Raw genomic sequence first — 144,179 nt, 5'->3', positions numbered from 1 at the left:
TGTCTTCAAACATGGAGTAAGTTACTTCATGCTGAATTTAGCAAAAACTGGCACACTTCAAGCCCCTCTGCCCAGGATAGAAAAGCACCAGGATAGAAAATACTCAGGCTCATAAGCAAGTTTGAGTTACAGTTTTGGTTTTCTAACAAAAAAAAAGAAGTTATCCTAAGGCTTGAGATCTAAACAATGTAATAATTTTCTTTCACAAGTCAAATATGGGTGTTTTCTTGACACAATTTTCTCCTGTCATCTGTTTGAGGAGCTGTGGAACCACAAAGATTTCATCTTATGAGAGACTGGCTTTGCAAGAGGGACCTCGCATTCTGCTCTGAGAACTACAGGCTCAGCTTCAGCAAGATTTCATGAGCATTCCTGCATCCAATCCCCTTCTCAGAATCACGTGCAAGACTTGAATTTCTATCACAGATGCTGTATGTTTCTGTATTTTCTGTCTTGAGGTGACTCAGGGCCTCCAAAGCACTGGGTCCACACCTCTCAACACAGCACAGCAGAGCTCAGCCCAGTGTTCTGAGCAATGGGACAGGCTTCTGACTGCAGTGGGAGAAATGTTAGAGAGCAAACTTAGTAGAGAGCCCTCATGTTTGCAAAGCAGCTCATGCTCTAGTTAATCTTTCTGTTTCTTTCCTGAAGAGATGTTCAAATATAGAGTTCTTCTTTCAATCTAAGTGAAGGCAGAAGCAAGCCGGTCTTCTCTTTGGCACAAACCTTTGCTCCATCATAGGTCAGTTGTCTTCTAAAAGCAGCATGGCCCCCAAGAGCCAGGAATAACTGCAGTCTTCAGCTTTCCTGTCCATCACTCCACCCACTTGACAGAAAAATCACCTGAAAGATGCCTCAGCCTGGTGTTTATTATAAAAATTCTGGCTTAAGAGAAATTATTCTGTTCTTGAAGAATGCTTTCCAGAATGTGTGAAATTGCAGAGTTGCAAGGGACAGAAGGGCCAAAGTCTTCCAGGAGACAAGAGAACAGTAGGACAGAGAGCATCCAAGGAACACTGTTTCCTTCCTGCCCTAGCAAGAGGAACAGCCAAGCCAGCAGTGGACTAGAGCAGCTGACTGTAACCTGCCTCACATGTGCCACAGCCCCCGGCAGGCATGTGCTGGACCCTCTGCGGCCAGAGTAGGTGACAGTGCCCTCTCCATAGTACAGCTTTCCTGGGCTGGGCACCCCCCCTCTGTCAGCCACCATGGCCTAGGCCCCTGAGAAGGCTCACATTGAGGCCTTTCAGGAGAAAGCTGCAGCCACACCAGACACAACCACAGAGCATCTCTGCCAGAGAGGGATGGGAGCATCTGCAAATGAAAAGTGTCCTCCTCCAAGTAGGTTTCAGGGACAGACAGTGAGCCAGCCCAGCCGCCCACTGCCACCAAGACATAGGCATTCAGGCTCTCCACTCCCAAATCCCAGTTCAGAGAAAGGGGAAAAAAGTGCTAAGTCTCCTTCTGGGCTCACAAAGGGAAATGCCTCATAGAAGAGCACAGCACTGGAATAAAGTCATATATAACCAGGAGAAAGGTAGGAAACCTTTGCTGTTAGAGGCAGCAAGCCATTGGTCAGTTCATTGCTCCACACAGCACAGAAGTCTAATTACACAAATACTCTTTGTGTAAGATTTCCCATAAAATGTGTATTCCAGTAAATAAAATCCAGCTATACCCTTAGCTACACCACAACCCAGAACCTCTTCATTAGTACAGCAGGACCTCTAGAGAACTGTTTGAATCAACAAACATGACCTTTCCTTTTCTACTTACTGAAGGCAAATGAAGACCAACAGATAGGGGCCCAGTAGTGTGATTGTTACCAAAAATTGTCTTGTGAGGATTGGCACTAAGAGCTGGATGAAGAAGACCACAGCTACGTGAATGTGAGCACAGAAATTACTGTACATACTAAAAGGTTCTCATACCTTTGTTGGCTCCTGGGTTAGATGAATGGGGCAACGTGATAACGATGAAGCCATGCATGGAGAAGACAAGACCATGGTAAGTTAGACAGTACAGTCCACACTATGGATTAAAGGCACATCAAAGCAAGGTGTGCAACACAACTCTGTCGGTTTCAGATAGGGAAAGTTCACTTTACTCATACGGCTCACCCCAGAGCTGCAAAATGCTTTTGTTTGAGTCTTCCTGCTGTACTCGGGACAGTCAGAAGGCATCTCCATAAAATGATTTATCATGGTGAATAACAAGGACCGAGACAGCCTTTTTGGGAGCTTGGCATGAACAGCTGTAGACTGTGCATGTCCACATCAGGTCAGCCTGCAGGGGACATTTCAGCACTGTGCTTGGGATCACAACTGAGTATCATTTGTTTTCTCCAGGCATAAGTAATGCAACACCCCAGCTCTTTTAACCATTATTCCAGTACTGGTTTCCTTACTTATCTCATTCCTGAAATACAAAGTTTGCCAGACAGCTCTGAAACTAGAAACTTGTTTCTTCTGCAAAGAAATTACACCAGGAGCTAAAGGAACCAGGAACACTAAAGAACCTTTGTTACAACATTTAAATTAACAAAACCTGAAACTACATGAAGACCTTCTCTAGAATCTGTTGGTATATCCAGTTCTACAAAGTGCTTTCACATGGACAAGGACTTCAGCTATGAAAATCAAAACTCCCCTCTTTCTTCTCTCACAGCCTGCCTTCACTCTAAGCCACTGTCTCACCAAACAATGCAACACAATAATAAGCAGCAACAACTTCTCACATCTCTAGAAAGATGTGCTGCTCCTTGCAGGAGAAACATTGCCACAGTCTATATTTGAACACATTTGAAATGCTTCACATAGTTAAAGTGCACCAGGATGAAAATATCACGTCTGAGTCAGAATTAAAGGCTAATTATTTGAAGTAGATGGTACCACCTTCACAGGTTCTCTATATAACTGTTTCACAGTAAGATATTGTTTGCTGGGAAAAAAATTCACTGGCCACCCTTGTGGTTTTCCAGTACAGCATTTAGGATTTGTTTACATGAGCCTGTAGCTTCCCACCCAAACTTTTCAAATCAGAGGTGGAAAAAGGAGCTTTTTAAAGCCAGAGCTCAGAGATGCTACAGAGGCTGGCATGGCAAGGCTAGTGCCCCTACCTGGAACTCTAGCAGGAAAAGAGTTTGGAGTCCCTGCTCGAGCTCCTCCTTCCTCATCATCCTCCTCAAACTCCAAGTGTTCCTCTTCTCCAGGTGCTAAAATCTTCCTGTAAAACACAAGAAAGAAGAAATGAGACCAACACTCACTCATCACCCATCTGCCAACTCACAAGCCAGCACCTGAGCATGGACAACACTCTTTAATGTCATTTCATACTTAACTTCTACCACTACCTACAGACTTTGACAGAGATTGCAGGAGCTCAGACCAATAGAAAGCACAGAGCCTAAAGCCAGGAGATGACACTGGAAATTACAGAGAGATGTAGGGACACAACAAGTACTGATTTCACCAAAAGTATAGTCTTGATTTTTAGTGGTACCTAGACAAACAGAGTTTGAAAGTTCTTTTATTACTCCATTTACACAAAGCAGTCCGGCAAGCAGATGGCTCTAGAAATGTGTTTCAGACACACCAGGCCCAGACTGTACTCCCTTTCAAGTACATATCTTTACATGAAGTGATGCGCAAGAAGTTCTCTCTTACCTGAGTGGGACAGGCTGAACATCAAAGGGGAACTCCTTATTGTAAGTGAGGATATTCTTTAAGACTGCAGAGAAGAGAAAAAATAAAAATCCATACTCATAAACCAGCACTACTACTTTGCACAGCTATGTCCATTCTGAGAGCATCTTCACACACAAATAATAATAATAACAATAATAATGATAATAATCTTAAAATAATAAGATCATACAAAAAACACCCCTCTTCTCTTATATTTTAAGCACCAGCACAACTATGATCAAAGCTATATTACTCTAACATTCAGACAGGTGAACTGCAACTGCAGTACAAGATTACTACTAACACACCACACAGACAGGTAAGATAAATTTGGCAATAACCAAAATCTTAATGAGAAAAGGCTACAGCCCCTAGGGTGAGGGTAGCAATCTTTGGTGGCTGTTGAGAGCAGGGTGGTGGCATTACTGGCACCAGCTCCAAACAGACTGAGATTACCTGAGCTGACACATGTGGGTGCACATTCAGGCGGCCACCATGGGAGACCAAGTGCGCTGCTAGCACAAAGGTTTGGTGAGATTTTCTACTTCTTCAGTCATGTGTTTTGGGGGTTTTGTTTGGTGGTGGTGATGCCTTTGTTTGTGTTTTCTTTTTATCTGCCCTGATATGTCTGGGCAGATTGGTGAAATTCAGGAGAGATAAAGTACAACATCTGGGAACCAAGCCCCAGAGACTTCGTCTATACTTTCAGAATTTCATGCAGAATGGCTTTGCTGTTTATATTGGAAATTTGCTCACACTTTATTAATTCCAACTTTAGCTGCCATTTCCAAACACAACTACCAGTGAAAGAGAAATTTCCAAAGACATGTGAAAGAAATAAGCATTTCATCATGGTTAAAGGGCCTAAAAATTTACAAGAGGACACCTGCAGGGAGAGGCACTCTCCCACCAGACAATGAATATCCCAGACTGGTAGGGGGAGCAGAGCTAAAAACCCCTGACTCCCCTCAGAGAGCTTCACTTCACCATAAGCACTCTCAGAGCAGAGGAATTCTCCCCTTAAGACTTCTGAATGAAAACAAAACTCTTTTCAAACAACATTCAGATTACACAAATACCAAGAGGTAGTTAAATACCAGTTATCTTAAATGCCATTGCCAGGCCCCTCTGAGCACACTACAACTCAGCCAGTGCAGGAGAGCTTTCCTGTCTGCCTTCACATTCCCATCAGCCAGCCTGGACTCCTGCATTAGCTTACTAGACACCATCTGAATGCTCTAAGAATAAATTACTCCTCTGGGAAACTATAAAGAAACCAAAAAGTCTTTCCAGTCTTTACTCATACTGATTTTTTTCTGATTTTTGTGCTACAACATGAGAGGTTAACCAGTGTCTGATCCCAGCCAGTCACAATACATAAATACAGAGAAAGGTTTAAAGTGCCTTCATTCAGAGCTTTGATGAGAGACAAAACTGACACAATGTCTCTCTCTCCAAAGACTTCTGCTCTGAGTGACCAGTAATGTAGATCTCAACATGAATCTGAAGAATCACAGCCACTTCCTACCAGAAAAGCAGCTGATCAACAGCAGTCAGTCATCTCCCAGTGCTGCTGAGGTTCAGGAGAAGAAGGTGATTTTTATTACTCTCAGAATTCCCCAGCTCTCAGAGAGATACATCATATCAGAAACAGAAAGTGAAACTACCCAAGGAGGAAAAACCTCAGTGAAGTGAGATCTCTTACAGATCATAGGCACATTAAACAGAAGAGACAGGCGTCACAGTAGCTCTCCTCCCACTTTCCAAAGGTTCACAAGTGCTAGACTCCTCTCTTCTACTAATCAGGTCCCCTTACAAGCAAAAAAACCCTCCTCCTAATTAATTTCAGTCATCACTAGAGGGCCCAAAAAGCTCTACTGACATGAGCCCAGGCAAGAGGCAAACAGTTCTAGAGCACCTAAAATCCTGCTGCTTTTGCCCGAGGCTGAGCACCCCTGTCTTGCCAGGAACAAATGTGGTGCTGAATATTCAGCTCAGAAGCAGAGCCTCTTGCCTTTTGCTGTACAAAAGCTGTGGCTCAAGTTTTTAAACAGCTTTCAATTCTTGTCTCACCACCAATGGCAAATAATTTTGCAAAGTTGTAACACAGCAATTTAAGTGCTCCTTTAAAGATCAACAGGATAAGCAACAGGCCCACCGCACTCAGCCTGGTGAAATACTTATTCAAAGCCACAGAGAAAAAGCTAAGCAATAAAACTTGGAGGAAAAGGAAAATCCTCTTTGCATCTGCCAAAAGTATGAGCTTCAGTTGATTCAAATAAAAATACCAGATCACAGGAAAACAAATTAGGTTAATATAAACAGCAATCTCCCTTGTAATGCTGCGTAAAACATCCAAGCTTTAAAAGACCGGTTTGGGCTTTTTTGGATCTCTGTTTCATTTTCAAAACCACAATTGCCTCTGGGAAAAAAAGCCTTGTAATGTTGTAATGTTGCTGCTTGAGAACATGATTCCCAGAAAATTCTCCACAAGTGCAACTAATGGATCACAGCATCACGGCCTCCATCTGTGCTGCATTTCCAACAGAAAACTTTTTAAAATAGTGTTCTGCAGGCTCTTGCACAGAAGTTGTCTTTTCTTTCGTGACTTTGGACAGTCTCACTTTGACTTGCATAGAATCATAGAATCTCCTGAGTTGGAATGGACCCTCAAGGATCATCACAGTCCAGCTCCTGGCTCTGCACAGAACACCCCAGGGATCACACCACGAGCCTGAAAGCATTGTCCCAACAGTTCTTAAACTCTGTCAGGTGGGTGTTGTGACCACTTCCCTAGGGATCCTCTTCCAGTGCCCAACCATCCTCTGGGTACAGCACCTTTTCCTGATCTCCAACCTAAACCTCCCCTGACAACTTCAGGACATTCCCTCAGGTCCTGTCACTGTGATCACAGAGCACAGATCAGTGCCTGCCCCTCATGAGGAAGTTTTAACAGCAGTCTACTCCAGCCTGAACAGATGAAGTGACGTCAACTACTACTCATAAGGCTATCCTTCGAGGCCCTTCACCATCCTCATAGTCTGATTTTACCAGCAGTTGGCTCTTTCTTGAAAGTTTTCAAAAGAAATTATCAACATAAGCCAGAAGATCAGGACATATTAACCTGGTAAAGACTACTGTCCATTTAGATTTTCTGTGACATTGATTTTTTCTGATACCTATACTTTTTTTTTTTTAATAAACAACATAAAATAATTCAGACACCATGCTCTGCAGTACAACCCAGTATCCACTTGTCTTATCACTCAGGCACAAGGGATGCCCCAGCCCACCCATTTGTACTGTGCATTCTAACACTGGTATAAGCTTCCACAAAGAAATGGATTTGAAATCCAGTGTGTTAACAATGACTTCACACAGCACAGGCTCAAAAGAGCTATTTGTATGTATGGAACCACCTGTAGCATTATTCCACAACAAACTATTCAGTGACAAATTCTATAAAAAAACAGAAGTAGCCAACTGCTTCACTTTCCAATCTGCATGAAATGCAAGCTCGAATAGAAAAAGTTAAAACTCAACAGCACAAGATTAAGGGAAAAGAAAAAAGGAAATCTAAGGGTCCTGGTTGTTATAACAACACCAAAATCATTCTGACAGCTTCAGGCACAAAAGTAATTAAAACAAGCCACATTGTGTGAATAGCTGTTTTGTATGAATAGCTGTTTTTGTTCCACCCTAATTGAATGGCTTGACCTAACAAAGGAATCACTTATTTACATTGCCAGCCCAGATTTTTTTAGCTTCTTCTGGTGGGATGCAAAAGAAAACTGACAACATGCAAATTAAAACACTTCACAGTGCATTTTATGAAATGGCTGGTATTGGCCTGATTAAGATTTACTCTATTCAAGACACACTTAAAAACCACAAAACAAAGGCACAATTCAGAAAGAAAGAGGCCAGAACTATCCAAGACAGCAGCATTAGGAACATCAATTTTCAATTGTTGTTGTAGAAGCACCTGTTCTCCTCCAAGGAAAATAACTCAGTGTATTTGAAAACTGATGGCCACACACTCTTCCTCAGTTTTAATATAGTTGCTTGTTGTATAAGGTGTGGGCTGAGTTCACTTCACACTGCTAAGCAGTTTTTTTGACAGCAAAAAACCAATTCTGTGATGGAGGGCAAGATAAGCAACAGGACTGTTGCACCATAATTGAAATTTTGGACAAGATTCCTGTCTCTCTTCCATCACTGAGTCATTCACAGGCCATTTGCACAATGGAGTCTAAAATCCACAGTCATTCAATGATTACAACATTTTAAATACTTTGTAAACAGCGAGCAGCAAAATCTACAGAAAAATCCCAAGCCAGAATTCAGAGGCCAGACATGCAACATGTAGAGTGAGGAAGACCAAATATTCCAACACAGTTAAATCCTTTCCTGAGTTATGGTCTTCACCCATAAGACCCAGCAGTTTCATAACACACCTTCACTTTGCACTTTCAAGGAACAGTTCAAAAGCATTTGGACTCTATGTTTTGGTAGAGATATTAGGAAGCTTAGCTGAATGCTCCACCTCTTAACAAGGTCCCCTGTAGGATCCTGTGCAGAGAAGCTCAGCCTACTTATGAAGGGGAAACACTTGCCTGCCTATCATATTTATCCCCAACATGCTGCTTAATGAAACAATTGTGTTATAAGCAAAATAAAACCAACTTCAGTCAGCATGAAAGAAGCTCTTCCACATTTCCTGTTCCCTGAGAATTGCAGAAACATTAACATTCAGGATAATATTGCTTAGATGTGGAAGCTCTAATCATAAGGATGCTTTGAAAAAAAAGTAGCCACTGTTACAGGAAGGAAAATTAAGCAGATAAATAGATACTTCCTATATGAAAAAGTTATTTCTGGATTGACATACCAAGACCTGACCCAACATCAGCTGGAAAAAAACATCACACAAAACTCTTCAAAAGACTGACTCACATCCTCATTTTGACTCTCACCTTCGCTGGTCTGGTAGCATTACAGTGGGAGGTGATAGGTGATTGGCTACCATAAGCACAAGTTAAATACTTTCAGAAGAAAAAAATAAATTTCATGCTGCAAGAAGGAAGACCACAAAGTGGTGAAATACAGTTCAAATAAGAAATGCGCAGGTAAATTATACAATGTACTACTGATAGCTTAAAATACTATTTTGTGCAAAAATTAGCAGTGCCCAAATTGCTTATTTGAAAATGAAGATTAATCTATTATCTGAAACATTTGTGTTACTGTACTTTTAAATTACTCACATTACATTCCTTAATACACATCAGATTTTCTCTGTGTGGTAACAGACACTTGGAATAAGCACCTAAACCCAGCATCACTGTTGAACCGCAGTGTGGTTAATCAGTATTCCTGCTGCTGTCATGATAAATGGCACTCAAAATACAAAGATACCACTTACTTGGTTCCAACTTCTTCAGATCCTCAAGCTTAAACTCATCCTGTGACTGGGTGGACTAGGACAGGACAAAGAAAGAGTCAGATCTTCATATGCACCTCCCTCATCTCAGAATAAGCATGCAAGGTGCTTCCTTTGCTCAAGCACACCAAGTTACTACAAAGCTACATCCCCCCAGAAAATCTCCCCAACAAAAGGCAGGCTCACAGGTGAGGCAGAGACTATGTCACTTCTCAGTTATTAAGAACAAACTTGTCCAATATTCCAAGCTCTAATGAAATATAAATATTTTTAAAGCAACTCATTGTAAATTCTTCCTTACTGCACACAGGAACATTCACATTTCAAGACACGCGTCCAACATTGTGACACTGGCAGAAATTACAGTTCACAGGATGAGCTTGACAAAACTCAGCTAAGAACTCACTGAAAATAGAAGAGGAATTCCCATCTTTCTTTTCTCCAGCTCTGATGATGGTTTCCTCCTCTGTCTGTGGCACATACATGTACAATTCTCAGTAAACCTATCTGACTTATTAATTCAACAGAGAAGTTCCTAATTTTTTATTCTGAGGTAGCTCACCAACAGTTTGGTAAGATTAGTTTATTGTGAGACAAGTGGCAGAGCTGGCATAAAAAGAAGTGGAAATAAGAGGACTGACACTGGACATTCTCTTCTGATTGGATGGTCAGGTCTTACCTATTATGTCATTGCACCCTTGGCGTCCCTTAAGATTGCCCATTGTTTTCAACATTTAAGGTCCAATTAGATTTTTTTTCTTGATTTTGTCCAAGACTGAATAGGGACCTTCTGCAAGACTGGGTAAGGATACTAAAGCAGCTATATCCTTAGTGTTAGGAGAGTGGCAAAAGGTGAGCACACTCACTGCTTTAAGCTCTGCTAAGAAATCATAACCTCCCCAAAGTGAAATGGGCAAGAAGTTCTTGTACCCTTTCACAACCTTATAAAATCCCTTGACTTACTGCTGGGGAATCAACACCAAGGAAGAGTGTTCTTGTGTAACATCACCTCTCCGGCTTGGCAGGTTATGACATGTCTGCAGCTTCTGCTGCTGCTCCCAGGTGTGACCTGACCCACAAAGCTGTTCCATAGTGGAACATGCAGGTCCTCCTCAAAGTCACAGTGACTCTAAGCAAATGAAACATTCTTCAAACACCCCAGGTTAGATCAAAATAGAATGACAGGTGGAGGTAACCAAATAATTCTGCAAATTCTACACAGCCTCAAGACTAGTCAGCCCCCATCTCATGAGTCCAGCATGCTGTATCCCAGCCTTTCAGACAACTGCAGGCAGCACCCTGTCCAGCAAAATGAAGTACTTGGCAGTGCTGCTGGGAGTAACTTGATGCAAAATTTGCCTGTCATCACTCTTTCTTGGCAAAGAGGTAATCCACTAACCCAGTCGTTGATTTATCCCTTCCCCATCCGTGGTCTTTTGGAAATTTCTCTCACTTGTTTTTGTTTTGGGGATAAGCATGTATTGAGAAAAAAACTATATCCACTCCCATGACATCTACTTTCAATCCAGAAAGGAAGCCCAAAGAGTAGTTTACAAATTATTGTTTTCCCACATTTTCCTAGAGCACTGCCAGTTTTCATGACAGCTAAAAAGTAACTTTTATTTTACACACACACACACATTCTTCTTTCTGGTCTATTATGAAGCAGCTGAGTAAGTCTAAGAGTCATTCTGGTGATCTTTTTAACCTCGCACACAGGTTAGGAAGAGAAACAAAACAGTTCAGAAGGATGAAAATGAGGCAGAGAACCAAAGACACAAAATGTGGAGTTAAATTCCTGTACAAGCACCAACACATGCTCACGTAAGTACTTGCAGCCTTTCTTAAGGCAGTCACCTGGGCCATCACGATGACGGCCTGGAAATTCCAAGTGTCCACTTCATTTTCAGAAGTTTGGGTATTTCTGAAGACAGTAAACAAGTTTTAAAAAGCTCTACAGCTTTTATTTGCTGCTAAAGTATGAAGTCAGGAAAAAGAGCTATACCTGTAAAGCTGCACTCCTCAGTTCCAAGCATGTTGCAATTTTAGCTATGGTTTTCTGAAATGGAAAAAAAAATAATTTAGTACTGAAACTGTATTTGTCCAGATTGATACTTTTACAGAATGTAAACACAAACAGCTGCCTTTTTTTTGAACCTTTTTTTTGAAAAGGTTTCAGGTCTACTGTTCAGTACCAGACCACTGAGCATCAGAAGCTTTTTTTTATAGACAAGCAGGATTTACTGAAAGCACAATAGGTGAAAGACATCTGCCACTTAACTCCCCTTCCACAGCCCAACAACACAGATGGGGGTTCACTCTGTAGAAACTGTAATAATGCTTACCACATCATAAACTGTTTATAAACTCAACTGCTCTCAGGTGACAGGAGACTGAAAAAAAAAAAAATCCAAGCCAAGCAGCCTATTACCTCCTGAGAACCTGAGTGGTTTGTGCTGATTTGCCCTTTTAGGAGCCAGGCCTACAGCTCCCAACCTCAGCAGACCAAGTCCACCCACATCAGACATTAGAGCTGCCCAGTATCTCAGCCCTTAAAAAAACACAGCCCACTCCTGTGGGTTTTGGTGGGAGAGGAAGCCTAAAGGTGGATTTTTTTTCTAACTCTCTATTTTTGTGATTTTAAGAGATTTAAACTGTGAGTGAATAATGGAATATATGCCTGAATTCAAACTTGTCAGCAATCTAAAATATCTGTGAGCAGAACTGTGAAGTAATTTCTCATTTTCATTTAAAACTGCAGAAGAGAGGGAAGGGCTTCAGAATAGCTCATTGCAAGGAATCTTGCTTTGAAGACAGTTTTAAGCTTTTATGTCTCACAAAGTAAGATGCTCCAACAAGACACATTTGTTTCTGTTACTACCAGTGGAAATGAGGAGTTAAGACTTCCATTAGTGACACGAAGAGGATACAATTGTATTTTTCCTGACCATCACAAGTTTGTTATTTTTGTGAAGAAAAACTCAGACAATGTGCAGTAATAAGTGCCAGATATAAACTCAAAATACTCTGTGAAACGTTTATAGGGCAAGAAAACCAGCAACAACGAAGCTATAAAGAGGTTTACTTTCAAATTAAATTTCCCCCCAGAAGGAAGATTAAAGTTGAAATACACACTTGTAACTCATTCTCTCTTTTTAAATCAGGCAGTATAAAAACAGCTTCTCCACAAACTGGATGCAAGGCAAGGAAAAGATTTCCAAGAGCACAATTCTAGCATCAAAGAACTTCAAGAGTATGGGCACCTGGCAATCTATGCAGTGACAGTCAAATCCAAAAGGTGGGTTATATTTTTTGGACTCCAAGAGGTTGGTGACAGCAGATAAAAACTACGCTTGTTTTCGAAGATGCCTCTCCCATCACCTGTTCTGGCTGTCCCGCAAAGTGGTGTCACAAATCCTTCTCAATCTGCTCCTAGGCCCCCAGTAATTTCAACTAAGTGACTGCAGCTTCAGTTCACCTTAGGCCACACTGCAAGTTGAAAGAGTTCAGAAGCTGAATCGTCAGTCAGTCACACATCAATACCTCAAGGGCAGAGCCAACAGCTGGAGTGTGCAAAAGCCTCAGATATCTGACTTTTGTCTGCCACTACAGGCTCATCAAAGTTCTTGAAGCCATTTCTTCCCAGCTGGCATCTCTCCTTGACATTGTTACAATATGGCACTAGGCCAGACTTTATATCTTCATAATTTTTTATTACTGTCCATTGTATGGCAGTCTTTCAAAAACTTTAGTTCTTCTGAGCACCTTCCCAAAAAGCAGCGAGTGATGCCTATTAACACAGGACACATTGTTCAGTCAACAACCTCCCTCCTCCCCAAAATAAATTCTGCTAATACAACAGAGACCCATGACTGCATCTCCAGCAAAGCTTGAAAAAATACAGGTATTTGGAGATAGAAAAGAGCATACAAAGTCCTGAGTCCACTTTGAGACTTTCAGACCTACACCGCATATGTGGGCGTTGTGGATTTGTTTACATGTACTGCCAGGCTGGGGGGGAGGACACCAAGTAGTACTGCAGAAGCAGATTCTCAGTGCCTAGAATGAGAACACACTACAGCCATCTAATCAGCTGCAGTATAACAAAAGGAATTCCTTTTTCTATTTGTGAACATCTGGAAAACTATTTCTGCAAAGGTAGATTCTTAAAGAGAAAGGTGTGAAATAATGTGTAAAAGAAAGGAATCCACAGGTTCCCTAGGGGAGGGGAATCTCTGAGGTTTGACTACAGCTCCAGCATTTGCAAAAGTCCAGCTGTTCCAATGGTTAGGGTGTTGACTGCTGAGCAAAGAACATGCCCATTCTGCATAAGATCAAAATTCCTCCACTTGCACAACAGAAAGAGGGCTATAAGTTTGCAGGGTACCAGCACACAGCACACAGACTCTATGCCCCATCACAGAACCAGAACATGTAAACAGATTTTCACCTGCCTCTGCCCCTCCTGGTCTCTCTTTAAGCCCACACCATAAGGGAGATCTCAAAAGCACTGCTCAACCCCTATCTCCTGTGTCAACTCACCAATAAATTCAACAACTCCACGACTCTCTATTCTGCAGATTTATAACTGTGTGTTCTGAAAACTGCCCAAACTAGGAACCCCTCACAGAACAAAGAGTAATACAAAATGTGTGTCCTCCGGCTCCTAGGAGCTGAAGGGCAAAAATGGCTCTAGAAACAGATTAACTTAAGAGAGTTTGGGAGTCTTAAAATAGTAAAGAATAGGTTTTATATGGAATCTATTGAAATATGGCAAGCTCCCAGCAGGCATTATTCATAACTATTTTTTAAGGGACCACACCCAACCCAAAAGTTAAACATGCAGCTAAACACTGCTATCATTTTCAGCTGCAACTATCCCTGCTGCAAAGGCTCCTTTTTGCAGCAGGGAAAACATTCTGCATCTCATTAGAAAGACTGAAGCCATAATTAACTTAGCTAGTTTAAAATAGTTTAGATTCCATTTTACATAAACTTGTGATTAGAATGGGGAAAAGTCAGTTGATCTCGTAGTCAAAGTTTCTTCAGAGGAGTTGCGTGAGTAAGGACTGTGCTAACTGTAATGCAGGCAAAGATGTTTGCACAAACACAGAGCCAGAGCAGAGCTTGGCTTTAACCAGAGTTTAGGCTGTTAGAAAACCAGCAGTTTAATGAATCATACTGAGACTGTTCAACAGTGCTCATATTTCAGCAAGTTATCATGCTTCAAAAGCAAGATTTTCAAACACTGATGAAAACTCAGCCTAGCACAAAAACAGTTACACAAGAAGCAACAACTGTGGTTGGAAGAGGGCTTTAAAGGTCACATTTATTGCACAGAGAACTGGGTGAGAGTAACTGTAGCTGGAGGCAAACTGAAAGCCACAGCCAAACCTAACTGGAACAATTCCCATCACAAAACACAGTAGTTGCTCATGAATGAAGATGGGATTTTTAAAGAATGGAGGTAAAACAGTGAACAGCAGTATTCAAAATGTTAAGACTGAGGTAAATTCACCAGGAGCTGTAACTCTTCATTCCACACATGCTGCCTCTCAGTGATAAAACTGTTGCACAGCCTCTTTATAGCTGTTGAAAGGAGACTAAACACAATGATTTGCTGTCTACAGGGTCTGCAGAGAAATTCTTCAATAACATTCACAATCACTAATGAAGAGTACAGCACTGTCAATTACTCAAGACAAAGAATGAAAAATACAGAATTATGTCCTGTAATAGTTGTAAGATGACAACCCATCACAATTTGAAAATACAGGAGTGAACAACAAAATAGATAGTGTGCTCTATCAAGGCAAGTAGCATATAGTGTTTCAAAAGTGATTCTTTAGGAGGAAAAATGGGAGATATGACTATTTAAAAGCCTCAATTCTTACCATAAACAATACATGCATTAGAAGATAAATGATAACTGCCTCACATTATGACCAGGAAAGAAACTGGTATCTGTCAAGTGTTCTTAGATTAACAGATTGTATGATTACATTAGCAAGTAACACACCACCAATTTTCATGTGGCCATATCTGCACTGTAACACCACCTGTGATTCATGAAATAAACCCAAATATGGTAAAAGTTCATACAGACAGATAGGGATGAGGATTTGAACCTAGTATGAACCTATTTGAACACAGAATGTAGCGTCCCCTTGCTACAGAGGAATCACTGCTGAAATCCACCTTCACCACAGGGTAGGTCAAGTAAGAAATGACAGCCTCACAATTCTCAGCAGTATGTAGGGTCCTCTGGAAGACAGCTGACTGAAAATCTACAAAAAAACCTGCAATAAGGGTAGATCAAGCAAATGGAAATCATAATCATCTTCATGGCCTTCCAATCTACAAAATTCTGCACATAGCCTTGGCCAGTGACATCAGATGAGCAAACGCAGAAGGTTACAGACTTACAGATTCTTCTACAGATAAACAAAAAAAAACCAAAAAAACCCAGACAAAACAACAACAACAAAAAGTGGCCCTTGTGTAACATACAGAGCCTCAGAAAGTCAAGATATTAGGGAAACAGATTAAGAGGTTTTTGGGAACCAGGAGGAAAGAGCATGCTGGTAGGTGCACTGGCAGGAGAACAGTTGAGCAAAAGTTATTGATTTGTAGCTGATTTTTAGAAGGGCAAGGGGAAATAAGATACATTTCTATTTAATCAAACCACTTACAAACCCAGTATGCACCAAGCCCTCCAGCTACATGCCATGTGAATGATAATAGTGATGACAGTAATTAGTCATACTGACTAGATGATACACTGGATGAGCTCCTGCAGAAATAGGGAACACAAGCACAGCAAGGAGCTTTTATAACAGAGATTTTGCTGTGCAGAGTTTTAAGTCCTTTTTTAAGCAATAGCAAGATTCTACTTTTTTTTTTGTCAGTAGCATTCCTCATGGCAGAGGAGATAAAGTGCTCTTTCAACAAAATGTTGGGGAATTGGTTTATGCAAGTGGCTAATGAAACAGGCACTGCTATTTGATAAACACTCAAAGATTCAGTGCATCAGCAACATAATGACTGGCAAAAACCAGCAAGTGATAAAAATGCCACCCTCTTTTATAAATTATTTCAGCTTTAGAAATGGGTATCACTCTGCTAGGATGTAAAACCACCACCCATTACTTTTTTCTTTTCAGAAGACTGTTGAAGCAAGACATGACAGCACTTGTACATGAAACATCTGAGGTCAGTTATCTCCACTTCCTGAGCCCCCCAGGCCTTCTCTCATGGCTGACCTCATTCATTTCCACAATCTGGTCCAAGGTCCTTTTCATAAGATTCAGGGAACATCTGGAGGTAAAGCCCTGTGTGGTTCTGGTTCCCATACTCACAGGAGATGATGTCTCCAGAAGTGAGATTAATAGCTTCGCCTTCATGAACTAATTACATTTTCAAAAGTCTCCACAGAGGGGAAGCACACAGTAAAGATTACTCTAGCTGAAAATGATGGAGAAAGCTACCAGCAAGGGAGGGAGAACATAAGCATTCAAGGACTAAACAGCTGTCCAACATTAACAAGGCTCTCATGGCTTACAAATCAGGAAAAGTGGACCAAATTCTTCTCCAAAATTATGGCTCCGTTTAATACAATCATGAGCTTTATCATCTTTGCAGAAGGTAAGCAGAACATGCTTTGCTTTTCATATTGGTACACAAAGAGGAAACAGCTACAAAACTCTCTCAGAGTCTTTGTAAAGGTGCATTTCTTTGAGTTTCTTTATACACATCAAGTTCATCTTGAATTTCTGTAGCCAGCACCTGTTTTCAGGACTTACATTCCTAAGCACAGCTCCCATTGCTCTTGCATCCTATTACCATTGGTGAGACTCTGAGCTAGCAAATGTCAACTTTCAGGTAACAGCATTGCTAAAATAAGTGATTTTATGACATGAAAATCTGGAAATACATGTTTCTAGTTTTTTATTCCTAAGAAAAACATGCATTTTAGAAGACAAGGAAATTTAGTAGGGCCTCATATCTCAAAAGATTTTATTTTGCAGTAAATGCTTGAGTGCATGAGTCCACTTAAATCCCATCACAGAACTGCTGTAGTATGTTGCTGAGAGAAGAAACAACCTTTTCAACTGAGGGGAGAGAGGAATGAGTAAAGTAATTTCAATATTTTGAAAGTTTATAAACAAATAACCTTCTAAGAGGTGGCTAGGGAGTATTCTCCCAGGACCCTTCCCTGTCAGGTGTTACATTTTAAGCTTTCATCCCCCTCACACACCCTCAATGTCTGTAGTTCAAGATGTTTTGTATTCAGAACTCATGGCATAAATTGTGTTACATGTTAAGCTTTCATCCCCCTCACACACCCTCAATGTCTGTAGTTCAAGATGTTTTGTATTCAGAACTCATGGCATAAATTGTGCCAATGTTGAATAAGCAAGTTATCAAACATTAATCCAAAAAAAAAAGAAACATCCAGGTTATGAAAGACACTGGCCAGCATGCCTGACATTCAATAGCACAGCAGAGCATCCCTCACATCTAACAACAGCAACCATTTTAGCCACGCTGGGCTCTGTTGCTGTTTGTGTACATTGAGGGAGGAAAAAAGGTCTCATAAGGCTCTGACCTGCAAGATAAAAAACATAACACACATCAACATCTATGAGTCAAGCTTCTTGTCTGAGCAAACAGCAGTACTCACCTTTTGATCTTCTGTGAATTCCGAGTTGTTGTGCTGAGACTGTGCCTCTTTCTGGAGGTGCCTGGCTAATCTGGATGGGGGAAAAGAAAATTGCAAAGTGGGAACACAACACAAACACACACACCTCAGCTCCAGAAAATGTGTCAGCCAAAAGGTTCACAGACTGCTGCTCCAAGAGGTTTGGGTTGGTTTTGCTGTTGTGTTTTTGCTTTGTTTTTTGTCTTTTGAAACAAAGTTTTCTATAGCCATGATAGTTCATACTTAAGAAAAAACTCCAGAAGGTGGACAAAGTATGCAACTACATTAGGCAAGAAAGACTAATGCATTATGAAAGGAGAACAGGTAAGAGGGTCACTATAGCAAACAGCCCCTTTTACAAGCACTGACTTTTTTCCTCTCACAATTCCTTTCTTTTATAATAACAAACCACAGCCCCTGTGAAGACCCACTGTGGTGCAATCCCACACACATTTCCCGGGAGAGGCTGAGGCAAGGGAGATGCCAGGGAGCTCAGGTGAGGGCACCCTGAGCCATGGCACACGCTCTCCCAGCACTGGAAGCCAGGCACAGGGCAGCTTGGCCTAGGCTGCCGGGGTGGATCCGCTCACATTTGTGCCTGTCAGCATTACAGGCGGAGCACAAACCTCATGCCTTGTCATCACCAAGGCAGGAATACCAAGGGGTTTGAAAAGTAACAGTAAGCAAACAGCTTGAGAGAGTGAAAAGAAGCTGGATGGAAGCTATGGGTAGAGTAAAGTTTCTGTCCCAGGAGGAAGGAGAACATTGAACAAGCAAAACCTCTGGGCACTTGTTGCCATTCCCTGTAGATAATGTTTTTTACAAGCAGAGGGAGAGGGAGGACAGGGGTGGAGGGGAAACCCAGAGACATCACAATAGGCTACTTCCTGGAACCTCACCATTTTGCACTGTGAAAGGGACTCTGCTTCTCTCTGCCACTGCTGTGGGTATTGGCACAACTTTAGGAGGCGCTTATAAACACCAAGATACATCCAGCAGAACAGATTGTTGTCAAAGCCACAGGAACAAAAGTCAGAATTCAATTTCTTTACTTTTCCTCAAAATCAGCTCTCAAAAATGCCCATATTGATTGAGGCCATTGTAGCTTTTAACTCTTACCAGGAAAAACACAACCAAACAGGATAAGGTAACTGCACAACTTGGTAGTATTGTCCCACTTCAAAATTGGAGAAAGACTGGGGCTGAGAAAAGACAAAAAGCATAAACATACTTGAACTCAAAAGTACACTCCTTACCTACTGCCCTGCCCTATGATACATGGGACACAGAGAAAGAGCATTATAATGATTTAAGAAAACAGATTACCATAGCAGCAATATGCCACCCACAACAGGCAGCATCACAGCATTAACATTTCTGCAACCATCACTAACACAACCCTCTTTCCATTTGTCACTAAGACAAAAAATATCCACCCTAAGCCAAATAAATGCATCTGGCATTCCCCTTGAAGCTCGTTCAAAGTTAGATGAGACCAAGTTCGATGATGGGGACATTTAACAGGGAAGCCACTGCTGACAGCTCGAAGGATTCCTGCATGAATTCCCGAATGACTGAGGGCCAGTCTTTGTACCAAGTACCCTTCTTGTACTTCTAGGGGCAACATGAAGACCTGAACAGATAGACACAAGAGGTACATAATTGTGCTTTTACATCAGCAGCCATCAAGACTCCTATTTTTCCCAAATCCAAGCTTTCTCAGCATCAGCAAGCTCTGTGTAAGCAGCTTCTCTCCAAGATGCTTGTGTGGATCAGCACAGACTGTGCTGGTGTTCACAGCACCTGGACAAGAGCAGCACCACACCTCTTCATCCCATCTCAGGGTGCCTTTGAGAAGGCAGCACTATAAACCCATCCTGCAATGTCTCTCCACAATTACAGCTCAGCATCTTTTCCTGTGCTGCTTGTTTGCAACTTGTATCCTACAGCTTGATATTGTTATTAATTTATTTATTTACCTGCTAAAGATACAGGATAAAGGTTTTGCTCCTCCCTAGGAAATATCTCCCTGTAATCCCCTAATCTTCTCTGTCCTTTCTACTGACTCCTCAGACCACAGAGCTCATCTACTGACAAGTATTTAGTAGAAACTCACTGATAAGAGCAGCTTCCACCCAAGAGGAGCTTCCTTACAATGACACCACACTGCTCCCAGGTCAGAACAGACCCAGGGTGTGGAGATCACCTCAGCTCTTGTCCAACACAAGCAACAGAGTGAGGAAGACAACAGAAGTGGCATTTCAATTCTCAAACTGGACTGTCTGCAAATGTTTACTCACCTGACTTCTCAATGAAGAGAGCTCAGAAGGAGAGCCCAAAGACTTTTCATTCCAAAGAAATATCATTATATGAAACTCACTGCTCAGACTGCTTAGACAGTTTAAAGAATTAGGATTGTACTGGACTCCTTGTAGACATCCACATAAGGGCAGTTAGTAAAAATATCTTATTTTACTTCTTGATGATTTTTTTTTTTTCTGCCGAGATACAGATCTGGAAGAGAACTTCTTTTCATCTCTCTGCCAAGTTTTGTAGAGTAACAGCCTGCCCTACTCTAAAGGTCATCAGCAAACTGCCTATCACTGAACTTGCAGTGACAAGTAACACTTTATCCTTCCTGGTGAGTGAATGAAATTATGAGATTACAGCCTCTCCTGACCACCCAGTAAGGGGCCAGCAGACCAGTTTCTCTGAATGACAACTGAACTGGCAGCCAGCGTGGTTAGAACCCAACTTGACCAGTCCTGAAAGCTGTTAAAAGATCCCTCAGGGAGTATCTCTTCAGCTGACTTTCTCTTGGCAAACAAGTGTGAACCCTCTTGTCAACTGCCAGAAAATTCACCATGAGAAGCCTCGCCTGAAATACTGCAATCACAAAGAAATAACTTTCATTGTCATGGCAAATGGAGTAGTAGGGAAGAACATCTGACTAAAGGTACCAGGTGTGTTTCCAAGGAGTCCATCATCAATGCCCTGTAGCCAATACTCCTCTGCTGCCAAAGGATTCATGGATGGTGAGGTCACACACTGTGCCAGCCAACTTGACTGGGGCTGCCAGGTTCCCCACTCTCCCACCCTGATACCCTCAGGGACACAACATGTGCTGGACACTTTACATTCTGATGGGTTGTGTGGGGTTTTTTGGTTAAGGCTGATACTTAGGCAGCCCACTTGCCAGGTTGCTCCGCTGCCACAAGCATGGTGCCAGGGCAACAGGGTGATAGGATAGGGCATCCCAGTCCAGTGGTGCATCGGGGGCTCCACCAACCAACCATTCTGGCAACCCACACTCTCAAAATCACGGCCTGGTTTGGGTGAAAGGGACATTAAAGAACACCTTGTTCCATCCACTGCCATGGGCAGGGACACACCTTCCACAATGCCAAGTTGCTCCAAGCTCCACGGCGGCCGCTGCCACCCTCCCAAGAGAGCAGGACAGCCGGCTCCCGCCTCGCACCCCGGCGGGGCACCCCACGAGGGGACTCCTCGGCCCCTGGCCCAGCATCTTGGGGAAGGGCCGGAGCAGCCAGCGGGGCCCCATGGGCGAGGGGGCCGCGGCCTGGGCCCTGCGGGGCCCCCCTGCCGTGCCCCGCCCCGCCCCAGCCGGGGCCGGTCCCTCACCCCGGCGCCTCGCCCAGAACTCCGGAGCCGTGCCGGGCCCGCACTCACATCTGGTACTCGTCGATCGCCTCCACGAGCTGCCCCCAGGAGTCGAAATCGGTACCCTTCCTGAAGCTGGCGTCCCAGCGCTGCAGGAGGCTGCGGGCCGCCTCCGACATAGCCCCAGCGCTAGGGCACCATGCTCACCCCGCGCCGGGGCACCCACCGCGCCAGACAGCCACTCGGCTGGGCACGGCACGGCCCCGCCCGGCACGGCCCAACCCCTGGACACCGAGCGCGGCGGCGCCTCCCGCCCGCCCGCCCGCCTGCACCGCCCAGCCGGGGAGGCGGCGCTGACCGCACCCGCGCGCGCCATCGCTACCGAGGCGAGGGCGCCACTTCCGCCCCGGTACCTGTCATGGCGGCGGTCACGTGCGCATGGGCGGGGCCCGGGCGGGGTCGCTCCGCTCCTCCCTCCGTTCCCGGCCGTGCCCAGGTAAGTCCCGGCGACCCCCGTCTGCAGCACCGCAGGCGGTCTCGCCCCTCGGGAGGGCAAGGGCCGTTGCTGGTTTGCTGGCGTGCCCGTTCCTGCTGGTGTTGGTGACGTTCGGGGGTCCTTCCCGCGGGAGGACTGTGGGCCTCGGCCGTGCCGGCGGCCGCTGTCCTGGGGGGACGCGCTAGGGCCGCGGGGCTGTTGTTGGCGGCGGCCCAGGGACTCCGGTGGGGAGGAGGGCGAGTGGCGGGGTCGATGCGATCGGCAGCGATGGGGTGGTGCCATCGGCTCTCGGCTGGCGCAGCCTGCGGCGGCGGGCGCGTGACCCACCGCCGGGAGCAGCCGGGCCGGGCCGGGCCGGGGTCCCGCGGCCTCGAGATCCCGCGGGCGGATCCCCCGGACCGTTCCGGGCCGGGCTGCGACACCGCGGGGACAGCAGCGCTGCGCAGGTGGGTGGTCACGGCGCGACAGCCGCTGGCCTGACGGACAAGCCCCGAGAGGTGCCGGCTCGGTAAGCACGGTGTGATAGGTGCCGACGCGATGAACGAATCCCCTGCTCGGTGTGAGGGATCTGGGTAGTGCCGGAGAATCAGTGCTGGCAGACCTTGGGTCTGTTTTGGTTTTGTTTGTTTTGTTCTCAGCAAAGCTGCAGAGTGTTTTTATAGGGATGAACTGAAGTGATTCCAAAAGGACCACGGGATGATGGAAGCCCTGTGGGGGGCCTCTGGTCCAGCGTCCTGCTCAGAGCAGAGACAGCTCCGAGGTCACACCAGGGGCTCGGGGCTTTGTCCCATGAGGTCTGGAAAACCTTTGAAATGGAGAGTACACCACTTGCTTCTCAGTTTTTCTGTCTCATAGCGACCTTTTATCCAGTAGGGCCCTCCCATGTTCAGGATGTGCCCAGTATGTTCCATCACTCTGCACTGCTGTTGTAAAACTCACTGCGATGCTTGTGTTATATTTGGCTGCTGAAATTGAAGCAAAAGAAGAGAGAGACTCGGGTTTATCTCTGCCCTCCCAACATTCCAGGTCTGATACACCTGTGTAAATAGATCTACATTTTCAGTCAGGGTTTGTGGTTAAATAGATCCACGTTTTCAGTCGGGGTTTATGGTTGCAGGTTCATGTATACCACAGGCTCCCAAATACAAGCTATTCACAGATGGACCAGACACAGTATAGTGCTCTCAGTGAATTGAGATTTAGCCTGGAAAGGAGGAAGGAGGCTTGGGGATTACCTTATCACTCCCTACAACTCCCTGAAAGGAGGTGGTGGCAAGTTGGGGATCAGCCTCTTCTTCCAGGTATCAAGTGACAGGATGAGAGGAAGTGGCCTCAGGCTGTGCCAAGGGAAATTCTGGTTTTGCATTAGGAAGGATTTCTTCACAGGAGAGGTTATTAAACATTGAAAAGTCCCTGCCCAGGGAGGTGGTGGAGTCACCCACCTCCATCCCTAGAGGTGTTTAAGGAAGGGCTGGACATGTCACTCAGTGCCATGGTCTAGTTGACATGGTAGTATTCTCACAAAGGTTGGGCTCAATAATCTTAGGGTCTTTCCAACCCAATTGATTCTGTGATCCTGAGATATTTCTCATGTAATTTACGGGTATGCTCATCCTTATGCAGGAGGTAACAAATGTGGAGGTTTTTTTCCTAGCAATGTGTGTGCTCACATAGAGCAAAGTAGGTGGTAACTTTTTGCCTAACTTAAAATAGTTGCCTCAGAAAGCATTTGTATTTCAAGAGAGTGTAATTCTCACACAAAGCACATGGATGATGAGCACAAGGCATATGGAAGCTTGGCATTTCAAATGGGGAAAAAAAAATTTCAAATAACTTGTTTACATTTGGAATATCTTTTTGCAAGCAGAGGACCAGGACATGGGCAGCACCTCAGTTGCACCTGTTCCTGCAGCTGTTCTTTCCTTTCCACTCCTTAGATTTGGCATAGACAACACTGCAGGAAGAAAATGACCCACTGGTTCCATCGCAACCCTCTGAAGGCTACAGCTCCCGTTTCATTTAATTATTATGGGGTAACCACCACTCCAGCGGCAACAAAGGTTTGCAAGTAAGTGTACTTGGGACTGGCTTCACTCTGCCTCTTACAGTTTGGGGGGCATCCTTAAAAGTAATGGTTGCTCTTCAGTTTTTGAGCTGAAGATGACTAGAGATGTGTAGGCAAAGAGGCAATAAGACACTGCTAATACTGAACATTTGCTTACAGAGAAGGAATTCTCCAGTCTCTGAATGCACAGTAAGGTCAATTATAACAATGGAGAGGCAAAAGACTAAACACTTCATTGTCTTTCTGATGACTGTGTATTCCTCTGCAGAAGATTGCTTAATTTTCATAAGTGGATAGGGTCTGACTGTTCTGTTGTGGATGGGAATGTAACGAAAAGGGACCTCGGCCTATTTTGCAGATCTGTTCTTATCTCTTCATGTCATCATCCCATTCTAATGTTGAAGAATGTTCCTGCTTGTTGCTTCCCCTTCCTCTCTGTACACCCAACCTCTTGGTAGGTAAAGGCACAGTTATTTTAGCTAGTGTTGGAACAGTAGATCAAGTACTGATTATCCACTGCTGCGTGTCCAGTCATATGTATCCAGAGGAGAAAGGAAGATTTTTCTGTATTAGTGCGCTTTTAATAGGATTTCTTAGGGGGATTTTTTTCTTTTTTTTTTCTCCTTTCATTTAGTGACTTGCGGTTGTCTCGAACACGGCTATTGGAGCTGTTTACAGATTCAAGTTGTAATCCAGAAATTATGAAGAATGCAGCTGACTTGTACTTCTCTCTTCTGCAAGGTAGGGAGATTTATTAGCACTACTACTAATTCATCAAGAGAAGTATCAGTACAATTTTAATGGCACTTCTCAGAATGTTAATTGTGCTGATCTCCTGTAAAGAAGCTTTGCACTTCTTAGGAAGGAGAGTATCTTCATGGGTTCTGTGCTTGATACCAGTGCTGGCTGCTCAGCAGGCCTTTTCTCCAAGTTTCAGTGTCCTTTGTGACCCTGCCAGTACTTCGTGTTGGCAGCCTTGCTCCTGCCTTTAACCTCATTCTGCTTCCTGTTGGAGGAGAAAATGTGTATTTGTCTTTTAGGTAGTGGTGAGTTTCTCCCTAAGTATACATTGAGTCTATTAATTAGTTTATTTCATTTAGTATTCAGAGTAAACTACTGGTTTGTCTAATACTAGACCATAGACTTGTTGCAAGTTTACCTTTTACTGCTGCTTATCTTAGGTATGTGTATATATGTAGGTGCTCATTAGCATGGTGTCTGCATTTTCAGTAGATGGTTCAGCTGTGCTGACACATTCCTTTGAAACCTTCCTTCTGCCAATATTTGGGTAGCTCTCTCTTAGCAGTCAAGTGCTCGGCCAGGTTTCTTAAGACTGAGTTTTCAGGAATCAGCTGATTCATGGAAAGTGGGATCTTTTGGTCTGTGGGAAGTAAACATTGGTTTAATGTGCTCCTGGGAGAGTGTAGGCTAATGTCGCATCCAACAGCCAAGATTTGGATACTTTCTTCAGGAAATTATCATGCTTGGCTGGTAAAATGTTCTGCATGTGAAAGGAACAGGTATTTTCTGATTTTATAAACACGTGACACACTGACAAGTATAGCCCCAGTAGCTGCTATGGCAAGCTCTTGACCTCTTAAAGTCTGTAAGACCTGATCAGACCAAGGCCCCTCTTCAGCCTCACTAAAACATTCCTGGGCCTGCATATGCTAGGATTTGAACATCCCATAGCGTGAGCTTCATCCCACTAACTGCTGTTTTCTGGGCTACAGGACTTAAAGAGCCAATTTCCTGTAGCCTTGGAGATAGGTGATGACTAGGTGAGCCCATACTTAGAAGCCCGTTTCCCTCTCCCTGTTGACCAGGCAGCTTTTCCTGGAATTTCCTGGTTGCCACTATGGTGGCAGAGACAGCCACTTGCTCACCTTGAACAACCTGGGCCAGTCCTACTCCCAACTTGTCACCGTATGGGACATGCAGACATCCGCCAGGTTTTCCTTGAGCAGTCAAGATTCTCAGAATTGAGTTGGTAACATGCTGGGCAAGCAGTTTCCTCAAGTAGCCAGTTGGTTTTTTCCACATTTTGTTCTCAAGTTTCTGAGGAATAAAAACCCCAGGAAGTGACATGGGGTTTTGAGGGGTTCAGCAAGAAACATTCCTATATCTGTATTCATGTTGATCAATCTCCTTCATTACTCATTTCTGTTTCCTACTTTGAGATTGCCTGTTTTATTATTCCGTAGGTTTTATCCTTTCACTGGATGACTCTTCCCAAGAATGTAAATTGAGATATATTCAGAATTTCAAGTGGACTGACACATTACAAGGACAAGTCCCGAGGTGCGTGTGCTTTTCTGGGTGCAGGGTATGCAGCTGCTCTCTGCTGCTCTGTTACACACATGCACAGGCCTGAAGGGAAACAGAAATGCAGCAAAGTCTTGAACACAAAGTAGTTTCTAAAAAGGGTTGCTGTGTTTTTGGTAACTGCTGTACTGTGTTAGGTGTTCTGAAGTGTGCCTACTGGCCTTTATGTTGAACTGTGAGAATGCACAATAATGATAGAAGGATCCATTGGGTCTCAGTTGATCTACAAACTGAACCTGCAGTTAGCTAGAGAAGTATGAAGAAAAGCCTTGAGGGTATTGGTGAATTGAGCATGGTAACAAAGGTCACTGCAGTTTAAAACTTAATTTGGCACTATTGCCTGACCAGGAACTTTTGTGTGTTTGGAGATTCTAGTGTTGCTAAAGATCTGATTTTGTTCTTGTCATCTGAAGCTCCGTGTACATGTCCTCTTGGTTCAAACAAACAAATCTTCTGTTTCCAGGAGGAATACAGATCTGTAACCTTCTGAATTATTCACTTGTCTCTTGCTACTGGAGTTAATCCAGTTGTATAATCATGCCTACAAATTTGTCAAGCTTTAGCTAGAAGTGCTTGACCTCCTCAAAGCTTTAATTCCCCATGGAAGAAAATCTGTTGATTAGGACTTTATTCTAATTTTCTCACGGTCATGCACACTTTTACTTGTGCCAACATTACTCTTCCCACTCCCATGTTTTTCTTTTTAAAAGGTTTGCTAGTTCCTAAGCTAAACTGAGCTTGTGATTGCAAGTTCAGTCTTTTGAAAGACTCTGTTTTTAGCTTTTGAAATTTCCTGCCATTTGCACATGCTGTTTGTCTGCAGTTACATAAATAATTACAGTAACATTAATTTGAGAGAGTTGTAACAGATTCTGACTTATTAACTTAGCAGTACAACTTTAAAGTGGACATTCCAGGGCAAGGCTTTCCACAAAATGTGCAATTGAAAAAAAAAGAAAAGAGATGGAAAAATGTCAGCCACAGCTAAACAAATCTCAAGTTACAGTTTTAAAATAAAAGTTCCCAAAAGGGAAGGGTGGGCATCTGAATGTGGTAGATTCTAATTATGTGTTCTTAAAGGGAAAAAGTAAAAAAATTCCCGTCTCCCTTAGGCAGTTCAGCAAAGAAGGAGGTTTGGAATTGGAAATTGTTGACATCTTAAATGAAAAATGTTTTATGGAGAGAAGTGTTGACTTTTGCTACGTGAACTGTCTGAGAGAGATGTGAGAACAAAACCAAACACATTAAGTTTTTCAGGGGTTTTTGTCTGTCTTTCTTTAGTGCCCAGCAGGATGCAGTATTTGAACTGATTTCCATGGGATTTAATGTAGCTCTATGGTACACAAAATATGCATCAAGACTTGCTGGAAAAGAAGAGTAAGTGATTTTCTTTTCTTAACAATTCTGCTGCAGCAATACTCCACCGAAGATTTAAGCAGGTTCTGAGGGTTGCCTGCTATAGGAAATGTCCAGCTCAGGCAGAGGAGTTCCAGGAGGCAGTTGGTCTTTACACACAAGCACTTCAATCCCTTCTTGCTTCTGTTAACCAAGTGCAGTAGTACTACATGACTGTGATACAGAGAAAGTGTCAGTTGTCAATAAACCATCAGTCTACCTCTAAACGTCCACGTAGAAAAGTGAGATTCTTAACATGAGAGCTCTGCTGACGTTTAACCCTACAGACCTCTAAATCCTTGGCTTCTAACACTGAGGTTGCCTTTTACTTGCGAGTCATCACAGGATCTTACATTTCTTTCAAGCAAGTTCTATGTGATTATTTCATGATTGGACACTGTAAGAAGCTCCTTTACTCTGAGGGTAGCACAGGCGTGGGACAGGTCACTTAGGGAATTAATGGACTCTTGATTCTTGAAGGATTTAAGATTCATCTAGACAAAGCTATAACTGACCTAATCTGCTGTTGCCAAATGTGGTGCCCCAAAGCAAGAGGTGGCACTAAATGACACTTAGAGTCCCTTTCTAACTATAATTTTACCAATTCATTCTATTTTCTCAGTATAACAGAAGATGAAGCAAAAGGTGTGCACCGCAGCCTGAAGATAGCAGCTGGGATTTTTAAACACCTGAAGGTAGAAGGACTTTCTTTGCTGTCTGTTCTTCAAGGTATCTCCCAATACTTGACTTCTTGTCTTAGAGAGGCCTTTGCTATACACACATACCTGAGAGCACCTGAATGATGCAGGAAACAGAAAGGTATTGATATGTTGTGGTATCACTCAATCCCTGCAACTCGTTCCCAGTGGCACTGGAAGAGTGGTTTGTCTGCCTATATCATGTGCTACATGTGCTGTCTTGGGACCTTCACTCAGTGTGTCCCATCCATTTAGGAATGAGGCACTTGTTTTGCACTGTTACTGGGCCTAAACTAATTCTGAGACTTGCTTTGTATTTAGGAAAGTCACATTCCAAAATTGATTACACCTGTGGAAAAGGGAAGAGATTTAGAAGCTCGACTTATAGACTCCTACATCATACAGTGTCAAGCTGAAGCTCAAGAAGGTATCTTCAAACATACATTGGTTGGGTGTGGGAAATGACTCTTTGTGCATCATTGCTCTCTCATGAATTCTGCTTGGCAGCAAGACCATGGGTTTTTTATTCTCCTGAAGTACTGTGGCATAATGGGGCAGGTTGTTTTTAAAGAAAATTATGTTACAATTATAAAAGGAAAATGCCAAAAATCAGTCTGATATTAAAATTGTAATATAGAATGTCTTTTACTTTGGAAGAACTTGTGTGTGGCATTACTCCTTTTTCATATTTCTTCCTTTCATGCAACACTTTCACCACCTTGCTTGCCTAATAGGCATTCCCAGTTCCTTTACTTTAAAATATGTGCAGCTTCTGTTTATTAGCTAATCTTAAGGCTAATATTCCTTCAGTTTTTCTATTAAATTGGAATCATTCTATCCAAGAAACAATCTGTCTTTATTCTGCTGTTTGCTTGACTGCGCATCTATTTTCTGTTCATGCAGGGGTTTTAAAACCCTAAATGCCTCTGCTGATTTGATGTGATAGGACATTTCAATTAAACTTAACCATGGTGTGGAACTATTTTTCAGTCACAATTGCTCGGGCTATTGAGCTGAAACACAGTCCAGGCCTAATAGCTGCTCTTGCTTATGAAACAGCCAACTTCTACCAAAAAGCTGGTGAGTGTTGTTTTATATCCTTAGTGATTTATATCCTTGATTTATGCTCTCTTGCCAGCAGAGCTACTTCACCTACCCATAAATTGCAGTATTAATGCTGTTCTTGGTGGATATGAAGTGTGTATTTAGCTTCTATTTAGCACATTTAAGACTTCAGTTATCAGCATGTATTATGATAAGGCCTTTTGGTTTTGTGGGAATCTTGTTTTGTAGCTGATAGTAGGAAACATTAGTGAAGGAAAGCAGACTAGCATCAGACAAATGGCCTGATGTCAGTGGAGCGTGTTCCAGCTGCCTTTGGGAAGCAGATCATGATGCAGAGCGTGAAGAGTGGAGTGGGTTCATTATGTACCACCTTCCAGATGAGTAAGATGGTCTCTGGGCTTACTGAGGCAAGTGGGAGGAGTGCAGAAGTATGGGAGTCATTACTGGAACTTAAAGCTAGGAACAAGCTTTGAAATGCTGCCTAAACATACTCAGAGAATTAGCCATCCAGACTTAGTGGACAGCAGTTTCAGGGATTCTAGGGACAACTGCATGATAGCTGCATATCTTTGGTATTTTTATGGAGGAATTTTTGTCCCTTGTTTCTGGATACTTTAGAGTTAGGATCTAGTGCTAAGTTTAAGAATTCTGGTCTTTTAATGTGTTTGGGGTTTTTCTTTTTAGAAATGTCTTAAGAATAACTTTACATATGTGTTCACAGATCAAACATTATCCAGTTTGGATCCAACCTATGCAGGTAAATGGAGGAAGTACTTAAACTTGAAGAGCTGTTTCTATATGGCCTACGTAAGTACTTTGGGTGGCAGCGGTGACAGCTTGTTGTCTGTCTGCCAAGGGCTGCATAGGGAATGGGGGCTAAGTATTGCGTTGGCTTTCTTTGCATACTGTGAAGAGGAATTGTGCAGTGTCAGTGACATTTGAACAGTTTTTAGGGAGCCAAATGAAATTGCAGCAGTGTGGATTTGTTGTGATCACAGATCTTTAACTGAAGCCATTCAGGTTGAGCATAATGGTGCTCTCTGTTATCTACATCACAGTCTGATCCTAGGCACAGTTCAGAGCTGAGCATCTTTATGAAGGCCCTGAATGAAACGGCATCAAGTACCAAAAGGTACCATTCCAAGAGTTGTCCCTATTTGCCTGATGGATCTCCTAGCAAGTACTGCAGTTCCCTTGAGATCTTCAGCTGCTCAATTTGCTGTGTCTTGTAGCCTGCCACAGCCTGTAATCTGTCTTTTTTATACTGTACAAAAGGCCCAAGCTAAGCAGTTTACATAATTGTCTTTCTCTTAGGCTGAATCTGTAGCTAAAATCTGCTTGCCTTAGCAGGTTTGAGAGGTGAGGGAGGCTCAGAGTTGTGGTACTTCTTTTTTTAAATTTGAGTGATTTCTACTACTGGGCAGTAGTAGATTTAGATAGATTTGTACTGTGAGAACAGACACTGAAGGAAGGGGGGCAAGGTGGGCATTAGTTGATGGGATTGTTCCTTTACCTGTTGTGTTTACTAGTTAATAGATAATAGGCAATTCACTTCTCACTGGAATACAATACCACCTTCAAGCACAGGTATGAAGGAATGGGACTTTTTGGTGGTGGAAAAGTTATTGGACTATGACAAAATATCTCAGAACACCTCATCTCTTCTAGATTCAGTGATGTTTGTCGCAGATTAATTTTTTGAGTGTTCAGGTAGTTTTAGTTTTCGGTCTTAGCTTTGTAAACTTGCCTGGGGTTCGTTCTCTTTCTGTGCTGGGGCTTGATGCTGCACACTGCTACAGTGAGAGCTTGGACTGGCCTGTGTGCCAGTGCTTCAGGTCAAACAGCTTTGTGCAGCTCAGTTACTCTTGGCTAGAGCTGAGACAGCTCGGTTCGTACTAAGTGTTCATGGTTCTGGTTCACAGAGTTCATGTGGAACTGCATTAATGGCTCAGTGAATGCTGCTTTGACTTGGATTCCTCAGCTGTCAACTACCTGCAGGGAATGGCAGCTTTAAAGAGCTGCAACTGCTGTAGGGAGGAGAAGGGGATTGGTGCAGGAAGTGCCCAGGGATGTTGGTAATGATTTTGTCCTCTTCCATCAGGCATACTGTTACCATGGCCAGACTTTGCTGGTGAGTGATAAATGTGGGGAAGCGATCAGATCTCTGCAGGAATCAGAAAAATGTAAGTGTGATTGAGACTGGAGTACCGAGTCTGATGATGCCATGCCTGTTCTGTTTTGCTGTACTGTGTTAATTTGCTCTCCCATAAAGATTTTACCTGTCACCTGATGGAAATCCATCACACCTTTGAATATAGATGGTGTATTTTTTTTTTTTGTCTTACCAAATACTGTCTTTCATAACATTTCTGCAGAAAATTTTAATCTTCTTAGCCTGGCTTAAAGACTGACTTTGAGCTGCCTGTAATATACAGTATAAAAAACAATGGTCTGGTCATCCTGTTTTCTGGTCTGTATGTAAGAGTAGTACAGCCATTTCTGCTTTGGAGGTTAAATAGTAAATCTAGATCTTGCATGTTTATTTTTTAACAGATTTCAGTAACTGTTCTATTCATTTGAAAGGTATATTCAGGCAAGTTTGCAGTAGTTCAAGGTCTTCTTCCCAGTCTTCTCTCTTCAAAGCTATTTGTACCCCATTGGCCTGCACTGCCTAACTTTACTCCAATGTATAAAAATGCTCAAATCTTCCAAGTGGAAACTTTAATATTAGTTTTTAAAATAAATCAGAAATTTATTAAGAACAAACTAAGCTGGATTTCTGGGAGTAAAACAAATACTGTTCGGCTGTTCAGAGAAGAGTGCTTTTTCTCCCACTCCATATCAGTTATTGTTGTTTGGTGTGGGGCATCAGCTGTGTGTGGACACCTTCATAGCCTCTGTTTTTCCCTACCATGTGGCACAGTTCTTGGGCTTATTGTTGCATTTTGCCCCACATATAAGAATGCTTTTCTGCATCTTCCCACCCAAAAAGCTGTCTTTTTCTTTTCCTGTTACTAGTCACTTGTTGGATGCAGTAAATCTTGGCTGTCTTTGAACTGGTTTGGTTTTGTTTCCAAGAAGAGGCCTGACTGGTGTCTTCTAAGGATTCTGGTGTCTTCTAAGACTGAAGCACTGTAGAGCAGAACCATGATTTAGGATGGTCACATAAATAATTTTTATTTCCTTTTTTTTCTTGCAAAGTTTTTGCCAAGGCTGAAACATTGTGCAAAGAATATGGAGAAACCAAAGGGCCTGGGACTACTGCCAAACCTTCTGGACATCTTTTCTTTAGGAAATTAGGAAGTTTGATTAAGAACACATTAGAAAAATGCCAGAGAGAGAATGGATTTATGTAAGTAATTCATGGTTGGTACAGCACTCTGCATAAAGTGCTACATCATTCGCCTTTATTTCAGGATGGGATGGTAAATTTTACTCTCCAGTTGTTATATTCCTTTGGGGCATGGCATGTAACTTACAGATAAATTTGCAATTTTATAATTTTCTCTGGGCAGATTTGCAGTGGGTCAGTGCTGTCCCACTCGGTGTCCTGTTCCAGTTCAGCAGGGGGGGCTGGACTGACATCTGGAGAGGTTGAGCAATTTTCTTCCCTCATTCCTCAGCCACCTGGTTACTTTTCCTTTTGCACAGGACAAAATCTGCAGAAGTTGCCGTGTTGCTCTAATGCTCTCTTCCTGTCTCCTTGGATCTAGTAGGCAAAAGAGGACAGAGGCAGAAGTAGAGAAGACCAGTAGGTGATTCTGCTTTGCAAGCAGGGAAGTCAAAACACCGTGCTGCTTTCAGTGAAGATCATGCTTAGGGTGCTAGGAGCTTTACCAATCCAAGTATAGTTAATATTGTGAATAGGGCTTTCTGTTCATTAATGTCCTTCCAAAAAGGGAGATTTCAGCACATCCTTGTCCCTCTAGAACAAAACTTGGAAAGAGAAAGCAGTGACTGTTTTGGGAGAGCTCTGTGCAGCACAGGAGGTGTCACAGAGTGTGTCAGTGTGTGAGTTCCTGCTGTCCTGCCAAGGGCGGAGGGACACCTGAATCAGGCTTTGCCCTGTTGGGGGGCTGCTGTGTTACCATCATCCACTATGGCACATTAGGACTGTTTAGGAAAAGAACTGTCCTCTTCATCTTTGGAAAGTACTTTAAATCCTCATTTGTATTTTGAAAGCTTTTTTTGGACAAAAGATGCTCTTCTCATTGAAGCACTGGGAATAATGGTTATTAAGTAGGAGAAAGCCCGCCACATAATTAGGGAACAAATAACAATACTAGGAAGGAGTTGCTTTTCTTCTTGTGAACCTTGCTGGCAGAATGCATGTTAGGCAGTGCCTTAATGAAATGGAAGAGAGCAGCAGTGCTTGCCACTGTGAAAACCCAGATTGTTTTGTTTAGAATGTAAACAAGACTTGCAGCGATGGTGCACTATATTTTAAATACGTTTCTGTATTTTGTTCCAGCTATTTCCAGAAGGTGCCAGCAGAAGCTCCCCAGCTGGAATTGAAAGCAAACTATGGCTTAGTAGAGCCTGTTCCTTTTGAGTTTCCTGCTTTGAATGCACACTGGACTCCTGAAACAGTTGCAGCATTTGATCTCACCAAGAGGCCAAAGGAGGATGCTGTAAGATAATCCCATGTGCTGTTCTTTCCCTCTGGCTTTATTCTGTGTATCATACAGAGTTAGTTTGACTCTTCCATAACAATCCCCAGCTCAGTGTAGGAAGCAGACACAAGGCTAGCACCTAAACTCATCCTTCTGTTGTGCCAGGGGCAAGTCAATTAACCTCTGCCCCACTGCCAGCATCTAGAACATCAGTTTATTTTTTACCAAGTCCTGTAACATTACAGCGTGCTAGAGAAAGATTATTTTTTAGAAAGGGATTCATTTAAAGATGCTGAAACAGAGAACAGTTGTCTTTTCCCTCTTTCTTGGGGCTTACTCAAAGTTTTCAGCCTTGAAAAAAAGGGGGGACTTAGATTATAACATGTAGTGTTAGCTGTGCATAAATACTGCACAGCTGTATTTAGTTGTTTTTTTTTTTTATTCTTGTTTGCAGGATAAACCAAAACCAGATGAAGAAGTAAAACCTCTGAAGGAACCAAATATAAAGCCTCAAAAAGACAGTGGATGCCAGATTTCTTAAATGCCATAAGTGCTTTGAGTTTGCTTTGAAATTCTATTCACAGGACTCTGGGGCTTTTGTTCTGATCTCCTTTTTTGATTCTCCTCTTTTCATTTACAAGGCTAATTTAGTTTATCTTTGTTAATATGTGTCTATCTTGCTTTAGATTGTGGTGGATTTCTTGGAGATTATTTATATCTGACTTACTTTTGGTTTCAATGGGATATCATAGAATGAGTGGGCTTAAATGTTCTTATTGTGCCTCTAGGGAGTTGCTTTTTGTGGGTTTAGTTTTACCCACAAATAGCAAAGGAAGTATAATGGGTGTAATGCTTGAGGGTTTTTCCATTATCTTATATGCTGTATCATGTCCAATTCTGCAAACAGAAGTTTGCATGAACAGTTATATTTATTCAAGTTTTGTCGTTCAGGCTTAGAACCCTCTTGTGTTTGAATTCAACTATTTGTAGTGAGGGAAGAAAATCTGGGTTTGGTTTGTAACAGTCCTATGATATGTCACAGGACTTGCACAGAACTTGGCAAACTTCAAGTTCTGCATAACAGGAGTACAATTTATGTTCTGAAACTATTCGTCTCTGTTCTTTCCTCTATAGATGAGGGTTTTTATATCAGAATTTGTAATAAGGTACCTTAGCTTTGTGCTTTAATCCAAATCCCTTAGTATCAAAGTGTATCTGAAAATGATGCAGCAAGCAATATGGAAGTGCTTTAAAGGAAAGCATCCCTGTCCCATTCGTTCAGAGTTTTTGAATCTTCAAAGCTTTGTTAAGTTTGAAGGCTGTAGATAGTTCAAATCCCCTGCACTGGAATTCCTGAAGCTGTCATGCTCAGGTAGCGTATTTGGAAGTTGCTGTGTTTCCAGATGGGTGGTGTCTATAATAAGCTGTCAGGAAAACAGGAGGGAAAGACAAGTTGAAGAGCTGATAGCACAGCTGGGAAGCCAAGCTCTAGATTTTCTTTATGCCCTATGTGTAAACAGTGCTGCTTCTCAGGTTTTGCAGTATTGCACTAAAATCAGGTCTTTCTGAAGAAAACTTGTGAGAAACCAAGCCCAGTCAAGGCTAAGAAAGAATGGATTTTGTAGAACTTGCTGCTTCTATTTCTGCCTGCTGTGGAAAATGTGACAGCATTCTTTAGTGCTGAGCACTGCAAAACACCCTTGACAACAAAAAACATCTTTCTGATTTGTTGCAAATGCAAAGGCATATGATGCATGTGTTGACTTGAGAGCCTTGCAATCCCTGGGTACCGGTTGCTACACTTCTCTTGGCCTGAGAAAGAAACTGAGCAGCCTTCCAGTGAACACGATGGCAGATGTACTTCCTGCGATGTAAACTGTAAACACATTCCTCATTTTGTACTCTTTGTTCACCTTACACTGTGCTGTGATTCAGTGCTTCTAAAATCCTTAATGGGGCTTGGAGACTCTTAGCTTAGAGAGCAGGTGTGTAACTCCTTGAAGGCCTGTGAAACAAAAGCTGCCAAGGAGGTTAATAGGGAACTCAAGACTCTTCCTGAGATACTGGACCAAATTACAAAATTTGTTGATGCAAAAGGCAAAGAGACTTTTAATGCTGGTGATTATGGGTTGATCAAATGCAGACCTCCTTGCTTCCCATGATGGATTTTTCTTTCTGTCAGATCTGCACATAAAACTAAGTGTAAAGTGAGCTGAATTTCTTTGGAAGAAGTGTCTCTTCTGCAGGAGCCTAGAGGATAATGAGTATCAAGAAGAATACATACCTGAAATGGCTCCATTTCTTCTGGTGCTGCACAGGGACCTGGTGTACGTTTCATGAAGAGTTACTCAAATCTGTTCCTAACTTGATCAGCTGACTCATTAGACTTCTTGCATTGTTAAAATACCAGCTTAGGTTTTGCCAGAGTAGACTGTGGAGATTTTAATTCTAAAAATGTATTCTAGCTGTAGTCATCAACATTTTCTCAGCCTGCCCCCTTTAAGGATCAAGATACAGTTAACTCAGTTTCATAATCACAATTTTTTTAGCTGCTCATTGTTTTTCAGAATTCTTTGTCAATATATACACATCTCAACTGGATTAGTTTTCTTTCTGTTCAGACTAGATCCCATTTTCCCTCATCCCCTCATTTTCCCTTCTATCTGCTACAAACTGTGGCACAGACTTACCCTCGTTTGCTAATGTACTTGTAGGTCCTGGGACTCATTTCCAATGCAGCTTTTACCCATGGGTGGGTTCCTGTAGAGGAACATCTTAAAATCAAATTAACAAATCATGACTAAGTCATTCCCAAACATCTTGGAAGGAAAGATTATTTTATGGACTTGGAATTCTTTGGACACTTTCTCAAACTGAGCTGTTTGTATGAATCAAGTTCACTGTAAATAGTTTGGGGCATAACCAAGTGAATTGTGTCAGATGATGGCATTACTTAAGCCTAGCTTAAGTATAACCTCTTGTGCCATAGCTGTTTCAGTAAATATGATGTAGTAGTTTAAGAATAGAATAATGGAACAAATTAATTCACTTAACATGCATTGCTTTTCAAGACAAACTTTATTTACTTGTAGCTGAAAACCTGTGGTAAATATTGGATGGTTTTGCCAAAAAATAAGCTGGAGACTGTTAAGTTTGCAAAGGAGAGAGAGCTGTGAGGCAATGAGCAGTTTTCTCTTCTGGTTTTCTTGGGTAGTAGCAGGAATTACTATAAATAGGATATAGATTAACTGTCCAGTATGCTTAAGAATATGAGTGAAGGAACTGGGAGTTTCAGTGAATCTGGAAACCCAGCAGCCATGTTCCTTCTCTTATAGCTCCCTGTAGTAATTTTTAAGAGTGAGGTTTTTTGAGTTGTGACTTTTTAATATTCTAATGCTGCAAGAGCCTGATTTTGTGGCCTCTCTCTGGTTTTAGAAGCTGTCATGGCTAAGCCTGCAAATCATGTTGGTGTAAATAATCTTTAAAAATTTGTGCCCCATCTGAAGCAGGACAGAACTGCAGCTGAATAAAATACGGAGTGCTGTGCCCTCTGTTTTGTGTTTTAAGAAAAGCAGTGGTTGTCTTTAATCTACTGTAAACCAAACCATTAAGCTCTTTGTAGGATTTCTATTTAAATACCTTCCTCTATGTATTTAAATACACTTCCTCCATGTTTCGTGTTCCTCAGTTTGCAGTAGTTACTCTCTATCCAGCATGTGACACATGTACAGCAGCTGAGGGACTAAACCTGGCCCTTGGATGCTAATGTCTGCCTCTCACTGGATTTGGTAGAGGAGTTTTGCCTGTCAGCCTAGGGATGGTGTTTGGGCACTTGGATGCTCAGCATGGAGCCGTGGTGTGTCTGTAACAATGACAGTCATTCGTACAACAAGCAGGAAAATGGATCCCTTTGTCTGTGTAGAATAGAGACAACTTTGCACTTCAGAATTTTCTTGTCTTGCAAATTTGGTACAGTACAATATGCTTGTAAATACTCCTTCCTGTCATTTTGTCGCACTGATTTCAGTACTGTGCTGTGGGTTAGGTTTTAATGGGAAACATTACTAAAATGCGTTTTTAATTGTCTGTGTGTAAAACAAACTGATATATCTGCCTTTAGTATTGGGGAACATGAGAAGAGGCAGTAGCTCATCTGTCTTCCATGGGAATTCCAAAAGGTGAAGGCTTTCTGTCTGTTGGCTGTGGGGTAAAACATTTCATCCCACCCCTGTGTCTGGTATCTAAACTGAAGTTTCAGCATTAACATAAATCCTATTCATGCCTATGACTTGCCACTAAAAAGTTTCTGTCTCTAAAGATCACTCTTAAATTACCATATTAGCATAAGCTGCTTTTTTTTCCCCTTTTACTGTTTTTTCCCTGTCACTGGCCCAGCTGAGGGAGGAATAAAGCACAGTGAGTAAGGTACACACTGCAGGGGCTTTTCCAGTCTATCTCCAAGTTGTGAGTGCAGTGTAAAGGCCTTTCCACAGTGACCCTTGGCTTGTCTCAGACTTTTCCCTGCTGGTGATGCTCTCAAATTCAGCAAAGGTCCCATAGCAACCCAGGGTACGCTTGATCAGCTTTTTATGTAGGAAGGCCTCCCTCCTTTGGTGTTGGTGCCTTCATGGATTACAAGCGTCTAGAAGCCATCCTGTACTCTGAGTAATCCCACTTCAATGGAATCAGCTCTCAGATCACTGACCGAGCAGTCTTTGTGAAGACAGTCACCATGCAACCTTAACCTTCATAGTTGGAAAATTTGTATATAGCCACGAATTTCAGAATGCCATTTAAAATAAACCATCTTCAAATATCATGTTTTGTTTCATTATTTAAAATTTTACATACAGTAGCAAGAAAGAGGCTCTGTCTTGATTGCTACTTTCTGCAATTTAATGCAACTTTATTATAGAGAATACTTAATCCTTGCTTAAAGGAAGACTTAAATAAGGAAGATCCATTAATTGGGTGCCTATGGAAGTAGTAGCTACAATGAAGCATGTTAAGTCCCGAGGCAGGAAGTGAGGAGACAGGCTTTCCAAATGCTTGTTGAGAAAAAAAATAAAGTAATTAGGCAGAATTTCTTATGGCTGTGCAAAATCCCAGTACTTGCCAAGGTCTATGTCAGGGGGGTTTTTGGGGATAACTTCTCTGATATTCTGGCTGAAGCCTCACTAGCACAGCAGGCTCAGTCTTCCCTGTCTGAACCAGACATGCATCTGCTGCTGTCTCCAGGAGTCCCATCTGTCTCTCAGAGCCATGTGGTGGTCTTTAATAATTTTGTTTCATGCTTCCAATCTTCCTGTCTGGCTTTTTCAAAGAAGGACTCGTTTGCAATGTCCGTGTTTATGGCCCCTGGAATGTAAGGCTGCCCTTGCTTTGTTGAGTTGCTCTCAAATCTCAAGATCAGGGACCTTGTCCTTTGTGACACCTGGACCCTCTCATCTGCTTGCCGTGCTTCCCCAGTTTCTGCCAGCATCGCTTAGTCAGTACCTTCTCCCCATTGTCAAAACCTGCATAACAGCACCAACAGAGCCTTCTTGAATGGATCAACAATTCCCACCGGACCCTGCTGGAGTGATGGCCACAAAGGGGCAGCAGAGCTTGTGTTTTCATGCTGTTTTTCCACACAGCTGCCCAGCGCAGTGTGCACCCAGGAACAGCACTGCAGCTTTAAAATGGAAAGTGTGTCACAAGTTACACCTTCTACATCATTTCATGTGAAACATCTCTGTAATTACTGACAGGGGGAGCATTCAGGAGCCCATGCATGCTCTGTGACCAGGAGAGCAGCTATCCCTCCATTGAGGACATTGTCAAGGCCATGGAGCAGCAGCACTGACAAACACAGATGGTTTCTTACCATGTGTCCTAGCAGCTGCTCTGTCCCTGGCCTGGCAGCCTCTCTAGGGCATCTGCCCTTTGGGAAGAAGATGCTGTGTACATCTCTGTGTGTGGAGGATCATTAATGGGACATCATGCCATGATCAATATGATCAAGTGCAGCCAATTTATTACAAAAAGCAAGCTATATTTATACTGTTTTCTATTGTTCACACCTCAAGCTAATACATGATTGGTTAAATCCTTTTATGTATGCATTTTAATTTTTCAGTTAATTTTACGTAGTCTTTCTTCTTCAAGTGTTTCGCTGCAGTTTTCTTGTCTGCCTTTGCATCCTGAACTGTCTGCTTCTGAGTGTGTTCTTCTTTCATATCCTTCAAGGGCATAGTGGCTTTACTCAGTTTCTCTGAAGGGTGGATTGTGCATATGTTGTACATGTCCATTGTCCTGCAAAAAACTCTCAACATCTGTGGGGTTTCTCTGGTGTCCTGGGCTGGGTTTCCGTGGCAAGGATTTGTTGTAGGAAGGTTGCAGGGGGAGCTTCTGTGAGCAGCAGCTGCCTTCATGTTGGCCAGAGCCCTTTCCAGCCAGCCCCAAGGCAGAGCCACTGCTGGCCAAAGCTGTGTCCATCAGTTGCCTGCTCATGGCTGTGGGGAAAGGGCCATGAGGTGGATAGTGCGGCCTTAGACAGCTGGAAATGTGAACCAAGGGCTTCTCTCCTCTGCACTCTGCCCTGCCAGCATGCCCCAGTGGGCTGGGGGTGCACAGGAGGCTGTGGGGGGACACAGTGGGGCAACTGACCCCCAGTGACCAGAGGGATTTCCCACAGCATATGATGCCATGCTCAGCTGTCAAACCATGGGGATGGAGGTTGGCAGGGGCTCAGAAACTGGCTGGGCATCAGTTTGTTGTTTTTCTTGTGTTTCAAAGTTTTTTTCTCCCTCTTGTTTGTGGTTGGGTTTTTTTTGTTTGTTTGGTTTGGTTTTTGTTTGGTTTGGTTTAATTTAGTTAAACTGCTTTTATCTCAACCCACCAGTGTTTTTACCTTTCTGATTCTCGCCCCCAGGGCTAGGAAATGAGTAAGTGGCTGTGTGGTGCTCAGCTGCCAAGCAGGGATAAATCATGACAGTCCACTGTAAAACTATAACAGCAGTGCCCTGTGTAAGCAACATCTGAATGATGGGACACAAGCAGCATCTGCAGCAGGAAATAGGAGCTTTAGCTGTGGATGTCTAGAAAAAATCACGAGTGTGACAAGAAATCTCCACACAGGAAAACATGAGTATTAAAAATGGAGACAGCCACAAATACAGGAATTGTGGTACTCACAAAGACCACCAAATTAGTCTTCCTGTAGCCACATTTAATGACAAAACTGAGGTTGATGTGAACCGTTTGTCTGGAGAGCTCAGTCATGAAGTTGTGAATCTGTGGAATAAAACATGGACCTTTACTATTTTTGTCTTGTTTGGTTTGACAGGCTGGCAAACAGGATACAGGTGATGTATCTCCAAGACTTGGTTCTTACCAAACTCAGTGTATAGCTGTTGAATACAGTAACTAGTCTATCAAAATCTGCCACCCATGCTAGGATTATTTAAAGTGAATAATATATTAGCTGAATCAAGCCAGTCTGAGGAGATAATTAAAAGGGGCTACAGGTTTTCTTTGCAAGGTGGTAGATCATATTGCAAGCTGAATGGTACAGAACTGTGTTTGGTGCAACTTCATAAATTAACTTGTTTTTATTAAACAAAGCTCAAAATTAAAGCTTTCTTGTTTCCATAGTTCACAGTTGGAGTCTGTATCTCTGGTTTGGGATAGTTTGAATTGCAACCACTTAATTCCTTAAGAAGTTAAAGTTTTTTCTTTCCTTTTTTAAAAAATTTTAATATGATTGATTAATTTACTTTAAGGATGCATTAAAAGGAATGCAATCACTACTCAAGCAACAAAGCTGGCATATTGCTATTTTTTCTGCTTCTTTTAATAGTTACTGGTGGTGTCTAAAGGGATTATCACCCGTATTTAAAACTCTTGATGATTTGTAAAGTTAGCTATTTTATTTTGTTCAAATGATACAAATTCTATCAATACAATTCAGACTACATTGCATAGTATCAGCCCATCAGCTTTTTCCAAAGGTTACATTTTTCTGTACCCACAAAGGAGCTTTTGCATGCCCAGATGCAGCCTTTTTGGATAAAAACAGCAGAAAACCATGGTTTTCATACAGGTATACAGCAATCAGTGTGTGGTATGTTAGGTATGGTACGAAGTTGTCAGGACCCAGGACATTCCTCTGGCTGCCCTCTGTGATTCGAGACCCTGGCAAGGGGCTCAGAGACCTTGGCACGGAGTCAAAAACACCTGTGCCTTTGATTTTAGCTCATGGAAAAAATTACCATCTTTGTGTGAAGATTTACAAGCCACAAGAGTTTGAGTAGAATGATAGTTAATTTGTCACAGGGTGAAAAAGTAGAATTTTGGGGTTTTAGAATGGGGGTTCAAGAGGCAAGATGGAGGAATCTGGGTATGTCTTATCCTTCTTCTCCTTCTTGCCCTCCATCTTCTGCTGTGATGGTGACACTTCTGATTGGTTTAGAGTAGAGACAGACTGTCTAACATAGGTGATAGGTATTGGAAAATTATTGTAAGTAAAGTACATGTAATTCTTAGTATAAAATGTTAACACCACCCCAAAGGCAGGCAGTGTGTGCCACAACCAGACCTGCATAACAGATCTCAGCAGGTCAGAGAAAGAATTTAAAGGTAAGAAAAAAGAAACAATCTTGAAAAGCAGAACCGACGAATCTCAACTTCTTCTTCAGTTGTGGGGTTGGGAAAAAAGAGACTTTCTAATACCTCGGGGGTCATCACAATCACGGAAACCTAAGATTAAGTTTGTGCAAACTTCACAGTTAGACCACTGTGGCAGAAAGCATTTGCAGAAAAATCAGAATAGGATTATTCTAATCAAGAGTGGACCAAGAAAGAGAAGTCATTCTTGTCAGGTTTGTTAAATTTAAACCATGTGTCACTAGATTTAGTCAGCCTGACTAAGGACTTTCTTGCTCCTGTATTTCAAACTGCAGAAACATTGAAGTATTAATAAATTGACTGGAAAAAGAATCCACATAAAACTTAACATCGGACTACATTAATTCCTGTGAAAAGTACTGTAATACATGGTATATCCTTAGGAATATAAGAGGAAATTAATGAACAGAGAAAGGGGAAAATGTTGAACTCAAAGCCACACATTAAAATTCAAACCATTTGCTTTTGGCAACACAGCTTTAATAACCTCCATGCTGTAACTATTAATGGAAAAGCCTTTCTACTGGCAAGGCAGATACAAAATCTCCCTGCAGTTTCCACAATCTCTTCTGTCTCCTGCTGAAAGAAAGAATCTTGGTAAGAAAACACTTTCTGGAGAGAATTTCAGGTAAATATGACAGAGTTACTGAGTGACATGTTTGAAATGAGCCATCAAGAACTGTCACTGGGTTTCACCTCTTCCCCTCTATCAACTCAGAGAACATCCTGACCAAGTGCACATGGGCAGCGCAGCCTGTGGAGGTAACCAAGGGCATCCACCTACTGCAGGAATTCTGAGACACAAATAATTGTGTATCCCTATGCTCGTTCAGTTGTGGGGAGTTCTGATTTACAATTTACACAGACTCGGCCCTTTCTACCCAACGGATGCAATTTGCCTGTTTTGAATATCATTTAGGGATAACTACAACAGAAAAAATAATCAAGTAAAAGATAGGGGGTTTAGGTGTTTTAAAAAACAAATAGAAATTGCATTTGTGACCATGAAGATAGTGATATTCCATAGGTACAGCCATAACCTTCAGACTGCTCCTCACTGCCACACAGAGTTGGGATGTATGTGCAGGCAGGTTTCAAGGAAAAATAGTGCATTAGATTGAAACTTGCACCGGGCCTGCAGTTTAAATGGTGCTATAGGAGGAGACCTTCCCTAGAATTTCATGTGTCCAGCTTTTCTTTTGGGTAAGGTAAATAATGCATAGTTAAGAGTGCAGGAACCAATTGATTTTGCAAATTGTTAATAAATAAATACTAATAAAATGAGATAAATTTAACAGATTCTTGAATGCCAATGAAAAGTTTTGAACCTAGTGCTGGGTATGCACAGAACTGCTGAGGGATCTGGCCTGAAAAAGGTCCCCCTGCACGTTGTAAAAAACAGTCTCAGCCATTACTGATTTTAATGCAAATGAGTTTATATAAATAAAGCAGATATTTTTCTTTTCTCTTCCCTCACAATTTTATTTTACTCATTTACAGTTAGTCCAGAACTCAGACCTAGAAGAGCATGAAAAATTTACCACTGACTAAAAAAAAAAAATTGTTTAAATGGAACATTTGATTCTTCCTGGCCTGATTACAGGAATACAAATAAGAAATTATTCCATGGAAATCAATGTGTCCGTTGGAAAGTAATCTCAGTATAACCATGAAAATCTATCACCCTGTGAGATACAAGATTGCCATAAACAAATGTTGGTCCATTCCCCTCGTTTCCACTTTCCATGAACAACACTGGAATGTGAAGTTAAACTCTGTGTGTTCTAACCTGGCATTGCAAATAAGGTTTTCCTGGTGCTCCTGGACACTCTGCTGCCACAGGCACCTGCCCAAGTGTGTGTTGGGGGAGAGGGACAAAAAGCCACAATATTTCCCAGCAGAATGGTGCCCAGGAAGAGGCAGGGGTGCCATTCCTCAGCAACAGCCACGGCAAAAAACTGGACATGGTGTGGAGAGAAAGCTAATGAGGACAACCACACGGGCTGTGCAGAAAAGAGCATTTGAGGGTTCTTGGACATACTACAAAGCCATTCTCTCCAGGATAAAAACAACCAACCAGCAGCTTTTATGACCTTATGTCAGGCAGCCTCTTTTACATGAAACAGAAATTAGTTGAGCCTTAATGTGCATCTTTGCAATAGGTAATATCCCAAATTCAGCCTGATCCGAGTTAGGTAAAAGTTTTTTGATGGGTCACTAACTTCATGACACTGTACAGCATTAACTTTGTCTAACCATAAAGGACCTTTGGGAATGTAGATTACACAAAACTCTTCCCAAAACCTTCTTCATCTCTAAACCTTTTTCCTGTCACCAGTTCTCTGAAAGTCCCTAAAGTGTGTGGTTCTGTTGCAGCGCTCCTGGTTCTGTAAGTGGTGTTTGCTGTTGGGATAATGTAAGGTAACTCCAATTATCCTTTACTTATTCCTGCCAGTAAGAAAACAACCTGCTTTGTTATACTGCTAGACTGGTTACTGATAGCTGCAACAATGGTGCTGCACAGGACATTCAGCTGATTCAAGGTAAGTCCCAGGACTTCTTGAGGAAGCACCTCATGGATGATCAGCTGGGTGAAATTTTGTAACTAGGATGTATGAAATGTGTAGTGGAGTTTTTCTACCAATAAAATTCTTCACAAAATATGGGATTTTTTTTTTTTTTTTGATGTGAAGATAACAGATTATGGACTTTGTAATTTTAAATTCAGTTTTCATTACCTATCAAAGAAGGGGTCCCAAAAGTTGTTGAAACTTGCAACTGTCTAAATCTGTATTTGAAGCTCAAGTTAGCCAGTTTAACATGGGCTCTTGCAATTTAGGTGCAACACAACTTTCCTGAAAGCCTGAAGTGTCAGCTTGTGTCAGTTTGTGTTTTAAAGTGAATGTCTGCTTTGGAAAAGTGGTATCTGAAACTGGTAGTGTAGTTTTGCAAGTTTTAGGTGTGATACAACTGAATTTTAGAACAGGACCTCAGCTCTGGCAGCACATTCTGAGATCTTTCCCTTGAGCTTGATTCTTGTCCATAAAATTCTATCCTTATTTCTCTTTAACGAGACTTAAATTTGAACCGTTGATACATAAACCTATTTAACAGCAGGCTTGCATAGTGGACAGAGTAGCTTGAGGGGAAAAGGCTAGCACAGGAGTTCAGACTCTAAACATGAGCCAGAGGTGATTGCAGCTCACCCTCCCTGCTCTTGCAGCTTCTTGCAGCTCTTTGCTGCTAAAGCAAAAATTTGAAGTTAGTTTGGTGGGGGGGGGGGGGGGGGGGGGGGTGTGCACCCCGGGAAGTCCCCGGAAAGCCTCCTAAACTGTGAGGCAAGGCGACTCCACACAGCTTCTGAGGGTGCTAATTAAATGAGGGTTTATTGGGGATCCCATCCCCGGGAACAGCATGGTGGTTACTGAGGGGGAAGGGGGAGGGAGGGGGAGAGGGAAAGAGCCTAGGGGAGGGACAAGAGGGGAGAAAAAGGGGCTAAGAGGAGAGAAAGGCTAAGAGAGTGTCTGGTCTCGCTCGCACGGTTTTAAGAGGCAGATTGAAAGTGGGCGCGGAATCAGACTTGTGCCAATGGGATTACAGACACAGGATGGTTCAGGGCAGGACCACAGGCTTGGGATATACCGTACATTTTGGAGGGGAGAGACAGAGCATACAATTTAAATAAAATGCAATACTACAGCAAAACTGATTCATTTCTAAAATGTAACAGCATATTTGCTGATGGTGTTTCCACACTGTTGCTTTTCAATATTTAGTTTAACAATGTTTTGTGGCTTCCAATACTGCAAATCTCTTGTCACTATTCACCACATAAGCTACAGCCACAAATCAGCCCAATGTGATGGAGTCTCATTGCAGGGTAAGTGGAAGCACTGGGACAATTATAATTTTTTAAGTGTTCCTAACAGAAGACACCTACATTAGTTGCCCTTTATTTCATAAATGTTTTACTGGTTTATCTTCAGGAACATGGAGATAGTGCAGAAAGCTCTGAGGGAAATGACATGGACTTTTTTAAGTGACAAAAGACACCTTGGGGTACAGAGTTTTGAAAATCAATAAAGAATACGATGTTTTTCTCATAACATGCTTTTGCAAATATGAATGCAGTTTCAGTATGTGACCCAAAAAGTGTCTCAACAGCTAAACACTGATTGTTGTTGTTCCAATATATCTCTGATTAAAGTAATTTAATAGGCTAGGAATGAATTCTTATCCACTTGGGGCACAAGACATCCCCTCCCTTTGCCCAGCCAGCAAGATTTAATGTGAAGTAGAGAAAAAAACACGGTCATGGAAAAGAAAGGGAGTTTTGTGAAGAAGAACATGACCTCAGTGGCATCTACTGCTTTATTTAAGCTAAAGGGATCGCTGGAGCTTGTAATCTGATTCCCATTAACTGAAGCTCTTATTTTCTGATGCATGGGTCTTGGAGCTGTCATTAGGTGATGACTTCTGAACATGGAAAACCTCCTGCTTGGGCCATTACAAAGGAATTCAATATCCTGATGTCCCTAAACCAGCCTGCAGAATCCTCTTTCGGTCTGGGCAAATGCAGATTTTTTTTTTTCTCACTCCTCAAAGTAACCAAGTGGAAGCAAAAAGAACTTTGGCTGACTGGAAACATGTAAAATTTACCTATATTCAGCAAAGCAAGTAGTTGAACATTAAAGATAGTGATTTTCTTACTTCTTGCACTCCAGGTTCCATATTTTTGTTGCAGATTAAAGTGTTGGTCAGTATTCATAAAGAAGATAGATTTGCTTTATAGATCAACTAATCTAATAAAAGAAGAATACTTTTATCCTAGTTGATATGCTGCTGTAGTAATCTCCTATGAGATACTTAACATTGTCCCAAGCTACTCTTGGTTACACATTTTTGTTTGCTGGTATGCCTGAAGAAAGGGAGGGGAGCCAGCCACTGGATTGTGTAAAGTACTATACAAGTTTTCTGGATATGCTTTGAAGGCATATTTATATTATGCTTTTGCCTGACATTTTCATGGTAGTTGAGAAAAAGCATGCCCAAAATTTGGGTTTACATGGGCCTGTGTGGTTTCTGGCTAGCTAAACAGAAAAAACAAAATTTTCCAGCCACTGGGCTGTCAGTTGAAAATGCAAATCAGTGTTAACACTGTTGCCTCCCCTACATTTTTCCTTTTCTCTCCTTTTTTTTTTTTTTAAGTCTGAGTGCAATGGTTTACAGTATGGGGATATTTAGAAGGGTAATATATCCTCCCAAAAGCTGTTCTCTCTCTCAACTAGGGAAAAGCAAGACAGAAATACAATCACTGAAAGCAGACGTTTCATTCATCCACATGCAAATTGCCACCATAAGCCATGCTTGAGTCTCAGGAAAGATTGGAAATTACACAACCTCCAAAGCAAAACTGGGAGCTCAGTCTTTTTCTGCATAACATGTGCTGTGATTGAAAGTTGTTAATTTTTCATCTCTCTCACCAAACAGCTGCTGAGTGTCTCATTTCCTTGGTGTTTCTGCTTTTTCCTAAGTTCAGAATTGGAGAGTTGAATTTGTCACTTTTCAGCTCCTACTGTATAAACCAGCGGTCAGGCTTAATAAGTGCTCCAGCTAAGATAGCACACTACACACACCTGGCTGCACTGCTGGATGAAATACCAAAACTGAAATTATTTCCATTATACAAAACCGCTGTCTTATGATAATTCTGTTGCACATTAAGTCCCAGGATTTGAGAAGGAAATTCTGTGATCAAAGCAGTGGAATTTATTCCCATTAGTTATTCTAGTTATTCTCTGTGGGGTTTTGTAAAAATTTTTGGTGTTTTTTGGTGGTTTTTTTTCCTTCTTTTAATTTCACTTCTCTTTAGAATCATATGCCCACTGGAGGGAGAACTTTTACAGCTATGCTGTTCCTTGTTCATGTTCTGGATGACATCTTTCAGTGAGAGCTCTGATTTTTTTTTTGTTTTGTTTCAGCTAAGGCTGCTAGCACTGTCTAGGGAAAGCTACTGTCCTGACTGTACACGATAAACCTTGGGAAGGAACAGCTATTTCCCTCATTAGTTTTGACATTTCACTGCAAGGCAGAAAATGCCCACACTGCCCCTTTGCTCGCAGAGCTGTGTTTGTCTTTCCTCTGATTTCATAAGTAAGCAAAGCATAACAAGGGAGGCCTGTGGTCAGCAATTTCTGTCTGGGTCATATCCACAGGAGGCTCCATTTCCACCCCACCCAAGCTTCTGGCAAATTTGGGCAGTCTTCTGCAGCTTAAGGATTGACAAGTTGTCTCTGGCTACTGCTGAAAGACAGATATTTTCTAGTTGTTGACAAAAAAGAATGAAAAAGAAATTCTGGATCCCAAGCTATGTCTTTGCTAACCATTTAAAATAGTTTTTCTGGAGAATACCCAGTGCTCTTTCATCAAACCTGCAACAAGGGGCTCTACCACAGCATTCCAACAAGTCTGCACTAAATGCTTTGAAAAAAAAACACACACTCTCTGAAATGAAATCTTATTTACTGTGGTGTTATTAAAGTGCTAAACAAACAGACAAACTCAGAAGGGCTGCTAGGATGTGGGCGGGTGAATAAATAAGCTTTGATGCTAATGTCAGTCAATGCTAATTTCTATCCTTTGAAGAAAGTGTGATAAACACAGCTGTCAGAATTGTGATCTGAAATTGCTCTAATTAAATTAGATTTTTACTAGAATGAAAGCAGCTGAGCACCTTGTTTTGTTTCCTCTTTAGCTGGACCAATTCAGAGAATAGTGATTTTCCAGTTCTTTCATGGCCAGGTAGGAAAGGTAAGATTTGTTACATATAAACAAGGATCTGAATATGCACAATTCTATTATATGGAATTCCATATTCATATTCCTTTTGTTGTATTTGCTACTCACAATTAGCATCTTAATTTAGAATCTGAGATCATCAAGGGGGAATTATCTGTACTGGCTATTAAGTGCTTTCTTTGCACTATTATGGGAGGTGACATAGCTCCATCATGTGCATCTCAAGTTTATGTGTTACAGTAAAAGACAGACAAGGGTGTTTCAAGGTTAAGAACTATTTCACTGCTGATGAGAATAATAACTAGCCATCACTGTAAAGAAAGGCATGAAGAGATAAAATATATAAACCTGAAGTCAGATGATCTCTGGATAACCTTTAATATTTTGTCTCAAAAATCACCTTGTTGCTTTATGTAGATGGATAGAAACACCTGTTACTCCAAGCCTTGCAAATTAACTTTGTAAATGAAATTGTGATTTGGCTCAGATCTGGGGGTCTACTCCTTTTCAGCAGAGCTGAAAACGAAGAAAGTGATAAATTATTTCAGTACTTTTTTAAAATGAGACCACTACTTTCCAAAGCAATCTAATTAATTACAGAGAACAGCATAGCCAAAAGTAAATAACTGATATATCTACATATGCTTGATTTGTCAGTGCTATTGATTTTAATTTAATTAATGTAAAAATGTCAGAATTTAGTGCCATAATTTAGTGTCTGTGTCAGAATTTAGTGCCATAAAAGAAAAACATGAATTTATATATTGCTAGATTTATATAGAGAAATATTATATTAATATACCTTCTACCGGTGCCATCTATCAATTTCCAAAATGCATTAATTATAGCAAATCGATCTGATGAGGAGAAATTTGATTAATTACACCATCTCTTCCATGAGTGGGCACTAGATGGCACTGAAAGATAGGAGCTGGGGTGTGGAAATTTCTTGAGGTTAGTGCACTTCAGTGGAAGATCACTGCATGAATGGTATCCTGTAATTTGTTCTGTGGGGGGAAAAAAGGAAGAAAGAAAAGAGTCATAGGAATTACAGAAGCTTTATTGTATGACTCAGTTGTTCCTTGAGTCTATGGAAGAAATTGGTACAATTAGAGGCGAAGTGGCAGAATGCCACTGGCAGGGGTGACAGCAAAGTCCTTTGCAGCTGGGAGAAATGGAACTATGGAACTTTCCCCCTCTCTCTTGATCATATTGCTTCATAGAAAAATCTCCTCCAGAATTCATATGCTCCCTCCCTGTCACCACAGCACTCCTTGAGTGCAGTTCTAGTCCCAAACTTGACAGTGTTAAAAACATCAGCTTTCACAACATTTTATGCTCTGGTTCTGCCCCATCTGACCAAAGGCAAACCCTTGGGCTGGTGGAGACACAGCAATGGCTGTGTTCAGGAGGAGTCCTGGGTCAGAACTGGAGATTACAAGCCTTCAATAAAAAAAATACTCCAAATGAACCCCGGAGGCAGAATTAGCAGGGAAGGAGGAGATTGGAGTCTGACTCAGGCTGCAGACTCATCTCTCAAACCATCAGCAGCCTGACCTGGGTGTTTCACATGCTTCAGAAGGGTTTTTGGAGAGCCAATTACCCTCAGGACAGCATGAAAGTGAAACAGCTCATCATGTGCATGGGATCACTGCAGATTATCCTGCGTGTTACTATGTTTTAAAAATTACAAAGATGTAATTTTATTCCAACTGCAAAAGAAAGCGGTCAAAGGTTAGGAAACTCTGCATCTGTATTTTGGCCCATTCTGTGCACTAAATAAGATAGATGCCTTTTGGGACAGAAAAGTAGGCAACCGTGTAATTAAAAAATTAGGCCTATGTACAAACTGGCACAGCTACGTCTGCAGCAAGCTTTTCCTAGGAATTCAGCACTAGGCTTATCCATACAAATAATGTTGTTTCCTCTATTCAATTTCATGTGCAATATTGACATGTTTTTAGACATGAAGGGTGGTCCACTACATGGACTCTGATCTGTGTCACTGACTAGGATGGAATTGTCTGGGGGCCAATGTGGCCTCTGCGGTTTAATTGCCTAAGACTAAAGGGGAATCCTTTCAACCCCAGACACGACTTTCCCACTGTTTCTATACATTTTTAAAAGTGTGTCTATTAGGCTGTTGCTCTTTGGGGAGGTTTGGACAGGCTCCGTTCATCGCAGCCACTACCCCAGGAGCCGGTCGGGCTGCGAGAGCCGGCGCGGGCTCTCACGCCCCGCTCAAGCTGGCGGCAGGCGGGAGCCGGGCCGGGCGCCACGCTCAAGATGGCGGCGACGGCCGCCCCGCCTTCCCCCGCCCCGCCGACTGTGACTTCCGGAGGGAGCGGGAGAGGGCGTCCGTCCCATGGTAACTGCGCCACGGTGGGGACGTTGCGGCCACCTTTCTTTTCCTGCCGCCGCCGCCCGGCCCGTGACGACGGGCAGCCGCCGGCTCGCGAGGTGAGAGGAGCTCCCCGGGCAGTCTCTCCGCGCCACCGAGGTACCAGGTCGGGCCGGCGGCGCTAGGGCGGGGGAGGGGGAGGAGGCGGCGGCGGCCGCCCCGTGCTCGTGTAGTGGGGCGGGGAAAGCCGCGGTCCGGGACAGCGGTGGCCCTGCCGCAGAGAGAGCCCTGCTGGGGCCGGCGGTGCCCTTGTGTCGGTGGAGCTGTACCTTAAAATATCTTGTAAAAATGAATTAATTCTTCATTTTCACTTCTGAACATTTTGTGCTTATTTTACTGTGACTTTTTTTTTAATTTTTTCTTTATTTAAAAGTGTTCGAACACCTAACTTTTTTCGTTTGTTACGGGCTGCGATGTGATCGGCCTTTCGTGTGCTCCTGCCCTTTGTTCAGATACACGGTGCTTGTAGTTGCCTGTTTTATTTGTTAGGAGCAAAGAGTCTTTGAGAGCAGGTCTACAGGCAGTGGTTTCGAAAGGGAGATAATTTCCCTTTGTCTTGGGAAATAAGGATACGGTAATTCCCGACTTCTGGTCGCACAACCCATGTTGTGATAAGATTGCTCATTGCTTCCAGTGGCGGTGGAAAACGCTGGAAGTGTTGGAGAGACCATTAGGGCAGAGTTCTGTCCAGGTAGGTGTGGGAGACTCTTCAGTTTCTGGATTCAGTGCGAGAAAGCAGTTCCCATGTTTTCTGTGGAGTTGGCACCTGCAGCCAGTGCAGGAGCTCTTGCTGTACCCTGCTTTGGGAATGGCTAAGTTCCTGCCTCAGGGACAGCTTACCTGCTGGTTCTTCACATCCTTGTCCTAGGAGAGATTGAAAGGACACTAGAAGTTTAATGAAAAACTTTTCTGTGAGTAAGGCAATATGACACTCCATCTCTTTTTCTCAGCCTCTGAAGAAGATGGAAAAATAGATTTTTGCAGAGTGGTTGATGGTTCACGTTGTATGGATGTAAATGAGAACCACCTCTTCAGGACAGAGATGAAGAGCTGTAGTTACTCAAAGTGTGTTTGCAGCATATGTGTGATTTAAATGAACAAATGAACAAAATCTCTCTGATCAGACTTGCAAGTAGCTTGTTATAGAATATCTGGCTTGGGTAAACCTGTGAAATAGTAACAAACATTTAGGACAAGGCATCTGGGTTGTCAGTGGATTTATAAAAGTGCTCAGCTTCAAAAGTGTTGACTGGTGGAACTACTGGCAAAAATAGGTGCCAGGAAGAAGATAGGATGAATTGAGACTGGAAGGAATAAGGGATTTCTCAACTGGGGATAAAAGAATAAGAGCCTGAAGCAAGCAGCCTGCAGGGATGGGTGTGGAAGAGATCTCGTGTCAAACAGCCAAGATAGGGCCAGGGAAAAGTGCATTAGAAAAATATAAATATTTCAAACGTTGGCATGGCACTAAGGCTGCCAGAGTTCAAGTGTTTGGACAATGCTCTCAGACACACAGTGTAATTCTTGGGGCTGTCCCATGCAGGTGTTGGACTGGATGATTCTTGTGGTTCTGTTCCAACCCAGGAGATTCTATGATTTGTAGTCTCTTGTGGCAGATATTTAAGCTTGTAATTAAAACTTTACACTATATTAGAATATATATAACGTTTACAGATTGTATTTATTTTACATGTATTTATGTTTTTCTTTGAATATAAAATAAATTACTTGTGCTTCTTCAGTTTTTTAGTAACTCCCAGAAACTCTAACTAGTACTGGGGGGCTGCTGTGCTGATTGCTGAATGTTTGTGTAAATTGAAATACAAATGAAAGAGGCAAACATCCAGGTGGGGGCTTTTTTTCTTAAGTAATTATCTTTAACTGTTGAAGTAAGGAAACAAAACAGCCTTTGACACTCATGTTCTGCTTCAGAGTAGTGGTTGAACTTTTTTGTTGTAGTGTAGGATATTTTGGTGGTCATTAAATAGAAAGAAAAATCAGATTGAGCTGAAATATTTGTTTCCTCCTTTAGAATGGAGTGATTTCCTGTAGTAATATCACAGCCTAGTTGGAGGACACAGTTATTTTGAGATTAGAATCTTAAATGTGTATGTTGGTTAGAAGCAGATGGATGTTGAAGTGGGGACTTGACACTGGAGTGGTGCCAAGTATGGAAGAGTGCCTTAGGATCTGAAGCCTTATGCCATCGCTCAGGAGGGGTTTTTTCCCCTTTTGAGGGACACGTATATATGTAGGGAATAAAACTCAGTGATTGGCTTTTTCCATTTTTTTTGCCTGCTTTTGAACTCCCTGTAGCGAAGTTAAGGTTGTTTGCAGGTTATATGAAGTGATAAATAAGGTCACAGCGATGTCTGTTTGTCTTCAAGGCACCTGGGAGAGGGCAGTGTCAATGGTTGGGCTTTCCTGTCTGTAGAGCCAAACCTTTGTTTCAATGGATTTGCCTTCTCCAGGGCAGGGGGAGACACGACTTGAGGATGAAGCTTTCTTAGCAGAGTCTCAACATTGCTGAGAATAGGTTTTTTTTCCTCTTCACTTCAATTTTTTTTTTCACTCCTTTTTTTTCTCCTGTGTGCACTACCATCACACATTCCTGGCTCTGTTGGAACTTGCCATGTGAAACTGTTTTTGACTGCTCAGAGAATTACTGTAGTAGGAACAAAGGATCGTGATTGAGGAGAAGTGGTCCCAAGGGGCCTTGAGAAGCAAGAGATGGAATTCAGATTAGTAACCTCCAAAAAAATCTTGCCATAGAAGATGTGAAAAGTAAAACTTGGGAAGAGCAAAGGTAAAAACAACATGTGAAAACACTTAGTTCTCAAAATGTTACCCTTTCCCATGAGGAGGCTTTCTGAATGGCTTTTATAGTAATGTTTTTCATATGTTGACCACAGATTTATTTGGGCAGTAAGCATGACTTTTTCTCTCAGCCTTTAACAGAGATGATGGATTGACTGGCTTTGATAGAGGGATAGAATTACTTTCAAACTTTGACATACATAATAAGTAGGTAATTAATAAGCCTACATCTATCTCTTTTTAAAGTGATCAATGGCATTAATTTGGTTTGGTAACCATGACTACTTTCTGGTTCAGCAGCTATATGATATTTCTGAGTTTAGTGTGATTTCCCATAGGTGGTTTTTACAGAGTCAGCTGGGCTTTGCTGTGAAGTGCAGCAAAAATTAAATACTATGGGAAGGTGTGAAAATGTTCTTATATTTAAAAAAAAAAAGGTTGCTCTAAATTTGTGGAAAGAGTAGATTGTAACCTGTAAATCACACATTCAGAAAGACTGTTGTATGAAAGCAGTACAATTTGTAACTGCTGCTTGTTTGACATGGAAGTTTTTTAATGCAAATAATGATCAACAGATCAGTGTTTAGTTGTAAACAAAATATTTTTTAGCTTTTCTGTAAAAAGGAGACCCCTCTTTCAGTATCATACCCTTTTAACGGGTTTTCTTCTTGAGGTGTGATACATTAATGCTATTGTTAAACATGTCATGACATTAATAGAACAGCCACAGGAAATTTCCATCTGAGTTCTGATTTTTTGAGGCCTGCAGTAATGAAAAAAGTGTGAATTTTATCTGTCACATGAGAAGTGGCTGAGGGAACCGGGGTTGTTTAGTCTGGAGAAAAGGAGGACTTTACTGCTTTTTACAACCACCTAAAAGGAGGTTGTTGACAGGTGGGAGTTGGTCCTTTCTCCCAGGTACCAAGTGATAGCACAAGAAGAAACAGTCTCAGGTTGCTTCAGAGGAGGTTTTGATTGGATATTAGGAAAAATGTCTTAATTAAAAAGATGAGTCAAGCATTGAAACAGGCTGCCCAAGGAAGTGATGGAGTCCCCATCCCTAGAAGTGCTCAAAAAACATGCAGATGTGGTGCTTACAGATAGGATTTAGTGGTGGACTTGGCAGTGTTTGTTTAACGGTTGGACTTGATGATCTTGGAGGTCTTTTCCAACATAATGATTCTAAGATGGGAAATCAGGATCTTCTGAGAAACTTTCTGGGCATCAAGGAGCATAGTCCAGCTGAGCTGGTGAAAGCTAGGATAACAGAGGAGTCTGGTTGGGAAGCTCAGAGCTGTTTCTGAAGCAGTTTTATAAAGGTGAAAACTCCTGGGTTTTTTTTAAGCTGACCTTTACTCTATGCTTATAAATAGCAGCTTAAATTTCTCTGTGGGAGATTCTCCAGCATGCAATATTAACATAAATAAATTTGTCTGGGAGAGTTGTGGGAAGGGGAACCAGTGTCAGATGGTGATCTTGCAAGGAGATCTGGAAGTGGAACCATTCAAGTAAGAAGAGTGGGGCAAAGAAAAGCAGCAAAAGTGGTGTTGGGAAATGGAATGGGGCAAAGCCAGGAATCACAGAAGGCTAAAGGTTGTTGATAGTGTTGTAGAGTAGTGTAGACCTTGCAAGCATAAAGTTTTCTGGTTGGTAAAGGTGGCATTGAGGATAGACAGAGAAAGAAACTGTGTGGTATATAGGCAGGAAAGTGCCATTTAAAATTAAGTAGAAATACATCTGAAAGGCACTAGAGAAAGAATTGGTGATTGTAAGGTGCGTGTTCTTGGAGTGTGTGGAAGGAAATGAGAATAGGGGCATGTGGAACCCATTCCTATGGGGGGGAAAACCTTAGTGCTGAGGTGGGGAAGCAGAGATCTTGTGATATGGAGACAGCTTAACACTTGCAGCCCCAAATGAGAGAAGCTGTATGGTAATCTAGGGGCATGTTATGTCACCATGATATTTTTATGAAAAATCCTTTTGATAGGATTTTCTCCTGAGAAGCTGAGGAGCCTCAGGAAACAAATGTAAACAATAACTGTCTGCTGCTGTGGAATGCAACAGTTGCAGCTTCAGTTGGTCCATGTGGATTGTTTTCACTTGATGTCCAATCACAGCCACCTGTGTCAAGGCTGTGAGCAGTCACAAGATTTTGTTATTCATTCCTTACTTTTTCTTTCTAGCCTTCTGGTGGATCTTTTCTCTCTATTCTTTTAGTATAGCATTTTAGAATAATATCATATCATAATATAATAAATCAGCCTTCTGAAACATGGAGTCAAGATTCTCGTCTCTTCCCTCATCCTGGCATCCTTGAACATCACCATAATGTTCCTGTGCTGTGCTGGGTGTTGTCAGTGATGCAGAGCCCAGAGTGTTGCTCACAGTGTGCACAGCTTGTAGAAGCTGTGAAAGAAACATTTTTTCTGCCCTCTGTGTTCTTTTTCCTCCCCCCATCTTTATCCTCTATGGGAGTCAGGAAAAACTCGCTTTCTGGTGGGTTTGTACAGTCAACATGTGACTGCAAATAACATCAACTTTCTGCATTCAAGTCTCTGAAGAAAGGTCTTGCTGTGTATCTTTATGTATAGCATTGGTGTTTTTGTAGAAACAGACAAACACAGCATAATAAAAACATTCTTGTGCTGTCTGTAGTACAAAATAACTCTTGTGCTATGTAACAGAAATTAATAAAAATGGCTAATTAAGCCATAACTAATAGCAGATGGAAACTGTGGTTTAGTCTTGTGTAGTATCTCCTTGTTAATGAACTTCACATGCAGATGAAATGGGAGGGAGATAATCTTTAATAACGGAAAATGTTTGCCTTGTCATCTGAAAACACTTAATGCTCCTGGGTGAAGCTTGTGTGCTCAGTAGTACTTCTTTCTTGTGCAGAGCCAGAGTTTAGAAATTAAACTTGTTATTCCTGGGTTCTAGAGCTTTAATTCTTATCTTTCCTCTTTATGTAACCAGGGTTGGTCAGGGGCTGTAAACAGCCTTGGTTTAGACTTCCTGGTATTTCCCTGTGCAATTGCCATCCTTGCATGTGGTAAGATGTGCCTGCTGGAGTTGAACCAGGGAGTCAATCTCAAAGGCACTAAGGTTTATTGCCACAGCTAATACTGGGCTTGTGCCTTGCTTTTCACATGTATCCTGTTTGCTGTTTAATGAGTGTTTGGAGAGAGTCTTGAGGAGAATTGTTTCAGGTTTCAAAGTTTAAGTATGGCATCATCTTCCTGTGACTTGTACATATCTGGTCAATGAATATGCTTTAAAAATACTTTAGATCTAAAGTGACTGACTTAAGAAATTGTTTCTTTGAATACATCTCTCTTTAAGGCTTCTTTTCCAATATCTTACTTATTTGTAACATAATTTTTATTTGTTTTAACTTAGAGAAGATTCATTTGCCGATGAGCTGCCTTTTGTGAAGTGTTTGTGATTAAGTATTTATAGACAGGATGGAGTATTGGTAGTGAGATTTGAGACAAGGCATTTTGTAAACACAAAAACATTCTACCTGGAATGTGAGTGGAATGGTACAGCTCAGATTTCACTTGTGCTTGGGGTAGTGTTGGAGTTAAAGCTGGGGGTTTTGGAGCTTTTGTTGTTTTTTTTCAAAGCCTCATTTGTGGTCTTCTGAGTTTTGCACTTTCTTATTACTTGTTGTAAGGTCTAGAGGGTGCTTAATACTTACAAGCTTGGACTGAAAATGCTTTTAGACTCGATGCGAACTTAAAAGACTTCCTTAGGAATTTTCTGTCTATTGTGTTTACTGAAAGTAGTTGCTGTGCTCAGCAATACAGCTGATAGGATCCATTTCTAATGGTAAAAGTATTTAATATTGAAACACCTCTCTTGGGCAGCAGTTCTTGAAGTTGCATCAAAACTGGGTGATGTGGAGATATCTTTGGGTGGGAGGAAGGAAGAGGGGATTTTGAGAACTAGGTAATTAGAGATTGCTGTGGTTATGATGTTTTGGGCTTAGAAAATTACAGAGTGCTATGCCACATCCTTTGAATATGCAAATAAGTTAAAATATTTTCTTTAACACATATGCTGTTCTAAATAATTATATAAAGCTGAAGGGAATTTTTGCCTTTTGGGATAAACTTTACCCTAGTCTTAAACATATGTTCTCACTTATTGTGAGATATATATACTATAAAAAACTACAGTAGGTATTGCAAGAATTCAGTAACTTAATCTTAACCCTTTGAAGTTAAGTCCTGTGAAATATATGTCATGCTGATAGCTTTATAAAAACATAATGGAATTAAAACCAAAATCCATTATTAAAACTAGAAGCAAGTAAGTTTAGAACTCTCTTCTGTGGCAGTGAAGTCTAAGATCCTGAATGGTTCTGGATGCTTTCTGGGCCTGAATTAGGCAGCAGGTAATTTCTGTGAGAGTGAAACTTTACAAACTTGGGGAACAAACAAGATTTGTTTTAAGGGTTTTGCGAATGTCATTGTGTAATAATGTTTATACACCAAGACAGCTGAAAAAAGTAGTTGTGGTTGACTGTGAGCTGTGACTGGGGGGTTTTTGCATCACTTCTTAGCTGTTGCACCAGTAAACTGCTTTTCTTTGCTGTCAAGCAAAGCCAGTTTGATCGGCTGCAAAGTACTGAGTACTTTGGCAACTTGTTCTATGTTAAAAAAGTGGTAGTGATGGCATTAGTGTGAAAACAATTACTTGCTTTGTAAGTAGTGCAGTTGAGTTATGACTAAGTGCATTGATTTGCCTGGCCAACATAAACTCCAGACAAATTTCTTTTTTTTTTTTTTATAGCCTTTCCATAAGAGGATCACATGGTGGTTTGTTATTTTCCTGTACATGACTGAATTTTGTAAACCAAACTTCTTTCTGGGGAAATTGAAAGGGGTTTTAATATTTTTTAAATAGATTTTGATCACTCTTGTGTGATGTTGAATGGATTGGGGATGGCTTGTCCCTCTCTTAGCTTTTGTTACTTTGCGAAGGTCTTTAACTTCTTCTCTTCTGTGGCTTTATTAATTACATACACAGTAAAGAAGTTACTGACTTCCAAAAAGATAAGATTTTCTGGTTTTGTTTTTACTATCTAGGCAGGAGAAATTGCATCTGTTTGCTTGTGCCAAACATGATTTTGTTTGTTCTTAAATTGGCTCCTTATCCTCAAACCCCCAAAGGCAACTTGAATATACTGTTTAGAGTTCTTAGCTGGTTTTAGAACTTAGGATGCTAAATCTGCGGAACCTTGAAAGCTGTTAAAACTGTAAAACCCACAAACAGAAGCCATAATAACAGGATTATGAGACTCTGAGACGAAATCTTAATATTGAGTGCTCTCTCTTATGTACTGTTCCTCTCATCATTGCCCTCTCTGGTTCAGGGAAGGCTTTGGTGGTCAGTGCCTTAGTGTAAAAGGTGTATTAGGTTAACATTTAGTCAGCTGATAATAATGGGTCTGAATGATAGCTCAACACAGCTGTACTACTTTACTCTTCAAGACATAACACCAGCCCTTCTGTCAGCCCCGTTAAAAGGATGTTCTGTGGTATCTTGTTTGTCTTTTCTGGAAATTTGTGTTCATGTTTGTGTTGTGAATTTCCCCCATTGTATTACAGCTTTGAGCAGAATGTCTGAAGGGAGTAGAAAACATAAATGCAGCAGGTGAAAAGTTTGAATAAAATAAATATTTTGGTAGTTATGAATTGGATGTGGTAATCTCTTTGGTGAGCTGTTTCTGGGTAGCCTTCCATGGCATGTGGCATGTAATAAACCATGGGCCAAAACAAGCACTCGTGGCTATTCCATGGAGAAGGGCAGGTGCTTTGTTCCACTGCTTAAATTCTTCTTTTCTCAGTTACCTCCTTCCAGTGAATTCAGACATGTACAGACAGCTTCCTGAGAGGCTGTCTATAATTAACAATATCAAGTAGTTTTATGTGTAGATGTGGCTGCTGTGTGCAGCAGCTGTGCTCCGGTGATGTGGTCATCCTTTCTCCTTGTAAGGTCCTGGCCGGATGCTACAGAGAACAAGCTCAAGGCATGCTGTGGGATGTGCACCAGCATGGCTGGTACAGCTCAACCAGGACAGGAGGCAAGAGACCTCAGTTAGGCACCAAGAAGGTGTTTGGTGGTCTGTGAGATCATTTACATCTGCAACATAAGACTTTGTTTTCCCAGTTTACCAAACTAGACTGTTGTTAACTTGAATGTGAAATGCTGCTGGGTATTTATAAATCAGGGTGCAGACAACTAATAGAAGACCCGAATGGTGAAAATATTCTAAAAAATCAATTGTTTGCAACCTTTTTTTTGGAAAAGGTTGGAATGAACTTTCTTCCCAGGAAACCATTTTAAAATTTTAGACTGTATGTTTAGTGTACTTGTTTCAGATATATCTTTATTACAGGATAAGCTGTAGTTATACCTGACACCAAAAAGAGAAGCACAGGAATTTTTCTTCTATAGGGAAGATGATGAAGAACACTTACAAAAGGGGTAATTTGGAAAGCAGGTGAAACTTAAAGGATAATTTGGTTCACCTGCTTCCTGGTCACAGAATGATTTTCAGTTTCCATGTAAACAGATAAAGTTCTTTAACTGGGGAGACAAACTAGGCCCGGCACCTATATCTAAATGGGTCAGGTAGAAAAGAAGCATGGGTGTTCTGGAGTCCACTTGCAAAAACATTGCAAAAAATGTGAGCTATTGGATGAGTTTTTCAAGTAATAAGTACAAAAAGCGTTAAATAAACGTAAGAGTGGATTTTCTCAAGTCAAAATTCACAACCAGTCAAATCTCCTTTTATGGCATGGTATCCAGTCTTTTTTGGGAGGAGCAAATGTGTTCTGAGTTTAGTTAGTTACTCTAATGGCTTTTTCTGTATTATAAGCAAGGATGTTTCTCTAAATACCATAAAGTTGGTGAAAAGCCTTAAATAGTTTCATGAATCACTGTCAGACCAGAGGATGTGGAGACTGAATGCTCTCTGCAGGATTCTGTCACTAATTTTGACTTAAGTGAAATGTAAAGGCTGTGCAGTATTAGCAGCAGATGGTATCAAGCTTGGAGTTGCTGTGAGTGTGTGGGAAATGTGGATAGGGTTCAGAGAGACTTGAGGACAGAGAAGAAGCAGTCTGGGAGGGAGAAAACCATGCCTTTTGGATGAGGACAAGATTCAAGATCCTTGATTTATCATCTTTGTACAAGAAGACTGTGGAGGAGTAGAATAAGTTTTGTGCAGAGTTCTGGGGGTGATGCAATTGAGAAGCCAGACATTATTCTGTTCACACAGCTCCTGCAGATAGCTTGGATGTACTGTGACATGTAAGCAGGATGAGTTTCTGCAGAGCACATAATAGTCCTTCCTGCCAGGCTTAAGCATTTCGCCCCAGGAAAAGCTTAAATCACAAGACAGTGTAGAGGAAAGTAAAAAATGAAGTCTTGAAAATGTAATTATTTTATTCCCAGAAAGATTGAGAAGTGTTTTCCTTACAGAAAGGAAGACTACAGAGGGAAGGAAGAGTTTTATTCAGGTGAGATATAAACATGGAGAGCATTTTTCAGTTCAGTCTCTCTGACAACAGAACCACTGGTAACGTGCTTAAACTGCAACAGAGTGGAAATGGACACTAGAAAAGAACGGTAACCCACTGAAACAGATTGCTTGGAAAGACTGTGGTATTGCCATTTTTAGAGTGCCTCATAAGGCACAGATTAACTGTGATTAACTTGTCTAGACCATGTTTTTTCTCCCTCAGTCCTGAGAGGCAGAATCAGTTGATTTATTGAGCTGCTTTCTAACCATTAGAGTATTAGAAAATCCTCGAAGGGTTTCTAGAAAGCAGGGACATTCAAATTAAAAAGGTATCACAGTGGTTAATAATAATAGCACTGGGCTCATGTTAATCACCTTCTCATTTTGTGGTAATAGGTCTTGCTGTCAAAATTGCACCTCTGTACTCCCTTATTTCCACTCCCTGTTCTTCAAAGAAAGTAATATTGCATTGGGGGAGAGGGGGGAATATTTTTATAAATCTTCTGGCTCACTTCCATTTCACATCTGTAAATATCTTCCAGTTGATGCACCGAGTGTATACTGATGGCTACCAACTTCCAGAATCATCTTTCTTCCCTAGCTGTATGTAAAATTGCTTTGGGGATGAGGGAGAAATTAGACTTTTTAAACCCCATGGTAAGTTTGATATCAGATTCTAAGATTTTCAACTGCTTAGTTCGTTCCATTGAGTCAGAATTAAGATATAAAACAAACCATTCCCTCATTAGCAGATAGCAGCCTTTATCTTGCATGCCTTTTTTTTCTAAATCTGGCAATTAAAATGTATGAATAAGAAGCAGTGTACTCTGATAGCAGGAACTTGGGGCCTGGGAGACAGAACTGTCAACATCTTAATCTCAGACATGTTGAATTATGATTTGCTGAAGGACGTGTTTAATCTCTGGCCTTGTTTTCCACACACAGAATGTAATGCTGCAAGGATTAATTTTTGTCTGTAGCTGCAGAGTTAAAACTTTCAAACTTGTTTCCCCACATTAGAAGTTAGTATGTAAGCCCAAGTTTTTCATTCATGAATTTCTAAGTTGTGTTTGAATTGTTCTGCTACAGTGTCCTCAGGTTAAAGAACAATAATTTAAAATTCTCATAGGTTAAAAATATCTAACCTTGTGGTAATTTCCTTAGTTTTTAATATATGGAAAATAACAAATTTTTTTCTTCCTTTCCATTTTTAGTTCCCTGCTGTTGTTGAAGACAGCTCCTTTCTCAAAGACTTCAGATGTACAGTGTAGTTTTTTACTTAATTCATTATTTATAAGGATACAGAAAGATTGCAGAATTCAAATTTTACTGGAATCCCAGTCCTGTTATTTTCTAAGGAAGGACGCTGCATTGGTATAAGCTGGTTTGTCTTGGAGCATTGATACAGCAATACAACCAAAGGATTTATTTTTTATTTAAGTTACTTTAGAGGCTGAGTGCAATGCTGTATGATGTCATTCTGCTTCAACAGACCAGCAGTGTTGAAGAGTGAGAGGGTATGTGGGGTCTTTAGGGCAATGAAATACCTTTTCCAAGGCTAGTAGCATCAGGTTGAAATCCCTGTGGGCTTGTTCCTGCAGTTGCTTGTTTTAAGTTAGGTCTGCACAGACATTTAAATTTATTATTATGGTGTCACCTACAGGGTTTATAGTTCTTTCAGTGAAATCTTTGTAAAAGATTTTTTTTTAAAAGGTTATGTTGAATTCTCATTTCCTCAGCAAGTTGCCATGGATATGTCAGGTTCTTAATGTTTGTTTATAGAGGAATGAAGTAGAGAAGGTTTATGGTAGCTATTTCCAAATGCATGTTCTGCTTTCAAGTGACGCAGTTCTCATTGGGTCTAACTGGCCAGTGAATGTGAATTCTGCTGTCTGCTTTGAGAACTAAGTTCACTTTGAAAAGAGTGAACACAGAGATGTTCATGTGTATATCCTTACCTTGCATTAGCTTCTCAGTTGTTCAGGTTGTTTCATTCCCTCTGCAGCAAAAAGACCCTGCTGATTTTGTGTGCCCTGTGTTGTGCATTGGAGTCCTGTCAGTCGGCATTGAAATAGGGAGACAATGCACACACTTAGAACTAAGGAACTGCTGCTGCAAAATGTGCTGCATCTCATGCACCTGCAAAAAGCAAAGAGGTCCTAGACCTGCTGTGATTGGGAAAAAGGGGATGGTGATTTTTTTCTGGCTAAGAACTGACATAACAAGGAAATCAAGCCATAAAACTCCTGCATGCATAGATGAAATGCCCATGAGAGAGCATTTGTATGTTGTATTATATAATACAACACTTGAAATATGTTTCTGGTCTGTTCTCTGCCTTTCAAGTCATCTGCTTTGCTCCTTTGTAGCTGCACTCTTACTTTTCTCTCCTTCCAAAATAAAGCCCACAGAGATAAATATGTTTATGTAACCTCTCAAATCTTGATTCAGAAATACAAACTGCTGACTTTGGAGCCCATGCAAATGACCTGCACAGCACTAGACTCTGCTGTCAAGTAACCACTAGAAAAAATATGCAATTAAATCAGAAGTCAAACTTTAACTTGTTCCTTTCCCAGGTCACGTTGGAAGAGATGTAGGCAGGCATGTTTGAAAGCTGAGAAAAACTGAACTCTGTGTCACAGTGCAGGTGTTACTAAGCGCTGCTCATGTCTCAGTGTAAGCTGTGCAGCCCTTAAGGATGAGACAAACAACTGCTGCAGGATGCTTGTTTCATTTTTGGGTCACATAGCCAAAAGAGTAGCAAAAAGTTAAGAGGCAACGTAATGGAAAAGAATGAAAAGGTGAATATCCTGTTGTGGAAAGTGAAGGATGAGAGAGAAACACTTGTTAAAGAAGCAGCTGCTAAAAATGCGTGACCACTCTTAGTGGAGTAAAAGAATTACCAGCAGCTTTCTTGGTAAAATTTGTCCTTGTGTACGTTCTGTGATGAATTTAGTTGTGAAACTCCACAGCCACAATGATTCTGTTCCCTTCCACTTTGTAATCAAAGGTGGTTACTTGAGTGGGGGAGCATGCCTGGGCATGGTCAGTGTGTGCCAGTCAGTTCCCATATAAGCTCCACTGTCAACCTTTTAGTTTACCTCACATGTAAAGTTTATTACAAGTATTTTGAGAAAAGTGTGGTAGTCTTATGCCTTGTGTGTTCCAAAACCTTGAAATGTATCTACAAAGAAGTGTCTTGTTTGTTTTTAAAAGTGCAGATGAAATACCCTCAGTGTGCTAATTTCAGTGCAGTAAGTCTGAATTTCCAGATGAAGGTGACAAGATGTTCTCTGGGTTTAGTATCTGTAGCAATAGCCAGAGGTGCCTTTGTGAAGTGACAGGTACAGAGATAGCTGTGCTTGAAATTGTGTTTTGTTGCTTTTATAGATGTCGTGCAAAATATTTTGAGTGGTTCATGTGAGCTAAATACCAGCCCCATTAAACATCTACATTTTCCATTCAGAATGAGCAATGTGGAGTCTGTACTTTCTGCACCTCTGTAGAGATACAGTTTAATTGGGTCTTTCCACGTAGCCAAACATCCAGTCAGGAGTGTGTGCCAGGGAGGGAACCCTTGCATAGCAATGAGACAAGCTGTAGTCTAGTTTTTTTCACAAGTTCAGCTTCTTTGGGAAGAAAGTGGGCATGGGTCTGAGGACATCCAGGACTAAATGAAGTTGTGAGAATCTTTACTGGAATTGCCAAGAAGTGGATTTCTAGCTTCACGTTGTGATGCCTGATGTGGTACTGGCACCACATGCTGCTCTAATATAGCCCATATCCCTCAAATGTACAAACTTAGCAGGATGCTAAAACATGACAGTGCTTGGGGATGAATGTCTTTTGCAGTCCGTGCTTATTTCATTTTATTAGATATTGTCTTAACAATACAAATCTCTCTCTTCTGCTGATAATCACCAGTGACCAAATGCTCTTGGGTTAGAATGCTTTTATGGCAGTTCAAGCCTAATTTCCAAATAGATTTTTAGGTAAAAAGCCACTATGTTTTTGTTTTGTGTGTTGGGATTTTTTTTCAATCATCCCATGTGTTGATTTTGTACACCTGGAGATTCTGCTGTACACAGAACAGCCACTTGGCCTTAGTGACAGGGAAGAAAACCCCAAGTGCTGTGTACATCTGTTCTATTATCTCAGTTTTCATCAATCCTCGTGACCTGACCCAACAGCCAGCTTCCAAGCTGCCACTACCAACCATCAAGATCCTAATATTCACCGAGTAATGCTCTATTAAATGCTTTGTCGTTGACCCTTACTTTGGTAACCTCTTACACTGTGAGAAAATACCCAGATGCAGAATTTTGGGATTAAAAATAAGATACTTAAATTTTTTTTCTCTTATTCCAAAAGGGGTGACTGCTCCCACAAGTTGTCAGTGTGAAGGAAGCTGAGCAGCCACCTTGTTCTTAAGCTCTCCTTGCTTCCATATTGCTCTTCTGTAACATGTCATGTGATCCGGGTTATGTTTTGAACTGAATTAGATGAGGCTTTAGTGAGAATGCTCAATATATGACAAGTGTAAAGTTCTGTTTTGTAGTATTCACATGCCCTCTGAACAGAGAGAAGCTATGAGACAAGCAGAGAAGGAAAAACATAATTCTTATCTCGCTTGCTGTACCAAAGTAGAATGCAATGTGGAGATTGTTTACCTAAAGTGAGGATGTTTTGTTCCTTTGGCCTATGAAGGCCAAGAGTTTGTGCGTATTGGGAGTGTCTGCTGAAGTCACGGAACAGACAGTGCAGACAGATAGTGCAGTTCTGTGCAGTTGTGAGCAAGAGTTGAGTGCAAGGCAGATTCAGTTTAGATGCAATGTATATAGTATAGAATAATAAAGTAATTATTTAGCCTTCTGATGATGGAGTCACATGCCTCTTTTTCTCTCCCCTTCGTTGGGAGTCGCCTTTGATTTACAATACTGTTTTGCTGGAAAATATTTATTATTTATCTATTTTTTCCTCAAGGTGTTTTCACATAAAAGATCCCCTGTTGTGTGCAAGAATTGAAGCTTATTCTATGAGCCATAAAAATCAATCTTAATATTCTGAATTAACGAGACTTAATTTTTCAGTATTGCTGTTTCTCTGTAATCTGCTTTTGGTGTGATTATTTCCCTTTGAGAGAGGAATGATTGTATATTAATGCTTAAAAGAGTCATATTTGAGAAGTTTGTCCCAAACCATACATTAGGTTTTAAAACTTAAAAGTTCCCTTTGTATGCAGCTGTGATGTGGGAGTCTCATGGGAGTTTGTGATTTGCACTTCTATGCTGCTTTCTGCAAACAGTACTTGATAGCAGGAATTTAGCTCCAACTGTGTTCTTGCAGGAATTCGTTTTTCTTGCTCTCAGGGGATATTGCTTTTTTGATCCACATGGTCTTTATTAATCTTCTGTGCTGAATGCCTGAGAGAAATTGTGATAGGCAGGTATGGTCAGTTTAATAAATGAAGGCATTGTTGTATCTATTTGAAACGCCACATGAGGACCCCTTCACTGGCTGGGACTGTGACTGTACTGTAAGGCTACCAGGGTCCGAGAAAATTAATACTGAGAAATGTTATTTTTGAAGGTTCTTGAAGGGTGTGGTTGAATTAATACTTCTCTTATCCACTTAAAAAGAATACCTATATAAACAGCATACTGTGATTATTTCTCAAAGTACTAAAGAACAGGTATGTGGATTTACAAAATAAAAGAATAAGAAATTATTCTCAGCTGTTTTTGCATTCTCTTTAAAATAGCTGAACTATTTGATCTTGTTTCCTGTTGCTTTTAGTGATAATTTAGCTGAAACTGAGAAAGGATTCTTTGCTTGTGGTGCTCTTGATGTGATGTCCATCATCTACAAAGTCGTGACTAGGTCAGAGACCTAAGGCCTTGGAAGACTATTATGTTGCATTGGGTTTTGGTTTTTTTTAAACATAAGTGTATTAATTTTAAGTATTCATTTATTTCTCTTCCTTTTGGGATTAACGGGAAAGCAATTATCAGCTACTTAGTACCAGCATTCTGCATTCTAATTTCTGGGGAAAAAACCTCCTAAATGGAGAAATCAAGTGAATTGCTGTAAACATGTGATTTTTTTGAAACTCTGAATTAGGCATATAAAAAGTCACTCTTTTCAATATCTTGCTGTGCTAGAAAGAAGGATTTTTACGCAGGGAGAATTCTGCATACTTTTGAAAGCATGGCAAGAATGCCAGTGTTCATAAGTAAAATGCACTTTCAAATACAGTGGCAATGTACTTAAAGTGGGTGTTATCAAGTTTACTTACTTGTTCATCAGTTATTTATAACCTTTACTTTCTTGCTATATATCACACATTTTGCAGAATAAAAAAATTGATGATTTGAGATTAATTCATTTAAAATTTATTTTTCTATTAGCATTTGTGCACTTGGTGTCACATCTTGAGCAGGCTTTTTGCTCTGTTTTCCTTTTCTGGCTAAATAGGATGGATGTGCATGTTAGGCATGTGTACTGGGAAGTCTTTGCTAGGGATTCCTTAGGTCTGTAAAACTTTGAAAGTGCACGGGCAGACTGCTCACCCTCCTGGCCTAGAAGCAGTTGTTGCACAGAGGCACTGGCATTCCTGCAGAAAGAAACTCTAACTTTTGAGTTATAATGGTGGTGAAGGAAGTCTGTAAAGTGCAAGTTAACATTACTCGAGTATTGTATGTGTTATAATGACTCACAGTTAGCAAAAGACCATAGCTTGCCTCAATCCTGCATAGCTGCTGTTACACTTTTATTTGTTTTCCCTGATATTTTAGACTTTTTAGCAGCTGTCATTAATTGTGCGGTTGAACAGTGTGAGAGCTAGTTGGAAACAGGTGGTGCATGCTCCAAATATCTTGAGATACAAATGATGGTCAGCAGTGTTGTTACTGAAATGTAGATATTTGTGCCAGCTTGTGTTGGTTTTGCTTCAGCAGACTGTTTGTATTCTTTGCTGTGGAGAAGTACATACAAAGCATTCAAAAATGAATTTAGGTATAAAATGTTGCTGAAACACCAATTTATTTTGTGTTGCCAAGACTGTACAAAACCAGCATAGAATTTGCTGGCTTTATTGTAGAAGGTGTGGATTAAAGCAGCAGCAGAAAGTCACGACTCTCAGCTGAAAGACAGCTTTGTATGGAGCATTTCATTTAGCACACTGCAATTCCCACCCTGAATATTCCCATGTCCAGTGAACGTGGCGCGTGTATAACTGGGAGATACACTTGCATAGCACAGTGATATCTTTCACAAGCAGGCACTTAGGAAAGGCTCAAACTTCAGGCAGGATCTGGTATTTTGTACCTTATTTAATTTGCAATAGTCTATCCTGTAGCACATCAGTTTTGGGTCTTAAACCTGTTTGCAAATTGAGCCTTGTAAAGTTGCAGCTAAAAGTGCATAGTTTTGACTGTGCTGTAATTGAAGACATTAGAAGAAGAAAATTGAGGCGATTAATTGGGCCTCCTTGATTGAATCTGTAGCTGAAAGAGTCTTATTAAACCTTTTAAAAATATTATCCTGTATCTGTACAATGTTGTTTTGCTAATCTGTTCAGTGAAGTAAATGAGGGTTGATTCAGAGCTTTCTTTTAAGCAAAGTCCCTAGGCCATTAAGCTGTTAAAATAAATGTAGACATTTGGTTTTCATTAGTGCTGTAACTGAAACAAAAACATTTTAATGATTGATCCGAGAGTGTTTTGAAGTTTGTGGAACTTTGCTAGGAAGGTATTTAAACTGTAGTATCAGTTGCAAGTTGGCCATAAGCCAGGGTTTCAAAGCAAGATTTTGGGTGTCCATAGTGTTACAAAACAGGAAAACTTTGAGAGGGGAGAAGTACTGGAAGGTAGTTACAATAAAATTTGCACTAGTGAAATGAAATTTTCTGCTAAAAGGAGACAGTGACAAGGTTCATGCTGTACTACAGTTTGCTGCTTTGTTAAAAAGATGTTTCAGTTATTGAAAGGAAACATGATTTTGAGCTTTTAATACTTACATTATAAAGAATTAACTTTGCCCAAGAAATAATGTGCACTTTCAGGTGGGCTTTTGCTATCTTAAACTTGCACAAAATGAGATCCTGCTTCTAAGGGAAAGAACTTAATATATTGCTTACAAGACCTAATTTAAAAAAGTACTTTTTGGGAAAATATTTTGGTTGGTCTTGAAAAATGATGGCAGTGAAACTGGACAAACATTAGCATGTAGTATTGGTCTTGGACAAATAAAATAATCTATAGCTTCGCATTTGTGGGAAAAGCTGGAGATTGTTAAAGTGCTGTAAGATGAAGATTGCTTATTCTGTATCACCTTGTAGTCACGATAATGTCTCGGGCAAACCTGTGGAAATTATTAGAATTTTCTGGGTGATCAGGGGTCAGTCAGGGAGGCAGGGACTGGATATCAAGAGCTTCGTTGTGGCCAGACTGCATTCTTGTGGGTACTGCTCGGCTTGGGTACCAAAAGTACTGTTTACCAGAACAGTGTTAGGTTTTGGTGTTGCTGTTTTATTTTTCGTCCTCATGGTTGATTTGGGCCTAAGTAGCAATTAGAAAGAGTTCAGATTACTTCATTTAGAATATTAGAAATGGGAGCTATTTGAGCTAGGGAAAACCAGCACTTCTAGCAAAAAACTCTAGAACGTCTCAGATGGAATTACAGAACGGTTCATCTGAACATGTTTGAATTTTGATGAGTTCTTTTGCATAGTTATAACCTTAGTGATTTATCTGTAGTTGACAAAAACCAATTGTTCCTTCAAAAATCACTCTGTCTTAAGCAAGAAGCAGAGATCTGAGAGTTTCATCCCAGTTTTCCAGTTGGTATGTTTATACTCCACTTTATATATTCACCTTCCAGGTAGAGTGTATGTAGAGATTCTACATATCATGAAGGTTTTACTTGAATGCCTGAATGAAAGATTTTTACAAATGTCAAATAATGAAAAGTTGCTATCCTTCTGGGATGGGTCAGAAAGGCAGTTTGCCTTTCCTCTTCTCCCATATTCTGTCTCCAGGATATTTCTTCGGTGGTTTCACTGTTGGGATGTACTAGCTGAATTGTCCCATCTCCTAAAGCTTGTGGAGAACATTGTGTATTTAAACCTTCATGTTCTGCCAATGGAAATAAAGGAACATATGCAGATCAATGTTTACTTTGTTTCCTTTAGCTATAGGTTAGAAATATATTCACATTAAAGTTGGTTTTGCTAGGCCATGTAATATTCATCTGACCACAAGATCATAATAGAGATAAAAAAAAATTTTGCTGAAGATACCTTGCCTCAGCTGAAGATTTTGGTAGTACCAGTTTTGTGTTGTTCTACACCTGAAAAGGAAAAATTTGTCATAATTCAGTTTCAGAAGGATAACATCTTTTTGTAATCATAAATGCTAGAAGCTCATCTATAATTATACTGTTCTTTGAAACCACTTGAGTCAGTTTTCCTTTTTTCCCCCCATTTTTTCCCCCATTCTAATAGTCATTAGAGGTTCTAAAAAAATACTGCTTTCAAGTCTAATTTTAGAACTTAATTTCTTGAGAATATTTAGTTGAGATTTACTACTGTTTGGTAGCACCATAGTCTTGGTGTACTAAAAGGAAATACTAACTTGGTGCTAGTACTAACATGAAGAGAATTATCTGATCTAGCCTAAGGCATTAAAAACCTTATTAGAAAGGGAAGAGCTGTTCAGTACCATTTCACTGTACCATTTATTCAGTACTTTTTTAATATTGTGGTAGTTTGAGGAGAGGTGAGATGGAGATGGCAGAAGACTGAATAACTGTGAGAAGGCAGGAAGAAGCGAAATCCTTATTTGTACAAGGCCTGTCAGAGTGCTGGGTGTGTATTGGAACAATGATGTTTTTTGCAAGTGTGGAGGAACAAAATAAGCAGGAGGAGAACGCACCATTATTAAGCTGGAGAAAAGGCAGGTTGAGGAAGAACATGGAACCTTATTGTCTCAGAGGGTGTGAAGTTATTTGAGCCCGAGGCATGAAAAGCTTAACATGTAATAGTCCTTCTGTTGGCATTAATAGTATGAGCAGCTAAAAGTTCCTGACAACCATAAAAATTTGCAGTGCACTAAACTTTGCTGTATTCCAAGGTTAGCATCATGTAGCAGGGAATTTTAAAGGCAGATTGATTTCAAAGACATTAAGGTGCCAAATATAGATTTTTGTTGAATGTTCCCTTGTCAGGAGCAGACAACTTGCTTTGTTTCTGTTGTATTTCTCTCCACTTTTAGGCTGCAACTGGGAGCAATATTCTTTCTAATGAGACTCCCGAGCATGAAGCTGCAGTAAGAGCAGCAGCATCTGCCTGTAATAAGGCTTTGCTCTCTTTCCTTCTTTGTTATGTCCATATGTCAAATGCCCAGTGGCTTCATGCAGCTGAATCTTGCTCAAAGCATGTCAATTATGGGGGAGAAAATGAAGGTCCTGTGTGCAAACCCAGGAGCTGCAGGCAGCTGAAGGGGAAACAATGTAAGGTGGGAATATAAATTGCAAGGTCAGGAATGTGTGAGACTCTTAAGTCTTTAAGACTATGAGGACAGAGTTTCCCCAGTGCTGATTAACTTCTCTGTGTGGTTATTCTCCATATAACTTTTAGTAAGTACAACACACTCCTTTGCAAGGGAAATAACTTCTCTAAGTTCAGTGTCTTTTGATATGGATGGGCTTTTTTTCCCCTCTACACCTGGTAGAGTCAGAATGACAGTAGTGTTGTTTTACTAGGGGGAATTAGGATGGAGGGTGGGTGGAAATTCTGTAATTGGGAATTGGTTTCTTGATGCTGATGGAGAAGAAAAGCAGGGACTTGGGGAAAGATGCTGCAGTACTGACAAGAATGTTTACTTGGAGAGAAGGACCTGAATCAATCAAGAACAATGATGAAGAGGTCTTGGGTGGCAGTTGCATTAAAAGTAAATTTTTACAAATACAGTAATTGACTTTTAAATCAGAACATGTCAAATGAGCCATTATTTTCTCTAAAGAACTGGAAACAGCAAAGTTGAATGTATGGGATTTGAAAGGCAATTAAGTAACTGAGGATTCTTTTTACTGAATCTTTTTGTTATTTTCATTGTTCTGCTTGTAATTGTTATATCTGATTTGATTCTGTTAAAAAGCAGGTAAAACAAATTATTTAAAATATAGTGCAGATATAAGTGCAGCCTGCTGCAGAAGTGCAGACGTAATGGATGTGCTTGGGTGGGATGGAAGCTGGGCACAGGCTGTGGAGGGTGGGGTCCTGCAGGAGGGGAGGGTGTGCCACTAAAATGACATCAATGCTTCGCTTAAACATCAATCCGTACAGTGAAAGCAAAACAATTTCTCTGTGATTCATGGAATTGTTGACTTGGTGGGGTTTTTTCCTTTGGTTTACCTCATTGCTTGGGTAAGTAATGAAGGTGGCTGTAGGAATACTTACTTGAAATCTGGAATTAACCTTTTTTCATTTGATGAAAGAAGTACTTTGTCTGGATGAAGATACTGGCATGGTTTCTCTGTAGAAGTGGAAAATTTATAAAGTTTTTAGGTGATAGAACTGGGACTGAAAGTTGCAAATAAAACTTGAATGTGTGTGCTTTTCTGTTCCCATGTTCACATTACCCATTCAACATCTCTAAAGGGCCAGTGGCTGGAATATTTACCTTCTACTTGTCCAAGTAGAACTGCACCTACATAATAACACCTAAATAGAGAGATACTGTGTGTTCATGTAAGCCTTGACAGTTTTAGTCATTTAATTGTGAAGTAGTTCTATGACAGGGAAAGCAGCATCCAGCATTAACTACTTGTACAAATTTATTTGCTTTGTAGAAATGCAAAAATTGCAGTTCTTTGTTTATAAGAGACATAGTTTGTTTGTAGATCAGACAATTTGGTTGCGTGGTGCAGAACTGATGATGCAGAGATAGGACCTCTGTCATGTCTGAAACCTACTTCAAAAATGTCATAGACTCCAAAAATGAAACATTATTCAAACAGTATTTAAAAAAAATAAATCATAGTTATGGACTTACAGCACAAATAATTCCTAGGGAAAGCTATAGAGTAGTCCATGTTGTGGTAATCACACTTTTATCTGAAGAATCAGATATTTTGTTGGTTTTGAGGCTTAGAAAGTTCTTATTTTGTGGATTGATTCAGCACAATCATTCCTATATTTTGGTCACAGAAATGTAAATACCTACAGTTTTTTACGCTGCAGTGTGTAGTATTATAGCTGCTTTCTATGAGAGACATGATTTCATTAGGTACAGAAAGCAGGAATGCCTTTTCTATTCCATAAACACATATACTTCAGTATTGCTAATGGTTTCCCCTAACCTGATAAATATTGGAGAGAACTGTGTTATTTCTGTATTGATTTACATGTGATTTCTCCTCCTAAAGGTGCATGCTTGTCTAAAAACATGCAAATGAAAGTAACCTGTCCTTAAAATCCTCAAGGAAAGAGATTTCTGAGTCACTTTTCTCCAGCAAGGAGATTCTTAGTTTTCTTTTTCTTGTTGAGTGTTTACTTTCAGTGGCCCACTACTGCCACTGATGACATTCAGGATTCCAGAGGCAAAATTTTAACATGATTGACTGAGACATTAAGCAGAGATTAGAGTTTCTTAAGCATTCTTGATTCATGGAAAGTAGAGCAAATCAGCAGACTGTGAAATAGCAATCGGTCTGCCTTGAAGTTTTAAGCTGGGAGTGGGAGTACTGAAATGACAGATTGCTGCCTCCTCCCTGACTTTTACTTTTTGAGACTTTGCACTGCACTTTTTCGAAGAAAGGTCATGAGTAGGAGTACAATCCCCTGCTATTCCTGAGTGCTCAGAGTCTTCTCTGATAGGAGAGTGAGTGGGGTGATAAACTGCTTTCCCTCTTTCCATTGCCTCATCCTTCCACCTCCTCGTTTTTCCAGTACAAGCCAGTGTTGCAGACACTACTTTTCTTCATTCTCCTGCAGTGACCTGATGGGCCAATTGCATGTTTTAATGGTTTGGTACAAAAAGCCTAATTCTTGTTTGTGCTGTGCTGTAAAATAAAAGTGTGCACTTTGTGTTTCTGCTTAGTTTAGCGATTACAGGAGGAAGTGGTGTTTGTGTTTGTCTTTTCATTTCTCAGAGCTGGATGAGTATCTGTGCAGAGCTCATTTCAGGAGACGAAGGGACAATGACAAACCACTTCACTAATTGCATCTACTTTCTATCCCATCCAGCTCTGCTGCAGTCCATAAGAACAGGTTGTGCCTAGGGAATGGAGCAGTTTCTCAGACGTATTTTAGCTCTGTGAGTTTAGTGGCAACAGCTGCTTCCGTGTCCATGCGCAGGAAGAGATGTTCAGCTGAACAGGCAGCTTGCCTTTTTATTGTGTGTATAATGCTCACATACGGTCTCAGTTTGCAAAGCTGCAGAATATGACAGATTTTTTATAAAGCTCATTGTGCAAAATATGACTGTAAGAGTGTGTATGTTTATATTTTAAAAACAAACAGCTTCAAAAAACCACCCTTTATCTCATAGTGGTAATATGAAGCTATGACCTGTTTGATCGTCTATCCAAATGAATTTCTGTTATAAGAGGAAGATACATTATTTTTTCTTTCTATATGCCACCCATTTCACTAAATGCTGTTTTCTGTCAAGGTCTCCAGAGAGGGAGCCAGGGCTTTTGGCCTGTATTCCCAGTTCTGACAGTGTACCTAGACTCTATTTGCAACTGGCTGATGTCATCACAGGCAAAGGTTCAGTTCATTGAGCCTTTGCACCTCAGTCTAGAAAATATTTTTTTATGCAATATATGTTTGGGCATTGGGATATATAGGAACTGTGGATTTAGTTATGAAAAAAAAAAAAAAAAGAAACCAAACCAGTAAACTGAGAAGTAGAAATTCTATTTTAGGATAAAGACAAGTGAATTTTCACTTTTCTTCTAAAAAAATCTGGATATTGTGTAGCATATAGAAATATTTTTTTGCTTAAACTGTGGATAGTTGCCCTACTACTCGTGTTAGCTATTGTTTCACAACATCCGCTAACTTGGAGCCCGGCTGCCAAGTCTTTCCTCAAATACTGTGATTAAACACTTGTTTTACTTGTGCTTGCAGTCAGAGGGGAAAGAATGGTGTAATTCTGCACCAGACAGATTAATATACTGGCAGTTTAGCTTTTGTGAAGAGGATCTGTGACTTTGAAAGCTTCATACTTGTGAGTTCCAGCAGGACAAGCTGAGGTCTGATGCTGCCTTAGGTCAGCAAGAGGGAAGACAAACTGGATCTTCAGTCCCCTGCAGGGTGCACAGAAGCGTGAATAAGCATGGCATAACTAAAGTTTAAAAGAACTCTAATTATGTTAAAGTATTTGGAGCCAACAGCTAAGTTCTGGTGTTTCCAAAGCAGCTTTTGATACAGGTGTAAGTAATGTTAGCTGAAAAAAATGAAAAGCCGACCTGCTTAGATATTCTCTCAGTCTGTTCTTATCCTTCCTGTAGAGTACAGACTTATTTTTTTTTATTCATGTTTTATTCAAATGTTGTTAGAAGTACTGGCTCTGTTTCTGCAGTAGTGTGTGTTTCAGTGATCAGTATAGACATGTCCCACTTTGAAGTGGTTTGTATCTAACTATTTTTTTGAAATTCCAAGCAGAGATGCACTTAAAAATTTACACTGAGATTCCCTCAGTGTAAATGAGGCTGAGTAAATGAGTGAGGCTGATTGGTTCAGACTGTTTACTTTCAACCCAGGTACAACTGCTGTTTCACTCTAAGAAAAATTTGATTTCTTAGAAAAATTATGTAGAAAGTGTGAAGTGAGTGGCATGGTATTCTGATAATGAGAAACTGTTCTGATCTTTCTCAGATTATCCTTTACAGAGGTGTAATTTTCCTAAATGAGCACAAATACTTTGTACTAGTTTGTTTTCCACATCAATTAAAGAATAAACATGAGATCATATTCCTGATGTTAATCAGGATTAAGAGTGTTAGAAATCTGCCATCAGTTGCACACAAATATTTACTTTTTGATTGTTTCAATTACACTGATTTGATTACATTTTGGGTTTTGACTTTATATTCATGTAGTAGGCGAGATCAGCAAGATACTTCAGCTAAGGAATTACATTTTCTTGGAAGGCTAATTCATGTGGCTTTCCACACCCAGGACAAACTGCATTATAGAGGCCTTGACTGGAACATCCTTGGGAGTCTTCTGCCCAATGATAATCTATGAGGGATGCTGAAATAATATCAGGTCATTTTTGAAGGCAAGTCTGTCCCCTTCCCATCACTCCTGATGTTTCCACCAAGTAAAGCTTTTTACTATCAGTTCTGAAATCAAGTCATTTGTTCAATTTGCATGAGCAGTCAAAAAGTTGTCTGATAACTTTTTTTTATGGATGCTGCCTGAAGCTGAGTATCAACTAGCATGCTAGAGATCTCCCTCTCCTAGTCCTAGTATCTAACCTTTATAGTTATTTTCTGAACCATTTCACATGCATATATATAGAGCTTTGTTGTGGAGATTCTCTGTGCAGTCAAAGAGAATTCTCCCAGGCTTCAGGCCTGGGAAACTTAGAGGAATAATGAAAACAATTACTATCTTTCTTTCTGTTCATGTTGTTTATTGATATGTACCTTCAGAGTTTGCTATTCATAGTTCACTAATAGTGTGAAAGGTTTTTACTTTGACAGCAATCAGATTTCACTTTAGCAATCCTGGTTGTAAAGGATGCTACCTCTTAATAAAGGATCTCTCTCTTTTTCACCTTCTGAATCACAGAGTCATTTTGTCTGTCCCTGACTCAATGGCGTCACTTTGTGGGTTCTCAATCCTTGTTTTCAGGTTAAGGCATTTAAAATTTTCTTTGTTCTTAATAGCTTTATAAATATTTAAGTAGACATTTGTTGATAATTGTTTTGTTGGTAATGTCTAAACTCAAATATGGAGTGTAGATGTCTGCTTTCACTATGTTTTTTCAGACTTGAAAATTTTTGCTTGAAGATAGAATAGATGAAATAATAAATCCATACCAGTTACTTTGTGGAGAGAATGAGATTGTGATGATAATTCCTATTAATCTTGTTGTCTAAAACTTGCATCCTGGTCTAAAAGTTCCAAGATAGCATAGTTCTGACAAGAAGTCATCATCCAGAAAATGCAGAAATTAGATTTTAATAGTATCAGACAAACCAAAACAGGGTGTCACTGGTGAAGCAGCGCGAAAGGAGGAAAAAAGTAATTGTTAACCTTTTTGACAGAGGGGTCTGCACGGCAAGTTTTAGGGAATTGTACAGATATTGGGCTGGTAGTCATTGGATTCCCTGTGTAATGGCAGGATGAGACTTTGCCTATTGGCAAAACCTGGTTGGCTCAAAAAAATCTACAAAAAAACCATCAGAAAGCTGATGGGTATCTATAGTTACCAGTAGTTCCAAGACAGACACCTGTTTTTCATAGTGTAAAATTTTCTGTCTTTTTTCAAGATTGACAGATGAGGAAATTGATGTGACTGTTATTTTCAGATAATGCAAAATTATCCACACATCTCGGACTTCTCCGAGACAGTGATTTTCTTCCATAACTTCCATGATTTGCATCTGTTTACTTGTCTGCATCCCTACTGCCATGGATGTCACCAGCCAGTGCACATCTGTTCCATCTGTTGCGTGTTTCAGCTGACACTGTGCTGCTTGAACTTACAAAGCATCATCCATTCTTCTGTCATCCAGATAGAAAAATATTTGTACCTAGCAGTTTCCAAAGTTAAAGGTAGCTGAAGGCCCAAGACAGACAAGCTGCTGTTATCCACGTGTTCAAATGGCAAATTTCGTTCATGTTACTGCTGATGTATCACGGCAGTTTCCCACTGGGCTGATGCCCAGCAGGGTGCCGGAGCCAGGATAACTCAGTGGAGGCTCAAGCAGCCTAAGCAAGCTATAGTGATTTTCAGCTCTTAGTGATTTTCAGCTCAGTGATTTCAGCTCTTTAGCTTGCTAGGTGCTGCAGCAGCAGCCGCAGGGAAAGAGAGGAGAAGGCCCTGTGAGGTTCCGCAGGATTCTTTATTCGGGTGTTCCGCGAAGGTTCCCAGTGACAGCTCTTCTGCCGAACCAGGCAGAGTCAGGGGTTTTTATACCCTACAGGGGTTTTGAAAACTGTCCTATAGTAAGGGTCAGGGGAAAGTGACCTATAGGCTTACAGAGAGATAAGCAGGGTCTGAAAAGCGGAAGAGAGGGGCTGCTAAGTCATGCTGACTTGGCATTTCCTAGCTCAGGCTTCTGACCTCTAAGGAGGCCTTACAGGCCTTGAGCCTGCTACACTGATGGAGAGGACAAGCTACAAGAAAAGGAGTGGGGCCAAGAGCTGCTGTTGAAATTGGATGGAAATCAGTGAGTCCAAGGCAGGACATGCAGCTCTCCAAGCTCATGGTGTAGCAGTACAGGAAAAGCAAGAGATGTTCTTTGTTCCATCTTCTTTGGAGTTAAATGTGTAGATAACTGGTAACTTGGCTTATCAAAATTTTGTGTGCCCATGCTTCGCTGGTCTGAGAGTTTATTAATAGGTTTGTTTCTCTTGTCTTCTTTTCTTCCCTGCTCCCTGACATGAGTTGTCTGAGGAGAAGGGAGAATCTGCCCTGACAAAGGAATTTGTAAACATCATCTTAAGCTTCTGTCAAGAGTAGGCAAAAGTTCCTGCCAACACAAACAAGATGCAGAACTAGGATGCAGAATGTTGCATGTGACAGCAATCTTTGCAGCACATGGATGAAAACAGTGAATCAGCAGTGCCCAGATAGCAGACAACAGCAATCTCATGGGATTTGTTAAAACTGCATGTCATGCAGCAGGATTTATGGCTTAAAATATCTCAGTGCATTAGGGCTGGTTCTAATGTGCAAAAAAATATGCAAAGGTTTGCATGGTCAAGTGGTCAATAAGTTCTCCTTGTTAACCATTCTCAAGACAATGAAGTTTTATGTACAGCAACTGAGACACAACCTCATTCCATATTCTGATTTAACTTTCTGTTCGGAAAACCAAGAGAAATGTATTTGGATGGATGTCTGTGCTCCCTCTGCCTTGTGATGTGTTGAATTTTTGCTGCTTATAACTTTTCAAGTAAAACAGATGTGACTGGCTAAAGATGCTTAATTTCTCTGCCTACTTGGAATGCATTTGGATTGCCTGGAATTTAGGAGGGGAAGTCAAATATTGCAAAACTTTGTTTTAAGCTGTGACAGTCAATGCCTGATTATCTAAAGTCTCCAATGAGTGTACTGATTGAACCAGCAAAATCCTTCCACAAATGCTGGTTTCTCTCAAATTGATAAAAAAGTTAACTCAGACTCTTACCTGTGTGTGACAGGCTGCTTTGGGGATTTTGGCCTCTTTTTTGACTTTAGGTAGGGAAGGAAGTTTTGGGGATTTTATTATTCCCTTAGGTTGCAACCTGATGATGACATGCATTCGGTCTCTGCTCTTCTCTAATGTTACTCTTGCTCCCAGACAGGTTCACCCCCTTCAAGTCCTTTCATTTTCTTCTCAGAAAGTTTGTCCAAAAGGACAAAAGAAAGGTTTTTCAGATGTGTAACACTTCCAGATGTACTTCCAGCAATGCCAGGTGTTCGATCAAGCCCATCACATTAAGGACAAGTTGAAATCCTGCTTTGCCACAAGTACTGTCATTTTTATTTGTTGGATCTGTACCTGTTTCTGCTTATTCTTGTGGCTGTGAGGTGTCCTGTAGTGGCCATACCAGTTTGGATTGTTCTGCTGGGCTCCCATCACCAATTCACAGTGAATGAATGAGCTTCTGACTGGTAAGCTATATTTTTGATATCCACCTTGATGGCTGTTTTGTGGGGAATTTCATTGAACCACGTGCTCAGAATTCATATTCTGTACTTGTACTTGTGCACAAATAGTGTCTTGGGCAAAATCCTCGAAGTACCTAAACATGGTATAGTGAAAACATGTCTGTAGCTAAAATCTTACAATTCCTTCCTTGATAAGAATCTGTTTGAATCATATTCTCCTTTAGTTCCCTTGATATTTAGGATTTTCTGTGTGTCAAAACAGTTCAATTCAACTTCAAACTTGCATTGTTCAGATTGTTTCTACCTACCTGAGACCTGTTACAGAATCCCAGATTTGTTGAGGTTGGGAGGGACCTCTGGAGATCAACAGTCCAACCTCCTGCCAAGGCAGGGTCACCTGGAGCAGGTGACACAGGAATATGTCTAGGTGGGGTTTGAATGTCTCCAGAGAGGGAGACTCCATGACCTCCCTGGGCAGCTGTTCCAGTGCTATTATTTAAAGAATATTTGAAGAAGGAACACTTTCTATGACACTTTAAGACAATGTTCTATTTGATTATGTACTGAAAGATCAAGAGAATTTGCATATTTTGTCAGTAATAATATTGATACATAAGTTTTGACACTTATTTTTTCAATGGTACCTGCACTAAATGCTTGAAAAAGCCATTTCTGAATCATATAGTGGAAAACTGCTGAAGACTTAGCTGTTTTTTTGGTTTGGGTTTTTTTTTTTTTTTTGGTAACTTTGCTGTTGGAAACACAAAACACGTGGGTGGCCAAATTGCATTTCAGTACGACCTGCTAGCAGGCAAGAGGATTTCTGCTTCAGTGCTGCAGTTCATTGAAGAGCTGCAAGCAGAAATATTGAAAAAGTTTGCTGTGGGCACGTGACAGGAGATTTCAGATAACCTCAAGGCTGCCTTCCAAATGATCTTATTAATTCTGTGAGTAATCCAGGGAAAACCAGTAGGGTTTCTTTGACTTTTGCCCTCCAAGGTTGCAGTTTTCACAACTCAGAGCAGCTATTCGTAACAAAAGCTCTTGAGGTGTAATTTAAAAGCACCAGGAAATGTGTTCCTGTTTTTCTTTCTGGTACACTTAGAACTGACAACTCCTCTTCCTTTAGCCCCTAATTCAGTGTGCTGCTGCTCCTGGAAACCTGTTTGGAATGTTCTAATGAAGTTTTTCACTTGCCTGAGGTACATAAAATGTAACACATGAGCCGGAGTTTGATCAGAGACTTCAGTCTGTGTGCAGTCAGCTGGTTCTCAATAGTCACACTCATGGCTGGGTATGGAAGGATGGGGTTGCTTTGTGCAGGCTCTGGGAAGTTCATTATTTTAATTCTGCTGTATTGGGAAGGTGCTGTTGTAGTTGTCAGCTCACTTGTGTTCAAGGTTACTAATCCAGAACCAGAAAGTGACTTGCTTTTAGTGAGGATCATCGATGGAGATTTAGGTTATAGAATATACGGACCTAGAATGTCATGGTCTGCATTGATGATTAGAAGAAAGGGAAATAAGTATTTGCATCTCTTCTTGTGAACATGTTCTCTTTTTTTATGTAGCTTGAGTTTGGATTTTTTTCAGAGTCCTTTATTTTAATTTTCATTAAAATCTTCTATTGAAGAGTAACAAAGAGCTGATTAAAATTGCTTTTTCTCCTTATGCAGCAGCTTTCAGCGTGTTATCATCCCACCTAAAATTGGGCTGCTTCTTTCTAGGTGCCTTTTTTTCTCCTCTTCCCCTTTGCCTTTGCTCTCCAGAGTTGGTATCATACATTCTGCATTGCAGAGGGCAAGATTCCTGAGAATAGCACACTGTTTGGAAAGGATTATATCTGTGGCCTGTTGTCTGGATGTTATTTATTATGTACACAGAACTGCTAACTCTCTAAATATTTCCCATTTTAAGACTGTTCTTCCTTTGCAAATTTACCTTTAAGGAGCAGGTTAAAACTGGTTTTCCAGCTGAAAATAGGACTCTTACCGTGCTAGTTAGTGTTAGCAATGTATTTATTTGCTGCATATCTATGTAACTTTAATGCTATTATAGTTTCCAGTTCAGCTAGCTGTCTTACCTCTCTGCTTTTAATGCGGTTTTGGGAAAAGCATACCTTTTAAGTCAGATAAAAAGGAAAGGCAGAATAAAGAGTATAAAAAAGTTTGGTCCAATCCTCGGTAGTGTTAAACCTTTGGTTTCTGCAGTTGGGAGAGTATGAAAAGCTTAGCCTTTTTTTCAGCTTAAAATTTTCTCATAATTACTGGTTTTGAAGCCAGCAGCTGTGTTACTTAATGCATGAAACTCTAACTGTTCAGCTATGAGTTTTAAATGGGAGAGGTAAATAATTATTTTTTTTATGACTTCTAAAGCAACTGTTATACCTAAAAGAGTATAAAGTAAAAAAGTAAAGAAAAATGAGTGACTGCAATTTGTTAATATCCACTGTTATTTCTAAAGTTCTATTTAAGAGTTTAAAGTTCCAGCACTGGGTTTTAATATTTGCTAAAGATAGGAACTTGTATGATAAGTAACTATTGCTTGTTCAGTGGTCTTTTGAGAATTTAAAGTAGTTGCCTGGCTTGATCTGAAATTGGTGAAATGTAACTGTATTGTAACTTGCCAGTTAAGTTAAAACCATTTAGAAAGGATTTTCTGAAGTATTTTGTTGAAGTCAGTCTGTAAAAACAAAGTCATTTTAATGAAGACTTTGAATATTACAGTTTCTCCCTAGTCTCATGAACAAAACTTCAGATTTTGTTTTGCAGCTCTTTCCCTTTGGGGTTATAGCTTGAAAATAATCTTACCCTAAATTGGAGAGCTCAAGGAATGCTCATAAAGCAGCATTATGTTGACTGGCACTTGAGTGTTTTGTGAGATGCAGGTACAGTACAGGTCACTGCAATGAATAAAAGATGAAACTGGTTAATGGGGTCTGTGGAACCTGTGTCCTACAGCAGCTCCTTGTTTATTTCTTCAAACTGTCCTGCACATCTAAACTGCTTGCAGTGATAAGTGGTCTTTATGCAGACTGGTATTCTACACAGGGAGATTTCCTGCAGGACAGAGGCAGATTTCCTCTTCCCTATCTAGACTGCTGCTTCTAGAAATTATTCATCTAAGTTTCTGATTCTTCTGATTTTGAAGGCTTTGTAATTAGGGAAATTCAGGACCAGAAGAGATAAAAACAGAAGCAGGAGATGAGAAAGAAGCAAAGGTCCATGTGAAGTGAGGAGGAATGGTGCAGTACCAGGAGTATAAGGAGAGATTGCTTTTGATAGACTAGTGGAACTGTGTGAAGTGGGTTTGGCACTAACAGCCATTCCTTTGAAATATTTTTAATCCTGTTTTTAAAAAATTATGACTTGGTTATTTTGCCACTTTAGACTGAAAAGCAGATTGGAACAGCCTCTGATTTCTTCCCTCCTTTTTTGATTTGCCCATGTGTTCTGAGTCCAGTATTGAGAAACTGTAGCTCCTCACTGTGCAAAACCACTTTTCTTTTAAGTTTCTTTATATTCTTCTGTCCGTTACTAATGCACTTGTATGGATTCTTAAGGAATTCTGTAATATGTGGAAATAATGATCTCGTTAAGATTCTTATCCCCCAAGTTTTCAACATCCATAAGGGGGAAAAATCCAACTTTATTAGATGGAATAGACGAATTAAGAAATGTTTACTTTGATAACAAGAGGCTCAGTGCTCACAAAGATTTTCTGGAAGGATATTCTTTAGTTAGAGTGCGTAATTTGACAACTTCAAAATAAAGGATAATATAATATGTTGATACATTTATTCACAGCTTCAGCTAAAATGGCATGATCAATGGCTTTAGCAAGTTTTAAATAATCTTCTGTCCATCCTTAGCAACAGATTTCTGTTAAGTAGGAGGATAAACTCAGTATGTGCTTACAAAAGTAGGAAAACTGCGTTTGTCTCAGATGACTGTGTGTAGTATCTTACATGTTTACATCTCCATTAGATTTACTGTAGCATGACTTTCTAGACTATGGGGTTGATTTAATAAATAAACAGTATATGGAGCAATTCTCTTGTAGGTCATTTTCCTGAATGTGTGATGCCAGCAAAGACCAACCTGATTTCCCTCTTTGATATCAAGGACTCAGTTGCTCCTATGAAGACTCCAAAAGATTCAGTAGGCATAGAAATGCGTTTTTCTTTTTCATGTTGTTTATGCTTGCGTTTTGTTGGTACTGCCTTCACATTTTTGATTAAGCTTTTACTGAATCCTTATCTATAATGACAGTTTAAATTTTCAGAAGATAAACTGAAGTGACATATACAGAAAAGTAATTTTTAAGTCGTACTAAACATTTCCAGCTTTAGATGCAGTTTAATCACATCTACAGTTTATGGAAAATGTACATCTGCAGTTCTCTAAGGAATGTTTCCTAATACCTTTAATGTTTATGATTGTACATAGGGAAGGTCTACATAATCCCTCTATGTTGGAAAGACCCTTCAATTTAAATTTATTAAAGATTACTTTCCCCTGTCAGGAGCAAAGTGTCACCTAAATCCAGTTCCCTCTTATGAAAGCGTGAGAATTTCTCCACTACTTGGGGTCTGTGCAAATCATCTGCACTACAAAAGAGCCCTGACTTCTTCCATTTTAGGAATCTGGGAAGGGTAAATATTTAGAAGTGCTGGCATAACAATAGCAGAAGTAGAAGGAAATTAAAATTTGGGATCCAGTGCTGAGACACATTTGGCTTAAGCCTTGGGTGAAAAAAACACAAGCTTTTTGGTAAATTGGTGAAATGTTACAATTTTTAACTTTGGAATACAGAATCAGCAGGAATCGTCTGTGTAGAATAAAACACCCAGTTTTGGAACTGTGTTCTTTTTGTTCTTCTTTACGTTTTTTGTTGGTTTTGGTTTAGATTTTTGGGGTTTTTTTGGTCAGACCAGAGTGTGTTGTTGTTTGGTCCCTTTCTGACAGGTTGCAGGAACTAATATTTCACTGAGCAAATACTAGCACTGTTAAGGGACCGGGGCTCTTTATGGAAGACAACTGCTGGGATGAGAACTTCTTAAATATAAAGCTCAGGGGCTGTAGGTTGAATGAATATACAAAGTAAACTAAAATTAATACCATGGCATAGAAATTGATTTAATTATAGGAACTATGGTGTTTAGGTTGCAAAGTAATTTGCTCTATAAAAGATTTTTTATAGAATCTCTTAGAGAGTTTTCAGCATCTGTTGTTTTCAACAGCTGTTTGATATTGAGCAGAAATATTAATCTGTTATCTGCATAGCAAGAAAAATGTATTCTTGATAAGTTCATTTGAGCTGGAGTAACTCTTTGGATATTAAAACCAGTTTGCCTAGTGTTTTTCAGTTATCTTTGGGAGATTTTTGGCACCATGTTCAAATACCTAAACGTGTCCAAAGACTGAAGTCTGTTTCTGCCAGAATTTGCCATGTGACTGACTTATGAGCCTATATAAGGACCATTATAGTAACTTAAGCTGATATTTGGCTTGTGTTTATGCAAGACAACTCCAAATAATACTTAAATTTAATTTTGAGCAATGCTGTATTTTTCAGAAAGAGACTATATAGAGTTGTCTGGATAAAGAGAACTGTACTTTTGGAAAGAAGTGTTTTGAAATTTGATTTCTATTTTTCATTAATTTAAAAGCTAAAACAAAAAATTGTGCATTTCATTGTAGAAGGAAATAGAGTTTAACCTCCACAGATAGGAGACTGCTTGGGTAGCTTTATCTGATGCCTCAGGGCTCTTAGCTCTCACTCAGCTTGCTTCAGGTTGTATGGGTCTTCATAAAAGGCAGGTTTCCAGTTAGTTCTATTGCAAAGTTGTCAAGCTTTACCATCACTGTTGTGTTTTAATAATATTTTTTTCATGTCCCTTCCTATAATTCTGATTTTTACAGTTTCCAGATAATTCAGCACAGCCCCTGACAGAGTTTGTTGAATTTTAGATCACCTAATACCTGAAGATTAGCAGAAGTTGCTCTGCAAAAGGTGCTGGACTCCTGAAATACAATATGAATTAATATTTGGAGATAGTTTAGACCACTCCAAGACTTCAGTGCCTCGGTTTCCTTGCAAATTTTCTCAGCATTTCGGTTACCCTACTTAAATTAATACTGTTACCGCTAAGTTTCTTTAGCAGGATGAGAAACATTTCAGTATTTAAATGCCTGTCCTTTCTTGGCTTATTCTTACTGAGAGTATTCTGCAAATTCTGAATTAAAGCAATGCAAAGAAATTCTTATTCCTGTGAGGTCATTTGCCCAACCTAGACACTGGAGAATGTGGTAATTTTTTTCAATTTAGACACCCAGTGCCAAGAGGAAGTGGAATAATACAACCGTACTCTCTACCACAAAGATGCAGAGACTAGCACAGCACGGAGCATGTTTGCTTTCTTTGTTCAGAATCAGATACGTCCTATACAAAAGGTAATACTGAATCTTAGAGTTGATTAATCAAGCTCTTTTTCCAGCCTTTTGCGTCTTTATCTGTTATGGGCATGTCTAGTTGCTGCATGAGATATATTAGTTATTAAAACAAAACCCCTTACAATAGTAAGCAGAAAAAAGGAATTACAAAGAGAACCAAATTAATAGTAAACTGGATTTTGACCAATAAACTTGCACTCTATGGTAGGTTAGTCTCTTAATTTAAAATCAGTATCAGTCTTCTTCAGATTCAAGGTCTGTGGCAACTGTGGAATTTTGGTAATAGTTCCGTGGAACTCATATGGAACTCAGGGTCAGTAGGATTCTATGATCTTTGCACAGTAGTGTTCCACTGATAAAATAAATCATAACAGAGCATGTTTTACATCTATTTAAGGCTTGTGAGACTATAAGAACTCTGTTAGGTTTCTGTTCAATAGTAATGAACAGGGCTCAGTTGTGACAGGTGACCCTCATTTGGTGTAAGACTTATCAGGACTATTTCATGGATGTTCCATTTCTTTCCCAGTAATTCAGTTATAGGCCCATTTTACCTATCAATTCTTTATGAACCAGCAGAATTCAAGGTGTTTATTTTACACTGTGTAAAAACAGACATTTTAAAATGGCTTTGGCTAGGTTGGAATGGCATTACTTCTGGGAGTTCTTGAAGTAACCTCTGACAAAGTAGATCAGAAGTTGGGAGAAACAGCAGAGATGAAGGCTTTCATTGCCTGTGGGAGGGGTGGAGAGCTTAGTGTAAGCAAATGTGACATCCAGTCACTCTGTGGCCCTGGCAGCCAGGCAAACTGGTATCCTGGGGAGTAGAGCTCTGCCCAGTGCTGCTCCTGCCAGCGCCCCAGTGTCCCAGCACCACACCAGTGTCTGCATATGCCCTGCAAAGCTGGGATATAATTGCTGGGCAGCTGTGTGATAACCTTGAGAAAGGGAAGACTTGGATTTAATACTGAAATGCAGCTGAAGGATTTCAAGCTGAGGTTTCTCACCAAGTAGTGGACTCTTCACTCCTCAGCTCTTTACTGGATTGGGATGAAGAGCATCCTTTATATTCCTAGGTGTGCAAAATTTACAGGACCAGAGCAACAGAGAGCACCAGTAAGAGAAACAGGACTTTATAATCTGGTGGTGAGGTCACTTCCTTGGAAGGTGGAAACACAGACTGGACTTTGAGGACTCTGTATGTACTTTACCTGAAACAGAGCACAGAGTTTACGAACTGTCTTGGAAGATTAAGCAGACCTAAGTGTAAAGTGGTGCACAATTTCTGTTTAAGGTGCTTCATCAATAATTGAGAAATGGTGCTAATAAACATAGAATGAAAGTAAGGTTTTTGTACATGTGGTTTCTTTTTTTTTCAGATGCTTGACATTGCAAAATTGATTCATTTCATAATAAAATTTTACGTGGTGAAAGCTTTTTTTAATCCTATTTTAAGCCTCTGTATAATCTTACTTTAAATATGCTAATCAAGCTATGGTTTGTGTACTTGCCAGAAAAATTATTCTTGATTTGCGTTATAGTTCAAAGAGAAATGAGCATATTTAAAATCAATAGAAATTCTACATCCACATCTGTGGATATAAAATGTTGATGTAATAGTGGTGCATGCCAAAACTCTTCTATTTCTCAGTTTATAACTTCAAAGTGGAGAAACGAAAATGTATTGTACTACACTGCATGACTGGATTAGGGTATTAAAGCAGGTTCTTTATTATGTTTACCTCTAATTTAGTTGGTTTCAAAAACTCAGTTGTTATTAGCTAAATTTACAGTGGCAGTTTTAGGTTTCTAGGAAGCTCCAGTGACCTCTGTAAAGAGGTAATTTAGTGAACCTGTCACTAATAATTTCATTCTGCAGCTAATAGTAATGGGTGTAACCCAGAAATTATGAACTGGGCCCCCCTTCCCTGAGGGAAATATTTCTTTCCACCTTTAAATATAAGGAGGAGTGAGCATAGGAAATTTAACGGAACCTGTTATTTTATTTTTATAATCATGAGGCTTTTGTGAAGTACTGTGCAGAATCAGTAATGTACAGCAGAGTTTTCCTTGAATTATCTCCTTCTAAAGCTTTTCACTGCTGCCATTTTAATGGAATACAGGTTTATCTGCCGTCACTCATATGTTTACCTGGAAACTAGCTCCCGATGGCTGTGGAATCTTTGTGGTGTGTTCTGTGCACAAGAAACCTGACTGCTCTCAGGCTGATAATCTGAAGAGCATTGATGTTCTTGCTCAGTGTTTACAGTGGCTGTGCAAGGAGCTCAGTACTGCAGCACTTGTGAGGAAAGTCATAGCAGATAATGATGTTTTTGAACTGTTGACTTTTTCTGAAAGAAGAAGTGCAGTCATTCAACAAGGAACATGGGAAAATGCCCATCAGTGCCTTTGCCAATTGTACCCCACTATGTTTTAGTATTGAATTAGAATACTTATTGGAGTTTACCAATTTTACTGAATGGGACTGCCTTGGTCTGCCTGGTCCCAGCTGCTGAACCAAATAGCTGCACCTGTGTGTCTCTCCCCAGAGACACTATTCAGTACCTGTGGTCACAGCTGGGCACGTGGGGGAAAGTCCGGGCACGTCCTGAGCTCCAGTGCTTGTGGCTGGAGCTTGCTGTTGATGTGAGGGTCATTCCTCAGGCCTTCCTGAGCTGGAGAAACCCTTGAGGTGAGGTGAAGAAGGAGTGCGTCCTGATGGAGAGTTTTTAATCCAGAGTTTTTATTTTGGGTCACATGGCCTCTGAATCCTGCAACAGCTCCAACAGACCTCCCGACCGTGTGGTCTGCTTGCCCTTTAACCTGGGGAGAGGGGCAGGGGAGAGAACACAGGGAGCACCAAGCAGGTATGGGGGGAGCGGATCTCAGGTGAGAGGGACACATGGGTGGGCCAGTGGCGCCCCAGGGGGTGGAGAGCATCTTTTGAACCTGCCAATCACTCAACGCTCTCCTTGGAATTTCTGCCCAGCAGGGATCAAGGGTGGGGAAAAGAGAGGTGATTGACAGCCCACCTGGGGAAGGAAACTTTAGGGAGAAACTAAGGGAACTGAGGCACACCATGACAGCACACCGCAACAAGTGCTAATCACTGACTTGTTTTCCATCTTGTCCTAATGAAAGTCCTTTATGTAGGGAACTGGAATTTCAGTTTGTGTTTTGAACACAGCCCTTTGTTTGTGCTTAGTTATTTTGTGAGAATTCAAAACTAGTTCAGCAATAACGTTTTGTACAGAAAAATCAGAGGCAGAGGTTGTGCATAATGCTTATCCCTATGATTTGCATATCTGCCTTTTTAGTTATGTTCTATATACTGCATGCTTTTTCTTAAGCATTTTTAAAACGTTTCTTTTTAGTCCTGTAAAGCCTGTTGCTTTTGCACTTTGTACTCTAATAAACACATTATACACATATGTTCTCATAAGTGAGCCTAAATCATCAGTGCCACTGAAAGAAAAGCATTGCCCCCATCTGGTTATCCTTACTTGCTGTAGCCACCATGCTCAAGCCAGCAAACAAGCTTGTGCAAGCATGTGGGGAGTTGAATTTAGAAAATTTTTTGGGATTAAAACTAATCTCTGAAGAGGAAGTGTGTGGGTGAACATGATAAGCACATGTTTGCATAATAGGCGCTTACCTCTTAAAATTGCCACCTAGCTCTGAAATTCTTTTTCCTCTGACCCTGGGCCAAGCATTCCAGGTTTCTTTCTCTCCCTTCCTCCCAGCCCACTTCCCCTTGATATGTGTGAGCAGTTTGCTCTCACCCCTGGTTTATACTGTGCCAGTAACCAAGGAGCTCAGAGTCATTCACCGTGCACAAAGTGTTGGTCCTGCCCAGCAACTGACACTCAGCTGTACTGGAAAGGTGGAAGGAATGCTGGCTGGTATTACAGTCTCTTCTAATGCGTAGCAGCAACTCTGTGTACCTTTGAGTACTGTGACCAGATCATGTGATAGTTTTTTTTGTCCACTGTGAGGAAAAACATGGATGTGTCATACAAGTATGAAGAACAAGTCATGCGAAATTCAGTGGGATGGTTCCCTCAAGGTTAGATTATTTTTGGCATTGTTTCTAAAGTAAGCTCTTTGAGAAAGATTTTTTTTTTTTTTTTTTTGCTAGTAGAGTTGTACTTGTTTTGGAAAGGGTATATGCAAAGATTAATATCTTTTGACAAATGAAGCAACCTTACTGAGGCTGGTCTTTTTTTTTAGTAGCTGGGCTGTGAGTTCTTGCTGGGAAGGTCAGTACATTTTGCGTGCATTGCTCTTTAAAATGATATCTGCCAGTGACTCTTAAATCTGTAGACTAAACAAGGCTGTTCTGTGAAGTAAGATTTAAAATTATAAAAAGAATATTCAGTTTTAATATCTGAACACTTGCTATAAAGGTTCAGTGGATTGGTAGTTAACAGGTTTCTCAATTTCATTAAAATTGCCAATGCCCGTGCCCTGGAACAAGTACGTGGTGCAATTGAGGGAGCTGGAAAGGAGTGAATTGCAAAGGGACCAAATTTCCCTTGGAGCCATGGAACGGCTGTGCAGCTGCTGCTGCCTGAGGCTGCCGGGAATCTTCCACAGCTGCTGTTTCCTTGTCTCCATGTCTGATATGGAGGTGCTTTGCTGGTGTTAACTTTGTACAGCTGTGGTACTGCTGGCATATACTCAGGCACTCCTCTTTGCCAGGTTATAAAAAAAAAAGCCAACTGCATAGTTGTAGTCTCTAATGACCAACACTGACTAGTGTTCTCTCAATTCTCATAGCCTGGCTTCCTTTGCAGACTGCTATGAGTCTTGCTGCTTCAGAATCCTGATCCTCAAATCCTGGGTATGGAAAGATACTGTACTCCTAAATACATTTCAGCAGCTGAGCCTCTTTAGATTCCTTAATTCTTGTGTGAAGAGCTGATACTAGACAGTAGAGAACCAAATCCTGTTCCAAAGAATCTCCTTGAAACTGAGCATGTGTAGCCTGTTCAGTAATTTGATAAAATGGTAAAATCAATATTGTCTGACTGAATTTCTACATACATCACAGAATGTATAAAGTAATCTAGACAAAGTATTCTCTTGAAGAGAAGATGGTACCTCCATCTTTAAGTAGGTATCCAGCTGTATTTATTGAATGTAAATCTCAAGAGGTACCCTTAAGCTTGAAAAGCACTCAAGTACGTCACCTTAGATATTGTGGTCAATACTAGGTCATCTTCTGCATAAAAATCTGGTCTGTTAAATGGACCTCATGCAGAGAAGTAATTTATGTGGGTTTGTATTACAACTGTAATGCAATGTTTCTGTACCTTGTGCTTTTCTAAAGGATTTTTTTGAGTCAAGCATTGATCAAGAAGGTTTGCAATTGCAGTTTTGTACTGACAACACAAGTTTTGTACTGTACAGTCAGAACTGCACGGCTCCAGGGAACCTGTGCACAGTAGGAAACGCCAGATCAGTTTTTTGAGAAGACACGCCTCACAACCCTTGGTCATAATACAAAAGGAATAGAGATAGCATAGAAGAATCCATAGGGGAATGTTACGTAGGTGTTTGGTAGTTTAGACTTGTCTCAAGGTTTTTCCCATAGAGTAGCAGATCAAATGGAAGCATATCGAACTTGGTGAATAGTTTTGGAAATTATGTGACTGGCATAATTGGCAATAACTGTATTTTAGTCTAAGTAGTGTGAAATCAGGGGCTTCTGCAAAACTCTGACATCTCCTTCTAAAGCCACAGAGGCTGAGACTCTGAACAGTCAAGTTCTTGATTTATCTGAATGTATGAGGAATTCCCAGGCTCACGTCTGTTTGCTAGGAGACAGCCAGAAAAGATTGACTTCACATTGCAGGGGCTGTGTTTGGGTAAGCCTGTGGCAGGCAAGCAGCCTGGTGAGCAAATACTGAGGTTGTGCTCAAACACCATTTTCTCCTGCCTTGTCTGTCAGGCCTTCCTTAGTGTGTAAGTAAAGCTCACTTCAAATAAAAGGTCCTCTCTGGGCTCTGGCAATGCTTATTTACTCCAAACACTTAGATCTCTTTTTTTTTTTTTTCTGGGGAAAAAAAAATATTAGCTCTGGTGCTTATTCCACTTTCCTAATGAAGAAAGGTGAAGGTGTGATATTGGTTGAGCACAAAGGGAGGGGGAGCTCTTTTATGTATTGTTTGAAGGTTTTGGCAGCTAATTTTGAAAATCTTAAAAAATAACAAAAAGGCTGCTAGGGATTTCCTCTCCTGTTAGTTTTACTAAGCCAAGGGAGCTAGGCTACGCTGAAGGTTGAACATGCAATAGGTACAAGAAATGTTTTAGAAATATTTCAGAATTGCCATTGTTACCTGGTTTACTCTTAAATTAATAGCAAGAACCTTCTACTTAGCTCTGTAAGTGAATGAAGTGAACAGCAAAATGAATGTGATATCTGCAACATAAAAGTTTATTTTGCACACAGCTGTTAATATTGCATAAGCATTATATGGCAATACTTATGCAGTTGTGTTAAATATGGATGTTACCTTTTTAGTTTCCCTAAATTAATTTCAAAACAGTTGTCCCTATCTTAAAAATAATTGATATCTTTTGAAAGAATCCCATACATTGCAAGACTTTTCTGTTTCCTGAACTAAGAATATGAATCTGAAAAAAGTGACATTTCCTTTGCTTCCCTAACTGAAATGGAAATAGTGGTACTTGTGGTTTCTGGACTGTTGCCATATGAATTTCTCTAAATGATGGGACAAATACAGTTCTTTGTTATTTCTTTGATTACAGACAAGTTAATGTGTGGTTATTAAAACAATATTAGTAAAATACATTTTTCCTGCCATGGAAAAAGAATTACACTGCAATAGTCGCTTTCACTGCCATCATGCTGGTGGTTGTAATTTAAGTGCTGGTGTTGTACAAGGGGTAGAATTACTGCTTTTATGTCACTTGTTTATTTTATGTTCGGATAAAGCATTCTGTTAGTTTTTCCCCCTAGTCAGTCTGGACTGTTTTACCAGTGACATTATACATGTGTGCACTTACATAAGATACATTTAAGTTTAGTTACTTCATAGTGGAAAAAGTACACCTGTGAGAAAGGAATGTGAATGAGAAAATATAACTGTGTGTAAACATGTTTATGCAGCTGCATTTTAATGCAACTTACTATTGGAGCTGTTGAGAGAATGAAACTCTGTTTAGAGAATGAAACTTTTACAGCTGAAGACAAGCTATTAAAAGCTCCTGTAAAACATTGTAAGCTGTAGATAAATCAAAAATATAGATATTCAATTCTGCTTTCAGATTTATTTGGTTTTTTTTACAAGTTTTCTTCATATTAGTATCTGAAAACTATTTGAGATGCTAATAAAACTATTTAATAAACTTTCCATATTAAAGCTTTTTTTCAGAGAATTAAATCTAATGTTTTCTTCTGTTTTTCACAGTTAATACACAACTTTACACAGTTAATACACAAATAATTTCATCCAATGTGGGGAATTTTAAAACTTAATCGCTTTTCAAGGCTTTTTGTGTGATGTGGGACTTGAGTTACTGTGGAACCTCAAATATGCATTTCAGTACATGTGGTTTGGAAACATGGAGAGTAAAAGGTTTATGTCTGTTAGATGTCCACCAAAAAAAAAGTCATTAAATCTATATTAGTATTTCTGTTCTGTAAGTAGATAAAACAAGGTAGTCTTATATGTCATAAAACTCAGCCTTCACATGTAAAATCTCAGAATCTCAATGAAAAAAAGTTAGGGAAATGCTGACAGTGACTTGTTACAGTTGGGAGAAGAGGCAAGGCTGTAAAATGTCATTATCATTCTTTGAGAACTTCTTAAATCAATAAAGGCCAAAAATCAATAAAGGAAATAGTTTAGAATCAGGCTGTATTTGTTTGCAGAATCATACTGAACTAACTTTTTCATTACACTAGGGACTGAGAAGACATTGTTCTAGGCACTTCATGGACAATGAAAGACCCTCTTCACCCCCAGAAATTTATTTCTGTGCTTTGACTTCCAGTGTTATTTAAGCTGATGTGGCCTTAAGTGCCCAGTTTCCAGCATATTAAAAAGAATATGTTGGTATCTGGTTTATTGAATGTAGTGTGTGGAGTTTAAATTTTCAAATCCAAGCCAGATGTCCTTTGCATATCTTAACCCCAAAACAAGCAAACAAACCAAAGCCCAAAAAACAACCACAAGGAATAGAGCATGAACAGTGAGCATGTCTGGACTTCTCCCCTGTCACTAGTGCTGCAGAAAGACTGCTTTGCAAGGTCTAAAGATTTTTCAGCCTGTAAACTCACTCAATTCTCAGCCTTTCTCCAGGTTATCCATTATGAAAGATTTTGTGATAAAGTCTAGATGAGTGGAAGCTGGAGAAGGACTGTCAATTTACTTCATGTCCTCTATTGATCAGACAATGTTTCATCTTTGTGGAGGCAGCAGTCTGTAAGTAGAGGAGTCTGTAAGTGTACTTAAGGCTTCTGCCATAGGTATATGATGATACTGTATCGGGGTTCGATGTTACTTGTCTCTGCCCCAATAAGGGAGAGGTGGTTCTGGGCAGGCCGCACTTCGAAGGACGAGTCTGGACTCTTGAGTTTTCGGTCTTCAATCGTGTTTATTATTTCCTATCTACAAAGTTTTCTGTCTGCCCAGCCGAGGTCTGATCAGCAAGGCAGCCCAAAGCACTCTGCCCTGCCCACGGGGCGGCTGTGTCTTTTATAGTGAAAACTACGTATAATATATTTACCTTTATTTCCAATACTTTTCACCCTTGTTAACAAGTGCAACTTCACCATGAACAAATCCACACGTGCCAGCATCATCCTGAACATGGATGCCAAGGAGAAGAAAGAAGAAGGACAGGGCATGCCCAAATACCTCCATCTTGGGACTCCTGACCCCCATGTACAGGATTCCAAACCCCCCTGTACAATGCTCTCAAATCTATGTTTCACCCTGTGAACATATCATCCCTGCACCATTCAAACCTGAGGATTTCTCATTTCCTCATACACAGATGACACATCCCTAGAAGGGTCAAAGTCAAGCCACCAGACACTTTTGGCAACATTCCAAGACCTCCGAGCCCTCCAAGGGTTCTCTCGGTAGCTCTGGGCATCCAGAGGGATGTGCTGAGTTCCCACAATATTGAATCAGTTTTGCTTGTAGTATGACCTGTAATTATAAGAAGGTCTGTCTTCTACACTTCCAGGGGAAGAATAAAGTGTATAGAAGAATACCAGTGTATGAGGATGCAGATTTTAATACCTTGATTTTCAGTCACTGCATTTTCTTCATCCTGTATCACAAATAAATAAACCTACAGATTGACATGCCAGATTTTCATTGCTGGCTACTTTTGTTTTTATAATTTGCAATATTTTCTTTCTTCTCTGTATGGGTAACAGAGGTTGTAAATTAATTCCAATGTTCAGAGGCTTCCAAATGCCAATTTTGAGAGTTTCCAACTTCATTTCCTTATGGACAGAGGTATTCTCTTTTCAGGTTCAGTTTATGCTTAGGAGCAGACAGCTCACTTTGGCGTGGCTGCAGTCTCAGTCCACTCTGTGTCTGTGCCTTATGTTTCTGGACCCAAGAACACTTGGGAACACCGTGTAGGCTCTTAGATCTCTCTACAGATTGTCAGGTGTGAAGATCAGTGCCAGTCTGGACCTTGTAATCTCTGATGGATCCAGCTGACTCAGCCCAATTAGCTTCTCAGTGCAGTGCTGGCATGTCCCAGGTGCTGCTAGAAGCTGGAAGTGTCTGGTCTGTGCCCTGTGTGCCTCTGAGTAATTAAAAGTAGGCACTGCTACATTCGTATTACCTCAAGTGTTGCACAATAATCTATTTTAGTATGAAAAGTAGTAAATTAATGGTTGGTTCCTAACAACCAATATTTTTCCTGTTATGTTGTTTATTTTAAAAGGCATTTGGTAAATTGCCTACTGCAAGCACTTTGCTATGGCATCTAAAAGGCAACAGAGACTTTTGCATCCAAGAAAAAAAGACCCACCAGTCAGGAAATTCTGGAGGTGGATAGGAATTGTAATAAAAATTCAATGTAGCTGTAATAAAATATGTGCAGAGTACATGTGCCACGTGCAGAACTCATTTTGTCATTTTAACCTCTAATTGGCTCTTTTATTCCATATACCCTTATTCTCCCCAGTTCATTAGCAATTCATCAGAATTTCTACAGTACCTCTTGTGCCTTCTGTTTGGCTTTCAAAGATTTTGGAAGACTCTGCACTTTTTTCCTGAGCACTTGCTGAGTCCATCACCCATTTGTCCCCAGAACACCCAAGACTTCCACTGGCTCTCTTACTAACAGGCAATGTTCAAAGTCTTTCAGCTTCTTCTGGAGCTCTCTTTGGAAGAGTGACACTGACAAGAAGAGCCTATGATTAAAGTCATATTAAGCTCAGAGAAGCAGATGAGGGCATCCAGGCAGGAAAGGGTACAAGGTACAGCTGCACCTCCTGTGGTGGAAGGGTGGCAGCTTAGTCACAGCCCTTGATCAGGGACAGACAGAGATCGGAGAAGTGGCTGGCACTCAGTGGCATTGCCTGATGTCTTCAGTTTAGGAGAGGCTATGAAAGGGTCATGGCCAAGTACTGCAGCTCTTTGTATCTTGTTTGAAGAGAGAAAACTTGATGCATTACAACACTCTATCCTGCTTTGGAAATACAAGCTTCAGTTTTTTAGGCTCATTTTCTTACACAGACTACAGCTCCTTTGAGTCTCTACCACAGTTATCTTCATAATCTTTTTCCGAAGTACTGTATACATAAATCTGGGAAATGTATTAGTCTTTTTACTACTATTTGATTTTATTAAGTATACTGTGAAAAATGTTATTTTAAAATCTCAATAAAAAAAACATGATTTATGATAGAAAAATAGACAAAGCATCTCTTACAATATCTAAGTTAAAGAGTTTTTCTTTGCCTGAACAATCAAAGTACTTGTAAAATGCATTGGCAGATCCATATACCTATGGACAGAGCTTCCTGATGCATTGAGGATCATTTTCAGTTAAACCAAGGCTGAATTAGTAGTGCAGATGTCCTCCAGATTCCCTCCATAGATGCATTTCCAGGCAGTGAATAGCATACTTTATAGGATAAACTCATTTATCCTCTCAAGGCTTCCACAGATCAAATCTGACATTCCTGGTCTGCCTTTAGTCACTCTTAAGTTCTTCCGTCCTTTTTCACTGGACCTGCTTTCCATATGCTGTAGGGCTCAGTTGTATTTTTTAATCACTTGCAAATAAACAAGTCAGCATTTTTCTGCTATTGCTGGAGATGAAAGGTGGGATAAGTAGCAACATTAGAAGTGATGCAGAAGGGGATGTTAAAGGGTGGATGATGGAAATGTCCAAACCAGGAATATGTTGGGGGGACCCAGGGCAAACAAGGCTCTGCAGGGCCTAAGTGTACCATGGGGAAAAGGTTTCTCAGCACTTAGTGTTGAGTTTGATTTTCAGATACTGTAAGGACAATAATCTACTACAAGGCTGTAATTCAAATATATTATACACTATTTAAATCCACAAATACTTTTTATTAAGAATATCTCTGAACATGCATTATACATTTGTTTTACTGTCACCCTTGTGAACAAAGTATCTGCATTACATTTATGTGCTGAGAAACTAACACTATTTTCTGCAGTACATATAATCTTAAGAGTCTTAGTAGACTGTAATCCTTTAGATTTTTATAGTCCTTTTCCTCCTAGATAAAAAAGCAGTTGGCAAATATGTGCCTCTTGTCATTTCTTTGCATTAGTTAGCAAATGCAAGGGACAAAGTATCTGCAGTGAACTGATACACAGTAGTATTTACACATTTCAGAAATATTTTTATTAATAGATGTTTTTCAAAAATACGTTGAGCTGTATGACTTTGGAAAAGTAACTTTGAGATTATTCTTTTGGTGCTTCCAGGCTATATTATGTGTTTTAGATATTCAGAAAGTGAATGCTGTATTGCCATCCTACTTTCATTTTGTATTATGGTTACCTGCTGTGTAGTAATGCTGTTTTGGTTAATAAATAGATTTGAGCAAAATACATTTCTTACGTAAAATCTGTCCTAGATCATTAACACTGAATGGTTCTACCTTGGATAGAAAACAAGTTTTCTCTTAGAGACTCCATTAATGTTAGAAAAATTACGTTCTAGATGGGATGCTGATGGTGTGGGGGAGCTGTAGATGGCAGCTGATGCCAGTGAAATTTCCCAGTTTAAGCTCAGTGTCAAGGAAGACAGGTTTAACAAAAAAAAAAAAGTTTCCCCTTAGAAGTGGGGAAGCAGCAGAGTTTCTCACCACCTGTTAAAGACCAGATCCAATTAGCAGAAAGAGCTGCCTTGTGTAAAAACTTGTATCACAATTAGAATGCATAATTCTAAGGTCACACTAAGGAAAATTGATCTTCAGTGTTTCCTTTGGTTAAATCTTTTGCTTTACAAAGAGTAAAGGTGTTTATAGATGAGAAATAAGTTTTGCTCCAACCAGTTCAACTTGACCCTGAAATCAGAGCTCCTGTATTTCAATAGAGAATAAGGAGAGCACTTCTAAAAGCTAGTCAGACGCCTGTGAATTGTGATCTACTTTGGATTTAGAGAGACTGATTCACAAGATCTGCCCCAGGAAGATGCCAGTTCTGAGATTTGTTATCTGAGATACACAGAGCTGAGGAAAAACCAGGAGTCAGCTCCCAAACGTAATATCCTAGTAAACCACAGATTGAGACCTGTTTGTAGCACTTCTTCTGCTAGGATTTTAAGCTCCTCATAGAACACCTCTGCTAAGTGAGCAAGTACCATATTCCCCACGTTAATACCTAGAACTGGAGTTTTAACTCTCTCCAGACTTTGGTAATCTCTATTTTTTCATTTTGAGTTGTGAACCATGAAATTTTCAGTTTTTCACAGTAATAGTCTTTAAAAATTATGTTTGTCTTTATAAAGTCTTACAAAGAATTGTTATCTGAGACGCATGTGGAGATGAGCTGCAGGTCCTCAAATACTCCTCTATGGCTGAAGCTTTTTTAGGTACAAATACCGTAAAATCTGGTGGGGTAAAGGCCCTTAAATCCCAGTAGGTATTCTGTTGCTGGAGACCTGTTGGAGATTTGTAGCCACACACCAATATTTGGCCTGACAGCTAAAGGATGAAGTAAGAGCTTGGTGCTTGGGGGGTGGGGAAAGCCCTTGCCAGGAGCTAATGAGGGCTGAAGTGATTTTGAAAAGCACTCCAAATGAGCCCCGGAGCTGTTTTCAGTCTCCCGCCTTCCTCGGCTCTTTCCCTTTGCAGAAGCTGGTGCTAAGGCAGTGCCACTCGGCATCTCCAAGTGGAGAGTCTGACGCACAGCCCCGGTGGGCGCGGGCAAGTGAGGTGGCAGCGCTCCACTCGACCCCGCCGCCCAAACACGTTCTGAGGGGGCTGGGAGCGAGGGCGGGGAGCGGCCCGGGGCTCCCGCGGCAGCAGCAGGAGCAGGGAGGAGCAGCCGGGCGCTGCCAGAGTTCGGACCTGTCGCGGGGAGGGGCGGCCCTGGCTCCCGGCGCTCCCCGCTCGGGGCCAGTGTTGGGGAGAGCGGGGCAGCGGCTCCGGCTGCGGAGAGAGCGGGCTCGGAGCCGAGGGATACCTGGATTGAGAGCGGGCTGCCGCCTCCTTCCTGCCCATCTGTCCCGATTTGCGGCTGGTGAGTGGCGAGAGCTGCGTCCCGTTGGGTCGCTTCAGACCTGGCCGTGCCTTCAGAAAGCGCGGGAATGGAGATTAAACTCCCTATTTATTGCGTTATTTACCCTGCAATGCTACTCTGTAATGTAAGTGGGCTCCTGTGATTGTGAGAGACTTTTCAGCTGGGTAGAAATGCAGGGGAGCTTAGCACAGGACCCCGCCAGCGCTGAAGAGCCTGGTGAGAAAGCAAACCCTCCCCCGCCTCGAGATCCGGCTCTCTTGGGGCAGATGCGCTGTGATGAAAGTGCTCTACGAGGTTTATCATTTGACCTTCAGAGCACGGCTCAGCGAATGGGAGACTTAAAACCCACTCACGCTTGGAAAATGAAGCGGGGAGGGGGGGAAACCAAACAGCTCCCGTGTTTAGCTTTCAAAGAAAATTATTGCTGGACTGATAGTGCAGAAGTGCTTTGCTAAGTTTTCTGTAGCCAAATGTAAAAATGTTCTGTGTTTTATCAAATAGGTGTGACTACCAGTGTGTACCTGCCTGATGTGCCTTGACGGTCTCACTGATTCTTTGTCTTCTTTATTGTACTGTAGAGGAAGATTACATTAGTGTGCCTATTAAAATACGAAGAAAAATGCTAATATTAGTAATAATTCTTGTTACTATGTTACTATGTTCAAACACAGCCTTTAAATTTGGACAGAAAACAAAAAGATTCTAAGCAGGTGGTGGAGAGGTTTCCTAACCTCTTACATAACATTTATGTAGCCAGGGTGATGGTAGGTATAGCTGGGGCTGTACTTCAAAGTGTTGCTTTTGTGTCCCTTTACAGCTGTAATAATTTCAGTATTAGTCCCACAGCATAATGAAGAAAAACCTGTGGAACTGTCAATGCAAATAACTCTTTTTACAGCCAGAAAGAGCCATGTTTTGAAGCTTTTTTGGGCTTTAATACATTTTCTTCCATTTTCCCTACATAAATATGTTTTTTTTCCCTCTTTTAAAATTAAAACTTTAGAATCCTACAAAACTTCTGGAAGAGAATTCAGATCTCCTTGTTGTTGCTTCTATCTGTAGTCTGATTATATCTATTGTAAATTTTGACTTTGACAAGACTTTGTAGTTAAAGCACTGCCATTGATTTCTGTAGTTGAAGCCCTGCAAATTATTTCTGGAAATGATCTGCTGTTGCTTCATTCTCTGTGCCAGAAGTAACTTTAGCTTAAAAGCAAAGGAAAATCTGTTTCTGAGGGTCTGAAGAACCCTGGTTTTCCCATCCTTTGCAGTATTTCCCAGCTCCCTCGCCGCATAGCTGTCGCTGGTGGGCCGGTTCTTTTGCCAGTTTGGCAACACTGGTTGCCAGGGCCCATCTGTATGTGAGCTGTGCTGCTGGCATGGTGACATGTGGAAACTCCCTGACACAGGAATTGCAGTTCCCGAGCTGCACAGGAAATGAACTTATGGAGTCTCAGGTTCAGGACAGGACAGCTTCAAAGCCTTGCAGGCTGTGGAGAGGGATGGCAGGGACAGCTATTTCTCAGAACCTTTGCAGGAGGGGAAATTCCCCCTCTACAAGCCTCTTCTGCTTCGTAATTGTCTGCTAACTACTACCTCATGGAACAAGGACTTAGATTGCTGAAAATCTGCTTGTTAATAGGGTGACATTAGTTGACAATATGGGTATTTATAGACTGTGCAGAAAACACACTGACCATAATGGCATTTCTCAAAAATAGGAACTGTGTTGTACCAATTCACAAAGTGAAATGGCTGCATTAATAAATATATTAGGTAAATTTGCTCATTGATGAAATAAGAATTTGAGACTTCCTGAAGCTGAAATGCTTATATTTAATGTACTTGAAATACCTGGGAGGAGAAAAGGAGAGCACAGGGATGGCTTGTTCTGGGAAGTGCCTGTATTTTGTGCAGAGAAAGCTTTTCAGGGAAGACGTAGGGGTTAACAACTGAAATGAAAGAGCAAGAATTGAGGTATAGAGAGAAACCAAGGACCACATATGATGGCATTGGAGTAAGACCTGGAGAATTTGAAAAATATCTAGCTGGGAGCCAAAATGGAGATCAACAACCATGAAACACTAAAAAGCAGTTTGACTTGCTAAAGACCATTGCAGTGATAGATAAGTAGACATCTCCTATGAACCCCAGTATCAAACACCAGGCACCACCTGTTACTTCTCTGGGCACAGAGAAAAAGCAAAGATACAAAGAATTCTGGTAATGTGAAGGAGGAGCAAATCCTCCTTTAGAGTGGCTCTGCACTGGCTGTCACAGCAGAGGAAGGCTGGAGAGTATTTAACTGAGTTTACAGACTGTAAGACTGTTGGCCACGTTGGAGAACTTCAGCGTCTTAAAGGACTGCAAGGCCATTATGGTATTTCATCTGGAAGGAACCTTACCAATTAGCACTGGGATTGTTAAATGGTGCTTATTTTAGAAATGCACTGCTTCTAGAATCCAGCTGGTTTAGATGAATTTTAATATGAAAGATATTTTTGTTACTTTGGACATTGTGTTTCTCTCAGAACTATGATGCTTTGTAGCTGGCAGGTCTGCGAAGTCTGTAAAGCCTGGGCTGATTCATCTGGTTGAGTGGTGCAATGCAGTCAGCTGAAAAGCTGTAGATAACTTTGAAATGAAATTTGAATTTTTTTCCTACCTTAAATGAAAAATCTAAAGTCTTACAACAGTTTAGTTTTAATTTTGTGCAAGTTACAGATTTTGGGTACTTTTTTTTCCTGTGTGGTTAAAACAGTCTTCAACACTTGGCTGTTCTCTGTTGTCTTCTAAAAATCTATAAATTATCTGTACTAATGTATTAGGTTATACTAAATTTCCACTATGTCATTCTCTCCTGGATTTGCACTTCTATCATTCCCAACTGAAGGCATTCTGAGTCCAGATGGGATTTGTTGAACCAATGTTTTTTTTAAGTCTAGTTGGATTTTTTTTGGTTTTTTTTTTTTATTTTTCAGAAACTTAAATCAAGGAAAAATTCTTTCAGTTGCAGCCAAAGGAACAGGTGAACTTAATCCAAGTTTTAAAAGAACATGCTAGCTGGGGAACACCAAATCCCGCATAGTTTGTGTGGTACAGCATTACTTTATTTCCTGAAGGGCTTGCAATGCTTGTCTACTGGGTGAGATGTGTTCACTGTTAGCTCTACAAATAACAGATGGATTATGTTATGTAGGGACTTACTGTTATGAAGTAGACCATGGTACATTCCAGATGTTATGCTCTTCCAGGAGTTGTTTTGAGCTGCATGGCTCAAGTCCTTTCTGAGCAGTTACTGATATCAAGAGTGCAGTAATTAAAGACAATTCTGGTTTTCTTCTCTTAGCAGTCCAGCTGGCATAATTTCTACAGAGATGATCACATTTAAAATACCCTGTGTCCAGCTAGAGACGTGGGATGTATTAAACGTGTAGATTAACACTTTTTCTAATTGTATTTAATCTTCTATTAAATATGGCTGCCTGCATTAGAACCTGTATTTTCTACCACTTTATTATTCAGGCTACCTGTCCACTGCTTCAGAGCTTTTAGGTGTAAATTTTTATAAGTCTGAAACCCCCACTCTACTGGAGAATGCCAGGTCCTAAAGCAGTCTGATGCGTGCAGCAAAAATAAACTTCAACATTGAAAGAATTCAGAATTCTCAAAGACTAAATTTTCGAAGATTCCTATTTTTAGATTTTTTTTTTCATGGTCAGCATGTTCTTAGATTTCCCATCCCATGTCATATTAAAAAGCTTACTATGCTTTTACTTGTGACTTAATTTGCTTATTTATTCATCCTCTAAGGAAAAGACTCTCAGTTAACTATTTCATTGGGCCATTGTTACATCTCTCTAAGTTCCCAGTCACTGCAATTATGGCAGAGGAGACAAAATGCAATGGAGAGTTAAGAATATATTTTGGTGTGACAGCTGCAGGTGAAGTTTTGCTGTCAGTGGATTTACAGCCACTTCTGTAAAAAGGGACATAAATGAAGTACCATAGTACAGAAGTTTTAATCCCTCAAGCATGAGTGAAACAAAACTCAGATGACATTAGCCTGGTCAAATTCAATGACTCAAAATAGAAAAGTTACCAAACCAAATTAAAATGTACAGCCCAGCTCACATTCTAGAGAATTGGTTTGAGTCCCAGTTCTTCATAGCTGTGACTGAATAAAATATTTAATCAGTTGGCTACCTTAGCATGCAAAGTACTCTTGCTTCAATGTGCCATTGAAAGAGCTTAAATGCAAGCAGGTGCTTGCATTGCCTCTCTAAAAGAGTCCATAAAAATGAACAGAACTCAAGAGTTCCTCAAGGCTTAAGAAAAAATAATTAATTAGCTCTGTCTGTTAAAATTTTAATGTTTGAAATGGTTCATGAATTGCTTGTTCAACAGGAGAACAAAGGCAGAATTATATATTGTGGTACTGAGGATCTTTTCTTCAAATTTAGTAGTTCTAAAACATTTCTGAACAAAAGGTACTCAGGTAGCTAATTACATCTATGGAAAACAAAGTGTTTATCTTTGATTGTATGAAATGGAGGCTGCTGAGCTGTCTGGACAAAAGTTAAAATTGCCCTGTCAGTGTTCTGAAGGGCACAGCTGCTGTGGGCATGAGGTTGCGCATCTGTGTTTGGCACAGAGATGTGTGGTTTCCTTCATGAAGTGGTTGAAAACAGCTACTAAAAATTAATGTTGCAAGTGTCCTGGCTTTAAAGCAAAAGGATGTGTGTCTGTCTTCCTGAAATATCACATATTTGCAGTCTCTCTGTCTCTTCTGTTCAGTTATTACTGTAGACAGTAACTTTGAGAAGTGTACAGCAGTTTCAAGTGATGATATGGATGGGTCCAACTAACTTAGAAACAAATGGAACAGTATCACTGTGCAGCCTATCTCTTATGTGAGTGAATGTAAAAATAAGCAGCCAGAAATTCCAAAAATGCTGCCAGACACCTGGAGAGGAGCTTTCTCTGCCTCAGGGTCCAGTTCTCACTGAGGTTTGATGTCATCTGCAGTGTGAGAGAAAACCAGACTCTGATACATGGTGGAATTTCACATAACTAATATATCTCTTCAGACCAAACTGAAGTTTAGCCAGCCTCTTGAATTTGCTCTCTCTGCTCAGCAGAAAATCCTCCTTGGGCTTGACTTTCCTGGGCCAGGAGAGGGGGTACCCAGCAGGAATGCGTGGAATTGAAGGCTGGAAAAATTTGCTTGTCAAGCAGCACATTCTCCTGTTCTGAGTGGGTATCTAAATGAAAGTGATTTCCTAGGGCATCTGGCTCTGCACATGATCTAGAACAAATAGCACAGGATTAATTTTCGTTTCAGAAGTGGAGGATTTAGCTGTGTCTCAGGGAGATGCTACACGGAGGGCTGCCAGAAGGAGCATTCCAGCTGGCAAATCACTTTGCTCAGAATTAGCATTCAGGCAATTAAATAGCTCAACTGTCTGGGCAGGCTTAGCTCTCTGAGTACTCAGCAAAGGTATCAGGGAAGAAAATTAGTTAGAAACTTCCTTGCTTGTCTGCTTTAATCTATGTCTGTTGTGTCTCTCTGCAAAATTCAATGTCTGTAATGCAAGCCTTGCAATTTGAACTTGCAATGCCGTTAATTAAATATGGTATTAAAAATTCAAAGCGGTTGTAATTAACTGATTCTGTTTTTTCAGCAAGTGTTGATTTATTATTCTAAGTAGCATATAATTAGTGTTTTTCATGCTCTTTACTCTCCTCCCTCCCCCACAGTCATGTAAATTGGATAGCAAACTCTTATCTGAGTGTGGTGTTTGACCTTTCATGTTATTTATCAAAATAGTAATCTCCAATTTACCTTTTTATCTTATATTTTATCTAATATCGTTATAGTTAGGATGGGAAAAATTGGCTGCTGTAAGCACCCCACACAAGTTTTGATCTTGAGCTGTAGTCACTTGTACAATGTTAATAGTTCTCATTTACCTACCTATTGCCTGAAAAACCTTAGGAGAAAATCTTTTAATATCCTTTATTTATGACACATTAAATTATGCACTGCCTTTAGAGTATACGTCGCTGAGAAGCAAGAGCTTCTCAATCAGCAGTAATTCAATCCTGGGATTATTTTTTGTCAATTTGGGAAAAACATGTGGTTGTATTCTATCTTTTTACTGTTCATAACAGTTCATTTTGAGCTTCTGCTAAAGACCTAGTTTACTGTGAAAAACGCCAATCACTTGTTTTTAAAATTTTAAAAGTTTAATAGTAATAAAATGGTTATAAAAATAGTAATATAATTAGAGTAATAATATTTGAACAATTGTGATTAGGACAATATGAGACACAGACATCTGGGGACCTTTTTCTGCGCAACACAAGCCTGAAGGATACCCGTTAACAGGGGATTAACCCTTAAAAACAATCACCTGTTGCATATTCATACATCTCATACATGATGCATAAATTCCATTCAAACACAGGATTCTGTCTGGTTACTGTCAACTTCTTCCTCTTAATCCTCATGCCGTCTTCCTGTCTGAGCGAGGTGGGAAGAAGTTAGTTTTCTGCTGATAAGTGAAATAAGGGAGCAATAAATTCCCTTTCTCTGAAAGATTTAGGTGTCCTGTGGCTGCTATCTGGTGCGAGTCCTTTCTTAAAAAAATATCTTACACAGCATAATATTTTCACATTATGTTATAACCTAAAACTATATTTAACACACTACTTAAGAAAATTAATACAGCATAATAACATTCTAGCATAACACATACAATATTAATTTTAATACTTGCGAAAAGCCAATAATAAAATACACATTTTTCACATCTACTATGCAGAAAATTTGATATGTGTGCTGAAATGGCTTGATTTACTCAAATAAGGCATTTCAAAATTTCTTTATAAAAATGAATATGCCTAGTTTTTAATAGAAATTGGAAAGGAAGTTACTGAAACCAGCACATTATTGGTTATTAAATATTGGTTATTAAATAATCTCTATTATGTGGGCGTGTCTCCTGCAGGTTTTCAAAGCACACAGGTAAATTGCAGTGCTATGGATGGTGACATCATTTATACCAAAATCTGTTTTTATAAATAGTGGCTATAGCTTAGTTTTGTGCACAATGATCTTTTTCTGTGCATGTCAGCCATTACTTATTAGCTGTGATGCAGACACTGACAAATCTCTATTCATTTGACTTGGTGTAATCACTGAAAATTGACATAACTTCACTCTTAACATTTTGTTGAACAAATTTAAGTACTTTAAAACGTTCCTGGCAGTGTGCATGGCTCTTTTCCCTTTTCCCTGTGTTGCAAAAGGTGAAGCTCAGAGCAGTTTTACTCATATTAATTTAAAGTTATTGTTGAGCATCTAAAACCACTGCAGCTCTCTAAACTGTGCTTTATTTGTTTCTTCAGGAACATCACATGTCCACTGAGAACTTGGAGCATGGCTATGAGCAATGCCAGTGAGTCTGTGGTTCTGAGCAATGGCAGCATCTTGTCAAATGCTGCTGGCCCAGGGGTTGTTGCAGCAAATGATGGAGACATCATGGTCCAACAGCTCCCATCCAAGGAAACACCAAGAACAAAACCAAGTCCAAATGGCTGCCTGCAGCTAAATGGTACAATCAAACCATCCTTTCTGCCTTTAGACAACCAAAGAACTCAGCAGATGTTGTCGCAGTGCTGCCACCCTTGTCCATACCATCATTCTTTAAGTAGCCATAATAGCAAGCAAGAATGTCATTCAGTGGTTGGCAGCTCAGCATCATCTCCTATGACCTCATGCTGCATGCAGCCACACACTGAGTACTCAGCCTCTATTTGCCAAAAACACACCCCTGTCTATCAGACTGCCTGCTGTCTTCAGCCCTCCCTCTCCTTCTGCCTTCACCATCAGTGGCCTGACCATTTCCAGCATCAGCCTGTGCAGCAACACATAGCCAGGATAAGGTAAGCAGGTTGCATTATTTCGTAGTTCTCAGGATGGTTAATCTTTCCCTGAACTATTTTGTTTTCTTACAGAAGTAGAAGATCTGAAAGGAAGATGAACCAAATTTATTTCCCAGTGATTTTACAGATAAATTTTCAGTGCATGACCGAGTCATTATTTCCAGCAGAAACCAAGTCAGGAGATTTGTTCTGTTGGGCTCCTTGGATATTCCTGAAATGAAATAGTTCTTTCTTGGGAGAAAAAAAACACTGATGTTTTTTTTTTTCCTGTTTTGGATTGTTTGGAAGCTCATTAGCTCTTTTAGAAGACACAGGGTACACCACTATTGTGTAAAACAAACCACTATAGAGGTAGCTAAGAATACACTGAAAGATCTGGTATGTCTGCACAGTCCAATCAAAACACATATTTCCTTAAAAAGATGCGTTGAAAAATATTTTCAACAATTTTGTTCTCAAATGTACAGGGTGTTTTTTCTTTGTCAGGTCAGCTGGTTCAGTGGGTTTCCCTCGTGTCTTTTCAGTGTAGGTTATCTGCTAAACTTCAAAATTGTGCTTGGGATTGTTCCAGGTTTTAGTCCTTTCTGTTCTCTGTTTCATAAGAACCTGCCTCTTTGTATTTGTTAGCTTTGGAGTTCCAGAGCTTCAGGGAGCAACAAACACAAGAAAAATCTTCTACAGCCTCCTGGTCTGGGCATAATCAGCCAATCTAAGAGGCAATTTCTGAAAAAGCAAATTCCCATGGAAGGAAGACACTTTGATGCTTTTAAGCAAGTTTATTATTATTTTTTTGAGTTGCAGTTGGGCTAAAAGGGGTGGATTTTCATGGGAGCATTAAAAACTACTCTTCTCCCTGTTCTGCAGCATCTTCATCCTTATTCAAGAACTTGGAGCTGTAAGTGTTTGTCAGTCAGTTACAATTAGCTCAAATATTTCATCAAGACAATGATTTTGTCTTGATGAAATATTTGAGCTAATTTTAAACTCCTAAAAATATCAGACTGGGAAAAACATGTAGTGTGGAAAAACTCAAAGTGAATAAAGCTTTTTTCTCCTAAGATAAAAGCAGATGAAAATAGGGATGATAATACAGAACACAAATCAGCTTTCTCCTTACGGTTATGCCACTTACAAATGGAAAAAATCTTAATTGTCAGAGCTGCTTATAATCAGAGATGTATTTTCCACCTCATACTAGTTTAAATGTCAAGCAAAGACGTTGTATAATTTTGTATGCAAAGGTATGCAGGAATTTGAACTATTGTAGGATGTCATACTTTTCAAACTGTTGGAATGGTTGCACTGATTTCACTGTTTTTCTCCCTGTGCAGCAGGGTTGTTAAACTTCATCTGTATTCCATAGTCATGAGGAAGGGAACAAATTCCATCCATAGTCTGGGCTGCTGGATTTAGTCTAGAAATAAAAACAGTGAAAATTTCTTCTGGATATGGTAAAATAATGTTTTCTGTCACGCTTCACAGATACAAAAACTGTTTGAACTGCTCTGATTGGGCTCTTGAGCCATGACACTGGTTTTTCATCTTCCTTGCCATACCATACACTTCTACAAAAATGTACAGAAATTATTAATAATGACTTATGAGAAGTGGTTTGTCTTACTGCTAGCAGTCAAAACAAAGATACAATCCAACCTTTAAAGCACCTGTACTTATTTAACCAGCTCTATCTGTTAGCATACCCTGCATATTCCTATCAAATGATTACTGGACTGCTTCCATGCCTTTTTACTCTGTAAACTGCCCATGACTGCATTAATGGACAGTGTATACTGATCTGACTGTCACTTAGTGTGGAACCAAAGACTTCTTTTCTCTCTTCAGTACTCAGCAAGATGTGTCTAAATACAATAGTCTGTCATTGCATTGTGAAGTTATTACACAGAGAGGCCACTGTCAGTGTAGACATGTTGGGAGATGGTAAAAACTGGGAGCAACTGGATGCAGCCTTGCAGGTGGATGGATGTGCACTGAGGAGGAAGCAAACTGCCTCATGTGTAGCTCCTTGACAGTGCTAAAAAGGAGGGGTGATAAATGTGTATTTATTTTTTTTGTGCTCTGTCACTTCCTGTAAACAGAAGAGTAACACTTAGGTGTGTGATATTTCAATGTGATCATTGTTCCACATTCTTAATTTTATTGCAGTTTGAACTTATAATCTTCACAGCAGCTTCTTCTACACATATTTTTATTACAAAGTTCATTGGAAATCATCCAGCTTTATGAAAAGTGCATGTTTTAACAGGGTTATTTAAAATGCAGGTTCTCATACAATACATTAGTTAAGTTCAGTGTGTAGTCAAAGTACATTTAATTTAGCTTCTTTTTTTAAAAAATGCATTCAAATATTGTTATCGTTTTAAGAAGGAGGAAAAGTTGTGATTAGATAGAGGAGGGCAAATAGTCCTTGCAGACTGTATCACCGATGCTTACAGCTCTGGGCAGGTAACCAATTGTTTCAGCACAACAGGCTTTGTCAGGTTTTGAAGCCCAAGGCTTAACATTTGTCGGTGACCTAATATTAAAGGAATGTGGCTTTGGTATATCATTGCAGATTGGAATGAGTAAAGACAGATTGAAATAATGCCACACTTGTCCTGTCCTCTTAAAGCTGGCTGGATCTGGAATTTTGTAGAGGGTACAGCTTTGAAGTTTAACTAAATTACATGCAAACATCATCTGTCCACTGCATCTTGAGAGGCTGGACAACTGTTAATTTTTTTAGGTTGGTGAAAACATTCTGTAGCATAAAATAAAATATTTTTAGTGGTTGGTGTTTTGCAGCATGATTGTGGTAAAAAAAAATTCTATTGTAAAAATAGGTAAAAGAGGTCAACATTTGGTTGTAATGATTTTTAGATGTTTTTCTGAGGTTGGAAGATCTTGAGTAAAGTTTCTTGTATTGTTTGGTGCACATATTTAAGAAGCAACTCATGTAAACATGTTCATACTTTTTTTTTTTTTAGTGGCTGTAATACCTTGACCACACAAACACACCCTGGAAAATTCTAGCCATCTCTCCATATCACAATGCAGTTGTCTGGGGGTTTGATTTGCTTTCCAACTATTTCTAAATTTACCTGTGTACAAGCACGGCACATGTAATTCTCTTCAGTACTGTTGGATGGGGTTTTTTTGTTCCCCTACCCTGCCTCTTTGGAGAGCTCATGCTGAAGTATCTGTTTTTGTTGGAATACACTTAAATATCTCAAGAAACCTGGGGTCTTAGAAATCGTGGAAGATATGTAGTTACTGCCCCTCTTTTGCTGCCACCTGTTTCTGTATTCATCAGCAGCCTTCATCAGGGTGGGTAGAAATACCAAGAACCAACCAAGTAAGGCTATGAAAGAAGCATGAAGATTGATCCGTAATGACTGGAAGCACTGAGTTAGGAGTCTCTAGGGAAAAGTGAAAATGTGCAGCCCAGTAGCATGCTTAGTGGGATGAAAGGAGGATAAAATAAATAGTGAACAGTTGCATAATTCTCTAAGAGAACTAAATACCACCATTTTAAAAAAAGCCAGAAAACTTTTACAGTCTTTCCTGGTATTTTTCAAAACCTCTTCTTCATATAGGAATGTATGCATGTCAGTAGGAGTGGCAGAGATCATTTAAGAAATTGTCTCAAGATTGAGGAAGGCATGGAACAACAGTGGTGGTATCTCTGGTGCCAATTTGGATTGCTTCCTTCAGACATGTACGGGAAGTTTTTAGTGGGAAAATACCAGTAAAAAGCTACCTGTGTGCTTGTTAATCTTGATGTCAACTCTGCTGGAATCTCTCTGGTGATAAAATTAAGAAAGCTTGGGTCTGTGAACTGAGAGAAAAAAGGTAGGGCAGAAGAGGTCAGGGAGCTGTGAAGAAACTGCTGGTGCTGATGCTAAGGAAAATGCTCCAGACTGCAAGTGTGCAGTGCTTACACTTTCACAGTATCAAACCAATAAATTCAAACAAGCACTCTTGGCTCAGGGTGAACCTGCTTTGTGTCACCCACTGTTATTTACTTTTTTAGACTATACTGTTGATGCTTTTGACTAAAGCAGACAAGTAAGGAAAACTGTTCTGAAAAGCATCTCAGTTATGTGTGGTAAAAAACAAAACAGCCTGGAAGGATGATCTCCCCATGGTCATGTGATCATCTCAAGCTGGAACAGGAAAATAAAATCTGTTTAAAGCCTGTCCTGGGTTGACTATATGACGCTTTTATCCCCAATCGTCTTGTTCTGTTTATACTGAATAATAAGTTTTACACCTTTAAGACTCTCTTCCAGACAGTGAGGAGGGGAGGGAAGAAGCGCGCAGTTTGTTTTCAGACTGCTCTCACTCCTCCACATTCCTGCTCCTGGACTGTGTTGTCTGCGGATGGACAGACAGCGGGACAGAGCTCCTTTTTTCCCTTTTTCTTGCTTTTAGTTAGTTTTAGCTAGCTGAGGCAAAGAAGTTCTCCGGATTGTGATTTTTTCCTTTTTTCTTGGACCTGTTCAAGCCTGCTCTGCACTGAACACTCAGAAGAGCACCGGCAGCTCCACCTGTGGCCCCCCTGGCTGGGCCTGGGCAGCAGCATTTCCAGCACCAGAGAGACTGATCAGAGACTGAGTGAGCCGAGCTGCAACCCGGGGAGGGGACTGTTCTGAGTTTGCTTTTCTTGGATCAGTGAGAAGTTTTATTGTTTAATATTGTTTGGTTTCTATTGTTTAATAAACAGGTTTCTTTCCACTTTTCTCCAAGGAGACATTTTCTCCCGAACCGGTTGGAGGGGGGAGGGGCAATTGAATCTGCTGTTGTAGAGAAGCCCCTTTGGGGGTTATCTCCCAAACTTGCCCTAAACCAGGACAAAGCCCCATAGAATCCTTACTTTGGATTAAATTTAAGAATTGTTCCTCATCCCCCACCAGCCTACTTCGGAGGTTTTAGCTCCCAAAGCTTAGTTAGTTTAAATTGCTGGATTCAAAGCTTTTGCTTGTTAGACCAATTTGCATTCAAAGAAGGCAAAAGACAGCATCAGGAAACTGGTAAAGCATCCACACTTACTATACATCTTGCTTTCAGTTCGATTTAAACCTTCTTTCAAAGTGTTTTGGCATTGCAGATTTATGTGATGGTTCTGGGACTCTGGTTTCTGCTGTGTCTCAGTGTTCTGTGCCACACACTGTTGAAACAGCACGGCAGACATATGTGAATACTTACACTTTATTTAATACTTTAAAACAAAGCTCTGTAGAAATGAAAAAGCTGTGAAATGAGGATAGAACACTACAGCTGCCTCTTACCCATTTTAAATTTTTCCTTCTAGTAATTTGGCATAAAGATTAGAACTGGAAAAAAAATAAAATCTTCTGTTTTTCCAAAAAACAAGGGAATGTTTGTCAAATACCAATCTTAATAACGAGACTTTGTTATGAAACAGTTCCCTGCTTGATTCCAGGAAAAGGATAATTGTTATCTAGTACATTCTGCATGGCTTGCAGAGCTGATTTTGCATATACATATGTATAAAATATTTTCAAATAGAGTCATTTCAGCAACATGAACTGTTCACAAAAATTTTTCCACTGAGCTTATTTAACACTTTATCCTCTTTTGAAAGTTGTTCGCTTCTCCTTTACTTGATGCATTAAAAGATATTTTAGTTTTCACTTCTTATGTGAATTGTATACTAATGTCTTTTGTACAAAACACATGTGCATATAATGATTTAAAAATTGATAAAGGAGCCTTTCTGCCTTCCCCTAAGAAGATTAAAAATAGAAATCTTTAAGAAGAAACCTTTAGGTCAGGTTTCTGGAAGTGGGATTTCTGAAATGTTTTATCAACCTTTAGCAACTAAAAAGCAAAGTTGTGACCCTCATTTCATTCAGTGTTCAGGGTGTTGCAAATCTTGTGGTTCATGCTATAGATCAGGAGTTCCTGAAACAATACAAATTCTGGCTCTGTTCTCATTTAAGCCATTTATTCTATGCCAAAACAGGAGTTCTTATTATGAAGCATTAACAACCCAATGGCATACTTGGGATTTTGATATAGTTGAGACAAATGTAAAGGAATGTGAAGCCATCTCATGCATCTATCTGAGTCCAAATGTGGGATTCTCTGTTGAGCACATGTGGAAAAGCAGGTTTTCCCTGTGACCAAATGAACTGGGTTTTTTCTTTCTTTGAAATAATTTTTCATGTCAGTCTAATTTGAGCTGTGCTTCTTCATTTTCACACATTTTTATTTTCAGGGAATTCAGGTCCTGTGTGTGTGCTTGAAGATGAGTCCCATACCCTGTATCCCTCACCTTTCCCTGAACAATGGAGGAGCTCACTCATAACTAGCAATGTGCTGGGCCTTTGAACTGCTGTCCTTAAAAGATGTAAAGCTGAGGGAAATAATAAAAAAAAAACGTGGCTCCTTTCTTTTGTACTAAATTGACTAGAAAACCAGTATCAGCTGTGCTTGTTCTGGAAAAGGACTGATTGGTGTGGGGTTTCAGATTACTTACAAAACTGAGCATTTATGTACACTTAGAAAAAACCCACAACATCCAAAATTATGTCAGTTTGTTGGAATATTTTGGTGATGTATTTCATGTACATTTAATTTAGTAGGAGGTTGTAGTGAAGTTCAGATGTGCATAAGACAACACCAGACAACAAAGAACAACAGTCTAAACTATGCATGGCCAATGATCTGATTTTCATCACTCTTTAAAGAGATGGATTTTGAAAGATTTGCACATTCCTACATAAAAATTTTGAGTCTTCCTTTTGATGGGGGAAAGTGTAGAATGATCAACATCATCTTTAGAAAGCTCTTTATGAGTTACCATCATTGTTTCTGTCTCTAACTCCTTCTAAAATCACTTGTTCTTCCTTTCTGATAATTTCAGTGTTGTCTTTGTCTCCTAGTGAATAATAATTTGTGTCCATGCTTTTAATTGGTCAGGGATGCTTGAACAGCAAAACAAAACAAAACCCCTAAACACAGTGCCAGAGGGAAATACAAAAGGTACTCGAGCAATTTGGCACTGATTTTGCTGCACAAAAATTGCAGTGTGATTCTACTGAATAAAGAAATCTTTTAAAACCTGGACTATCAATGCAAAATAAAAATGAGATGGTATCACTGACAGATCAGTGGAGGTAAGGGAAGTTACAGGTAGAAATTCTGCTGATGTTTCAGAGAGCTTAGTCTCACTATTGGCAAATTAGGATGTGCTTTGGTTCTTTTCTAGTAAAATCATAAATAGATTTATGTACTGGACTGAAAAAGCTGATATGCATCACTTCTGCCACTTCTCACACATTTTGTAGCATGTTAATAGGATACTTTGCCTCAAAATGCTTATGTTACTCTTTCAGTTTGTAGGATATTTAGTTTGTTCTGTCAAATGGATGAACTTTCGCAAACATTTTGCTGAACAGCTTTGATCATGTTAAATCGGTTTTATAGTCTGTTCAATACTAGAGCGCTTTTTGGGGCTTTTAGCTGCAGTACTGGAAACATTAAATGTTCAGTAAATATTTCCTTTTTTTTCTTGCTTGCTTTTGCAAGCAACAAATTTCATGTCAGGAGATCCAGAAGATAATGTTGCCTTATATATATATATCTATATATATATACAAGTTTTCATTAGCACTACCAAAAGCTAAAGAGCCTTCTTTGTGCAATTACGTATTAAATCCTTTAAAATATATTAATTGTGTTGAATAGATATTTGTTTTATATCACGTAAAAGTTACAGCATTCTAAATTACTAAATTCACAGATATTGGAACAGGAGTTCAACACTGAAGAGAAATATTTAACTAAATTTAGAACAAAGATCTGAAGTAACAGTATTTTCATTTGCTGCAAGAGATTAAATATGGGGAAAGGAAAAAATTATTGTTTGTCCCCATGGTTAGATGAATAATCTGGAGAAATTGTAACTGCTTTTAATCTATCTTTAGAAAAGCTCTCTAGTCGAAGAAGGTTTTCTGAGAGCAAAACTGAACTCCCTGGTGATTTACAATCACAAAGTCTTACATCTGCACAGGAAGGAAAACTGAAGCATGTATCAGTTGAAGTGTCATTTATGACACTCCAAGTCTCCCTCCTCCAGAGCCAAATTTCCATGAGTTTAATGTCAGTCTTTAATACCTATAGGAACATGCACTTCAGCCTGTGTGGAGAGATACCATCATAAAAATAGGCACTCTTGGACATTTTCATTCTCGGTGGTATCATGAGATGGGGGTTTTCTTCTGTGTATGTTGTGATGCGGCCAGGACCTTGCAGTGCTCCATTCAACTGGGAAGTGTAATAAAACCAGCTTTGAAATAAAATATATCTAAGGAATGACTTTTTGCCAGTAAAAATGTTGAAAACTACTCTAGTCATCATTTAAATCCCAGAACATGTCTATTAATTTCACTGTAATTACCAAGAAAAGAGAAAAGACTAATGGTTTTAGATGACTTGTGAAAGATCTTGAAATAATATTAGTCTGCTCCAAATTAGCTGTTGGCTTGTTTTCAAATAATGATTCATGGTGGTATTTTACTAAGCTTTTTTGAAATTCTCTTTAATAGATCAGGCCTTTTGTTTAATTTGCCAGGCAGTGCTCTGCATAGTCCTGACTTCAGTGCTTCAAAAGTCTAAGGAATATATATATATATATATTTATATATATAGCTTCAATTAAACCTTTTGGAGAAGTGTATACTTTAAATTGTGTATAAACTTTGCCATTTAAAAAAGGGAGAATTCAGTTGAAGTAAGCTTGATGGGAGTCTTCTTATTGACAGTTTTGGAGCACTGTTTAAAAGTGGCTACACTCATTGGAGGGAAGTTTAGGGAAAGAAGAATACAAGAAAAGTGTTTGGAGGTTCTGTATGCCTTGGCTCCTTCATATGCTCTCAGATTTTCCTACAGCGAAAATGATTTCATTTGTTTGAAGACAAGTGAACCAAGTAGATGCTATAAAGGAAGAGAGCCAGCTTTCCTAGTCGTTGATAATATTTAAACAGTTGTTGAAGATGAAAGAGGAAAGACATTAGAATTCAGTATTGCAAAAATGGGTTTCTAAGGAGCCTTAAATTGAAGACTTGGTCAGCAAATCCTGGGCTCATGTGTGGATACTATCCCTATGGAGCAGTGAGGAAGAGGAGAGGGGGAAAAACTCAACAATCCCCCCAGCCTTGGAGATGATTGTAATAGGATCATTTCAGTTTCAAATTACCTGTATGTTATGAACTTATAGAAATTTTAATTTTAGCATAATAAGTTATGCAGGGTTAGAATAAAATAGACTGTTTCAGTTGGGAGGGACCTGCAAGGATCACCTGACGCATTCAGGGCTGACCCAGTTAAAGCATCTTGTTAAGGGCATTGTCCAAATGCCTCTTGAGTACTGACAGGACTGGGACATCAGTACCTTCCTAAGAAGGTCTGCTCAGGTGTTTGACTACCTTCTAGATAAATAAATCTCCAGTCTAAATGTCCCCTGGCTCAGCTTTGAACCCTTCCTGCCTGTTCCAGCACTGGATTCCAGGGAGAAGAGATCACCTCTCCACTTCCCTGCCTCAAGAAGCTGTGGAGAGCCTGAGGTCACTGCTCAGTTTACTTTTCTCCAAATCAGACAAGTCCAAATCATCAACTCATCTTCTTAGGACATTCCTCACAGTACTGTTAATAAACTTGCAAATGAAAATACACACATTTAGTTTGTAAATACATTGCAGTGACCTTTTCCATCTCTGGTTCCTTGATGGAAACATATTTCCCTGTTGTACTCTGGCATGAGGCAGAGTTTTGTCTGTGGGAGGTGTCAAAACTCCCTGCTACTCTTGCAGAGTAGGTTAATAAAGTTTAATATTGATTTCATAGTAGAAAGGGAGTGAGTGAAATGCTGGCTTAGTTAAGGATATATAGGGTTTGCCCCACTCCATGGGGTTTTATCCAGTAGGTATGCTGTAGGTCAGTAAAGCTTACACATCTATGCTGAATTTAAATCAGAAAGAGCAAGAATCACTCAGACAATGATTTTATTGTTAACACCTTCCTTACAGTTGCTTTCCTCACAGAAAGGCAATCTTATTTACTCCTATTTGCTGTGAAAATAGAGCAGATGCTCAGTTGGAACTGAAGAGGTAGACAAGAAGAAACAAGAAAAGCAAATGGGAACTTTTATAAAGCTTTATGTCTCAACTGTAAAAATGTGAATTGACATCTGTAATACAGTTGCCAAATAGCAGATTGATTTTTGATCTGCTAAGTTGCATTTTGCTTAATTTTAAGCAAAAGAACAGTCGTGTGCAATATTAAGAAAATGTGCAGCAATTTTGCACATTTTAATAGGATGAAATAGCAGTTAGTTTCAGATAATTTCACCCTGATAATTTAGACATTAAAAATATTAAATCCTTTTAGATTAGTCCTTGATATTTTATGTGCAGGAAAAAACATGAAAATTAGTTGCATTCTTCTTTGTTTTAATAAAACCTTAAAAAAGCAACTTACCAGAAAACAGAATTCTCTGTCTCCTCTAGAACATCATTTTGCTGTGGGTTGTGCTGTTCCTTAGAGATGTACACAAGTAAACTAAGTGCAGACAAGTACAATGAACGCTGCATGTTTAAGAAATTCAGAATTCATTACTAAAGAAATTAAGAATTCATTACTAAAATAATGGAAAACTGCTTACCATAAGAAAAAATTAAATTGGGAAGATTATAAAAATGTTTTTTGGCAACTTAATCTGGATTTGTTGTCTGAGTGATTGTTAAAATGATAAAGCACATAGGTGTTACATCTGATATAACAGCAAAAGCTAATTTGATATTTAGGAGCAATTCAGATTGCTCTCTTGGGACAATGACATTCTGAAAACACGAGGATTTTCTTCCTGTGCAGGGATTTAGTTTGTATTGTATGTTCTAATGGAGAATATACAATATGATGCATATCTCATTCTATCCTGCAGGGATTTAGCTTATCCTGGAGTATAATAATGACCAAAAGCTATGTTTTATCACTTCTGGTAACCAGATCTACTAACATAGGGAATAGCTTCCCTCTGGCAAAGTAAAGCATTGAGGTTAAACACCTCATAATCCTTGGACAGAGGAATCTTTTTTTTCCAGTAAATATAGCTATTTATTGCAATGTACCATCTTTGCCTCCAGTGAATCTTTAAGTGAAAAGCAAGAATGCAAAATGAATCTGTTGTCCTGTGCAGGGCCAGGAGTTGGACTTCAGTAATCCTGGTGGGATCCTTCCATCTCAGGATATTCTATGATTCTATACTGAGTAAATCCTTTTATGATAAATATCAGTAAGCTGTGCATTTACTTTCAAAATTTTGTGCAGCTCAGCACCAAAATGACAGTGCTGGATATCATTGCTGGGTGAGCAGCCTCCACTTCCCTTAGCTTCTGTCTCCCAGGAACAAAACAGAGGAGAAGCACCCACCCTGACAGTCTTGGATTTATCCAGTGCTGTTTGTTGTTTCCTTACACCTAAAAATAGGGCACAACAGTCACAGGCAGTGTCTTTGTGCTGCCCCATGTCAGGCTGGTAGGCATTAATTTCATCTTAAAGTCTAACTGGCGTGTTGTTCCTCCAAGGAAAAAAAAGAGGAAAAGCCTTGCTGTATCCAAGTTCCAGTCTCTACATCTGCTCATGGTGAAATAAAAATTAATTGCAGCTAAGTGGCATAAATCAGAAATTGAGTGTTTAGCCAGGGCAATATCCAGTATTGTAATAGGAATTGTAGGAAGGTAATGTTTGGACAAGTTAGTACAAAGATATGATTTGGAATGTGTTGATGCTTTTTAACTGACTCAAAAAAAGACCCCAGTCAACATTACTGTTAGTGTAAGCAGGAATGTTCCTATTTAAAATCATATTAATATTTCTTTCAACCTCTTAGGTTATTGAGAGCTGCCTTTTTAACACTTCTTTGAAATGATGGGTGCTTCGCAACAGCTAGAAAACTCTTCAAAGTATGCTTCAAAACACAGCCTGTTTTCCTAATTTTCCATTTCATGGCGCTATTCTTGTAGGATTTCTTGTACCCATTAAAGAAGCAGCAAGCATTGATTCCTTGGGGTGTGAGTCCAAGGGGTTGCTGACATTGATACCTTTCTCACAACTGATGTTTGTGAAGAAAGCCTGAAAAATAATGCCTTGGACTATCTAGATACTTTTGTTGTCCTCTGGCACATTCAGGTTTGTATTTCCCTGAAATGCATTAGATTAATGAAACATGCTGCGTATGAAGTAAATCAGCCATAGTGTTATTATTAAGTCTCATGCTGTGGAACATGTTTTGAAATACTGACTTGTGGTATGTGATGTCCAGGTGACATGAAGGTTATGAACTAGATTTAATAATACATAGGATTTTCAAAAGCTTGTTTTCCAGTGTGATACTCGAAATTAGGACCAAACTTCCCTTTCTGATGTACCCTATTAACTTCCATGAGAAAACTCATTCAATACTGTGATCAAAAGGAGGTGTTGGCTTCCCTGGGAACCCAAAGTCAGAATGTAGCTATGTGGCACAGCATGTTCCCTTTCAGGAAGCTCAAGCACAGGTTATTATCTTTCTCAGATTGAAAAATATGTGAAGCAATCATTTTTTTAATACCTGTGAACTGCCCCTATTCAATTAGGTTTGTTCAAAGAAACAAATTATTTCTACTACCTCACTGTTCAAAATACCAGTGGGAACAATGAGGTTAAGTGCTTATTTAGGCTGGAAAGGTGAATAATTGGAGCTGTAGTAGTCCAGTCCAAAGCTGATCAATCTTCCTGATACTCAGTTATTTCCTAGAGTAAACTTGCTGGTATTACAGCAGCCCTTTTTAAAGACACCATTCCTCCTTTTCGGCATGTTGCACAGAAGGATGCTGGGCATCCAAAATACATTTCATGCTGAGTAACATCTGGGGTGTTTAACTAATCTATTTATCTTTTCTTGATGTATTTCTTAATTGTGTGATGTTCAGACAAAACTTGCCACTAGGAAAGGACAGGATGCAAAGCAAAGCATGTTAAGCAGCAGCTGACACTTGCAGTAAATGGTGCTAGAACTGAGCCTGTCCTTTTATTCCTCTTTCCCTTTTCCACTCTTGGTGCAGTGTTTATTAGATTTTATCAGTGACTGCAGTTTGTGCAGTAACTTGGTTGTGCTGGTCTTGTCACCAACAACTGTGATTGTCACTTTCTGCTATCGGACTTGTAAGAATTAACTGCAAAGGTAATTTAATACAAAGATCAACTTGGCTTTTGCACCAGCAAGAGTGGAACTCACCACTTCTTTCTCACAAAAACTGATGAGGACTCTTTTGTCCACAATTTTTTTGGAAGCTGATGGTGTTATTTAAACTGGCTCAATGAAAGTATGATACTTCAAAAATTAGATACAGCAACATTAATTAAGTGGGAAAGATCTGGTTTTGCCATGCATTTCTGTATTTTAGAGCATAACTAAAGAATTTTGGGGCATAGTTTTCAGGGATAACTTTTCCTATTGACCAATATAATAAAGTCATCATAACAGCTGCAAGGGATTGGTTACAATACTGGAATTTACCCAGATGTACCCAGGTTTTTTCAATGCATGCTTTTCAAAACAAAAGAGTTTGATAGCAGGTGTGACCTTTAACCCTCCCTAACTTTGAAGAACTTAATCATTATCATTTGTTCAACACTGAATATATTTTGCAGGTGTAGTAAACAGAGGGAAATGTAGTTTGGTTTTGATGGGACCGGGGGAGGATGAGGAATGACTGTGTTGGCATTTGCCCACTTTGTGTAAACCAAATTAGGCAAATTTAAAGTAGCCCCCATGTAGAAGAAAACAATTTTATCTGCTAATATAGACCAGAATTGTCATAGAAGTCTTTATACAAGTCAGCATAAATACAAAGCCTGTAGTAATCATTGTTGTTGGGTGGCTCTGATGTGCCAAAGGTTTACCTGATACTATTACTCACAGCAGAGGCTATTATGGCACAGACGAAAACAAGTGACAGTATATATGGAAATTCAGATATTTACAAATGAAAGCTAGAAATTAATGTTTGAATCACTTTACTAACAGTAAGTATGTCTGCTTACATTTTTCTCTCATTAAACCCAGGAGTCTGTGCTGCAGTTTAAAAAATTGTTATTCCCGACACTGGCTTTGTCCCCTTTTCCATACAGTCGTTGAAGGCACATTCAGCGTGTGCTCTGCCTTGGTGCAAGTTCATGAAAGGGACTATCTGTTTAAGCATTTCTCTTCATCCAGAGTCCTGTTACTGTTCACTTCAGATTCAAGTTTAGTGAGTTCTGACTTCAGTACCTGGTTTCTGATCCTCCAGTCTAGCCTGAGTTGAGTAAAAGTTGGTTTTGTGGTTGAGGCTGTAGATCAGACAATGAGCAGTCCCCCAAGCCTGCCACAACTTCTTTTCAGCCTAGGGGAATTTACTGTTCAAAGTAGTTTCAGAACTCAGTTCTGATGGTTTTGTCACATTCTGGCTGCTGGCGAGTCTGTTGTAGTGCTACCAGCAGCTTTTAGCATCGGTTGGAAAACTGGGTATGTTCTATACCTCTGGATGGCAGATTTGTGCACCTAGTCTGAAGATTGGTGACACTTCATAAATTTAATCTTTTGTGGCTGCATTCAACTGAGAATCTTTGTCTATACCTTTAATCCTTGATTTACTCTGCAACTAGAGAATGGTGATTGTTCTTTCCTCCGGTTTTCTCCTGGCTGAAAGGAGCAAATCTTACTATTGTGTAGTAGTAAACAACTCTTACTATTTTGAAGAACAGCAAATTTCATTTCTATGTAGTGGATTAAGTTTTTCTGAAAATCTCTGAGGAGTCTGAACTGTTTATCTTTGTGTGAAAGCATACAAATATATGCTTTTGACAGCCTCATTGTGATGTTACTTAGTGATTTATTTTATGCAAGTACTTGTTTCTTAATTCAGTGCTTTCCATATTTTTTAAAAGAACTAATATTAAATGTGTCCTTCGTGGTAAAACAAATCCATGACTTAACTGAAGCCGTTGTATGGTTACAGTTTCAGAGTGATTTTATGTCACATTCTTGAAATGACTTGCAGATTGTTTATGAAGGTTTTTTTTAAGTGAAACTTATGTGGATCTTACTGGTGCAGTAGCTAAGGAATTGAAATGTGCACTGTACAGTGTTAGATAAGAATAATTTTCACTTGGGTTTGTAACAAAAACTTGGATAAAAATATTTTATAGAGGTATCCTATGTCATTCTACTTCCTGTATTATGGCAAGACAGAATTTATGGCCAAAATAATTTTTTGTAATGAAATTACAAAGGACATCTATGAAGTTTTGTGAATTACAGTCAGAACATGGTGTTGTGGTTGTCCGTTTCCATCATATACAAACTTTGTCATGATTTTCCATAGTATTGAATTTTTATCATGTTAGTTTATTTGGTCTCTTGTTGAAAACTGGAAAAGCCTCAGGAATGGTAATCTCAAAAATCAGCTGCATAAAATTCCACTTTTGAAAACGCAGCTGTCTGTAGCTGTAATTATTCTCTGAACTACTTGCTTGCAAAGACTCAATTGAATATGATTGTGGGCCTTTCAAAATAGCGCCTTTCAAAATAGCGCCTTTCAAAATAATTAATATCCTAAAATACCTGATTCTTATAATTGATTTTCTTACTCCTGTATGAGAATAATTAAACAAATTGGTGTGTGCATGCATATTTCATGCATTCTTAATTACTCTCTTTTTTCTCTTCTTTCAGGACAGCCAGACCATTCAAGTTACCAAAAAGGTAAGGTTCAGTGCTGTCACAGCTGAGTTTGTGGAATCATAAAGATGGTAGATGAGGTGATGGCAAAACTGTTATTCCCCATACAAAGCAAGAATAAGGAATATTCAGAGAAAAAAATAAACATTCAAATTAAATCAGACTTTAAAAGTATTTCTTTAGGCAGTGGGTAGTAAACTTCTGCAACTGCCATGGGAAACCAGGGCAGCAGATACTATCAGCAAGGTCAAACAACATTTAGAAGAATTGATCTGTAATGGGTCCCTAAATAAACTCTGAAATAAGGAGCCAGGGCCAAGTTCTTTAACATCCCTAAAAACACATCTGTGAATCCTAAGAAAGCAGGAAGGGGATTGAACATGTAGGATATCCAAACTCAGGCTCTATTTACAGACAGAAAAGCAGTGCCTCATTAATACTAGGCCAGAATTTTAAAATCTTTGCAGATTTCAATACTTCTTGTTTTCATCTATTTTAGGCATTTTTATTATAATCTGTGCCTGGATACTCCATGCTTCAGTACTTTTCTGGTTAAGGGTTGCTCTGAGAAGTGGCTTGGTTGTATCATGAATAGTGATAAACAAACCTGTCAGACATTTTGAAAATTTTGTCCATAGTAGTTTTTAATTCTTCCTAAACCCCCATGCAATCTAGAACACTGGTTTTGGATGGTATAGGCTCTGTAGCATCGCAGGGTCAGAGAAGATAACAGAGCATTGTATCTAAAACTATCAGTGCATCAGAATGGCAAGAAGAAACCATCTCAAGTGAAAAGACCTTAAAAGCACAGTCCATCTTTAGGATTTGCTTTCAGTAAAGAGTAGGCCTGTTTGTTAAGTGTCATATAATATGTAACTATTTGAGTTACAGAAATCTGTGTGTTGATATGTTTGGGTCACACAAATATCTATTGTTTATAGTGACCTTTTCACAATACAAAACCTATATATCATACATTTCTGTCTCTGTACAAACCTGAGGAGTGGTTGAATCTGAGGACATCTGTGTATAGGAGCTCAATTGAAAAGTTTTTCACTAGCCTCATATTATGCTTAAAATGGGAAAAGAACCTAAACATTCTCTTTTCTGCCTTTTCCTTTTGAAGAAAATATTTGAGGTCTTGGATCACCTTTAGATAAATTGCTTTATAACAGTGGTGCTTTTAGGAGTGCTAAATATAGATTGATTACTGTATCTTTTAAGCATTTTGAATTACTTAGAGCATGAATTTAAAAAAAAACAGCTAAAACCAAAATGTTTTTTAGGTGTGAAAAACATCAGGAAGAAATAAATTAATGAAAGCGACATTTTAATGGTACATACCTAGCTAAAATTAGTTCCATTCTAACAGACTGAAAACACTGCAAAATAGTATAAAAAGTGGTATTTTACTCAGTGTTAAACTCCCATGAGCTCATCATTCAGTGCTGGAATATTTTGGATTAAATAAAACCAAGAAGGTGTAAATGTGGCTGTATGTCTTGGTCATTGCACAAACAAAAAAGTAGTTTAAATTAGGCATCCAAAAGTGGGAGGTTTTATCCTGATTTAGAAAAGCACTAAAGAATGTGTTTAGCACTAAAGATATCCTTTCTGAATTCCACTGAGGAATTGATTTAAGCATTTTCCCCTTGGACTCAGGCATTTTCAGGCATGTGGTCATTTATGCCCAATCTGTCAGGATGGTGGCTTCCTCCTCACAGAGAAAAAAAAAACCTAAACTCATGTTATAGGTTTTTAATGAAAAAAAATTTTTTAAAATTTTAAAAACATGCCATTTCTTTAGCCATGTACAGTGGGTTGGGGTCAAGGCTGGTTTTAGGCAACTTGGTTGGAGCTGGAGCCCTCAGCAGCATAAATAATGCTCAGACGGGTAAAATTAAAAATACCTCTTGTCAGCTAAGAAGTCCTCTTGTCAGCCCAGGTCAGCTTTGCTTATCTTTATTTCAGTATGAGGTAAAAGAAACAAGAGAAATTTGCAGGTGTAAACAAGCACTTCACTGTTTTTTGTATGTGGCTTATTGTCACATTAAACACTTAGGATAGAGGTTTTTTTACAGCTGAAAAAATTTAGCTAATTTAAGAGTGCTCAGCTGAGAATGGAACTGTAGAGACAAGACGTCAAAATGGTAAATCTGGCGCTAGTGATGAATAGGAAAATAAATCTTTTGGGTATAACTTTCATGACTTCAGAGCAAATATCTGTAATAGCTAGTCAGTCTAGCTTGGAGTTTAGAAAAACATTTAGTCCTATAAATAGGAAAATTCTACTAGGACATTTATTTCACTTCTACTTTGTACAATTGCTCATTTGGCAAGCTGCCCCTTTATAATTGACTTTAATGAAAACTTTGACTTCAGATTTCTTTTCAAGCTTTTACTAATTAACCTCTTGTGTGAGCATGTCAGAATTATTCCATGTTTACTTAACAGGAAATGGAGAAACACCCAGTGCTTTTTATTTACTTGCTCCTCAAAGCTGTACTTAGACCCCTAGAAGTGCCTATTTCCACATTCTACAGAAAAACAGGAATAAGCTTGCTGATGCTATTGATTTTGCAGTCAGAACACTGGAAACCTTCTGCTGGAGTGAGGAGATGGACAAACCCTGCCTTCTTAGCAGCAGGACAGAAAATTTTGGTCAACCTGATAATTGTGTTGTGATTAGTTAGGAAGTTGCTCAAACCTTTATTGTAAGAAAAATCATTTAGAAATTAAGATTCCTTGATTTCACTTAATTTTCTGAATATTTCAGTTGAATTAACAAAAATTAAAATATTTTAAAAAAATAATGAAAATTAGGTTTGCATATAACAGTTCTTCCACTCATAAAATTAGAAATGACCTAGGTGTTAAAATCCAAGGATGGATGTTATGCTCTAAAACTAGACAGTTAATGTTGGTTAGTTTATATGTCATGTTGCCAATCCCTTGCATCTTGGACCTATGACAGATTTCATGGATCATGAGTATGTAGGGTTTGATTATTTTTTAATGACTATTTTAAAAATAGAGGAAGTGTTTTCCTTGGGTTCTACTTTAAAACAGATCTTTTTCTTTCTTGGATTATTTTCTTTAAAATGCTTAAGTTTAGAAAAGATCCCAAGTAGTGACCTTTTCTCTCACTAAGTTTTTGACAAATCATCTTTTTCTAGTGGCTCGCAATCATGGATAAGCTTACATTTTTTGTCAAAATCCTGGGGAAAAATAGTCTGATCTGAAAAGCTCTTGAATGAAGTATGGATTAGTTCTCTGTGCCGCTTTTGTTGCTGTAGCACCTCCCCCTGCTCCTCTCCCATAGCTACGCCGCGCTCATCGCCGACTGGCCCGTGGTGGTTCTGGGCATGTGCACTGTGCTCATAGTGGTGTGTGCACTCGTGGGAATATTAGTTCCAGATCTTCCCGATTTCTCTGATCCACTGCTGGTAAGTCAATATCTATCAGTTGTACTGTCAAATAAGTATTTTTTGTTTGGCATGTTTTCCAGTGGAACCGGTAAACAGCAAATGCAAATACAGCAATTGATACAGTACTAAATCTTGACATTGGAGCAGCAAATGATAATACAAAGCTGCAGTTGCCATCAAAGAATATTACCCACCAGTTTCCATTCTCTCTGCATTTTGCTAAGGTCATGTGTCCTTCAACAGAACTGCTTCATATCGAATAATGTAAATTCATCCTAGTTTTAAATGTACAGCAAGACCATACGTTCTAAATCAGGTTTCAAAGAATGAAAGCCAGGATCTGTAAAAGGAGAGGGGATTCTAAGTCCCTTCTGAGGATGAAGTGATAGCCATATTGAAAGGATAAAAGTAATTTTTATCAGATTCTATTAAATATTGCACTCATTTTTTACTTTTCATGAATTTTCTGAAGCATAAGTAACTTTCAGGATTTTTAATTGAAAATATGGCATTTAATCATTATCCTCAAATAAAAATAAATTGTTCCTGTAAGTTATTGGTATTTATAGTATAGTTTGTGTATCTGCACATATCCGTACGTAATGAATATTTCTTGAAAACAGCCAAGTTGTTAAAATTGTTTCAAAGTCACTTTCAAAATTATTTAAATATTTGCCTTATTCTTAATTAAGAGTGATAATTGAGATACAGAAGAGTACTTTATAGAATGCCCTTCCTCTGAAAACCAAGTGTTGAACATTGGATGGACTAAATCATCTCTTCTCAGGGAGAGCAGTAGGATGTGCAAGAATTCTTAATCCCTCATCACTCTCTACAATTGGTCATTATTTTGTCTGACTTGTCATGAAGCATTTTACCTCTAAAAGTAGAGGCCTGGAGTAATTATGCTTTGTAGTGAAAGCTATCCATCATTTTGTTTGTGTTTCTGCTCTCCTGTTTGAGCTGAAGAATGAAAAGCCTTAATGGAATTTTGTGCTTCTCTCCCCTTAGGGTTTTGAACCCAGAGGGACAGCCATAGGACAGAGATTGGTCACATGGAACAACATGGTGAAAAACACAGGGTACAAAGCAACACTTGCAAACTACCCTTTCAAATATGCAGATGAGCAAGCTAAAAAGTAAGGGTTTATAGTAAAAATGCATTTTGTTTTATTAGTGGTTTTGTTATGTATATTGTGCTTTCACCAGTACACTCTGAAGTTAATATATATATGCTGCCACTGATATCAATAAATACAGAATCTAATATTCTGCAGTTCTTAAGGCCTTTCATACCAGACTAGATATTGCCCATTGCAAACTTTTTAAAAAAATGTATAATTGTACTTTTCTCTATGGATATTTTCGGTACTGGATGCAATGTCCTTTCATTTGAAGTGTCTTAATTTAAAGAAAAAATTAAATTACTGTTTCAGTTTTTGTATATCAAAATCACATTGGTAAAAATATGTTTTTTCATATGTAAGAGCTGTTAAGCTGTGTGACTTGTTTGGATGGTGCTTCTTTTAATAATTTCTTTGCTAAAGTGAAACCCTTTGTTCTGGTTTAGTCATCAAGATGACAGATGGCTAGATGATCACTATGAAAGAGAGAAGAGGCAAGCAGACTGGAACTTCCACAAGGATACCTTTTTCTGTGATATTCCAAGTAAGTGGAGAAATGATACAAGGAAAGCTAAAATCTTCTGACAGTTCAGAGTTTTCTGAACTGTTCTGTATATTGTATGCCATATTAGGAAAATATTTTTAACTTTATACATAAACACAAGAAATACCTTCTTTCTCCATGCAGAAATCTTGGTAAAATTGGACTGAAATGTTTCAAAGTCACTTTCAGAATTATTTAAAAATTTGCCTTACTGGTTCTATTCTATTGGCTCTTTCTCAGAATAAACTGTATTTACTTGAAGTGCTTCCTTTAAGTGTTTCCATTTCCTGTAAGGAATTTTATTCGTTCTTGGTAGTACTGAACCTTGTAAAATCAGTGTTTTGTGTGTGGCTAAAGATGTAGTTCTTAATTCACACTTGGGGGGAAGTTGTGTTTTGTCCGTGCCATTAATTCTAAAAAACCTAAATCAAAATAGTTTTCCTCTATATGTCGTAAAGGCATCCACCAGTTGTATTTTGTGCTGAATGTAGGGGTTTATTTACAGAAAAAAAAATAGACACAAAAAAACCCAACAAAGAAAACATCCCTGTGAAAGAAACAGAAATAAAATGTCCCCACCTTAAAGCACTGTAGGCTATGAAGCTGACTAAGTCAAACTAGAGGACAAAAAAGACAAAGTCTTTTGACTTTTTACAAGGCACACTGCAGAACTTTGGTAAGTTCTGTTCTGGCAGAGAGATGTAGATCTTGCCTCTGTTCATAGGAGGACCTGAGCTCTTTCGTGGCTACTTCCACATGTGAAGACTGAGCACAAAAATGCAATTGTGAAATTATTTGTTTAGATTACTTGGTCTAAGAGAGCAATGACCAGGGAAAACCAGGGTGAAGAACAGATTTTTATTCTTTTTTTTCAACTGCAGTATAGTCTTATATCTAAGTGAGAGGACGGGAGCAAGGTCATAATCTCTGCTCCTGTGAACATAACCAAATTAGCATATCATGAGTGAGGGAGAGGAAATGTACTTGGTACTCTGCTGAGCATTCTTGAAGCAGAATTAACTCCTCATATCCACGTTGCAGTACTGCACAGTCTCAGTCTCCTCCTTTCTTCTACTGTTTCTGCATACTCTCAGTTGTGACAGTCATGAAGGAATTGCATTTCTGTGGGAAAATTTGCCAGTCCATTATGTAAAAAAAAAACAGTTGATGTCCTCTTGACCCACTTTTGTCATTCCTGGTATCTTTCTTTGTCTGCTCCAGGACTTCTAGATTTCAGTTCCCTTGAACCTAAAGCATGGTTGGAGATCATAAAGCACTGCCCCTGAGTCTTTTCCTTGCAGCCTTGTGGAAGGCAAAAATTCCTCAGCGTCACAGCAGTGGGGAAAATTCAACCTATTGGGTTTTTGAAATATTTTAATTAATGTGATCATGTTTCTTAACCCAGAGTACCATACTGTGTTAGGCAGTTCTGCATATTTGTGTTTGTATATTTGTTTCCCTTATGAGCTCTGCAGACAGATCTCACTGCCACTTAGTAATTATTTCCTTTCCCAAATCTGTCTTCTGATAAATGTGATTTAATTTGTAATTTAAGCTCCATGTGCCTAAACTGGAATTCTTGAAAATGGCCTCAAGGATATCACAACAATTTCCACTGCAGTCATTTGCTTCTAAAGCAAAAACATTCTTGTAGAAACAGCTTTATAATTATTATTTATATTCCCAAATGACTTACTAAATCAGCCTTTGATTACTATTATCAGTGTACTGCCATTATACTGTGCCAAGAATTTCATAGTTTGCTGATTAGATCTTTTGATTTTTGTTTGTCATATTTTAGAAGATAGTTTGCTTGAATAGAAGTCTGTAGAGCTTCTGAATGATGTACAGAGGGCATCTCACACCCCCTTCAGCTGTTTCTGTTCACGCCGCTGCTTCACTCTTAACTCTCGGGTGTTGCCTCCCCCTAAATACAGTCTCTGGGTCACAGGGAAAAACCACGGGTCTGTCCATGGCTATACAAGAAAGAGTCCAGCCCAAGGCCACTCCATCATCTCTTCCACTCAGGATTCTTCTCTCCTCTTCCAGCTTTTCTCACGCTTGCCCATTTCATCTCTCATCTCTCTCTCTCACCTCATCCTGATTCAGGAGGATTCAGTATTTGTAAGGTTTCTATTAGTCTAAAAAGGGGTTAAATTCTGCCTGCTCAAGGACTCCCACGGCTGGGCGCTTCTCTCAACGCATCCCCAGCTTCTGGCCAGCTGAACTGCCAGCACAATCTCTGTCCCTCTCTCCGGGGGGGGCTGCCCAGACATCCCAAGTCTCTTCCACCCCTGCATGTTCTCCTCCACCTCTGCACCTTCTGGGGCTCCCGGCCTCCTCCCTGTCATGGCCTCCCCCTCCCCCACCCAGACGCAGCTGGGCAGGGGAGAGGTCGGACCTTACTCACCAACGCCGGATTCCCAAAGAGGAAGTTCTCTGGGAATCTCCTGCTTTTAACCCCGGTGTGTTCTCAGAGGCGTATCCAGACCCTTAGTGGCCACATCAAATGCCAATTTTGAATTTGGCCACTGATTGGCCCGACTTAGACTTTTCTAGAAACACATTTCCGGCCAAACCACGACAGATGTGTAGTATTGAAGATGCCATATTTACTATAACCACCTTAAGGAAATGGAAACTTTCATGTGGAGTGAGTGTTACAGATAAACAGCTCATCTTGAAAAGGAAGTGAATTCCCATGACTCGACCAAGATTTCCTGTGTGTCATTTGAATGGTGGGATTTTGCCTCAGCTTTTAATACAAGGCCCACCCAAACAATCACTGAAAACCCCCTTCTGTAATTTCAGGTGATCGCTATTCACGAGTGGTGTTTGCATCAACAGAAGGAGAGAGTTTATGGAATTTGAATGCAATTAAGTCAATGTGCAATGTAGACAACTTGAGGGTAAGTCAACTTGGCATTTGTTTCACTTGCAAATACAGAGCATGCATTTGAAACTTTGTTTTGCTGCCCACTGCCATCTAGTAGCATATGAGAGGACTTTATGTAGTTCAATTCCTGTCAAATGATAAGTCAGCATGTGTGTTATAGATGAATAATGAGATGATTTGCTCTCGCAATTAAGGGATAACTATTGTGTGAATATTAAGAAAAGCTTTAGTAATATACAGTTATGTTACTGTAGTTTAGATGTCCTCTGTTCTCCGCATAGTCCCCTTTTCCCCCCTGTATTGGTGACCATCAGACAGCTGGGGTTGTCTAGGACAGTTAGAGAGAAGGCATGCACGTGTCCCTTACCTGGGGCAGTTGGGAATGGAAAAGCTTGTTGCTTAGGGGGTGAGGCATGGCAACATCTCATCTCCAATCAAGTTACAAGAAAGCAGACTCCACCAATAAATGGCAAAGAAGAGCTGACTGACAGACTTTAGGAGGGGCCAGGGCTGGCTGATGCAACCCCCAGGGGTATAAAAGACTGAGCATCCATCTTGAAGACGAACTGGCCATGTGGTATCCATGAGAGCAGTTCCCAGTGCTGCAGCTTTTTCCTTATGTAGTCCTTTGTTGTATTTTTGTTAAGGTTTAATAAACTTTTTTAAATTTTCAGAGTGAGCAGTTGTTTCTCACATGTACATGCAGTTAAAAAACAGCTTTCAATTTGTAGATCAGGTTATATATGGGAGAATTTCTCTGAGTTTTCTACTAATAGCATCCGGTAGAATAGGGTTGCTTCAGGAAAGGACTATCTTAACTTTTACTGTATGTTTCCTTATAGAGTATTATTCTATGGAGTTTTGTTCTTGGGTCCCAGCAAATAATTGATTTGTCTGGCGTTTTCACCTCCAGGTGAACTAACTATAATCTCATAATATATGCAGTTTTCTCTGACACCCAGTGGATCACTCAAATTAATTTTGTTTTGTTAGTTTAGAATAGGCTGTCAAATGGACAGCAAAGGAACTTAGGTAAAATAGTTAGAAATACTAATTTTCATTTAAACTTTATCTGTAAAATATAAGCTTGTCACTTGCTGGATTGAGCTCCTTTGAACTTCTGAGTAACCATGAACTTTTGGTTCACATGCTGATGACTTTGCATGGAAATGAAGCAATATGTTTTTCATCTGTTAATACTGAGCAAATTATTTCCATTTGCTCTTCTCCAAAATGAAACTAATCATAGACAATTAATATTTCTTATTTATTTAATGAGAAATATTTTCATTATTAGATTGATCATTGCCTATTAGACAACTGTAGTTAGCAAATTCCCAAACTGTTTTCTCTACAACAGCTGGCTTAAAATGTTGAACTGTAGTGGAACATTGTATAATGAATCTCCCTTGGCAGTCTGCTGACAGGCATTTTGTCCTGCTTGGCTCCCTTGTTGGAAGTGAGCTTTGTCCTCACGTGCTTGTTAATGTTCCTTATTTCCCCATCAGAGATGATTGCACTGACAGGATGGCTCATGTGGTTTTATAACCCTTTTCTCTTGCAATTAGAAGAAGTCAGGTGAGCAGAGTACAGGATCTAAAGCAGCCCAGCTCAGTTTTGAATGAGCTGAGCTAGGGAGACATCACATCACCAGTTCAATCAGGAGATCCAGGGGAGAATAACCCTTAACAAGGCCAAAAATTGAGGCTGAGGGAGGAGGAGATGCTAATCTGTGCATTTACTGTAGAGGTTCAGTCGCACAGGGAGCTGATGCAGGTAAATCCCAGGTTGAGCAGATAGTCGCAAAGCAATGCAGTCTGAATTAAAAAAACATCATTCTGTTTAACAGAAGATAGTTAATTACCTCTGAAGAGCATCTCTTTAATGATTGCATTACTCCTGAGAATTTTTTTCTTTTGTTCCTCCCCATCCTCTTACCCTGATAAAAATGTATTATATCAAATACGGCTATACCTTCTGAGGGAAGGATGAAACTACTTTACTACAACAAGCAAGGCCCATAAAACCAGCTCTTCCTTTGAAATAAGATCACTTCAGAAAATGAAATGTTTGATGCATCATTTACATCCACAACTGTGTAGATATTTGTAAAGAATAATGTTGTTAATAATGGCCTTGCAGAACTTTCTTTGTAAATTACTTAGTAATAAAGTAATTTAACACCTCAGCTGAGCAGAACAACAGTGCATCAGGGTAGCAGCATTGATTTTTAGCTAGTTAGTATGGAAAACTAATATAGTTCGGTTTTGGTATTTTTGCTGGTCTGTGCATATTATTTTATTTTAAAATACTTTTAATTTTAAAACATATTTTAAAAATTAGGTACTCAGGGCTCAGAAAGGGATTAAGTTTTTTTAATAGTTTCTTTTTAAATGCTTGTTACTTACAAATAACATTTTTAATTATTTGAACACTTTCTGGCAATTTTTAAGTACTTCTAACACTTCCTAGAACTTACAAAGTGCTGTGCTATGTCCCACTTTTAAATGCTAAGTTCTGTTAGCAGCCAGTCCCTAGGGAGGCAGCGGATGCTGACTTGCGGTGCAGCCATAACAAAAAAATCTGACTTTTGTGACCTTCTGGTCTTACAGACTCTTTTCTGGCTGTAGTTATTTTTGAGTATTTTGAGCTCATGCTTGTTTAGGGCCACAGTTCTCTTGAATTAAGTGGAAAAGCTTTCTGTATTCAAAGACAGGAAAACCAGGCGCTGCTTGCTGGAAATGCAAACCTTTGAATTTATGTATTTTTCTGATGATAAGCAGGATATCAGCACCAACTAGTATTTGCTTTAGTATGGAACTAACAGCATATCCTCTATGTATGAATTGTATTCCCATCTGCTTGTAACTACTTTAACTATAGATTTTACTGACACTTAGGGTCTCTACCCTGCCGCTGTTCAGCATATGCAAGTCCTATAATCATCATGGAAACTTTATATACAAAATAGTTTTAGGAGGTGTTCTAATTTTTTTACTACTTAGATAAGAAGACCTTTTTTTTTTTCACCTGTTAATTGTAGAATGTTTTCCCTATAAACTGTAAAATGACTGTATAGTATGTCTTCAGACTGCTTCCCCAAAGCAGTAGATTTGTGATTCTCTGTCACTGCAGAGAACCATTTGGGCAGATCTGCCCACAGATGTGTGCAGGTTGCGCACAGTTTCATTTCCTTACTTGTTCCAAAATAAATTGACGTGGTGCCAGTGGCAGACCAGGTCTGGAAACACCAGAATGACCTTTCCAGTTCCTTTGGATCACCAACAAAGCCCAATGCTACAATTTGTTAACATTTTATGTAATATTTTAATGAGCTGTCAGGAGCTAAGTTTTGTGTTTTACTTTCTCATTTCCAGCTACCAGCTCCTGTTACTTTATCTTTGGCAGCAGTTACTTTACCAGTGAATGTTTATGCCCTGCAGCAGGTGTATAAGAACAGTGTATAAACCTCATTGTCCCATCTTGAACCTGAATACATAGGGAAGACAGTCAGTCCTTTCCTCCCAATTTGGCTATTATATCCTCATAGGACTAACCTGGAGATGTGCCATGAAAAACACAGATATGCTATTGCAGTACTTCCTTTTATTTAGTAGGTTGTTCAGTTTTTCCTGAGTTTGCATGTGTGAGTTTTTTTAATCTGGAAACAATCAAATGTGAATTATCCTGGTTTTTTGGAATGCCAGTTTGTTATTGTTCAGAAACTGGTTGACAAAATTTAGTCCATATTAAAGCTTTTATAACTGCTGAGAGAATTCCCAAGTGTATTTTTGATCTGCATTATGAAGGATTGGTAATAATAAGCCTGTGCAATTTTGATGAAGAAAAAGAAGAAAGAAGAGGCTAAGTGGTTTCTTTCAGATCATGTAAATTTAAAGCATACATGGACAACTGTTTCAGGATGCACTCCTATAAAATCTGAAGCACATGGCTTTATTTATGTGACTGTATTAATATGTGTAATATTCTTTGTAACTTGATCAAAACATAACTTTTACATATATCTTAACTATTTGAAGGACTAATTCTACTTTGTTACATATAACAGAAGTTCTCTTTTTGGATACTTTTATCCTCGTGCTCTCCGAAGATTGAGTTTTCTCGTCTTGAGAGAATTTCCCTGATTTAACCTTGTTAAGAGTTGCATTTCTGGTTTATAGTTACTGCCAGTTCGTGTAGAGGTGTCTTGAGGTGATTTAGCTAAGTCATGCTTTTACTGTCTTCAACTAAATCTGGACTATTCTGGAAGTGAAAGAAAAATATCCCCATAAGGGATTAAGACTCACTTGGTTGAGGAGCATCTTTAACCAAAATGTGTTGTGCACTGTGGGTGCAGTGTTCAGAGGCATGACCTGTTATTTTGAGGTAGCTCATGACAGTGGAATTACCTTGTGCTTTGGAAATCCTGCATCACTTAGGGCCATGCAGTGCCTGGGTGGCAGGCAGAGCTGTCTGGGTACAGTGCCTGCCAGCTGTACAAGAGCTAAAAGAAATTAATAAAATCAGGGTTGTAGAAGAGAGATCAGGTGATGGAAGTTATGGTAAAGCTGTCACATCCTTTCTTTCAGGATGGTAAGTCCTTGCCTCTACTAGAAACTTCAGGATATGATTCCAAGCAGAATGAAACTTCACTGATGTATGGCTAATTGTTTATTCTATGGAGTATATAATGAGATAATAGAAGAGAGTTAACAGTCCTCAGACTGGAAAGAAACAAAATGCCTCAGTGGATCTTCAAATAATACTCTTAACACTTTTGCCAATTCTGTGCCACTGTGACAAGTCTGTATACTGGCTGGTTTAGTCTGCTGCATGTAAGAAGATATTGATCAAAAGCAGTGTGTGTGGAAATAAGAATTTAATAAGTTAATGCCAAATGTTAACATAAATGGAATTTCCACAATTTAAAGTCATTTCTTGGGTTGTTTTTTTTATGGGTTACTGAATGTAACTGTTACTTTAAATTGGAGTTGTCTCTCTGTCTTTATACAGATCAGATCCCATTCCCAGTTTGGTGATCTCTGCCAGAGAGCCACTGCTGCTTCATGCTGTCCCAGCTGGACACTGGGCAACTATATTGCTATTCTGAACAACAGGTCATCGTGTCAGAAAATTGTCGAACGGGATGTCTCTCACACCCTAAAGCTGCTTCGCACTTGTGCCAAATACTACTACAATGGGACCCTGGGACCGGACTGCTGGGACATGAATGCCAAAAGGAAGGACCAGCTCAAGTGTACAAATGTGCCTCGCAAATGTACCAAGTACAATGCTGTTTACCAGATCCTTCACTACCTAGTGGACAAGGATTTCTTAAGCCCAAAGACAGCTGACTATGTATTACCAGCTTTAAAATACAGCATGCTCTTCTCTCCCACTGAGAAAGGGGAAAGCATGATGAATATTTACCTAGATAACTTTGAGAACTGGAATGCTTCTGATGGTGTAACAACCGTCATGGGGATTGAGTTCGGAATAAAACATAGGTTGTTTCAAGATTATCTGTTGATGGATACTGTGTATCCTGCCATAGCCATTGTAATTGTCCTGTTAGTTATGTGTGTATACACCAAGTCCATGTTTATCACGCTGATGACTATGTTTGCAATAATTAGTTCCTTGATTATTTCTTATTTTCTCTATCGGGTAGTATTTAATTTTGAGTTCTTTCCCTTTATGAATCTCACAGCATTGATTATCCTTGTTGGGATTGGAGCAGATGATGCTTTTGTCTTATGTGATGTTTGGAACTACACAAAGTTTGATAAACCTCATGCTGGAACCTCTGAGACAGTGAGCATCACATTGCAACATGCTGCTCTTTCCATGTTTGTCACAAGTTTTACAACCGCTGCTGCCTTCTATGCTAATTATGTCAGCAATATCACAGCAATCAGGTGTTTTGGTGTTTATGCTGGCACTGCCATTCTGGTGAATTATGTTTTGATGGTTACATGGCTGCCTGCTGTAGTTGTATTACATGAACGATATCTTCTCAATATTTTCAGTTGCTTTAAGAAACCTCAGCAGAGGGTATACAACAACAAAAACTGCTGGACAGCGTTGTGCCAAATGTTCCACAAGACTATTTTTGCAGTCTCAGAAGCATCCAGGATATTTTTTGAGAAAGTTTTGCCATGCATTGTTATCAAATTCCGGTATATTTGGCTTTTCTGGTTCCTTGCCTTAACAATTGGTGGAGCGTATATCGTGTGTGTAAATCCAAAGATGAAACTGCCGTCATTGGAGCTCTCCGAGTTTCAGGTATTTAGGTCTTCTCACCCATTTGAACGATACGATGCAGAATACAAAAAACTTTTTATGTTTGAACGTGTCCACCACGGAGAAGAGCTCCACATGCCAATTACTGTAATCTGGGGTGTCACACCTGAGGATAATGGTGACCCTTTAAACCCTAAAAGCAAAGGAGAGTTGCAGCTAGATACCAGTTTTAATATCGCTAGCCCAGCTTCACAGGTTTGGATTTTACATTTCTGTCAAAAGTTAAGAAATCAAACCTTTTTTTATCAGGCAGAAGAACAAGACTTCACAAGCTGCTTCATTGAAACATTTAAGCAGTGGATGGAAAATCAAGACTGTGATGAGCCATCTCTTTACCCCTGCTGCAGCCACTGGAGCTTTCCATACAAACAAGAAGTTTTTGAATTATGTATCAAGAGAGCTATAATGGAGCTAGAAAGAAGCACAGGGTACCATTTAGATAGCAAAACCCCAGGGCCTCGCTTTGACCTTAATGACACTATCAGGGCAGTTGTGTTGGAGTTCCAAAGTACCTACCTCTTCACACTGGCTTATGAGAAAATGCATCAGTTCTACAAAGAGGTGGACTCATGGATTTCAAGTGAGCTTAGTTCTGCTCCTGAAGGTCTTAGCAATGGTTGGTTTGTGAGTAACCTTGAATTTTATGATCTTCAGGACAGTCTTTCAGATGGTACTCTGATTGCCATGGGCCTTTCAGTTGCCGTTGCATTTAGTGTAATGCTTCTTACAACTTGGAACATAATCATAAGCCTTTATGCAATAGTTTCAATAGCTGGAACTATTTTTGTCACTGTAGGTTCTCTGGTTCTTCTTGGGTGGGAGCTGAATGTGTTGGAATCTGTCACAATCTCGGTGGCTGTTGGCTTGTCAGTGGACTTTGCTGTTCATTATGGAGTGGCTTATCGCTTGGCCCCTGACCCTGACCGAGAGGGAAAGGTAATTTTTTCTTTAAGCCGTATGGGTTCTGCTATTGCAATGGCTGCCTTGACTACATTTGTAGCTGGGGCAATGATGATGCCCTCGACAGTGTTGGCATACACTCAGCTTGGCACTTTCATGATGCTTATAATGTGCATTAGTTGGGCTTTTGCAACGTTCTTCTTCCAATGCATGTGCCGATGCCTTGGGCCCCAGGGCACTTGTGGCGAGATCCCACTACCAAAAAAACTGCGGTGTAATGCCTTCTCTCAGGCCTTTTCAGGAGCCCAAGGGGGCAGAAGTCAAAACAAATCACATCCTATTAGCAAGTACCAGCTGGACTCCAGAAGTCAAAAACCAGAAATGGAGCATGAGCATTATGAGCTTGAACCTCTGGCGTCACAAACTGGATTCTGTAAACCTGTGGAGAAAGTGACATATGAAGAAACTCATACCTGCTCAGAGCACTTCAGCAGCAGGCCTCAAAACTCATGTGTGCCTATGCATCCAGCCTATAATAGTGAAGTGAGTAAAGGCATCAAAAACGTTGCTAATTCATCTGTGCTCCAGACTTCTATTGACCAACATACCATATGCCCAATTTTCTCTCAGAACAGGCAGTGTAGCTGTCCTGAGGCATATAAGCAGGTGGCAGTGAAGTGCAGTCCGCATTCATGTCAGCAGCCAAGTGACACCTTCTGTTACCAGTGTTCTCCCTCCCCAGGGACCATGCAGATCCAAAGCTCTGTAGCTCCTATAAATGCTTTACAGCAAGCTGCTGAGGGTTATGTACATCCAGTCCAGCATATCCTCCACTGCAGCTGCCTTCAAGGAAGGCTCAAAAGAACGATGACACAAAACTCTCTGCCTAAAAATTTTTTCCTCCAGTCTGTGCAACAGTTCCAGGCACATCAAAGAATAAACAGGACAGATACACATGCTCATCACAACCCAGAGGAAAATGTAAGAACTGTTCCAAAGGTGATGAGCTCCTCACAGTTCCTCTGCCGAAACGCAGCACCTCTAATAGTGCATTGCTCTGAATGTGAGAACGGCGTCTCAAATAATCAAAAGGGATTCTGTCAGCAGACAGACAAGTGTGATGAAAAGGGTGGTACAGAAACAAACGGGGTAGAAAGCAAGAAAGCCTCTCTGTCAAAGCAGAAAAAGAAAGTTGAGAGCAAGATAGATCAGCATTCTTTGCAGAATGACCAAGTTTTGAAGGCAGACCAAAATGATAAAAAACACCTGCTGACCAGGTCAGGGAGAGAGGCTTGTTCCGAGGGTTGCCATGAAAGTTCACACTGTTGTGGCAAGGCAATTGCAGTGAAATGCAGTTCTGTTGACTGTCAAATGGCAGACATCGAAGCCAATGTGCCTCCTATGTTAATGCGCCCAGAGCTTTCCAATGGAAGTTTGTTAATAAAAACACTATAATAAACCTTTAATTTGGCAATCCTGTGTCTTTCTTTTAAAAGTAAGTTTAAAGCACTAAAAAGCAAAGTCCTAAATAAATATGAATTATAATTTGCCTTTTGGAATAAAAAATGTATTTTATAGAACAATAGCATTTATACATTTCATAAAGCCATTACATGTAGTAAAACCTGATGTTGTCCAGAATGTTTTTTGCTATAACTCATAAGGTGGATTATGCTTCATTTAGATTTTTTTCCAGGGCATTAGTGTTTGATTTCTCCTTATAAACCATCTCAAGAAATAAAGTATTACAAAGAAACTCTCCCTGTTCTGAAGCCACAAGCCTGGGCTTGTGAGTTCAATAATGTCTGGGGCAGACTCAGATTGCCACATTTCCTGAGTACATAATTTACCTTTATTTGTCTGCTGCTTTGGCAAGCTTCTGCACACTTTGAAACAGCAGCAGAACTGTAACTGCGTTCTTTCAGGATTGTTTGACAGACCAGCTCTGCAGGGTAGCCTGTTTGGGAAATATTTTTAACTATTCATCCTAACAAAATCTAAAGAAAAGCTCATGGAGTTCTACAACATTTGCACTGCCTGTGTTGCACTTCTGTATATATAGTGCAGTAAAACATTTTCAACTGCCTTTTTGGCAGTTACTGTATAGACTTCACCATTACATACCAGAGAATACAGGTGGAAACAATAGTCAGTGAACATTATTGACTTCTCAGTGATGACAACAAAAATACAGTTTATGCAGCTGACAGATGTATGTAAAATCAAGAGTTGTAAAATTGAAGTGCCTTGCAATACTGAACTTTTCCCCACAGAGTTAATCTACTGTGGAGAAAGGAATAGTTAATGCACAGGCTCTAGACTTACTGCCAACAATGAGTATCAGATTAAGTCAACTCAAAAGGCTCAGAAACATAAATTAAAATACTGTGTTCTGAGTGTTATATCTGGAGAAGTTCCCAGTTAAACTTACAAATACTGAACTAAACCATGTAACCAAGACGTTGGATTTCAGATGTTGTACCTGTGGAAGTACTGGGTTTAGTCACACGATAGCTGTGGGTAATCATGGGAATGCTTGCTGGTGTTATCGCTCCAGGAGTGTGGATTTGAGAGCTGGAACTGTGTAGCATGTCATTATTTCTGAGTATCTTAATGACAAATCTCTCTCCATTTCATCGCTTGGTTATGCTGATGATGTTGGTTTATGAGACACAGAAGATAGATTTCATGGGCTGATGTGCTAACAGGTATTGGTGTGTAAGGAATCAGTGGAGGAAAAAACTTTTTAATTCTGTCCTAGTGTTCATGTTGGAGGCATGCAGAAGGTTCACAGCATGCAACAAACCACTTTCGTTTGGCTGGGAGTAGTGATGTTAGTGCTTGTATGTCCCAGTGACCGGAAGAGGTCGAAATCTACAGAAAAACCTAAATTAGTTTTACATGGTTTAAGAAGAGTATCATTCTTTCTTAGTTATAAAATAAAACTCAGTTTTATTTACCTTGGAACTTAGAGCCTGATTCTTTAGCTTGTAATGAGAGTTTTCTGTGCACTACAGACACCATTAATTATAAGCTAACACTTGCAGTGCTAGCAATCTAAAGAAATCTAAGGTAATAAGAAATAAACTGGACTGTTGCTGTGGTCCAGCTTTTTTTCCTGCCCACCACACCTGCTTGAGTGCAGTTTGTCCGACCCTGTCAAAGCAGCATATAGCCTGTCACATGAGCTGTCATCCACAGCTTTGAGACATGGGCCCTCAGGGAGGTCCCCAGCCAGTGCGTCTACAGAACAGAGAACTTTGTCAGCTGATGAGCTCAAAATGAGATATTTCCCTAAGCCAGTTTTCCATCCTGCATTCTGGGTAAGGATATCACCTTTGATTGCTTGTATTAATAACTGGTTTTGAAATGGTGATATAAGTGATAGAGATTATTGTTATATTTCCATAATGATTTATATGTTCTTAAAGGCTGATACCGTGAGAAAAAATGGGGCACATAATGAGTTGTGGTGTAATGCACTCTTAGAAAAGATTAAAATGAACTAATATGCTTGGCTGGTGAGCACTAAGATCACTGCTGTATCTGCCTTTTGTTGTTGCAGTAGTATTAATCAAGTTATAATAAGCAGCTAAGCTCAGGTGCTTATTATGGAGCAGCCTTTGGGCTGACTGACAGAAGCTCACAGCCAATGGGAGCTTTCCTAGGATGCAGGCATTTTATTGGTTCAGAGTCTGGGGACACAGAATTCTGAGACCAATGTCCTGTCCCGACCTGGGAGTTTGGAAAGGGATAAAAGGGTGCAAGACACAATAAATGACACTGTTGTCTGATGATCAAAAGGGAGTTTGTTGTGTGTTACGTCTCAGACATGTGAACATCATGGATGCTACTGTAATATTTTGTGACTTTGCCATTTCCTCCCTGCAAACTGCTTTATCTTT

At 39.9% G+C, this 144,179-nt stretch overlaps 3 protein-coding genes across 17 annotated transcripts in view; 2 read left to right on the top strand and 1 right to left on the bottom strand.

Moving 5' to 3' along the window:
* The window catches only part of AIDA (axin interactor, dorsalization associated), a 29,028-nt gene extending 7,265 nt beyond the window's left edge, over nucleotides 1-21,763 (bottom strand). Inside the window, exons 1-7 of one of the 3 annotated variants that reach the window (XM_039705800.1) lie at nucleotides 21,521-21,663; nucleotides 17,813-17,882; nucleotides 11,135-11,188; nucleotides 9,112-9,166; nucleotides 3,666-3,729; nucleotides 3,119-3,225; nucleotides 1,932-1,943 (exon numbers count right to left, since the gene is read on the bottom strand). In XM_039705800.1, the coding sequence (XP_039561734.1) occupies nucleotides 1,932-1,943; nucleotides 3,119-3,225; nucleotides 3,666-3,729; nucleotides 9,112-9,166; nucleotides 11,135-11,188; nucleotides 17,813-17,882; nucleotides 21,521-21,630 (472 nt within the window). In that variant the 5' untranslated portion in view covers nucleotides 21,631-21,663. Of the gene's footprint in view, nucleotides 1-1,931; nucleotides 1,944-3,118; nucleotides 3,226-3,665; nucleotides 3,730-9,111; nucleotides 9,167-11,134; nucleotides 11,189-17,812; nucleotides 17,883-21,520 lie in introns of all 3 variants that reach the window. The other 2 variants (XM_039705802.1, XM_039705803.1) reach the window with 2 other exon arrangements.
* On the top strand, nucleotides 21,623-37,679 carry BROX (BRO1 domain and CAAX motif containing). Of its 4 annotated transcripts, none has more exons than XM_039705790.1 (13): nucleotides 21,623-21,947; nucleotides 23,885-24,015; nucleotides 24,647-24,753; nucleotides 26,217-26,313; nucleotides 27,619-27,714; nucleotides 28,355-28,427; nucleotides 28,752-28,857; nucleotides 29,421-29,510; nucleotides 30,217-30,302; nucleotides 31,597-31,678; nucleotides 32,697-32,847; nucleotides 33,967-34,126; nucleotides 34,563-37,679. In XM_039705790.1, the coding sequence occupies exons 1-13, from the start codon at nucleotides 21,651-21,653 to the stop codon at nucleotides 34,647-34,649; spliced, it is 1,563 nt and encodes a 520-aa protein (XP_039561724.1). In that variant the 5' UTR covers nucleotides 21,623-21,650; the 3' UTR covers nucleotides 34,650-37,679. The 4 variants fall into 4 exon arrangements, with proteins under 4 accessions (XP_039561724.1, XP_039561726.1, XP_039561728.1 ...); XM_039705794.1 differs by lacking the exon at nucleotides 21,623-21,947 and adding an exon at nucleotides 21,954-22,455; XM_039705793.1 differs by lacking the exon at nucleotides 21,623-21,947 and adding an exon at nucleotides 21,954-22,973.
* Nucleotides 37,680-51,923: 14,244 nt separating this feature from the next.
* On the top strand, nucleotides 51,924-141,740 carry DISP1 (dispatched RND transporter family member 1). Of its 10 annotated transcripts, none has more exons than XM_039705820.1 (9): nucleotides 51,924-52,033; nucleotides 108,759-109,295; nucleotides 125,074-125,103; nucleotides 128,402-128,525; nucleotides 129,519-129,646; nucleotides 130,078-130,175; nucleotides 132,987-133,084; nucleotides 138,085-140,310; nucleotides 140,566-141,740. In XM_039705820.1, exons 1-9 carry the CDS (start codon nucleotides 51,939-51,941, stop codon nucleotides 141,727-141,729), a joined length of 4,500 nt encoding a protein of 1,499 aa, XP_039561754.1. In that variant the 5' UTR covers nucleotides 51,924-51,938; the 3' UTR covers nucleotides 141,730-141,740. The 10 variants fall into 10 exon arrangements, with proteins under 10 accessions (XP_039561754.1, XP_039561748.1, XP_039561755.1 ...); XM_039705819.1 differs by lacking the exon at nucleotides 51,924-52,033 and adding exons at nucleotides 101,167-101,345; nucleotides 106,487-106,601 and having other exon boundaries at nucleotides 138,085-141,740; XM_039705814.1 differs by having other exon boundaries at nucleotides 138,085-141,740.
* The last annotated feature ends 2,439 nt before the right edge of the window (nucleotides 141,741-144,179 follow it).

This window comes from Passer montanus, unplaced genomic scaffold (assembly GCF_014805655.1).
Source record: "Passer montanus isolate IOZ18808 unplaced genomic scaffold, ASM1480565v1 scaffold185, whole genome shotgun sequence".
Lineage (NCBI taxonomy): Eukaryota > Metazoa > Chordata > Aves > Passeriformes > Passeridae > Passer > Passer montanus.
Note: the sequence above shows the minus strand (reverse complement) of the source record. Positions and strands in the feature narration are given on the sequence as shown.

Coding starts and splice junctions, on each gene's coding strand:
- DISP1 (XM_039705814.1), top strand. CDS start 51,939: ATGGTAACTGCGCCACGGTGGGGACGTTGCGGCCACCTTTCTTTTCCT. Junction 109,296..125,073: donor CAACACATAGCCAGGATAAG/GTAAGCAGGTTG, acceptor CTCTTCTTTCAG/GACAGCCAGACCATTCAAGT. Junction 125,104..128,401: donor CCATTCAAGTTACCAAAAAG/GTAAGGTTCAGT, acceptor CCTCTCCCATAG/CTACGCCGCGCTCATCGCCG.
- BROX (XM_039705790.1), top strand. CDS start 21,651: ATGCTCACCCCGCGCCGGGGCACCCACCGCGCCAGACAGCCACTCGGC. Junction 24,754..26,216: donor GTACTTCTCTCTTCTGCAAG/GTAGGGAGATTT, acceptor ATTATTCCGTAG/GTTTTATCCTTTCACTGGAT. Junction 28,428..28,751: donor GGATTTTTAAACACCTGAAG/GTAGAAGGACTT, acceptor CTTTGTATTTAG/GAAAGTCACATTCCAAAATT.